The 125536-nt window shown below is 44.2% G+C and overlaps 3 protein-coding genes across 3 annotated transcripts in view; 2 read left to right on the top strand and 1 right to left on the bottom strand.

Moving 5' to 3' along the window:
- DYNLRB1 (dynein light chain roadblock-type 1) overlaps positions 1 to 172 on the top strand; it is a 13960-nt gene extending 13788 nt beyond the window's left edge. The window contains exon 4 of the mRNA XM_053247516.1: positions 1 to 172. This exon is cut by the window's left edge and continues 258 nt beyond it. The gene's annotated coding sequence lies outside the window, so the exon portion shown is untranslated.
- Positions 173 to 4596: 4424 nt separating this feature from the next.
- Positions 4597 to 46960, top strand: MAP1LC3A (microtubule associated protein 1 light chain 3 alpha). The gene is made up of 4 exons (XM_053247515.1): positions 4597 to 5076; positions 33833 to 33888; positions 42864 to 42970; positions 45808 to 46960. The coding sequence occupies exons 1-4, from the start codon at positions 5037 to 5039 to the stop codon at positions 45968 to 45970; spliced, it is 366 nt and encodes a 121-aa protein (XP_053103490.1). The 5' UTR covers positions 4597 to 5036; the 3' UTR covers positions 45971 to 46960.
- Positions 46961 to 52578: 5618 nt separating this feature from the next.
- Positions 52579 to 103899, bottom strand: PIGU (phosphatidylinositol glycan anchor biosynthesis class U). The gene is made up of 12 exons (XM_053250016.1): positions 103689 to 103899; positions 99937 to 100001; positions 98122 to 98181; positions 96583 to 96645; positions 92578 to 92687; positions 88499 to 88599; positions 86462 to 86559; positions 80698 to 80852; positions 75746 to 75889; positions 68467 to 68591; positions 65260 to 65402; positions 52579 to 54277 (listed from the first exon to the last, which is right to left on the bottom strand). Exons 1-12 carry the CDS (start codon positions 103816 to 103818, stop codon positions 54164 to 54166), a joined length of 1308 nt encoding a protein of 435 aa, XP_053105991.1. The 5' UTR covers positions 103819 to 103899; the 3' UTR covers positions 52579 to 54163.
- Positions 103900 to 125536: the final 21637 nt, after the last annotated feature.

The raw sequence follows: 125536 nt of genomic DNA, 5'->3' as shown, positions 1-125536 counted from the left end.
TGTCAAAAATTGATAAGATTCTTTAGCATTAAGAACTGAAGGTCCTTACATTGGTGTTGTCTGAAATGTTTTCTAATAACTCTTTCCCTTTTGTGTCTTTTTAATTTTGTCACTTATTTAAATTTAGAAGAAACTTTTTCGTCTGAAATGAATTAAAAACTATCAAAGATTACTCTGGAACATGTTGCTTCATTCATTTAAAAAATTTCAGCAGTCTTTGAATACCTGAGTTTTTGTTTATTCCTCGAAGAACCCAATAATTCAAAATGCAAGTATAGTTTTTTTTTCCCCAATAGAAGATCATTATCTTGCTTTACTGTTTTCTATTTACATCTATTATATTAATTCTCGTAGACGTGCCTCTGTGGGGATGCGTCCCACAACCCAGCAGATTGGCTGGGCGGTGGAGGCGCCGGCTTGGCTGGTTGGCCGTGTAGAGAAGTGGCCGTTTCGGGAGGAAAAGAAAGGAAGGAAAGTGGGCAAGTGGAGAGCAGAACTGAACGGACTGGGGCAGAAGGGAGGGGAGAGAAAGCGGGGGAGCCTGGCTGGGCAGAGACAAACAGTTGGCCGCTTCGGAAGATGCTCTCTAGAGGGAGGGCTGCAGGAAGGAGCTGGCTGAACGCTTGGCGGCCCGACACCAGGGACTGGAGGAAGGAGGATGCGGCAACGGCCAGCAGGGAAAACACAAGCAGGCTAAAAAGCGGAGGCGGGGGGGGGAGCACGAATGAGAGAGAGAAAAAGAGAGAGAAAGAGGTGGAAACAGAGGAGGGAGCAAGCTGGGACAGAACGATTGGGGGGGAGGGGACTGAGGCAGAAGGCTTGTGGGGAGGGGAGTAGGAGAATTGGCCGGCCCACGCTGGTGGGCCTGGCCTGGCGACCGGTGGTGGCCGCACACTCTAGCGATTGAGAAAGGCAGGTGGCAGGGGAGACAGCGCGAGCGAGAGAGGCGCGCGGGGGGAGAGACAGCGCGAGCGAGAGAGGCGCGCGGGGGGAGAGACAGCGCGAGCGAGAGAGGCGCGCGGGGGGGAGACAGCGCGAGCGAGAGAGGCGCGCGGGGGGAGACAGCGCGAGCGAGAGAGGCGCGCGGGGGGAGACAGCGCGAGCGAGAGAGGCGCGCGGGGGGAGAGACAGCGCGAGCGAGAGAGGCGCGCGGGGGAGAGACAGCACGAGCGAGAGAGGCGCGCGGGGGAGAGACAGCGCGAGCGAGAGAGGCGCGCGGGGGAGAGCGCTGTGGGAGGACCAGCCAAACAAATTCTCCCAAATAACCCCAAAAAGGAAGTGAACTATCGCACAGATGCTCTGTGCAGCTTCAGCTAGTAGGATATAAAATGCAACTTTGCCTTAAGGCTTTTTGGGTGTGGTTTTTTTTGGTCTTACTCAGTATGGGTCAGTTCATGACTGCTTTGATCATTGTGCCTTTTGGCAAGTCAGTCTTCACCATTGTCCAGTATCAGTGCTACAGAGTAACGTGAAGAATTTCTTTCTGAATATGCAGAAACTAAGTGCTCTAAATATTTTAAAATATAATTGTGTATAAAAACAAAATGGTGTATTCCAGCAGAAAAGGAATAGTTCAGGAATAGTTCAGGTTCAGGTTGTTGGACTTCGTATTTTGGGGAAAATGTTTTCTTGATTTGTTCCTGGCTATGATTTATTTATTTAAAGTGTTTGTATTCCATTTTTCAGCAAAACGTTTACAACACAGTTCACATAGTAGAGAATGGCGGCGGGGGTGGGGGACGGTTCCCTGTCTCAAAGAGACTTGCAACTTTAAAAAAAGAGACCAGCAGCAGCCACTGGAAAATATCATGTAGAATGAATAGGAACAGTTGCACTCCCCCTGCTAAATATAAGAGAGCTACCATTTGAAAGGTGCCTCTTTGCCCTGTTAGCAGGAGTTACTAAGTAAAGGTGCATTTAGGCAGACTAACTACAGTTGGGTATTTCAATACTCAAAGATGAGTAACTTCTCTGGGAGCTCAAATATATGTGGTTAAAGTTTGCAGCTTGACACATTCTTAATATGCCACAGACTGCATAATGGTTTTAAATTGCATCAGGATAATTGCATTTCCATTCTATAAAACAATATTGAACAGACTGCAGTCTCGCTAGGTTACTATGGAGTAAGGAGACAAAACAGAAGAAAAGTTTTTCTCCTCAGTAGATACATGACATAACATATTTTAGTCTAAAAATAGCTTCACATACATATTATACGATTTTTAGCTAAGTACAAATTCATCTGTCTACAAATCACAATCAAAAACTAAATTAGGCATTTTATTACTGTTAACAATTTGTTGGTCCTATTCCTTGCAGAATTATGTCTAGAAATAGCAATTTGAGCTTCAGAAAAATTGAATATCTTTTCCAAATGTTAACACATTGGGACATGTCACATGACTATAATGTGCATGTGGCATTAGAACAAATAAGAGCTGGAAAAATTTGTGAAGGGTTGTACATGGTAGACAAGCCCATAAATAAATCAATAAAGGCCTTTGGAAAGGGCTTTGGAGATCCAGAGACTTAAGCAAGGTTCTGCTGTTAAATCCTGCTCATTTGAACCACTGGATATTGAAGAAGAATATGCGTCTCACAAGGAGATAGTGAGATTTATAAATGGCCACTACCATTACAATCGCTTGTAGTTGAAATAATAAGTTATTTGAATTATGGAGAAAATAATACATGACTTTTTGATGGTTAAGTCACCTTTTAATTACATAGAGCTTGTACATTATGCATATTCTGTTCTGCACAAATACTCATTGATATAGTTGAGCTTTATTTTTGTTATAAATATTGTTCTGGGGATGAAGTGGGAAGAAGGTGTTATGAGTTGTATGCTTTTTGACCAGAGGATAGCTGGTCTTATGGTAGCAAGCATGACTTGTCCCCTTATCTAAGCAGGGTCCACCCTGCTTGCATATGAAAGGGAGACTAAAAGTGTAAGCACTGTAAGATATCCCCCTTGGGGGATGGAACCGCTCTGGGAAGAGCAGAAGGTTCCAAGTTCCCTCCATGGCTTATTCAAGATAGGGTTAAGAGAGATTCCTGCCTGCAACCTTGGAGATATTACTGCCAGTCTGTGAAGACAATACTGAGCTAGATAGACCAATGGTCTGACTCAGTATATGGCAGCTTCTATGTTCCTAGTTACAATATAAATGTGAAAATCTAAGAACAGTTAGTTACCCATGAATTTCTCATAAATTCTATATTCTATGGTCTATTTCAGTACCATATGTTGTGGGACAGTTAATGGAGGATTTGGAGCTGTGACCACTGTTCATATCTGATACAACCATGAGATTTGATAGATGATCTCTAACCAAGTGATGGTCTTTCAGACTCAGTTCCCCATCTGTAAAATGCACATAGCAGCAGCCTACCACTTGGAATTGTGACAAAAATAAAATATATATGAAAAATGCAGTATATTCATACAATAAAGCTTTTCAAAGCTTCAGATGTTTTATCCAGTGTGAATATTTGCTGACATTTATCGGGAAGTGCTGTCTTCTTCTAGATGATATAACTCAAATTTGTTAATGCTTTTCAAACGTTAACTATAGATCATTTCATACACTGTGTCATGGTAAACCTGGGTTTACTTCCATGGAAGCTGCATCCAATCATAGTTTCCTGCTGAATTATAACTGTATGATCCACATGTTTGCAAGCACATTTGTTGCATTCATAGTTTACATTTTAGGCAAACGCTTAAAATATACACCTGAAAAGATGTAGTGTGTGAAATAGCCCTGCTTGATTTCTAAGACAAGAGGTGGTACTCAAACACTTTGAGATTCAGTGTGCACATGCTCAGATATACTCATGTCTTCATATAGTCTAAAGTGAAGACCTGGTGCTAAAAAAAAAATCAAGTTTGGAAACTGATTTTTTTCTTCTTCACAAATTCAACCTTGCATCTTTAGTTAATGAGCCCTGAAGTTGAATCAGCACAGCTTCCCTTCATTTTCATTATTTAAGGGGAGAATTTTCAGTAAACATTAAGCAGAAGTTGGTCTGAAGTTTCCAGGAATCGGGAAAGCAGTCCTGGATATGTTCATGGCTTGGTCTTGTGAAACATATTATGGAGGAAACGAGAAAAAGCAACTCCCAAAATAGTGTCCTTCAAAGTTGGCAAAGTAACAAAACTGAGGAGCCTACTGTGATGAGATCTTACAGATTCAGTAGGAGCATTGCTTAACTTTTAAAAGGGAGAGATGTCCGTGTTGAACCTGCTCACCAATAGAGCCCTGCCCTCCCTTTTAATAGTAGGTAAGAGTTTATTCTACCTGCCTACTCAGTGCTGAGAGAAGGGCACTCTGCACATGCTTAGAAGCACCCTTTTTCATACATGAATTTGTGTCATGTTTTTGGTTTCTCAAAGCTTTGAAGAAATGCTCATTCCAACAACAAAAAAAGACTTTCTGAGGATAAGTTCTAGATGAGCCACTAGTAACGTTAATTCTTTTTTTTTTTAAGGGAGGGAGCCTTTGTGGGAACACGACCCGTGTCCATGTTGCTTCCTTGGCGAAGGCGTGGAGACTGCGCACTCTGCACATGCTTAATGGCATTCTCTGCGGCTCCATTGTTCCTGCCTTGGGAGCTGAGCCTCCTTGCGACTGCCTGGAAATAGCACCCAGAGCAGCCCCTGGCAAGGAGGCCGCACTGCAGAAGGGGCGGGACCGCGCGCCTCCCCTTTAAGGAGGCTGTCGATGAAGTCACCGCTGCTTCGCCAGCGTCGGGGATCTGCGAGGTTCGCCCAGTCCAGCCGAGGGCAGACGACGACAACAACAACAACGAAGGCGGCAGCAGGCGGAGGAAGCGGCGGAGGCGGTGACAGTCGGCTCGGATTGCCCGCAGGCACCTGCTGCCCCACAACAAGCAGGCCCTCTTAGGCGGGTGCCCCCCGTGCATCGCCGGAGCGCCCCTGGAAAGCTCTGTGCTGCCCACCGGGACCTTTGCCGTGCGCGGCGGTTCGAGTGCCGGCGACGCTTTTGTTGCCCCCAACCCCGGCCGAGATGCCTTCGGACCGGCCTTTCAAGCAGCGGCGGAGCTTCTGTAAGTCCCGACTTCGAAGCGCAGAGAGAGCCGTCCGCTCCCAGGCCCAACAGGGGAGGGGAGAGGGAAGCATCCGCCTCGGCGCACCTCCCTCCACCCCCCCCCCTTGGGAAGCAAGCGGAGGAGCGAGGCTGGGTCTTCTCTTGTGGGCTGGGAGGGCGCTGCTGCTTGGTGGTGCTGAGGAAGGAGCCCTCTCGCTCTCTCTCGGCGCCGCCGTGCAGTCAGTGGGAGGGCTGGTCGTGTCTCGTCTCCCTGTCGCTCCTTCCCCACCGAGGGCTTCCCTTCTCTCTCTCCTCCGGGGCGCTTCGGTACGGATCAGTTGCGCCGCTGGAAGGGGCGCAGCAGTGTCAAGGAGGCGTGTTCGTCTTTCAAGGTGCCCCCCCCACGCGCGCCGAATGTAAAGTCCTGCTTCCTTTAGCCCACCTGAATCTGAATCCAGAACAAGACCTAAGTGAAGGCAGTGGAAATATTGGGGGCAGGTGCGCCCCTCTTCCTAGCCGACGCTAATGCCTTCCCCCTAGTCACGAAGTGCCCTTCCAGACCGGCGTATATTTTTTGCAATGCTGTCTACTTGTTACCAGTTCTCAGATTATCGGAGAGTAGACAGGGAACCCTGCACGAAATTCACAAGCTCCTCCAGACTGCCCTCACCCCAATTTTAGGTAAAGCATGCTCTCTAAAACCAGTGGATGAGGGAGCTGGCACAAAAACGGGGGGGGTCTGCTCTGCCCTCCCCCACCCCCGGAATTTGAGCACTGCCTTTTAACAGGCACTGGAGTGGGGTATATCTTGCAATTGGGGCTTGTTATGTGTGAGCTTGGGAAGGGGAGGATGACCAAACACACCGTCTTGCCCTAGAGCAGGGTTCCCCAACCTTGGGTCCCCAGATGTGGCTGGGCTACAATTCCCTTCATCCCCATGTGACTGGGGATGATGGGAGTTGTAGTCCAGCCACATCTGGGGACCCATGGTTGGGGAGCCCTGTCCTAAAGTGCCCAAGAGATGCTTTGGCATCGTGTGCGCAGTCTCCCATCTCACTCCCCCCTCCCTTCATGGGGCAGTGTTGCTTTTCCTCCTTGTGCGGGGAAGGGAGAACTGACTGAACAGCCTTCACGGTGTTGGGGAGAGCTCCTCTTCCCCCACTGAAATAAAACTCTCCCCGTCCAAATTGCTGCAGGTTCCGCCCCTTGAAAATGGCTACTGCCCGTGGCTGCCCAGACTAGAAGGCAGATTAGCTCTGGGGGACTGTTGACCTGGAGCCAGCCAGGTGACTCTCTTTGTTTTGCTCTGGTGTTCAAGTTCCCTGCCGCTGTGCCAGGGAGGGCAGGGAGGCAGGAAGGAAGCCAAAGGTAATTAGCAGCTGCAGCAGCCCTACCCTAGTGGTGATGTAATGCCTGCAAATGGAAGCGGGGCGGGAGGGGAGTGTTCATGTGGTCTAGGCACTGCAACGGTGGGATTTGGAACTGGAAAGCAGGTCCCAGTGCCAGAGGACCCCACCCACCCCAAAAAACCCACCCGGGATGAGCCAGTTTTTTTGTGAGGGCAGGCCTTTGGGAAAGGAGCTGGGCTGGAACGGAGTCACTTTGCTCCCTCTCTAGTGGAAATCTTTCCTGTTTCCGATTGGATCCCAGACGGTGAACGTGGTCCCGCCTCCTATATGGAAAACTCTGTTATGCCTTTAGCGTCCCCACTCCGTCGTTTTCATGTTGTGATTAATGAGCAGTGAAAAATGCACGTGCAGCTTTGGGTAACTCTTCAGTATGTCTGCAAACGATCATGTTTTCTAGGTTATTGTTCTTTTCACTTAAAAAAAAAAGATGGGCAGATAAAGATCATACAGAACTAGGGGGGGGGGGCATGTCTGTGACTTTTTTTTTTTTTTTGCCCCCATAGGGTTAGAACAGGGCAGCTGCTTGGGGGAATGATGGTTCAGTGTACCTCAGTGGGTTAGCTTGCCGTCCATGTACAGCCAGCATCTCTAGTGTTAAGTGCCTCTAAAGCATTGCTGAGGATGAAAGTAGATGCAACAATCTCAATATTGTGGGAGTGGTGGTTTGTTCACATGTTCACTGCCTTAAAATAATATTTCAGAAACTGAAAATACATCCCAGAATGTTCATTCAAGTCATTTCCACAATATTTATGATTGATATGAATGTTACTTATCCTTGTGAATTAAATTTAGAGGTATATATATTCACTAATAATTTTCCAGCAGTTTTAAGGTGGTTGTATGCTTGCCATTGTCTTTCAGAAGGAAAATGCTTTTTGTTAGCTGAGTACAATGCCAGAGACCTTCTCTTCTCTTTGTCACACCTACTTCAGGAGGTTTTTTGCCAATCCTAAAAGAACATATCTGGGGCCTAATGTATTCTTTGAATCCATAGGATTGCTGAACCATAGAAACAGCATAGAATGCAGCATCCTGAGAACTTAATGCTCATTTTTAAGGATGGAAAGTCTCTAGTTCTTATGAATAACAAAAGCCAAAACTTGGAAGCCTGTGGACATCAGTAGCACGCACAGCATCTTTGTTGCTCTCCCATGACTCCTTTCCCCAGCCTCTGTAGCTCACCTGTTTTCCATTCTGCCTCCCGATTATTCTTACCAACCCACTCCAATTTGACCACCTGGTGGTTGGAAGCAGAATAAATTATGCGGAAAAAGAAAACATGCACAACTTAACAAAACTTTTTCATAGTACAGAATTTGGGCTTCCTTGGTGCAGAATATTCATAAGGCATCTTCCACTGGGAAGTTCTCCCACAAAAGTCCCGTTGAGATGAATCAGGGCTGCACAAGTGCACTACTGTTCTTCTACTTAATTTGTGACAGTATGCCACGACCTTTCAAATGACAGCGCCTTCATGAAGGACAGGTGAGCTGTTTTTCATCTACGACCACAATCGACAGACAATTCATGTTGCTCATATTTCCCTCCAGATTTTCTCTGAGGGTAAGAACATTTCGTAGGCAGGCTTGTATTTAATCGGAGAAAATGCTAGTGGCTAATGCTTTTAGAAAATGCTTTTTCTATTACCATGATTATTGTCCTTGTTTAGTTTCCATTATGCACGTGTAGGTTAAAGCAGCTGTCTTAGCCATTAAGGCAGCCTCTTCAAGTTTTTCTCCTTTTAACTCTTGCAACCATATGGGTTGCATCAACAGGTGAATAAACACTTGTATTACACTGGCTAGGATGCTCATCCTTTGGTGTATGTCTTTCCCCCACTACATCACCCCCCCACCCATCAGTTCCATTAAAGTCAAGTAGATTTCCATCCCAGTATATGTGTTTAGGATTATAGTGTTAGGTTTGCCAAAAGCACTTCACACTTCAGCTGTATAAAGGAGACCCTTTATTACAGATGTCATCTTAGGAGTGTCTCATTAGTTAGTATGAAATCTTTGTTAGCATCCCTTGGCTATGTGGCCCTCCTGGCTGTTTTCATATTTAGAATTGCTATTTTTGGACATGCTTAGTAATATCGTGATGTATCTGTACAGATTCTAAGGACAGTGCTATCACCTACTTGCCCTTCTGGTCGTTTCTTATATCCTATTGCAAATTTTTGTAGCCTTGACTTGAGCAGGCTATTGATTATAGTGACTGTGGTTAACTAGTTATCGCTTTTGGAGATACAGAACTTTTAACCACAGGCTTCTTGATAAGTTTATGAAAAATGTAAGAAGATCCTAGCTGGATCAGACCAAAAATCCATAGAATCCAGCATCCTCCCCCCCCCCCCCCCCGCAGTGGCCAGAAGCAGTGCGTGGAGGAAACAGCTCTCCTTTGTGATTCATCTCTATCATCTTGGGAGGAGAGCTGGTCTTGTGGTAGCCCTGCTTTGCATTTGAATGGGAGACTAAATGTGTGAGCACTGTAAGATATCCCCCTTGGGGGATGGGGCCTGCTCTGGGAAGAGCACCTGCATGCTTGCATGCAGAAGGTTACAAGTTTCCCCCCTGGCATCTCCAGATAGGGCTGGGGGAGATTCCTGCCTTCAACCTTGGAAAGGCCGCTGTCAGTCTGTGTAGACAATACTGAGCTAGATGGGCCAATGGTATGACTCCGTATAAGGCAGCTTCCTATGTTCCTATCCAGTTCGCAGAGGAATACTGCTAAACATGGAGGTTCCATTGATTGATTGATTGATTGAATTTATATACCACCTAGTATAGAAATCTCTAGGCTGTGTACAAAATTAAAACATAATATAAAATATAACATTTAAAGTTAATAAAAAGATAAAAACACATTAAAATTTAAAATTTGGTCTCATTGAAGGCCTGGAGAAATAGGTATGTATTCAGGGTCCTCCTAAAACAAACAGAGAAGGAGATGCTCTTATTTCATCAGGGAGTGCATTCCAAAGCCCTGGGGCAGCCACAGAGAAGGCCCTGTCCCGAGTTGCCACCAAATGAGTTGGTGGCAACCGACCTCTGGACCTCTCCAGATGATCTTAATAGGCAATAGGGTTCACGACAGAGAAGGCACTCTCTTAAGTACCCTGGACCTAAGCTGTTAAGGGCTTTATAGGTAATAACCAGCACTTTGTATTTCACCCGGAAACATATCGACAGCCAGTGCAGTTCTTTCAAAACCAGTGTTATATGGTCCCTTTGAGACCAATCTGGCTGCTGCATTCAGTAGCCAAGACTAGAGGTAACCAGCTTATCTACAACCATTTTAAGGTCATTTGTCTCCAGAAATGGATGTTTCTGGAGTATCAGCCGAAGCTGATAAAAAGCACTCCTGGCCAGAGCCTCAACCTGAGAAACCAGGGAGAGTTGGGGATCCAGGAGCACTTCCAGACTACGAACCTGATCTTTTAGGGGGAGTGTAACCCCATCCAGAACAGTCAGATCTAAACTTTCTCTCGGTTCCTGACCGCCTACAGACAGTACCTCCGTCTTGTTTGGATTCAACTTCAGCCTGCTATCACTCATCCAGCCCAATTATCATCTCCAGGCAGGCACTTTGGGAGGTCATGCCATTTCCTGATGAAGTTGGTATGGAGAAATAGATCTGGGTGTCATCAGCATATTGATAGCATACAAGACCAAACTTCCTGACGATCTCTCCCAGCGGTTTCAGGTAGATGTTAAAAAGCATTGGAGACAGTATGGAGCCTTGTGGAACCCCACACTTTAGCTCATGCTTTTCAGAGCAACAGTCTCCAAGTGACACCATCTGGAATCTGCCAGAGAGGTAAGAGCGGAACCACTGTAAAACAGTGCCACCCAATCCCACCTCCTTCAAGCGACCCAGCAGGATACCACAGTCAATGGTATCAAAAGCCGCCGAGAGATCCAAAAGGATCAGCAGAGTCACACTCCCTCTGTTGATCGCCAGTTAGAGATCATCCATCAGGCCGAACAAGGCAGTCTCAACCCCATAGCCCACCTGAAAGCCAATCTGGAAAGGATTAAATAATATGTATCATCCCAAACTGCCTGGAGCTGAGAAGCAACCACTCGCTCAGTCACCTTGCCCAACCAAGGAAGATTAGAGACAGGTCTGTAATTAGCCAACTCTGAGGGATCCAATGCAGGTTTCTTCAAATAAGGTCTAATAATAGCCTCCTTAAGACAGAGAGACATCCTGTCCTCCCCCAGAGAAGCATTTATGCTATTTACCAGACCCTCTCTGTCTGGTAAATATGACTGCCAGGTGAAATAAGCCAGGTTGGGCAAGGATCAAGAGAGCAGGTGGTGAGGTGTACAGTCCGAAGCAGTTTGTCCACATCTTCAGAAGTAACTGAAAGTGATCCAATTCAATCCTACAAGAAGGGTTGCTGGACACCTCTACAATAGACTCTGCAGTAACTGTGGAGTCCAGTACAGCACGAATACAAGATATTTTATCTGCAAAAAAATTGTTTAAAACATCACAGCGAGTAACAGATGGTTCTAAGTTCAAATTCAAGGCGGAGGGGGCATGAACTAGCCCCCTCACAGCCCTAGACAACTCAGCTGGACGTGAATTTGCAGAAGCTATGTGGGCAGAGAAGTGTCTGCACTGCCAGAGCATAGATTCTCAAATGAGCTCTGTGTTGCAGCCTATTGGATTCGCGCAGAGTCTTCCTCCACTTGCTCTCTAGCCATCTACCTCACCGCTTCAAATCTCGCAGTTCGTCTGGATACCATGGGGAAGACTTTAAAGCAGGTTGGAGAGTCGCTTAGGAGCGCTTGTGTCTACCGCTCTAGTAAGTTCATTATTCCATATCTGCACCAGAGCATTGACACAATCTCTAGCAGAGCCAGCTTGAAACCCTTCCAAGGCTTCTTTGAAACCTATTAACCATTTAATGATTATTAATAGCCATTGATAGGTAAATAGATAGATATGGTAGATCTAATCCTTTTAAAATGCTATTTATGCAGGAGTAAATTCCATACTATGTTGAGTAGGAAGTACTTCCTGTTGTCTCCGGAATCTGTTGTGCACCAGTGTCATTGCCCGAGTCCTAGTATTATAAGACACACAGAGAAAACCCTTTTATCCACTTTCTCTACTCCCAGTATAATTTTATAAACCTCTCTCATGTCTTCGCTTACTCAGCTTCTGCTAGATTTCCTGTATGCTCATACCTATGTAAGTTATTTCTGGCACATGTAAGGCTTAAAAGAAAATTTATTTTACTAAAAAAAAATATTTTGCAAATAACTTTCCTGCTTGATTGCTTTGAGGGCAATTCTTGTTCATGACAAGTGCCAGGCAAGTGGCCGTATGGAAGCGCGCATTACAGTCTTCCGGATCTGTGGGAGATTCCATTCATTCCCACTTTATAGATGGAGCATTTGCGGCTGAGAAGAAATTACTTGACTAAAGGTATCCAGTAAACGAATGGCTGGCATTGGATTGGTTTCCTAATTATCTCATGTAACCAGAACTGGGTAAAGAAGCATCCCAGGAATACAAGTACACGAGTCTCCTATTACCTGAGTGCTAGTTGTCTGGGGGCCAAAGCAGACATGAGATCCCCAATTAGATCTCTCATCTTAAAGCAGCTGTGGGGAATGAGGCTCCAATTTTGCTCAAAGGTGCAGTGCTAAGGAGGCGTTACTTTTAACCCTTTTCTTCATTCCATATTTCCAATCTCCCACTGCCCCTACTGGTGAGTGGGAATACAGGCATAATTGGTGCCTCTGGTTTTCCTCCAGTGGGACTAATAGGAGCTCTGGGGCCTGGAGTGGTCTAGAAAACAGCATAGAGGAAAGGGTTAAACTCCCCCACCCCCAAAGTGTTGTTGCTCAGATCAAAATTGGAGCCACCCCACCCCTCCCCATGACTTCTTTAAAGGGGGAGGGCGTGTGTATGTGTCTGCATGCAGGCAAGCAAGCAAGCAGGGGAGATCAAATGATGGATTGTTATCCATATTGGTAACTCTTGTATGGGCTCCTTCATAAAAACTTGTAGGCTGCTGTAGCAGAACAGAGAAGAGACTGAACTACGGATCAAGAAGCCTCCAGTTCAAATCTCAGCTCAGCCATGGACACTTAAGCAACCCATCCTTGTCCCCTCATCTGCAGTGTGGAGATAATAGTCCTCACCTTGCAGGAGTTGTAAGGATTGTGGGATAATACACATCAAGTGCTTTGGGCACTAGGAAGTACTATACACATGGCTATTATTGGTGTTGTGATAGACCAGGAGATCTGGTCTTGTGGTCAAGGTAAAGTTGTGCCATTGAGTTGGTGTCAACTCCTGGCGACCACAGAGCCATGTGGTTTTCTTCGGTAGACTACAGGAGGGGTTACTATTGCCATCTCCTGCACAGTGTGAGATGATGCCTTTCAGCATCTTCCTGTATCGCTGCTGCCCAATACAGGTGTTTCCCATAGTTTGGGAAACATACCAGCAGGGATTCGAACTGGCAACCTCTTGCTGCTTAGGCAAGTTAATTCCCCACTGCGCCATTAGGTCGTGTGGTAGCAAGCATGAATTGTCCCCTTTGCTAAGTAGGGTCTATCTTGCTTTGCATTTGAATGTGAGACTACATGTGTGAGAACTAAGATATTCCCCTTGGGGGATGGGGCGGCTCTGGGAAGAGTACCTGCATGCTTGCATGTAGAAGGTTCCACGTACCCTCCCTGGCAGCATCTCCAGATAGGGCTGGGAGAGATTCTTGCCTGCAGCCTTGGAGAGGCCACTGCCAGTCTGTGTAGACAATACTGAGCTAGATGGGCCAATGGTCTGACTCAGTAAAAGGCAGCTTCCTATGTTCCTATGTGGCGTTATTAAACAAGCATTCCTGAAAGTTTAGGATGTCCTTTCAGAATGATGTGCTTCCTGTAAAACAGGTTCCTTTGGTGGAGTGCATGGTACTTCTGTCCCCAAAGGGCAGATTGCAGTGAATGGCCATCAGTTGAAGATGGAAGAAATAATTTCCACTCTAGGTCATGCCTGCTGTGTTAGTGAGAACTGAAGAAAGCCTGAATTATTCTCAAAGCCCTTGTTCAGTAGGTAGCTAGTTTCTGAGTATGTGGAATTGTTCCATTACAGTCCCTGCTAACTGTTTCCTCCTTTGATGACACATTGTTTTGGTAGTGTGCAATATGTTTGGGGATGAAGTCCCTGCTCTGAACCAGTGTGAAGTTGTTATTCATCCTGGGTTAAGTTCTTTATTTAGCTCTAAACTTAAAGGTAAAGTGTGCCATCGATTTCGCCTCCTGTCCTGGTGACCACAGAGCCCTGTGGTTTTCTTTGGTAGAATACAGGAGGGGTTTACCATTGCCTCCTCCCGCACAGTATGAGATGATGCCTTTCAGCATCTTCCTATATCGCTGCTGCACGATATAGTACCAGCAGGGGTTTGAACCGGCAACCTTCTGCTTGTTAGTCAAGCATTTCCCCGCTGCGCCACTTAAGCAACCATAAACAAGTCACTGCCTCTCTATCTTGTTTCTGGGGATATTACTTATTTTCTGACCAGGTTCCTATGTTTTTATATATAATAGGTAGCTTATTTATATATAATAAGTATATATAACAGGTAGAAATTTAACAGGTGCCATTTCTTCCCATCATATCCCATCACTGTGTTCAGCCTTGAAAATCCTATATGGTTTGAGACTCAGGTACCCAAAGGACTGCCTGCTTCCATTTGAACCTGTGCAGTAATAATTGTTGCAGGCCCTTCTCTGGGTGTCACCTCCATCTGAGATTAGGTGTATGGAGATTGGGAGAAAGGGTCTTTTCAGTTGTGGCACTCCATTTATTGAATGCTGTCCCTAGGGAGACGCGTTTTGTGCCAGATCCAAGCGTTTTTCGCCACCAGGTAAATGCCTTTTAAAAAATACACAGGCATTTAGAAATATTTACTCCTCTCTGACTCGACAGTTTTTAGCTGCTGATATTGTTGTTTCTTGTCATGCTGTTTTAGTATGTTTATTTTTGTATTTTTTGCTTTAATTGACATTTTGTATTTGCAAGCTGCTTTGGAATACTTTTAACCAGAAAAGCAGAGTAAAGCCATTGCCATAAGTATATTGAGAAAAGTTGCTGGGTCTATTGAATTTCTGCCTGTATGGAAGCTCTTGAAGGTACAGGAAAAAGAGGGTCATCCCCAGAACCAAGGCAGAGTGTGGGGGTGGGGAGAGAGAGAGAGACTAACTAACTTGTGTGCATACTTTATTTTCTCACCTACCTTGCAGGATTATTGTGAGGACAATCAGAGAGATTGTAAAGCACTGTACATGTTGAGAACACTATATAACTGATACTGTTGGACAAGTATAGAGCACAGTTTCTCAACCACCGGTCCCTGGACCGCTGCCGGTCCCCGAAGGGTTGAGTGCCGGTCCCTGACTGGGAGTCAACCCCCCCCCCCCAACAACTGCAATCAAGGCACTCACTTCCTCAATTTTGCACATGGCACGGAAGAGGAAGAGTATCACGGAGGCGTGGGACCCTTCTTGTGCCTTGCCTCCACATGCTGCTGAGATCTTCCTACAGCTATCTTATTCTCTGTCTTTACAGCTTCAAACTGTATGCAGCACGGGGACAACAAGGAAAAAGTATGGCATTGGGTGCCACTTGAAGGGCTGCTGGTTCTTGCATGCTCATTGTTTGCAGCCAAAGGTTGATTGATTGAAACCCAGCTGCCTGTTGCGACCGAGGTGCCTTGAGAGGGAACGCTGTTTCCCTCTTGCATCGGTGGGGCGTTGTGGTCACTCAGTCCCCTGTAACCCCCTGGTCTGCACTGCTGGTGGAAGACGGCGGTCCCCTTTGTGACCTTGCCAGGGGTGGAACCTCTGGCCGGGATCATGCCGCAGTGAGGCTAAGTGGTGGAGGGAGGGAGAAGGGCCACCTTGGCTTGGGCTTTGCAGAAAGGGAGTGCAGGTGGACCTTCCTCGGGGGAGGGGGAGCAAGCATGCATACCAAGGAGGGCTAAGTGGAGGAGGGAGGCAGCGTGGTACGGGGAAGAGGCAAGATACCATTTTGTGCGTTCATGCAAAAGGGTCATTGGATGAATAGCACTGGAATTAAGTGATCCTGGGGATTTGATACCCAGCACGGTTCGTGTCTGATCCAAACCGATTTAAAACCAGCTGCCTGTTGTGGCCAAGGCACCTTGAGAGGAAATGCCATTTCCCTCTTGCATTGGTGGGGTGTTGTGGTCCCTCGGCCCCCTATAACCCCCTGGTCTACACCCTTTATGATCTCGCTGGGTGCAGGGGACAACCTCTGGCCGGCATCATGCTGCGGTGAGGGCTAAGCAGAGGAGAGAGGGAGGAGGGCTGCCTTGGCTCACCTCGCAGGTATGCGCGGGCAGCATGTGGGACCACGTGAGCTGCGTGGCCCCAAAGGCAGGCTGGTGTGATTGGCGCTTGCAGGGGAGTTGGGAGGGGGGCACAGAAGCGCGCATTGTGAGAGAGGATGGGGAAACACCTGCTACACTCTGGTGCGCAAGCACAGTGGCGGCAGCTCTTGGATCCAGGTGACCTTCCGAGCGCAGTCCGGTGCACCATTGCCTCACCCACCCTGAACAATGTCTTGTCTCCCCAGCGAGGAAAATGAGGCATCACCACTACAACGCTCCACGCCCTCCGGCATCTCAGAATCACCCCCTTCCCTTTAATGCCAGGTCCCCACTGCTCTTCTTCACATTTTCTTTCACCGTTAAAAAAAACCCCATCCCCAACACCTGCCATGTAACCGTTTTTAAGGAGTTTTGGAGGAGCTGCGCTGGTTTCATTAGGTCCACCTCACAAAGTGCACATCAAAGAGCAGGATCCAGATCAAGCCAGGTGATCATGATGAAGCAGCATTGACACAAATGAGAGATGACTAAATTAATTTCAGTGGGTGGTCCTGACTAACGTCGTCTGGATCCGGCCCTGGGACTACACAACTCCTGCTAAAACTCCACCTCCATCATGAGAGGGTTAAACTGTAGATTTCCGGCTTTACTGAACTTGCCCAGCTCTCCTCTCATCACTTCCTTTTTGCTATGCTTGACATCCAGCCTGATGAAGCGTTTTGGGGAATTCAAAAGGTTGCTTGTGTGTTGTTTTCATTGGCCCCATGTAGCTTTTGAATTTTTCTAATGGCCCAACATCCCCTCTCCATTGAGTAATCACACAAGCACCCCCACACCCCGCACATACTGAAGACATACTGGAGACAAATTTGTTCACCCAGGCTTTTAGATTCAGGGGTTCTCAACCTTGGGTACCCAGATGTTGGTGGACTTCAACTCCCATAATCCTCAGCCATAATGGCCAAATGCCATTGTGGTTGGGGGTTATGGGAGTTTAACTGAGGGAACCAAGGTTGAGAACCCCTAATATTCCATGTTTAAGTTTTGGGCAGTATAGAAGTCTGATAGATAGATAGATAGATAGATAACCTTGAAACCCCTTTTCTAACTGCTGGTCCGGGAAACTGCGCATGAAGAATGTAGCGGTCCTTAAAACTCTGCACGAAGAATTTAACGGTCCTTGACTCCAAAAAGGTTGAGAAACACTGGTATAGAGTGTAAACACAGTAGCTGAGCTGACTCTGCCACATGCCAGAGTCTTGAATACAACTTGAACAGGGTGTTGTTGACACAAAGACTTATTCACCCAGCCTTTGCCTAATGCACTAAACTAAGAATGAATAACGCACACAAACAGCATGTGCCCTTTGTGACTACTGGGTATTGGATTCCAGCACAGCGTCACTGCGTGCCACCTATCCAAAGCTGATCGTATCCTCCTAAAAACCAAAAAAACTCTTTGCTGGGGTTTGCTTTCTCGACACACAAGTGCCTCCTCTCAGCCTGTCAGGGACAGCAGCTTCAGCTGCCCTGGGTAAGGTGGGTTGGGTTGGTGAGGAGGAGGAGGGCAGACTGCTTGGGCCAGCTTCCAGGTGCTCTCCCCCACCCTCCCACTTCTCCAGCTCAAGCAAACAGGATTAAAATAGCTGGGGAGGAGCAAAGGGGCTGGGATGGCCGAAAGAGGTCAGGCGAGGCAGCTGCAACTGTTACGTGTTCCTTTCAGCTTATTTTCCATATGCCCTTTTTGCTCCCTCAGCTGACTGGTTTGCTAAATACTTTCTGGGAAGGAGAGGAAATGTTGGCCAGCACTGAAGAAAGCTGTTGTGGCTCTTTTGGATCAAGTAAATGGGGCACCCCACCCACCTCTCCTCCAGAATGGGATGAGAAAGCTTAGGGGAATGTGTTAAGGAAAATATCTTGGGGTCAAGTGCTCTCCTGGCATCTGCCTTTCAGTCAGTGCAAGGTTTACAGCGATGCTGTGGGCCTGAATGGAGAGCAGTCACAAGGATCTCTGTTTACAAAATGCTCACAGCTGCCCTCTGGCTCTTCACATGTCAGACTTGTTGACAACTGGTGCAGAGTTCCTAGAGAGAATAACCTGAAATCTTGCAAGAGATCCTACCACTGGTTCCAAAGTTAAACACACACACACCCCGAAACCCCCTCACCACCACTTCTGGTGTTCTTACAGTTCAGATTTATTTGTCCAATGTTTTGGCTTGCCATTTGTAGCATTTATTGAGTGTAGGCCATATTTTCTTTTTGTAGGGTTTTTGTTTTGCTTTTATGCTAAAAAACCTTGATCATGTTTATTTGTCTTGGGCTGTAGATTGAGAGTCACCGAAGATTATTTGCTAATATCCTCTCGTAATGACACATCATGGCTTTTGTTGTTGTAAGGCATCCTCCATGGAAGTGGAAAAATCCAAAGCTGAGTCAAACAGCTGCTTGATGGAAACTATTGACTTAAACAAAAACAAAAAAGGAGAAAAATGTGGCTGAAATTTAAAGTGGGACACAAACTTTTTCAGATGATATGTACAAAATGGGGGCGGGGAGTAGTTCTGAGTGGAACTAATAGAGCCTACTTGTGGCTGCTTCTAACATGGTGATAACAGCAACATTATTGTGGCAGCAACCAAAACAAAAAGACTAGAGGAGACAAAGATCTGGCAAAATACCCACCAGAATAACAAGGTGCCACCACAGAAAAGGTGATTTCTTGTGTGTATGTACCAGGGTTTGATAAATCCCAGGTGCCAGGGTGTCATGGCACCTAGAAATGTAACACTGGTGCCTAGACTAGGATTTTCAGAGGTAGAGTTATTTATAAAGTCTTTATTTGTCCCAGGCAGTCCTGTTTCTGTTCTAACTATGTTACTTGTGATGTGGATAAAGAGAAGCCTCTTTACTATACCCACCCACTCAACAACAATATTCTCTAACCCAACAACAATATTTGTTATGGAGACTGATTATTTTGCAATTGTCCATTGGCTCCTAACTTTGGGGGGCAGGGGAAGTTGGCCTCTAGTTGCAAAGAAAATTTATCAAGTCCAGGTATATTCCCACCACACCTCAGCTGATGATGGAACATGGACCAGGCCACCCTGGAAGACCAAAAATAATATATATGTTTCTACCTGAAGGACTGCCTTACTCCATTTCAGTCTACCCATGCTTTGAGGTAAGGGGAGGTTCTGTTGAAGGAGGTTCTGTTCTGGATTCCCACACTGATGAAAGATTGGTGGGGATCTGGAAAGGAGCTTTCTCCATAGTTGCGCTCAAGTTGTGGCACTCTTTTCCACATAACCCATTTCACCCTGCCCATTACAGACTCTTTTGTGCCAATGCAAGGACCTGCTATCAGTGACAGCCCAAGACCAGTGTTCCCTCTAAGGCGTGTGCATGTGTTTCCCCTCACAGAATTTTTGATATCCTCACATTGCCTTGATACTGCCGCCCAGAACAAAACTTATTCCGCACACAGATGAAAAAAATTAGAGAGAATGCTGCTCAAGAACACAGTGTGCCTGAGAAAGTGCCAAATGCTGCCTCCTCATGCTCTCCGTTTTTTGTTTTCAGCAATAACCACTGTCATGTCACTAAGTGCACAACTGCACACATAAATGCCCCTGCCTCTTTGGTTCAGTGAGCACCCCCCACCCCCACCCCGTACTCTGCTGGCATGCTAATAATGAAAAGGGGAAGAAAGTAGAAAAAGAAATAATGAAAAGACTCTATTCTGTGCTCTACTGCCCTTGCCTTTTCATCATTTCCTCTTCTACTTCCTATCCCTTTTCATTATTAGGCCAACAGTGGTGCATGAAGGAGGTAAGAGGGGGCACACTGGGACAGGAGAAGGCAGTGGAGCTCCGTCTCAGAGTGGCCCTTTGCTGAGTAGAGGCCGTGCCACCACTCAGGTGCTCCAATGGCGGAGGGAGGTGAGACAGCGGGGAGGGCATCTTGCTGCCCCTCTGGTACCCCCAAATCTTTGCTCCACTTGGCACAGCCTCCACTTGGCCTAACCTTGGCTCATGAAATAACCATCTTTGCTTATCATTCCTTGCTGTGATTATTTGCTGGCTGCGACAGTGTTCAGGCTTTGCTGTTGTTCTTTCTGTTGGTTTCAACTTGTATTCTTTATATCATTGTCTTTTCAAAGCTGCATGTTGTGCACTGCTTTGGTTGACTTTTTGAAGGTAGATGGGTGATATCTAAAACTATTATAAATAAAATACAGGAGGAGGAGGTTTTCTCTACTAACTGGCAGACTTTAAATTGTAAGCTCCTTGTGGCCAGAGAATAATTCTTTTGGCTTATGCTATACTGCAAAGTGTATACAATGTATAAATAAGAATTCTTGTTCAAGACATAAGCCAATCCTTGAGAATATGTTTCATATAGAAGTAAAACTAGGGCTTAAGTTGGAATGCTGGAGCTACCAGTTGTAGTGTTCATCTACTTTTTTTGTTTAGCCCAGGGATTCTCAACCTTGGCTCTCCAGATGTTATCAGACTTCAACTCTCACAATCCCCAGCCCCAATAGCCTTTGGTTGGAGATTATGGGAGTTGAAGTCCAACAACATCTGGGGACCCAAGAAGTTGAGAATCTCTGGGTGAGCCTTTCCTTGCTGCTCTGGGACTTTATTGCTCAGATGGGGCTGTACCTTTTATGTAGCTTTGCAACATCTGGCAATAGTTTCTGCCTGTGTTGCTTATCATGCCACCATGATCCCCTGTGGGCAGGGCTTAACAAAGAAATGATAAACAATTCCAAGCATAGATACAGTGCCTTTCTTAAGTACTCAAAATGCTTTATATGCCTTATCTAATAGCCCCGTAGATTAGGCCAGCAGCATTGTCTCCATATTGTAGATAGGAGACTGAGGATGAAAGGTAGTCTGGATGTCAGCCACTAAGGAAGCACTTGCATAATCTACTTGCATAGATACATGAAAAAATGGGAATTTTCAGAACTGCACTTTAATGAGCAAGTTTTCCCTGAAAAATACATGAGACATGCCAGAGGTTGTTTAATGAGCAAGTTTTCCCTGAAAAATACATGAGACATGCCAGAGGTTGTGCACCTTGTGCTAGCACAACACTAGTCCAAACACAAGATCCAGACTTAGCACAATTAGCTAGTGCAATCGTCTTGCACTAGTGCAACGTATTGGTGTGGGTGTTTTGTTAGTCTGGATGTCAGCTAGTGGCTTGCCTAAGACTACCTGGTGAGTTTATCATTAAGGTGATTTTGGAAAAGGGATCTTTCTCACTCACAGCTTGCTCTCTTAACCATTTATATCAGCTATAATGTTCAACAGCAGTAGGCCTCACAGTCAGCGTTGTATAGCCTTCAATTACAGAATGCCTAGAGCTATTGTTTGACAGGAAGGAGGGCAGGAATGAGTTTCATACATCATTTTTAAGAACTGTGATTAATAATAATAATTTTTAACCTGCTCTCTCATAACATCCTCTTAGAAACTTGGACATATATTTTCTCCCTTCTCTTGAGTTCCTTTCCCCCAATATAAGGTTGGCACATAATTAATTACACATAAACCGGTTGCTGTGGGACTTATGCACACACAGCTTTGCCCAGAATTGCAGTCAAGTAAATATTTTAATAAGGGGGAAACATACAGTGACGTTTGTAGAAGCCTAATACACTTGCAAAACTAAGGCTGCAATCCTGTGTACACTTACCTAGGAGTGCCCCCCCAACATAGTGAGGCTTACTTCTGAGTAAAGATGCCCAGAATTGTACTGCAACTCCCAGCAGAATTGCTGAATAATAGTGCTTTCTAGTATCATACAGGCACCATCTGCAAAACATTTCGATAGAAACATACTTAACATAATGCATAGAGTATATGCAAAGTACGCATATACTCTGGCCATAAGAAGATCATTGCTGGATCAGATAAAGCATCCATTTGGTCCAGCATCCTATTTCCAACTAGGGCCAGCCAGATGGTTCTGGGTAGCCCTCAAGAAGGCGTGAAGGCAACAGCTACCTAAGCTAGTGGCCATCAAACATGCACACTGGCAGTGAATTCCATAAACTAGCTATGCATTATGTTAAGTATTTTTGTCTAAATCTGTTGCCAGTCGGTTGCATTGGGTGACTCTAAATTATGGGAGATGTAATATTCCACATGTGGCTACACCATAGATATAGTAGGAGATGGCCAACCTGAAGCTCTTCTTCAGCTATTGTTGGACTATAATTCCCAACCACAATTTATTGCAGCAGGGGGTGATGGGAATTGTAGTCCCACAACAGCTGGAGAACCTCTGGTTGTCCATTCCTAGCACTGATATTGAACTTTTTTAATTTTTGCTTTCTTAAGCATCCCTAACATGCAATTCTCTTTCTTCATTAGTGTTACACGCTGAATTGACATTTTTATCCATCATGACCCTAAGTTCTTTCCTGGTTAGTAACTGCCATATTAGACCCCATCAGTATATTTGCAAAGATTTGCTTACTTGCACTGAAGCTAATTCATCATTTTGTTTCTAGTCTGAAGAGACCTTTTTAGAACTGGTCACAATCCAATTGGATTCCCCATCCTAAATAACTTTGTGTCATTTGCAAACTTGGCTTCCTCATCACTCACTCTGACTCCAGATCATTTTTGAATAAATTAAATAGTACCCATCCCAGTAGAGATCTTTTGTTTAATCCCATTCTCCTCCCTTGTGAGAACTATCCTTCTTCCTGCTTCCTGTTGTTTAACCAGTTATTAAGACACGGTTCCTAATTCCATAGCTGCTAAGTTTACTCAGGAGCCTTTGATGAGGGACGTCATCAGAAGCCTTTTGGAAGCCTAAATGTGTAATGTCTGCCACATTACCCTGCTTATGTGCTTGTTGACACTTTCAGAGAACTCCAAAAAGTAGCTGAGGCATGACATCCATTTGCTAAAGCCATGCTGATCCTTCCTCAGCAAATCTTGTTATTCAGTATGCTTGACAAAGGCCTTAATTCAACAAGTCAGTTTGTGTGCACAACAGATTGCATGTATTTTGGGAGGGGGTATCTTAACGAATACTCTTTCCCTCACTTTTATGCCACTTGAAAGTGTGTGTTAAACACAAAGGAACTTATAAAAGTAGTTTATAAATTTAAGTGAGAGCTGCGCTTCTGATCTAGGCGTGGATCTCTTCCTCGTTCTTATTTTGCTTGGCTTTCTAGTAATGTCACACTGGATCTGCAGGAGCAGAACTCTTTTCTTTTTTTAGCAGACTGTTTTGTATTGAAAGATTTCACTGTATACACTCTGAAGGCTTCTAGAAATAGCAAGAAGATACACAGGGAGGGAGACACTTCTCCAGAACACTATCCTTCTGTGGTGCCTCCTCTCAGACAAGCAGAAAATACCCTTTTAATGGTCTTAGGTGATTCAGTTCCTTGTCCAGTAGTTAGAGGCTTTACAATACTGATCATTCAGTGGTACAATTGCTATCTTGCCTGCTTATAAGGTATGTAGACAAATTCCATGGAGGACAGATCTATCAGTGGCTATAAACTACCTCCAGGTCCAGAGTCAGGATGCATCTGAATAGATAGATATTTATTTATTTGATTTTTATGCCACCCTTCCAAAAATGGCTCAGGGTGGTTTACATTAAAACAAAAACAATTAAAATCAATAAACAGTTAAAATCAAAAACTATAAAAGCAATATAAAACCAATTAACAATTAAAACATTTAAAACAGTTTTAAAACCCTGGAAAACCATTGGGCCTGATCCAGCCAGGTTCTCCTTCTGTTCTTATGCTTATTCTCCTTTCCAAGCTTTTTGTCCACTTCCCTCACCCACCCCTGCTCTTTCTTGCTCTTTGCCAGGACTTCCTGATTATTTACCTCTGTCCTAGGGCATTCTATCCAAAGATAAACCTCTCTTATTTACATCAAGAAATGCCAACCAAACAGAAATTATTGCCCTTCCCTCCTTTGCTCAACAGACCCTCTCCCCCTCCCACACACACACACCCCTTTTGCCTCCTTTCATCGGTTCTTGTCTACCCTCTCCTATACTTCCCTGTAAGGCCCAGGGCAACCCTGTCTTGCAATTTTGTTTTTGCCTTTTCTTTCTATTTTTATTTCCTTTACTCTTTGGGTGATGCCTGAATTTGTCCATCCGTCCATCCATATTCTCTCTCTCTCTCTCTCTCTCTCACACACACACACACACACACACACACACACACACACACACACACACACACCAAGCAGCAGCTCATTGAGGCCTCTTGAGCTCACCTGGATTTGCCTGCCCCATATAATGTGCAGGCATGTTTAAGGATTATCATGTGCCTGTAAGCATGTAACCTGTAGTCTGTGCTTTCACAATTAAGCCCAGCGTTACCACTCTTTTACAAAATAGGTCCTAGCACTTGGTCTGCCAGTGCAGGGGAAGTGTTCCCAATTTTGGATCGTGTTCTTGGACTCATCCCCAACCACACTGACCAGGTCATTGTGACTGGAGATGATGGGAGTTTTAATCAAATAACATCTGGGGATCCAAGATTGGGAAACCCTTATAGAGAGGAAAGGTCCCCAAACAATTGCTTCTATTCTATTCTATTCTAATTCTATTCTATTCTATTTATTTATTTACATTTTATATCCTGTTCTTCCTCCAAGGAGCCCCGAGCGGTGTACTACATGCTTAGGTTTCTCCTCACAACAACCCTGTGATGTAGGTTAGGGTGAGAGAGAAGTGACTGGCCCAGAGTCACCCAGCTAGTTTCATGGCTGAATGGAGATTTGAACTCGGGTCTCCCCGGTTCTAGTCCAGCACACTAACCACTACACCACGCTGGCTCTCTTTGTTTCTGCAGTCAGCTTTTAAGTGGCATGGCTACCTTTCATCTGAATAGATTCCCAGGCTTGCTGTGGGGATGAGATTCTGGGGACAAATGTATATTTTTTGCATTGACCTCCTGGGAACTGTAAGTGACTAAAGAACTGCTGTTTGGTGGCTACCTCTGCGAATAAAGGCTCCCTAATTCCCACATTAAACATCCTTCTCGATTTACATTAGCTCCCATATATAGTGCCACCTTGGCTGTGCTGTTTGTAGCCTTCTGCAGACATTTGATTCAATGTGCATCTGAAGGTATGCAAGGGAGATCAGAATCATTCCTGGTGGCCATGCGCGTTGCACCTGGCCTCCACATGCTCACTGTACCATCTGCATAGGGTCTATACATGTACACCCAAATGTGTGTTGGCTCCCTGCATGTGATCCATATATATGCTGCAAAAATTGAAGGTATGATTCATGTAAATTGGGAACCCTACACATCTTAGAAGACTGTTGTTTTTGCTGCAGCAGGTGAACATGGCTATGGTTCTGGATGCAGCTCCCCAGATAGGTTGTCCGTGGGGTGGTTTTACCTGCTTCTGCCTTGGGTGACTTGGCTTGCTTGCTTGAAATGCTTAACTTCCTATTTTAGCAGTGAACCTTTGGATAGTGGCAGATGGCCAAGCCCAGGAGCTGCTCTCCACTCTCAATCTTCAGGAAATGTGGTCGGGGAGAGAGAGAGGATCAACCATGCCAGTGAGAAGCAGAGAAGCTTCTCGAGTTTGTGGCTAAGAACAAACTCCTCTCCTTGGCACCTCCATGTCTTGGCTTCTGAGGAAGGAAGATCTGCAGGAAGATAGAAACTAGAAGGCCCCAGACCAGGGGAGTATTCAGTTATCCTGGCCACATTTCTTGTGTCTTCCCCCCCCACCAAGCTGTTTCAGTAAGCCCAGAGGAAAGAATAAGAGTTAGCAGGTGGAGGGCCAAGTGGCATTTCTTAGGCTGCCAGCTCCCAACACTGTTCTATGATTTGCCAAGAAATCTTCTTGCTGTGATTATGGAGACATTTTAAAGCCTGCTTGATCTGCTAATATATTTGCGTTTTCTCATTGCTCATACATTAACTAACTAAACCCTTCCTCCATTTAAAAATCATTAGATCACTGTGCCCTGTGACTATAGGGTTCAAAGGGAACTCAAAAGCCATCAGTCTTGACCTTCTGAAAGAGCTGATTCTTCATGCCCATGCATTCTTTAGCTATTGATAGTTGAGTTCTCCAGATTAGTATTCTGAGAGCAGGTGGGAGGCAGATCGAGAATGTTAGCATTGACAGAATAACTTCATTTATCCTCATCCAGTTACCCACTAAATCTGAAGCTTTCAGTGTATTTGTCCCAAAAATGTGCTGGGCAATAGGACTTAGTGCTGAGGTTGCTGCCACATTTTAAGGCTGCCTTTTTGCAGAAGATTTAATTGCTTGGATGCTACTAGGAATAAAGAAACCACTTGCACAAGCCCCCTACCTACACAAATTTCTTGGCTTGCACTTAAGGCAACTTTCCACCTTGTTTCCTGGGAACTCGCAGTTCTTGCTTCAGAGCAAGTGGGACAATAGCAAACAGCAGTTAATGTCATCTGCATTGCTGTTAATGAAATCCAATTGCAAACACAGTTCCGAGCTCTTGGCTTCTGGCCAGGTGCCAACTCTGCCAGATCAGGAGGTATCTGTTTTAGATGCTAACTGAGGATGTTTGTGTATGACAGTTTTGTAACATTTATCTTCAAATAGTTACCCCAAGATATGAATGAGATATGGTATGAACAATAAGATAAGAGAAGTGGATAATAAGAGGGGTGGGGAGCTAGGGAGCATGAATTGTCCCCTTTCCTAAGCAGGTTTTACCTTTGTTTGCATTTGAATGAGAGGCTTCATGTGAGCTCTGTCTGCTGTAAGATACTCCCTTAGGGGATAGGGTCTTAGCTCAGTGATAGAGCATCTGCTTGCAAGCTGAAGGTCACAGGTTTAATCTCTGGCATCTCCAGTACAGGAAGGGCAGGGAAAGACTCCTGCCTGCAACCTAGAAGAGCAATTTCCAGTGAGTTACTGAGCTAGATGGACCAGTGGTCTGACTCAGCTTCCTGTGTTCCTAAGAAGAGCCCTACCAAATCAGGCCAAGCATCAATCTAGTTCCAGAATCCTCTTTCCAGCAATGGTCAGCCAGATGCTAGGCTCCAGTTCCCCTTGATAAAATCTAGTTGACTGGAAGAAAATGCTTCTAGCTGCAGCATAGCAGTAAGATTTGCAGCCACATAGGAACTAGTTTGTTTACTCTGTAATTGTTATACTGTACAGGGAAGTGACTTGACTAGCAAGCCAGAAGTTGCCAGTTTGAATCCCCGCTGGTATATTTCCCGGACTATGGGAAACACCTATATTGGGCAGCAGCGATATAGGAAGATGCTGAAAGGCATCATCTCATACTGCATGGGAGGAGGCAATGGTAAACCCCTCCTGTAGTCTACCAAAGACAACCACAAGTCTCTGTGGGTGCCAAGAGTCGACACTGACTTGCGGCACACTTGACTTTACCTTTTATTGTCCAGTATTTCATCTCTCCCTACCAGCTTTTCCAGTCTGGTTCCAACAGTGCTGTGTAGTCTGTATATTCCCTAGGAATAATCACCCTCATCACCTAGGAACAAAAGGGAGGAATTTGTTACAGGTATTAAATCACTTCCCATTCTCAGAACTCATCCATCCTTAGACAGAAAGGATAAGTTCTGAGAACTTATCTGAACCAAATTCCTCATTGTTATTCCCCTTCCGATTTTAAAAGTTGCTTGATTGGAAGGGTAATATATTGTAAATCATGCTTTCATGGGTGTGACAGGTGCTCTTTTTCCCTCCCCCCCCCCCCCGGTGCTCTTTGACAATTTTAGCTTGGCTAAGCTATTCTGTGTGGATGTGAAATGGAGCAGTAAACTCTCATTTGCACTTCCATCAGATGTTGGCTTGTTTTTTAGTTGGGAGAGAGAGCCATGGGGTGGATTCAGGGAAATTATTTAACTTGTTTTCAGGGATGTGGCAAAACTAGAAATATTTGCACATTTCTGTATGCACATTTCTATAATCCTTGCAATCGAAATGGACCCCAAACTGCTTTAAGGACTTTACTGTCTTTTATTTGTATCCTTGCATTGATTTCTCTATCAAATATTCATATACATAAATTAGGTGGAGGGATTTTGGAAACACTTGCTGCATGCTGTGAACAGCTGACAAAGTATGTGTTTGTAATACACAAATTAGGCTGTGAGGTGAACTAGGGAAAAGCTCCTAGAAAATTAGTTTCAAGGTAATAACCACCATCCCTCTGCCAGCATCTACATAATCTCCATGCTTTATAGGCAATAAACGATCACCACCTGACCTTGGGTTAAAAGCAGTCTTCTTTCTAATTTCTTTCATCTGTGTGCGGAATGAGTTTTGTTCTGGGCAGCAGTATCAAGGCAGTGTCCGTGCACAAGTATTCAGAGTGGGATCTTCCTGATTCAACCTGAGCGGGATCTAAAATTAACTGAGCAGACATCAAAAAATGTGTGAGCACGCACATGTTCGCACACCTTAGAGGGATCACTGGTTAAATGTTATCTGTACAATTTCTTGTATTTTTTCGCTTGGGGGGGGATTAGGACTTATTTAAAGGAACACCTCTAAAATTGGATTTTGTACCCAGTCAGTATGTAAGACGGGGCAATAGCTTTAACACTTGTTGCCCAGTTTTTCAGAGAACTTTCTCCCTAAGATCTGGGGTGGGGGTGTTGCTTACAAACATTGCAGGGGTTATGTAGTCCTTGGGAACTTGCCACAAAACAATATCACAATGAGCCTTGCCTCACAACATGAATGGGTGATGCATAGATTCTACATAACTGAGTAGATGCGGTGGTGCTAAGGCGTGCATTTGGACTGGCTCATTACTAAGAAATATTTTGACTGGATCTCTCCTGAAATACCCCTTAAAATGCTTGTGTCACCACATGTTATTTGCCATGCTGTGTCTGAAAAGATTAGTTTAGATACATTGTAATGACCAGTCTCCCCGCCCTCTAAAGAGTTAACAGGAAGTGAACCCTTGTCTTGACTGACAGGCTGGTGAACTCCAGGGCTCCACCAATCAGTTGACCAGGTGGGTGGGACCTGAGAACTGCAAGGGGAATTCTGGGAACAAGAAATGACATCTGGGCAGAGAGTGTGGAGTAGCATGAGGTTGGATGCCTCATGGTGTTGCTGCAGATAATCTCTCAGCATGAGAGATCTGCAGGAGGGTTGATTCTCATCAGGAGTTTGGTGAGTTCAAGGATAGGAAGCCAGGGCTTTGGCTTTGGGAATTTAGCATAGAGAAAGGGTGTTCAGTCTAGCCTTGCCATGTCCCCCAGAATTTAGGGTAGCCCCCGGATTTTGGCTCCTCCACCCGGATTTACCCAGATTTCAAATGTGCCACCTGGTTTGCCTGGATTGTACTCTGGATCAGATCACATGGGAGGAAAGAGAAAGAGGGAAAAGAAAGGAAGGCTCTGCAGCTTTGCCTCCTGCCATTAGCTCCACAGTTTCTCCACAATCATTGGTTTGTTTTAGTGTTCTAAACCAGTGTTTCTCAACGTTTTGGGAATCATGGACCAGTACATTATTCATGCGCAGGTTCCTGGACGAGCAGTTAGTAAGGGGGTCGCCCCCCCAACCCCACCCCCAGGCACCCCCCAAACAAAAAAAAAGAATTTTGGGCAGCTCTCCGGAGCTCATTTCCAGGCAGCCCTCGCTGCTGAATAATGTTCATTTCGAGGAAGCAAAATGAATTTATTACCCTTTGTTAACTCTTTCCCTATCTCCATTTGTGTGTGTCTTCCTTGGTTCATTAGATCAAAAGAAGCCATTTTAATTTAAACATTTTGGGGTTTTAAAAATTAAATGATCAGTTGTCTTTGTTTCTCAGAATATATCTGTTCATCGTGGACCCCCGTAGTGTGTGAGTGAAATCTTTAAACCTGACTACACGTTATATCAGGATGGGGACGATCTGGTTTGGCAGCAGTACATGTGGAAAGGATATAGGGTGGATCAAAATTGAACATGAGCCACCTGTGTGATGCAGCAGCTAAAACACACAGTGACAAAGCATCTTTAGAGGCATAGTGTTCAGATTGTGAGAAGTCATTGTTCCATTCTATTCGGTGCTGGGCGGACCTCACTTGGGAAACTGCCAGTTCTGGGGACTGCATTTTAAGAAGAATGTTGATGCACTGCGAATGAGTTAAAAGGAGAGCAACAAAGATAGGGAGAGGTCTGGAAAGAGATTGTACAAGAAGTGGTTGAAGAGAGGAGAGTGGGTCTTGTGGTAGCAAGCATGACTTGTCCACTTAGCTAAGCAGGGTCCACCTTGGTTGCATTTGAATGGGAGATTACGTGTAAGCACTGTAAGATATTCCCCTCAGGGGATGGAGCCGCTCTGGGAAGAGCATCTAGGTTCCAAGTTCCCTCTCTGTCATCTCCAAGATAGGGCTGAGAAAGACTCCTGCTTGCAACCTTGGAGAAGCTGCTGCCAGTCTGTGTAGACAATACTGAGCTAGATAGACTAAAGGTCTGACTTGGTATATGGCAGCTTCCTATGTTCCTAAGGAATTGGGTATTTTTAGCCTAGAGCAGAGAGAACTGCTGCTACAGATATTTATATGCTGCTCCTCAACCAAAGTTCTCAAAATGGTTTACATAGAAAGATAAATAAACAAATAAGATGGTCCCCTCTCCCCAAAGTGCTCATATTCTAGAAAGAAACATAAGGCAGATACTAGCAACAGCCACTGCAGGGATGCTATGCTGGGGTTGGATAGGGCAAGTTGCTCTCCCCCTGCTAAATACAGTCATCGCTTGCCAACTGCGAGGGTTCCGTTGGATACATGGGGTTAGGGGCATCGTGGTCGTGAAAAGACTGAAAAATACAGAAAAATGACAAAAAGATTGCCCCAAATCACCTGGAATCCCTTTAAATCACTATTGGTCAGCAAGAGGATTGCCCCCCCCGAAATCACCCCCAAATCCAAATTATGATGACATCCCCCCCATTACATAATAACTTGCCAAACTGCGGATACTTGGGTCACAGTTGGCAGGACCTGTCACAATTTCCCCGTCACCAATACTCAAAACCGCAGTTGGGAAAACCACAGTTGGTGAGGGACAACTGTATAAGAGAATCGCCACTTTAAGAGGTGTTTCTTTGCTCAGTTAGTAGATAGGGAGATATAATAGCTGCTCAGTTAGGGAGATATGTTAGCCGTTTTCAAGGTTCCAGGTTCTTCTAGCAAGAGAGGACAGAAGGTGTTGCGGATGAATTGATGAGAGCACTTACGTGACCAGTATATTTTCAAACACATGTCACTTCCATGCTTTATATTTTAGAATATGGGAAGTGGTCCTAGTTGTCTACAAGGAACTTTCCTGCAGAGCCAAAGGCATCCATTGCATCAGAGTTAAGCTTTCCAGCTTGAATGCTTTCCTGATGAGCGGGCATAGGAGAGGCTTTGTATTTGGATCTTTCACAATATTGATAATGTCTGGTTAAGTCATATGTGGGTCAGTATAAAGTACCATCCCATTGCTGTAATATCTCTGTATAACTTTGTGTTTGTCTGGCTAACTAATCTTCACTTGATGTAAGCAATGCTTCCTGCCTTTAGGGGTCAGGTGATACACAGGACTTTGCATATACAGTGTATGGCTTGGAAACCAGAGGACTTGTGAAGATTCTTGCGAAGCTATAGGACTAAAAGTAGAATGAGAAGTAGGGAGGTGAAGGGCAAGGAAACCTGGAGACAGAGGGACTGAAGGAAACTGGCCAAATGCAGTTGTTCTCCAGTTTGGAGAGGGAGGAATTGCAAGGCCCTTTAGTGATGCAGAAAAGATGCTGCTGCTGCAGCAGATAATAGGGTGGAACAGACACACACTTTGTTGTGTTGCACACAGTGCCAAATGGTCAAGAGCATTGAGGCGTTGTCCCAAAAGGGGACATCTGACTCTCGCTGGCCGGGTTGAGGAACTTGTTTATATGTTCTGCTGCATTTTGCTGGAAAGCCCAGTGCTCTAGAGTAGGCATGCATTAATGTTGGATACAGATTGAGAGCAACTCACATGAGGTTGTTGTAAAGACTATCAAGATACTGTGTGGATATAAAGTGCTTTTGGGGACAGGGAACTATTTTCACCTACCTTTTTGCTATGTAAAGTGCTTTGAAATTTTTTTTAAATTGAAAAGTGGTGATTAAATATTTGTAATTCTATTGTAATTAAATAGTTGCCTCTCTCTTGCAGAGTGCCACAGGGCTCAATCCTCACTCCCATGCTTTTTAACATCCATATGAAGCCACTGATGAGGTCATCCATTGGTTTGGGGTGAGGTATCATCATCAGTATGCTGATGATACCCAATTGTACTTTGTCACCCGGGCCAATCCGGGGATGCCATGAATGTGTTGACCCATTGTCTGGAGGCTGTAAGGGTTTGGATGGGCCAAAACAAGCTCAGGTTTAATTCCTCCAAGACAGAGTTGCTCTTGTTCAGTTCTCGATCTGGCCAGGTTCCGGTTTTGAGTGTTTCCCTTGATGGGGTCGCGCTCCCCTTAAAAGAACAGGCTTGCGATTTAGGGGTTATACTGTACTCCTGGCTCCTCCAGGCACAGCAAGTGGAAGCCGTGGCCAGGGGAGCCTTTGCCCAGCTTTATCTGGTGCACCAACTGCGGCCTTAACTTGACCGGCAGCCCCTGGCACCTGTAACTCATGCCCTTGTCACCTCTCGGTTGGACTACTGCAATGTGCTCTCCCTGGGGTTGCCTTTGAAGATGACTCGGAAGCTTCAGCTGGCCCCAAATGCCATGGCCCGGCTGCTTATGGGCAGCAGAAAAATTGATCATGTTTCAGCTTTGCTGAGGTCACTGCATTGGCTGCCAGTTTGCTTCCGGGTCCAATTCAAGGTGCTGGTTATCGCCTAGAAAGCCCTTCAGGGTTTGGTGCCTGTGTACCTTCAGGACCGCCTCTCCTGTCCAACTTCGACCTGCCCTCTGAGGCTGTCTCAGGTGGGCCTTCTCAGAGTTCCTGGCCCAGGGGAGGTATGTGGGGCCCAGGCTCCTGGGAGGGCCTTCTCTGTTGCAGCTCCCTCCTTATGGAACACTCTGCCTCCTGAGATTGGTCATGCCCCCTCCCTTCTGTCCTTTAAGAAGCTTCTATCTCTTTTCCAGGCTTTTAGTTTTTAACATGTATTGGAGGGGGCAGTCGGGCAGGGCTGTCTTTCGGGCATGGCAAGCAGGGCTACCACCCCGGGCCCCACTCTTTTAACCCCCGTTAGAATTAACTGGTAGGGAGCCCCGCACTGGCTGATTTGCCCCGGGCCCTGAACCCCGCCAGGGCTCTCTAAGGACAACCTTAGAGAGTGTGTGTGTGTGGCGGGGGTTCTTTTTCTTTTTTCCTTTCCTTTCCTTTTTTTCTTCTCCCCGCTTCTTCTCTTGTCTTCATTGTTGTTGTTTTAATTTATGTAAACCTCCTTGATTCTAAGCAAGTCAGGCGGTCAATAAATTTGCTAAATAAAACAAAATAAATAAATAAATAATTCTAATGCCTGGCATCCTGACAAATGAAGAGCGTGTGAGTCGGGTGTGTGGGCACACAGTGGCATCCCTTGTCTAGCTCCCCCTGTCCTCCTGGCTTACGCTGTTGGGCAAGAGGGCTAAGAGCCCAGAGCACTCCCCACACTCCAGGAGTGCTTAGTAAGATCAGAAACATGTCACTGACTCTCTGCAATGTGTTTTCAGTCTTACGAAGCGTACCGAAGCACTACAAGTGCTCTGGACTCAGCCCGCTTGTGCAACAGCACAAGCACAGAGGTACAGGGCGAATTGATTTGGTATCAGTACATTCACTGCATTGTCTCAGTTGGGTATGATTTGTATTATTCTGCTTGTAACATTTGGATTTTTCTTGTTACCCTTTAGCACAAAAAATTTATATTGACATCAAAAATCTTCATCAAGAGTTGTAGAGAGGTCTGAAAGGCTTGGGTAAGCCAGGAAACTTATTTCATCTGCCTAAATCTGTTGTTTTTTCTTTTCACAGCGGATCGTTGTAAAGAGGTGCAGCAGATCCGAGAGCAGCATCCAAACAAAATTCCAGTGAGTACTGAGCTTTTTTGTGGGGGAGAGGGGAGCGTCTCAATTCTAAGGCTTCCGAAAGCCCAAACATGCTAGGAAATAATGATCTAAACTCTTTTTTTCCTGGATAAATGACTCACATCTTCCACAGTACTACAAGGATGGAAGAGGGGCTCTGCCTTTGCAGAGCCTTGCTGCACAGCCCAGTGTAGGCAGAGGGAGGGGAAGTGATTTTTATTTCTCTACTCTCCCTCCAAAACCCTTTTCACTGCCAGCAATATGTCCTTGAGGGCTTCATGACTATCAGGGACATAAACCTGGCCGGTTTAAGGGCTTCTGGAGGGAGGAAAGAGAAGTGAAAAGCATTTCCCCTTCTGACCATGCTGTGCTATGGAGCAAGGCTTCAGCACAGCTATTCTCCAGACTCTCTGCAAGGCTGGAGAATAGCTGTGTTTCTGCCTTTTTCTGCCTTCATAGCACTGTGGTAGATGTGAGTGGGCCACAATCATCATCTTTTTGTAATTGTTCCCTAGCTGGTAGTTAAATGAAGTTGTTGTCTGCATATTATGGTAGAGTGTTATGTGCCAAGCACATGATTGATAGATGATCATTGGTTCATCTAACCCAGTATTGTCCTCTAGCTGACAGTAAAATTCCCTAGAATTTCAGAGAAGTGTTTTCCCCAGCCCTTTCAGGAGATGCCAGGGATTGAACCGGGGACCTTCTGCTGGCAAAGCATGTGCTCTTTCACTGAGCTAGAACCCCACCCCATTAGCGGTCTTGCTCTCAAACGAAATGTGTCAAAGGCAGAACTCAGATGTGTTACACCTTAATCAGCGTTCTCTCTAATTTTTTTCATCTGTGTGTGGAATGGATTTTGTTCTGGGCGGCAATATCAAGGCAGTGTGTGCACACCTGCATTCAGAATGGGGCCTTCGTGATTCAACCTGAGCAGGATCTAAAATGAACTGAGCAGATATTAAAAAATGTGTGCACACATGCAAGCCTTAGAGGGAACACTGACCTTAATCCTTGGTTATTGTCATCACCCACTACATCTGCACCATTGACAGATCTTGTGTCAATGCTTCCTTCTCCTAGCATAGCATAGAACGTAGGAAGCTGCCTTACACCAGGTCAGACGAGTGGTCCATCTAGCTCAGTATTCACAGTGACTGGTAGTGCCTCCAAGCTTTCAAGCAGGTGTCTTTCCCAGCCCTACTGGAGATGCAAGGGGTTGAAACTGGACCTTCTGCATGCAAAGCAGATGCTCCACCACTGAGCTATGACGGCATATGCACTATCTAACTTGCTACTCCTAAGGCTGTGTACAGGCAATAACATTTCAGAAGCTTTGCTGATGCATGGCCTCTTTGTGTCTAGTCTACATAAGGTGAGACCCAAATCCTTCCCTCTCCACCCATGTGTGGCATGAGACCCATACATTTGTCCTGCTCATGTGTATTGTCCACCTTGGTGGGGACAGACCACATCAGCAGGGCATGCATACTTATAGAAATATGTTCATGGACTCAACTTCACAAAATCTGAGGTTCACTTTTATGCAGGACTCTACAATTGCCCTCCAGCTGTTTATGGACTACAGCTGCCATCATCCTAGCCACAGTGGCCAAAAGTCAGGGATTATGGGCATTGTAGTTCAACATCTGCAAGAGGGCCAAAGTTGTGCAACCTTGTTCATATGATTCACCATACTTAGATCATTGACATCAGAGCTCTGTGTAAACAACCCAGATAATTGTTGGCAGTCTTACCAGGCTGCTGTTGCATTTATTTATTTGACACTTTTCTATACCGTCCCGTATACAAATTCCGGGGGAGTTTACCATTTAAAACACAACAATCATTAAAACAACACAATTTAAAATATAGATAAAAACTTTAAAGCTATAAATTAAAAGCCTGATTAAAGAGGTATGTTTTCAGATTTACCCTACATTTCCCTGAGAAGTAGATGGACCTGTTAGGATATAACATGCACCCAGGATTGAAGTCTGGCTTCACATGATGTCCCCTAGCCTCAGTCCTGTATGCCTCCCACTCCTGCTCACACGTGAAGGAGGGAAGGCTTCTGTTTCCAGTCCTTTCTTGGGTCAAGCCAGTATGTCTTGCTGCATCTGAACCAGGCCATTCTGGCTTATTCTAGCCTGAGGCGAACGTGGGGGGTGGGGACAGGAAATGAAGCTAGAAGTATGCCTATCTAGTGTGATGTCTGCAATCTGTGTGTTTGTTGTCATCATAATTGAACTGAGTGTTGCACAATGGATACTTGTTGGCTATAGTTGGCGGTGAACAATACAGTCCTCTTTAATCCCACCCACCCCACTCATCTGGTTTACCCACTTTTAGTTAGTTACTAGACACATTTTGGAAACAAAATTACATGGGCTAGTTGTTTGGATAGGAACCTAGGAAGCTGCCATATACTGAGTCAGACTACTGGTCCATCTAGCTGAGTATTGTCTACACAGACTGGCAGGGGCTTCTCCAAGGTTGCAGGCAGGAACCTCTCTCAGCCCTATCTTGGAGATGCCAGGGAGGGAACTTGGAACCTTCTGCTCTTCCCAGAGTGGCTCCATCCCCTAAGGGGAATATCTTCCAGTGTTCACACATCAAGTCTCCTATTGATATGCGACCAGGGTGGACCCTGCTAAGCTAAGGGGACAAGTCATGCTTGCTACCACCAGACCAGCTCTCCTACCTAATGCAGGAGATGCTGTGCCCTGTTTGGCTGCTCAGCATAGTAGGATTATTTTTGAGAGAGGAAATGTGTTGCACAGCAGCAAGGCTGTGTGTGCCCCCCTCACATGCAAAAAAGAACAACCAATTGGTGCTGCTTGCATCTGCTCCTTGCAACAGTAAGTTGTGGTATTGTTGCTAAAATGCCATGGGTAGGAGTATCATGCAAGGGTCAAAATGTGTTTGGGGCATATTTTGAGTGATCATGTAGAAAGGCCAGTTTTATTACCAGTTTCCTGCTCTTTGTCATCAAGTTCTTAGTCCCTCAGCCTTATCTTGTCTGTCATCTGCCTTTCTTTCCTTCCCCTATTCTTGCTTTTTAATCAAGGGTGTTCCCCATGCTGGAAATGGCCTCCCACTCCCTGTCTATCATGACAACTTTCTTTCTTACTCTAAAACCTTCTTCAGAACCTTGCCAACAAACCCACTTTTTCCCCCCTAGGCTGCCTGAAAAAGATACTTGTCTCCAAGAGGAGGGGGAAAGAACAAACATTGCTAGTTTCCTTTTCTCTAACTGGATGTATGGAGGAGATTCTTACTTGCCATAGGAAACCAGGCAAGTTGCTATTTGCAAGCCTGAGCTAACTCCAGTCAGATCATTGGTCCATCTAGATCAGTATTATCCACACTGACTGACAGCAGCTCTCCAAAGTTTAAGGCAGGAGTCTCTCCCAGCCCTACATGGAGATGCCAGGGACCTTCTGCATGCAAGGAAGCAGATGCTTTTCTACTGAATTTTGCCCCCCTCCCTGCCCTATCCCCTTAAGGGAATATCTTACAGTTCTCACATGTCAGCCATCTTATTTATTTGTTATTTCTCTGTGTAAACCGCCCTGAGCCATTTTTGGAAGGGTGGTATAGAAATCGAATAAATAATAATAATAATGTAGTCACCTATTCAAATGCAAACCAACATACAAAGCTGCCATATACTGAGTCAGACCATCGGTCCATATAGCTCAGTATTGTCTACCCAGACTGGCCGTGGCTTCTCCAAGGTTGCAGGCAGGAATCTCTCTCAGCCCTATCTTAGATAAGTTAGGGAGGGAACTTGGAACCTTCTGCTCTTCCCAGAGTGGCTCCATCCCCTGAGGGGAATATCTTATCGTGCTCACAACTGTAGTCTCCCATTCATATGCAACCAGGGTGGACCCTGCTCAGCTTAGGGGACAAGTCATGCTTTCTACCACAACACCTGCTCTCCTCTCTGAAGGAAAGACCATTGTGACTGAGGATGAGGGGCTATTTGTAGTCCAATAACATCTGGGGACCCACGTTTGAGATTTTGTGTCGGTCACCTCTGTGTTCCTTATAGTACCCAGGATGCTGCTGGAGCCAAATAAATAAATAACTTGCTATAGTAGTATCATCTCATCCACTTGCTGGAACAGAGTCCTGAAACAAATCTCTGAGGCTGTCATTATAATCTCCTAGCACTAGTCAGCTGCTGTTGTTGTAACAGTCCTGCTCAGCCTCCTCGCATTGCTGTAGAAGTGCTTGCCTCCAGCAGGCTGAGTGGGGGCTGATAATTAAAAGGATGTCTCCTGACATTGCCATTAGTCACCCGCAAGCACTTGCAGATAGCAGAATGAATAGGAGGAATCAGCAGAGAAGTCACTGAAGCCAGCCAGACTTCTGCTGTGTGGTTGTCATTCTTTTGTCTATTAGTAGTGCGTATGGATTTTCTAGACCTAGAAGATTGGCTGTAACCTGGTAGCAATTGCATTTGTCACAGACACTAACCAGACACTTGAGTAGCATCTGTGCACTTCTGCCTGCTATTTGCTGCCTTTCAAACATAGATGTTACTTTATGAAATGAAATTCGGGCCTAGAAGTCAGATCTATTCTCTTCATTGCCATCATCCCGAAACTGCCAGAACTGGAGACTGGGTGCAGCACATGTTCTTAAAATCTGACCCCGCCCCCTAGGGGATGCTTTTGGCAGACAAGGAGGGCTGATAATACAGCTTGTTGATGGCAGTGTTGGTTAAGACAGGTTCAGGGTCCATATTGTTCAGAAAGGTTCTGCAGCAGTGGCCAACTCCAAAATGGAGGCGATTCATTTCACCTGCACCTGCACCTCCCCTGCTTGTGAGCTCCCAGAGGCAACTTGCTGGAAATGGCATGCCGCCGTGGGTGGTCTGAGATCCACGATGGGCAATTCTTACATTCTCCTGTTAGGTTTTCCCTCTGTAAACAAGCATGCATTTGTACAGTAAGCATGCAGGTGTTATCTGTTGTGAAGTTCTAGACCTCTGCCCTTCAGGCAGCACTTCTGTGGCAGGGACATCCCAGGGATATCAGTCACTTGGTCCTTGATCTTTTAAAGTTTTCTATTAATTGGTTTATCCCCTAAGCAAGCAGGGATGCAGTTTAGTGATCTTGATCCCTGTCTTGACATCTGAAAGGGGCAGGAGCCTAAGCCAGAGCAACAGCCCACTTTCTGAGCCCAGATCAGTCCTCCAGCCATGATCAGCTGCATCCCTTGAGAACTGCAGGCAGGACCTTGGCTTGGCTTAGAATTGAGCAGTGCCTGCTGAAGAGGAAGGCCCCACCAGTGTGCGTTCTTTGCATGGTTTCACTCATGTGTTGCTTGGGTTTCCACCTTGGGTGGCATTTGAACCCTGCGTGTGTACTTTTAACAACAGCACCATGAAGCGCTGGCCCCTGCACAGGGGTCACTGAGGGCTAGGATCAGTTACCCCTGCTAACTGAGCAAAGAGGCACCTTTTAAAAGTGGTGATTCTCTTTACTGAGTAGGGGGAGAGCAACTGGCCCTATCCAGCCCCAGCACAGCACCCCTCCAGTGGCTGTGGCTGGTGTCTTTCTTATGTTTCTTTTTTTAGACTGTGAGTCCTTTGGGGACAAGCAGCCATTTAATTAATTAATTAATTTCTGTATGTAAACCGCTTTGGGAGCTTTGGTTGAAAAGTTTTATATAAATACTTGTCGTATTTGTATAATAATGCTTTCTTCACATTTTGAGAAATCCACTGGCTGTCATTGGTGGTGGTGGTGGTTGATCTTGGACATTAATAGATGCTGACAGAATAGGTTTTTATTCATGAACTGAATATAAACTTCACGATGGCTGTCTGAAATGTAATCTGGTGTTTATTACAGTATGGCCTTGATCAGGCTTCCCCAGCCTTTGGCCCTCCAGATGTTGCTGAACTACAACTCCCAGCATACTCAGCCACAGTAAATTGTGGCTAGGGATGCTGGGAGTTGTCGTTCAGCAACATCTGGAGGGCCGCAGGTTGGGGAAGCCTGGCCTAGATATTTGTGCCTCATAACCCTCTAGTCTACCTACTTACTTATCCCTTGCTTTACAATTCAGGTGCTGGTTCCAGGTTTGCACTATGCATGGCAGTCTTCCCCTCCACTCTGCATAGTCCTATATCATTTGTTTTTACAACAAAGCAGTAGGGAAAACAGCAGGATGGCTTCCTCCACTCAGCATCCACACTGCTTCCCCTGCTTTCCATAATTTGTGGGCTAGAAATGGCTTTGTGAGGGATTGGTGCTGTTGGTAACATGTCATTAGATTATGCACCTATTGACTGAATAAGCCCCTCAGAGTTGCTGCAGGGCCAAAAGGAGACATTCGACCTGCCCAGCTGCCGTCAAATTCTCACTGGAACAAGGCCCAGTTCCCTCTTCATGGCATGTTAGGCTTTCAGCCAAGATTGCTACTTCTGATGGCCTCATAAAGGCACCGCTGCTCGCTCCAGGAGTGTGAGACTTTTGCAAGGGAGTCTTTATCCCTTTCTCTCATGCTTTGGATCCTCAGGAAGGACTATAACGCAGTGAAACAGCAAAGGCAGCTTCCTTTATGACTTATCTAAAGGAAATAAAAAATAGAGTTGCCAACATGATTAGGGTCCAAACCTAGAAACTGTTTTTAATCCCAATTATCACAAGACATTAAGAAATAATAAAGATGTCCGAGTTCATATAGGGTGTTTTCCTCTCTCACTGTAAAGTAACTGTAGTTGGTTGACAGCTGAGATTAGTAGAGGCGGAACTTCAAGATCTTGGCACACCTCTTTTCCTAGAAAATGAAGAGCTGAGTGTGGTCCCCCCAGCATAATATAAATCTCCTTGTTTTCAGGATTAAAAGGGACAAACTGACAGCTCTCATGCACGGCTTGCTTGATAAAGCTGAATAACAAGCCTTTAGGTTTGTGTGTTCACATTATGCCCGAAGATTTCTCTTTCTGTGTCTCAGGATTAAGGTTAGAAGAGGCATTTCAGATTCTCACAAGAGGCATCACTTCAACCAAAATGTGAGACTCAAACTACAGAAAATAAATGTGCATCAAATGTCAGGATTTATAAAGCATATTAAATGGGTGGAAGGCGATGCAAAACAAAATACACACACACACCCCACCCCCTCTCTAATAGATGTCCAGGGGCTGTTAGAGTTTAGTGTTATGTTAGTGTTGTATCTGGCTCACAAAAACGGTTTCTGCCAAGGATCTCATGTCATAAATAGTCATCTTAGGGCCACTTCATTTTTATATTTGTGGTGTACATTTAAACAATCTTGTGTTTTGTCAAGTGTGCCCATGACAAACATGCATTATACAGAGTATGCTAATCGGGGGCCACAATTAGCTGCAGTTTTCCATCAGTCATACATGCAGTGGCAGACCTGGATTTGCCTTGGTGTACGATGTGGAAAGGCCTTCCCTTGCACCACACATTCAGTATGCATACAGAGGACTGAAGGGAGACTGAACAAGGTTCTTCCAAAATATAGGTGTTTCTTTCTACCTCAGCCTGGTTTGGGCTTCTTTCTCATCTGTGTTGGTATCCCAGTTTCAAGCACGTGACTTAGAAGCCATTTCCAAGTTTGCTTGTTTGTTCATTCTGCATATTTGTTTACCATTCTAAACTCCACATCTCTGGGCAATTTAGAGTGTGTGTGTGTGTGTATGTATTTAACAGTTTAATACACACACACACACATATATATAGAGCGAGAGAGAGAGAGAGAGTGCGTGTGCACAATGGCCCTCCGTCAAGGAAATTCTTCTGCACACAGGATGAGGTAGTTTATTTTGTATTATTTACACAGAAGTACAGTGTTGTGGTTTTGCGTTTGTAGCAATAGAGAATATAGATGGGGTTTTTTTCCCGGTTGGATGGGAAAGCACAATAGCACTCCTGCAAGGACAATGTGGACTGTTAGTGTGAGGTGCCCTGTCCAGTCTGCTGCATTAATATATGAGGCTGCCTTATACTGAATCGAACCATTGCTCCATCTAGCTCACTCCTTGTCTACATTGACTGTTCAGGTTCTCAGGCAGGGGTCGTCCCTAGAACTCCTTGGAGATATCAGGGATTGAACCTGTGACCCTCTTGTTGCCAAGCAAGTGCTTAGCCACTGGGTTGTTGCTTGGCCCCTAGACCTGCCTGGGGAACAGGTTTGATTTCTCTAGGTTTCTTGGTAGTTGTGGTACATGGAGTCATAGTGTGGACGTGATGTCTCTGTAACTTCCGTTAACAGTTTAATATTGAGGTGGGCCATCCTTTTTATGTACATTTGTGGTATCATCAGGAAACACCTTGGCTGGAGCTGGAGCTGGAGCTCTGCCAGCCCACCATGAGAAGCAGAGAAAAACAGAGTTCAAGAGTTTTCAAACTTGGTTCCCCAGATGTTCTTCGACTACAACTCCCATCACCCCCGGCCACAGTGGCGGACGATGATGGGAGTTGGAAGTCCAAGAGCATCTGGGGACCTGAGTAGCCCTGATATGGTGGGTTAATGATGATGTGAAGGGAAAACGTGGCCATTGCTTGAGGCAAAAAAGTGGTTTTGCCAGCATCTCGTCCTTTCTTTTAAATAACAGCTGCTCAGTATACTGGTGGTCTTGCTACCACACAGGTCCAATCTCTGTGTGTCGTGCTGTTGTAACAGTATAATCTTTGTATTGCTTGTTTTTATTGGCTCACAAGATTTTTGAACCCTTTGCAGGGAGTAGTATCTCCTTGGTTTATGCTTTTGAGTGTTTGAAATAACTTGGTTGGGGAAAATCAGTTTGGGATGGGGCAGTAGGAAAGAGCCTAGCCTTCTGTGCCTTGGAGTGTATGGACAGGCTAACGAAAGTTTTATGACCTTCTAGCACTTGTGTGTTGCCTTCTGAAAGACTGGTTGGTTTGGTAAGAACTGTCTTTATAGAACAGGACAAGAAAGGATTTGACTGTGCCCATTTCTCTCACCAGGTCATTATTGAAAGATACAAGGGGGAGAAACAGCTGCCTGTGCTGGATAAGACCAAATTCCTAGTTCCTGACCATGTCAATATGAGTGAATTGGTAAAAATAATCCGGTAAGTGAAATGCCTCAAAGCAACCAGCTGTGATCTGCTCCTGGCAATACATCCAAAGCAGTGTATGCTTCCTTCCTGTTGAGAATGGAGTGTGCCCAGAATTTTGTTTTGGTTGTCATGGGGACAGGTTTTCCTTCCTTGCTGTGGCCCTTGCATTTTTACCAGCTTGTGATAGCTGCATAGCACAAGGACATTGATCCCAGGGCCGTCTCAACCATATAGATGAGGCTGGTGCCCAGGATGGCACAGTTGAAAGGGTACCAGCCATATTGGTCTCTGTGCTAGTGTCTGGCACAGCCAACTTGCTACAGAAATTGCCCAAGGATCTTCCATGGCTTCCAAGTGATCAGCCCTGGCTATAGAGCAAAAAACCTTGCGACACTCCTGACTGGCTCCCAAGAAGACCATTGCAGATACTGGTTGGCAGGGTCTTGAGATTGATGCAAAAGAACCCTGCCTCTTCACGAAGATGATTGGCTCTGAGGATTAAGTGGCTTTGCAGCCTCCATATTGCTTAGGAAAACAATAATCTGCTTCTCTGCTTTGTGCTGAGGAGAGATATACCCATGCCAACTTAAACCACTTGAACTGAAGTGGGGGCAATGGGATGGGGCCGCAGCTCAGTGGTAGAGCATCTGCTTTGTGAGCAGACGGCCCCAGGTTCACTCCCTGGTATCTTCAGGTAGGGCTGGGAAAGGCTCTTGCCTGAAACCCTGGAGAAGCAGATAAATGAAGTGCACTGGGATCTATGAAAACACACCAACAAACATTTTAGAGGTTGTTAATTTTTACCCTCAATAGGTAAAAACAGCAGAGCACTGGGGAATGAGCACACACTCCAGTTACAGAGTGGGTAGCAGAGGAGGGTATAGTTGCTGCAGCTATTAGAGAAAACACATGGAGATCCTTGTAGAACTAAATACTAAATATTTATTGTTTAAATACATTTGGATAGGAAAGACCTAAACCTAATCTAAAGGACTACCTAATTGATAGGTAAGGAGAAAGAGAGATGTTTCCATCTGCTCTCTAGGAGGAAAGGAAGGATTGTGACTCAGCACAGGAAGTGTGGAAGTCAGATTAGGGGTCATAGAGTAGAGACAGGTAGAACAGTCAGGGAGACCCTTACTCACTATCTCTACTCCCAGTGCCCCTAGTGGTCATTAGGATAGTTGGTACAAAAGGTCGATGCACTGGAACTCCATCTCCAACAAAAAAAGTTCCACCCACCAAACTGAACACACACAACTTAGTCCAGTAAATCTGTTGTTAAAACTATATGTAATCTATAACAAGACAAAGCTATGAGAAATGATATTGGAGAAACAATTGTATAGCATGGGAGAAATAATAAAAGTCCATGAAGTGGAGAATGGTAAAATACATAAGTCCACACAATGGTGAACTGGTGACCTCCATTTCGAAATATCTTCTTCAAGTGGAAGTTTGTCCTGGTGAAATGACACTCGTCCACAAACTTCATTCTACCGTTTTTCTCTCTTACAAACCCTTCTAGAATGTTATCTCAAGCAAATTCTCATAAGATACAAAGATACTTTTGTGGACGAGTGTCATTTCGCCAGGACAAACTTCCACTTGAAGAAGATATTTTGAAACTGAGGTCACCAGGTCACCATTGTGTGGACTTTACTTATGCATTCTACCGTTCTCCACATCATGGACTTTATTATTTCTCCCATGTTATATGATTGTTTCTCCAATATCATTTCTCATGGCTTTGTCTTGTTATAGATTGCGTATATTTTTCACTATTGGACCGAGTTGTGTGTGTTCAGTTTGGTGGGTGGATCTTTTTAAAAAAATTTAATTTAATTTTCTTTTTTGGTTTAAAGCCCTGGAGAGCCATTGCCTATTCGGGTAGGCAATATTGAGCTAGATAGAGCAATGGTCTGACCAGGAATGAAGCAGCTACTGATGTCCCTGTGCATTTGCAATGGGAAAAGACTGTTGATGAAAATTGAACAAGATAGCACTTTTTGAACTATAGCTTTTAATACAAAGAGTTTTTCTCCCTTCCCCCCTGCCCATTGCCATTTTTGCTGTGCTGATACTTGCCAGATGCTTGCAAGGGTGTGGTGATGGTGTAACTCTCCTCTGTGAATTAGAAGGATAAGGTTATGGTGCATGTGTGGTTTCTCTTCATGCATTGGCCTTCTGACATGGAAAAAGGAGAGTCAGTTTGTGCAATAGTGGAAAAGGCAGCGGAGACTATAGTCCTTGGTCTGTGCCAGATCCTGACCGGATGCAAACTCCTGCCATTTGTGGCATCTCTGCTGCATCCTGGCACCCCTGCCTCCATTAGTATTCAGTGATAATTGAACTGAATGATGCCTGTATGCTAGACCTCTGTTTTAGCACTGCTGGAATAATTTGGGATAAGTGGGGATAAGACACATTTATAGAAGACAGGTCTGTCAATGGCTACTAGTCCTAATGGCTATAGGCTACCTCCATGTTCAGAGGCAGGATGCCTCCAAATACTAGTGGCAGGGGGGCAGTGGCAGTGGCAGTGGCCTAGTCCAGTAGGGCTGTTGTTACGTTCTTACTATGCCCTTTTGCATGCAGAGCTTCTCAGGATATAGCACCAGTTCTTAGCAAGTTCAGTATTTGGTGGCTTCAGATGAATGGGGTAAGAAAGGACATCCCCTTTTACAGGGGACAGGGAGCTGGAAGCATTGTTCTGGCATGGTCGTTTAGTTCTTCCCAGAGGCATGTGTGGGCCACTGTAGGATATAGAATGCTAGACTGGAGAGGCCTTGGACCTGTTGCAGCAAAACTCTTCTTATGTCCCAAACTGCCTTTTGCACTTCCCCCAGGCGCCGGCTGCAGCTGAATCCCACCCAGGCCTTCTTCCTGTTGGTGAACCAACACAGCATGGTGAGCGTTTCCACCCCCATCTCTGAGATCTACGAGCAAGAGAAGGACGAGGATGGCTTCCTCTACATGGTTTATGCCTCGCAGGAGACCTTTGGCTACTGAGCATACAACACCAGAGGACTGATTCCAAACTGTTGCATTGATACCCCTGCCCCCCAACTCTCCCCGTCTTGGCAAACCATACAGAGAGAGGGTTGTGGCCCAGAAGCAACACAAGAACCATCTGTGCTCCTCCACCCTTGCTCAGTGTGTGTGTTTGTGTGTGACCCACAAGTCTCAACTCTTCCCTGCCATTGCCTCTTCGCCTTGCGTGTGGCCCTCCCTGGTCCATCCATCCCACCTTCCCCACCGCTCTCTTTCTCTGTGTTGTCATTATGTCCTTTTTTTAGTCCAATGCCAAACTGACAGGGCTTGCAGGCAGAGGAAGAAAATAAATCATTTCCTTGACTGCTAGAGCAGGGCTGGGCTGGGGGTGGGCTGGTCCACTGAACCTTTTATTAAAGGGCAGAAAGTCTACAGCGGCGGGAAGTAAGTATCATTGCTCCTGAGTTTTAATTGATTTTAATTACTTGCATATCAATTCTTGGTGCTACAAAGTAGATGTAGGTGTCTCTACAAGACTGTGTATAATGTATATCTTTTAGGTTTATTTTATTGTTTTTTAAGCAGGATGGGGAATATAATTTGCTTGTATTATGTAGATTCAAACAAACCCAAGCTTCTTTGCACTTTAAAATGTAGTAGAAGTGAGAGTGGAATTAGGTTAATTTTCACACATCTGTACCCTGTGCTGCTTCTCTGTTGATATTTGTACTTGCCTTTTAAGGTGGCTGGTTTTTTAAAAAAAGAAAACAAGCCAGCCTCTCTTTCCTTTCTTGGTCTCTTGCATGCATGGGATTGTGTTTTCTTCCTCTTCTTTTAGTCTTGTTTTCATAAACAGACCATTCACTCACGGAATGTACTGATTTATATTGCTACTTTTTTTCCTTTTTAAAAATTTTACGATACCAAAAAAGCGTGTATGAAAGGAAAAAAAACCCACCCAATTGAATCTATACAAATATCTATATAAATAAAGATAAATTAAAATTGTGTCTTCTAAGATTAGTAGTGTTTCTCTTCCCCTACCTCAACAATGCCTTGGTCATGTGTATGATGCACCAAATGGAGTTCAGAGACAAGATCCCTGTGCAAAATTTCACTACTGCTGTAATTATTGTTCATAGCAGGGGAAGGAAAAGTATCTAAAACTGTCTAACTGATCTGCTGGCTGTTTATGAGTGTACATAAAAACAGGAGGTGTGGGGTTTTCTGCTGCAGGATTAACCCCATTTTCTCCTCCCTTCTGCAATGTTGCACGTACAGTCTGGCCGTATTCAGACATTAAGTCTGAATGAGTGTACAGGTTACACAAGTACGGTTATTCAAACATTGACCACTGGTAAAGCAGTACACTTCCCATCTGTACCATGCATTTGAGGGGCCTGTACCCGGTTCACTTTTTAAATGAACGCAGGTACAGTCATTCACACAGGAGCATGCAGAAGTGTATAAGATATCAATACATGCATTCAGCATAATGTCTGAATAGAGCTGTTGTGTTCCCATGGTTCAGGAGGGGTGTTTTCTTTGGTTTTGTTGTTTGTTTCAGCACATTGATTTTCCTGCTCAAACATTTATTCAACAGATCTCTTTAAAAAGAGATTTTTTTTTAACAGTTTAGAGACTGCTCCAAGAAGTGAGGTAGGCTAACTTAGTGAATAGCCCTGCCCTGGAGCTGGTAGTATCCATCCCCACCACCTATGTTCTTTATCATTCTCAGTCTGTCCAGACATATGAGCCCTCTGTGGGCTGGATTCTCCAATGTTCACCTGACCGAGAGGGGCATTAAGGAAAAAAGGGGTTGCTACAGCACAGCTATTTTGAGTTTCCTATCAACTCCTTGTGGTGGTGGTGGTGGTGGTGCTGCTGCTGCTATAGGTGTTGCTTCTGGGAATCCACATTCCAGTAGAGAACTACAAGCTATGCTGCTATAGTGCTTGGTTATTTAGAACAGGAGTTCCCAACCTTGGGTCCCAGATGTTGTGGGACTACAACTCCCATCATCCTCCACCAGAATGTCTGAAGGCCGTTGTGGGGATCCTAGGTTGGGAACTCTGCCATTGTAGCTGGAGTTGATGGGCACTGTAGTCCAGCATCTGTGGATCCAATGTTGGGAACCCTTGAGAACACTGTTCTAGCAGTCAATGTGGGAGGTGGATGTTTTGTGCATCATGGGCACAGCTTCTGTGGACTGGTCCAGCCTTAACTAACAAAGCCATTGTTTTTGTTTCTGAGTAAACTAGGGATAGCTTCTAATATGTTCATAATGAGCCTATTCACAAGGTATGGCCATGGGGAAATCTCAACCGGGTTTTGAACATCTGAAAGGCATCTGCTCCCGGGGGGCTTCATTTCCTTTTAGTGTTGTACACTAGGGATGTGCCCGAATGTTATTCGGCACCAGCAGGGGTGGTACTTTAAGGGCGAGGGAGGGTGTACTCACCCCTCCTGCCACATTTTCCCCGCTGGCACAATGTTATTTTAAAGCCCCTTTGGCCACCCAAGGGGTGGCCAAGCGTTCCCCCTGCCGCCCCGTTTCCCTCATCAGCCGGAAGTGGCCAGAAGTAGCAACTGCAAGTGTGCCCGCACCCATCCGTCGTGCACACATGCGAGGGGCGGACGGGCGGTCGCTACTTCCAGCCAATGAGGGAAATGGGATGGCAGGGAGGAACGCTGCCGCCCCAAGGGGCTTAAAAATAACAGAGTGCTGGTGGGGGAAAATGCGGTGGGAGGCTTTTAAAGTACCAAACCCACGCCGGCGGCGCCCCCCCCCCCCCCGAGCCGAAACATTTCGGAGGCCTTTATAATGGCCTCTGAAATGTTTCGGGCTCAAGCCTATTGTACACCTTAGTAAATCCCTTGAGAAATCCATAATGCTGGGAGAAGTTGAAGGAAAAAGAAGAGGAGGATGGCCAGCAGCAAGGTGGATGGACTCTATTACAACAATGAATGCACTACTGAGAGACCTTAAAGGCCAAGTTGAAGACAGGTCATCCTGGAGAAGATCTATCTGTGTGGTCACTAAGAGTCGACACCGACTTGATGGCACTTAATTAATCAATCAATCAATCAAAATATCTTAGTTGTTCCTCTGGAAATTATTTTACACTCGTTCAGGAGCTATTTCCAGAAATATCAATAGCAATATCCTAATCAGGAGGAGTTACTCTGCTGCAGTGGAGGAGATAAGATGGCAGCTTTGGTTGAATGGGCAAAACCGGCTTGTTAGCCTTGCATGTAGTCTGGCCATTTCCCATGCAACACAGTGGAAAAGGTGCTCAACTGGGCATTGCTCCTGTGCATAAAGACAGATGCCAAAAGAAACAGGAGAATGAACAGTACAAAGCAAGAGCTAATGAAACACACCGATTTCCAGTATCTTGGAAACATATTTTCAAGATGATGATAGTACTTGCTGCAGGAAGATTCGCAAGCCCCCCTGCTTACATGTTTACACAGCAACACAAACGCACAGTGGCTGACATACAACAAAAGGGGATGTCGGCCCAGCAACATTGTGTGTATGTTGGAAATAATGGGCTTCCCCTTTGTATAACATCATTTGTGCAGTTTTTTGCATTTGTGTGACTTGCATGCGCACAACGTTGCTAGCCTGGTGCACCCTTGCGTGGTATGCCAGCCACTGTTTGCATGAATTAGATCCAAGTAGTCTTAATAATACAAAATGGCATATACTTTGCTGACTGGCATAATTCACCCTGCTTCTGCTCATGACAGGCAGGGGGAATGAGTAATGCAACACCCTGCCATCCCCATCCCCAGGAAACGAGTGGCTTTCTAGATTTCACCAGGCATTGCCTGTGTGTTTTGAAGCATAACAAGGCTTCAGTTCATGCAAACAGTGTGCTGCCTGAGCCTCAGTATCAATAATTGCAGACAAGCAAGCCTTTCTGAAAGATCGTTTGCCCACTGCTTGCCATCCATCTTACCTGTAGAGGACTATTGCGTGTGTTCTAGGCAGCCAGGGGCTATAGGCTACCTCCATGTTTCGAAGCAAGATGCCTCCAAATACCAGTTGCAGGGGAACAACAGCAACCGAGGGGGCATGCCTTCTTTGCCTGATGCCAAGCACAGCCTAACATGGGACCAACTTGCATACCCCATCCAACATGGACACCACAGCTAGGCTACACTGGAGAAGGACCAGCCTCTCTGATCCTACCCAGCAATGCCAATCAATCAGTCACATGGAAAAGAAAATGGCTGATGCCATGGCAACTACTTGGTACCAGGATGTTGCAGCTCCAGGCTTATGTATGCCAGCCCAGATTAGGATTTAAAAGGATGAAAATGAGGGAGGGAAATAATAGAATCGGGGCACAGCTGAGCTAGGCAGGGGAAAATATTATGTTTCATTAATTACATTTAGTTAAATGAGTTTGATGCTCTTTGATGAAGAATGGACTAGGGACACTTTCAGCTAACTAGTACACGTACATATCCACTTCCAGCTTCTAATGGTCCCCAAGTCGAGTAAATAGTAAATGCACAATACACACACTCCCCGCCCGCCTGCCCCAACACACTTTCCCCTCTTCTGCTGTCATTAGCAGAATAATACACCGGATGCAACACACAGCTAGCGGGGAAACAACTCATGCTAAGGTTAGAGTGGAAAAATCAATAATTTCCAGTCTACAAAAGAGAAAAAATCAGTGAAAATCCCAGTGGACACTTTGAAGAAAATGGGTTGTTATTCTAAACTTGAAAATCCAGAGTAATTTTGCTGTCTCCACACACCAGTCTCTGTCATGCTGCCAAATGCTCCAACTTCAGATGAAGTACCCTCTTTGTCAGACTAAAAGCCACCTGGTCATGCTGCTGCTGGACGTCTACTGCCCTTCTAAACAATTTTTTATAAGTCAGGGACATGTTGGAGCGGTGCTGTCTCAAATGGACAGCCATTATATTAGTGGGATTGCAATATCCTAGACAATCCCCTACAACAGCAGACTTTAGCAGCTAGTATTCAAATATTCACAGCTCAGCAGAACTAGGCATACTGGCAGACACAGATCTGCTACCAAAACCGGTTACCCAGTGTCTGCTCCTCTTCTACCACATCAACCTGTGACAGGATGTTATGCTTAAGAGGTTCCGCATCGCTGCTCCATGTCACTGGCTGCCACTTGCAGAGGTGGAGAAACACAGCCTGATAACATCATGTCACATGAATGTAAGAAGAGCTTTGCTGGATCAAGTCCAAGGCCTGTCTACTCCAGCATCCTATTTTGCCCAGTAGCCCATCTGATACCTCTAGGAAGGCCTCAAGCAGGAGATGAGGACATATTCCTCCTCCTGCCATTGCTCCCCTGCAACTGGTATTCAGAGGTATCCTGTTTTTGACCTGGAGGTAGCAGATAGTACATCAGCCTACTGAGGATAAGAACAGCCTGCTGCATCACACCAAAGGTCCATTTAGTCCTCCGCATCCTGTTTCCTACAGTGGCCAGCCAGATGCCTCCAGAGGAGGGCTGCACAACTTTGGTCCTCCTAGAAACATAGCACTATGAGTTCCGATGAACCCCGACTACTGGCCACTGTGGTTGGATGTGATGGGAGCTGGAGTCTAAAAACAGTTGGAGGGCCAAAGTTGTGCAGCCCTGCTCCAGGCCTACTCTATCTAGAAGGTACTAGCTTGTCTTTGTTCTTGCACACTGTCCAAAACATTAGTCCTGGTATATTTTTGTAAAAGTCTCTGCCAATTTCCCCCCACCCCACCATAATTGAGAGGTATTCTTTCTGAAGTTATCTTCCCTAAGTCCATGCTGCCTTCTGTTCAGTCTAAGCTTTGTGGGACACTAATGAACAGGTGGTTTGTTTCAGGGCAGGGAGATGAAGGGTCTTTTGGCCTCCCGCAGCTCTAGGATTTATTTTATTTTATTTTATTTTAGTCGTCACTTTCTGGTATCTTGAGAAGTCTACTATCACATATAGTATGGTTCTCACACATCATACCATGCATATATAATGGAGACGCCAATTAAACTTTAGAATGAAAGTAAATTATTATTATTATTAATTATTTTTACATTTATAGCCCGCTCTTCCTCCAAGGAGCCCAGAGCGGTGTACTACATACTTAACTTTCTCTTTCACAACAACCCTGTGATGTAGGTTAGGCTGAGAGAGAAGTGACTGGCCCAGGGTCACCCAGCAAGTATCATGCCTAAATGGGGATTTGAACTTGGGTCTCCCCAGTCCTAGTCCAGCACTCTAACCACTACACCATGCTGGCTTTTAGCCAACAAAACCCTTAGGTCAAAGGTCTCAAGACTTCACTAGAAAGAGAAACTTAAGTATGTAGTACACCGCTCTGGGCTCCTTGGAGGAAGTGTGGATATATATGTAATAATAAAATAATAAAATAAAATAAAATAATAAAATAATAATAATATCATAAGCTTGAGAACACTTGCTCAAACACATACACACTCAAACCTCAGCTGAGGAGGCCTGGCTCTGATAGCCCTTCAAATCCAGTCTCAAGTATAGCCTCCTTTATACAATTCTTCAAGGCAGGGTTATTATGCATTGCCAGAAGCTCTTAGGTTAAAACCACCCAGTACTGAATATGATAACTGTAGTGCAATAAGGCAAGATGTTTATTTTTATTAAATCCCTTTTGAACGTGACTGCTTAATAAGAAACACATTATAGGAGAACTGAGACTGTGCCCTGAAGAGTGGCTTTTGCAAATATGAAAATGGGGAGACGACACATTTAATTGTCAGTGCAATGGGTCCAAGTTTAATCTCTTCTGTTGGCAGATAAAAGTAGCTGAGTCTCATGAAGTCTTCTAGGCCATGGGAGTTTGGCTAGGTCCTGCTTGGCTTCCCTGTGAGAGAGAACTGCCCTGTCGCTAAAATTAAAAAATCAGGGAAAGAGGCGGCTGTAGCTGTGTTGGGTCAGAAAAGTTAAAAAGCGTAGCAATCACCAAAAAGTGTGTCTGGTTTACTGAAGAGAGGAGCTATGACTGAACACCCTGCAGTGGAAGTGAAGTGGGCAGGATAGGGCAGCCATTTTTGCATAGCCACTTTTTATAAAACAGTCCTCCGCATTTAAATGTTTCTCCTGCTGAGAGAGTAACACGTTTGCAATGGAAAAATTGCTATAGGGCCCCAACACCACTGATGATGCTCCCATTTGGGGAGAAGCTAGACCTTTCGTGCTTTCTGGCCTTCCCCCCACACAAATCCCACAGTTTTGAGGAAACATACCATGCCTGCAAAATAAAGAAGATGTGCATGACATGTAATGTCTGATAAAATTTCCCTACAAAATGAAAAAGATGCACTGATTACACAGGCCAATCTGGTCCACATCCATCTTGTGGGTCCTTATGGTGCTGTGGTTTTCCTTTCTTTTCTGAATGACACCAATCACACTTCCGCAGGGTTGGACATTATATTCCCTTAAAGAAAAGTGAGAACGTCCCATCCATATGGAGGCTCTTTGCATTGATCTTCTGTTGCTTGTATGGACAGGCTTGGGAACTTAACTTTCCATGTCTCTCAGCTGTCAGCAGTTCCATTTAGTTCAAATCAACCATTCGTCTCAAGCACAAACTGTAGTACACTCAAGGCCTCCTGATTTCCAGTGTCTGCATGAGGAGAAAGAGTGTCCAAGCGTAGGAGAGTCACTGCCTGTCTTCCAAGTGGCCAAGGATCCATGCATATCAGGCAGGTGGACCAATCAAATCAAGCCACTGAACCAGAGAAGCAAGAGGAATCAAACAGATGCATATCAAAGTGACTCCTTTCCAGAAAGGGAAAGGTATTTCCAATAGTTTCTCCGGAAAGTATAATAAATATCTATGGCCTTGTCTCTCCCTGGGTACAAGACACAGCCTTGGGTTCAGTTCAGATACTTTCCACCAATTCATGATGAATTGCCCAGAACTGATAGTTGATGGAACATATTTTGATCACAGCAAAATATGGTTGGCAGACAAAGCTTCAAAAGAGGCCAAGGGCCACAGAGCCAGACTTCTCAATCCGTTCTTATGCGCAAACCTTATTCCAGTATTATTGACTTATGCCAGACAAATGCACAGCTCTCTCCCCCATATGCAAAAAGTTATCTTCCCAAAAGTTACACCCACCCATCCATCCCAAGCATGGTCTGTTCCTTGCAGAAGTCTGTTCTCTAAGTGACAGCAGATTACTAGGATTATTTGAGAACCAGCATGGGCTCTGTCCTGTCTTTTCTGCTTAAGTAGAGTCCATGAGTGAGGTAGTACTCCCTCTGCAGGAAGGCATAGAAATAATCCGAGATGAGCAAGATCTGCAGGAGAAAAGAGAAAAGACAAGCAAGAGTGACACCAGTTTCTTCAAAACAAAATGGCTACACTTGCAGATAATGAGTTTCAAGAGATTGCTGCGTATTATAATTTGGAGTATATGATCTGAAATTGCCAAACATTGCTGAAGTCTCTGATTTCTGTTTACTGCACTGCTATTGCCACAAACAAAACAGCCAGGGCTTTCTAAGTGAGAATATCACCGTGAACATAGTGATGATAAAGCCATTAAGCCAGAGGTTCTCAAAATTTGGGTCTCCAGATGTTGCTGGACTACAACTCCCATCATCCCCAGCCACAATGGCAATAGCCTATGGTTTGGGGCAGGGATCTCTGCCAGCCCTACCTGGAGATGGCAGGAATTGAACCTGGGACCTCCTGCATGCAAGGCACACACACACTACCACAGAGCTCTATACCCATATCAACAACTCTTGGAGTTCCCCAAGTAGAGCCAAGACCCACATGACTTCACTGAACTGCCTCAAGAAAGGTAAGCATTCTTAAAATTGAGTGTGAACAATACAGAAAAATGTGTGCCCCCCCCACCCCCTAGTAATCTCTATGGCCTATAAAGAAAGGAAAGATTGTGCCGTTGAGTCAGTGTCAACTCCTGGCAACCACAGAGCCATGTGGTTTTCTTGATAGAATACAGGAGGGGTTTACCATTGCCGCCTCCCGTGCAGTATGAGAGGATGCCTTTCAGCACCGCCTTCCTATATCACTGTTGCCCAATATAGGAGTTTCCCACAGTCTGGAAAACATACCAGCGGGGATTCAAACTGACAGCCTCTGGCTCCCTAGACAAGTTGCTTCCCCGCTGCACTATTAGGTGGCTCTATGGCCCATAGGGAGGGGGGAAATGGGGCAAAACAACAACAAGCCCAAGGCAGACCACATCATGATAGGCACCAAAGGGCCCATGTTAGCATTACAGGGCAGCAGAGTCGGGGTCTGATCTGAAGCCCAGGGACTGGTTCCCTTGTTCTCTGTGTGCCCTTCGTTTTGAAGCAAAACTACTACAAAATCTGCCCCGTTTACAGCCAGCTGGCAGGCCAAGTCACAGATGTCCTGCTTGCTTAGGAAGGTGAGTGGTTTCAAAAGCACCATAAACAGCCACACAAGAGCCAACCTCTTCTGAATGAATGCCGCTCACTTTCCTTTGTTGATAGCACTCGGTGATGCGCAGAGTAGCATCACCATAAGCCACTTGCATATAGTGTGGCAAGTGTGTGTGGGGTGGGGAGGGGGAAGGGATTAAAAACATTTCTAAGCTCTCATTTTGTGAGGCGACAGGGCCTGAGTACAGTCTATATATGTGCACAGCCAACAGCTTCTAAAATTACATATAGTGCTTATTTTCTTCTGTTCCTTTTCACTAATCTTTTTTGCCATAGTTAACAGCCACTGTGCACACCCAGCAAAGGAAGCCTGATGGCTGAACCAGTGCAGTACTCTTGCAGGGGGAAGGGGACAGGCACTGTGTGTGTGTGTGTGTGTGTGTCCACATTTATTTCACGCAGAGCAGAGGCACCTTATATTTCTCCAACAGAGCAGCAAATAATTTAATGGCTTCCAGTGCGTTGCATCAGAGCCTGAGGGTTTTGGCTTTGCACTTGACCCAGTTCTTCTTCTTATAATTAATATCCAAAAAGCCACACCACATGGAAGTGGCTGCACCCAAGGGCAGAAAACCAACAACCCACATAAACACTGGTCAGCTGGCAAAAGGAGAAGGAGGAGAACCACCACCATTTTGCAGCTAAAACTGGTTGGTAAACTGATACTTCAGGAGTTAAAGAAGTATATTGAACTGTTGACGTCAGTATAAAGAACTGTCCCAGGTTGAAGCGGTGGCCAGAGGTGCTTTTTATCCGCTTCGGCTGATATGCCAGCTGCATCCGTTTCTGGAGATAAACAACCTCAGAACAGTGGTGCAACTGCTGGTAACCTCCCAACTTGTCTACTGCAATGTGCTCTATGTGGGGCTGCCTTTGTACATAGTCCAGAAAGTGCAGTTTGTACAGAATGCAGCAGTCAGGTTGGTCTCTGGGTCAGCTCAGAGAGACAATATGACTCCTATACTAAAAGAGCTACACTGGCTCCCAATAAGTCTCTGGGCAAAATACAAGGTGCTGGTTATAACCTATAACGCCCTAAGCAGCCTAGGCCCTGGGTATTTAAGAGAACAATCTTCTTTGCTATGGGTCCCACCGCCCATTAAAACAGTCTGGAGAGGTTTGTCTGCAGTTGCCACAGGCTCGTCTGGTGGCTATGCAGGGATGGGCCTTCTCTATTGCTGTCCCGAGACACTGGAATGTGCTCCCTGTTGAAATAAGAGCCTCCCCATCTGACAACTTTTTAAAAGCCTTTAAAGACTTGTTTTTTCACCCAAGCTTTTTAACTGGACTGTGGTTTTAAATTGTTTTAAGGTTGTTATTTTCATCTGTTTTATGTTGTTGAAAATCGCCCAAAGATGTAAGTTTAAGACGGTATACAAATTTGAAAAATAAATAAATAGTGATGAAAATAATGATCTTTAGAGACAAGAGACGTGTCTTTTGTCTCTTTAAAAAACACCTGATAATACTACCACAAACTCAGACTGACAGCAGCAGCAATGGTGAAAGGAGTACATAAGAACAGAGGGCACTGCCTTGTACGGAGTCAAAACATTGGTCTCCCAAGATTTTAGACAAGGGTCTTTCCCAGCCATATCTGAAGATTCCAGGGACTGAATCTGCAACTTTCTGCATGAAAAGTGTATGCGCTACCACTGAGCTATGGCCCCTCCCCCAATGCCGTTTATGAAGCCTTGATTGATCTCTATCGGAAATAATGTTAATACCATTCTATCTTGGTGTAACTATCAGCAGAAATCCACCAAACTCTCAATGGTTTTACTTTGATTTTTAAACATTCAAATAACTGAATCAGATACATTTGATCCCTTAAGGAACATGTAGATATAATATCATCTAGATGCACATCCCTTCAACTGTCTGAAGTGGTCCAGTCAAGATACAGGTTTGCCAGGTTATCTATTGTTCATGAGAACTAGGCTTATATCTACTTCCACACAAGGATTCTCTATGAACAAACTAAATGTGATGTGGGAGATCCGTGATCACATCTCCTGACATTTTTCTTTAGTTCAAAGCAGCCATAGGAGGGCCCCAATTCAGCTTGCAGCCACAGTGTGGGGGAAGGTTTGCTTTGGGGTCTTTTTTAACCCTTTCCCATGCACCATCTCCCCATCTTAAATCCCACTTGTTCCTGCAATTGGCCTCATATAAGAAAAATATCATGTACCTGTCAAATCTTATGTGAATCAAGAAACCAAGGTGATGCTGAAAATCTTACTTGGGAGATTGGATCATCTCCAAATACACAAGGTCTTGGGAGTTTCTGCTGAAAACTCCTCCTCTGGGTTTTACCACAAAGATTCTTCGCTTCTTGTGAGATTGCTTAGGAGATTATACATTGGGTGCCTCTTTGGGAACCCTTCACTCTTTCTAGCCATGGGCTATTTCCACCCTACCCAATACCCACTACTCTTCAAACCAGACCAGTCATGTTACTTGAGCATTTGGGCCTATGGGGCTATTACTGAGATCTACACCATACAGAATGTTTGAATTGGTAAAACCAGAAAGATAAAGAAAAAGAGATGTAAATAAAGAAACCCAAAATGTGTTGATGGTAGCTTGCTGAGTCAACAAGACTCAATATCCAGATATGCAGAGCAACACCAGAGCGATAGTAGACAGCACTTTCCCTAGATGGGCAATTTCTACCACACCTCATCTAATAGGAAAAGTCCACTTTTGAAGGAGGACACTTTCTGAGGGCAGAAACTTCTTTTGAGACTCTCGGCCAAAGAGATCTAGGGGCTGGGGAAATTAGCCCAGAAACAAGCACTTCCCAGCATGTTTTTAAAATTACTAAAACAAATGTGGCAGGAAAATAACATCCATCTGTCAAGATGGAAATGTTTCTCGCCACTTAGCTGTGCGCATATCCATCTGAAGAACATATTGTGATTAAAAGGACAATCAGAGTGAGGTCTCTCTCTCAGGCCGCTGCTGTTTCATGGAAGATGACTCTGCAGCCACAACCATCTCAAGGTCAATTTTTCATTTATTTCACTGCTGGGTGGCACATAGACAACACATTCATCATCTGATTGCATCTATAGGAACACAGGAAGCTTTGCTATGATTTCTAACGAGTCAGACCATTGATCCATCTAGCTCAGTACTGTTTAACCAGACTGGCAGTGGCTTCTCCAAGAATACAGGCAGGACTCTCTCCCAGCCCTATCTGGAGTTGACAGGGAAGGAACTTGGAACCTTCTGCATATAAGCATGCAGGTGCTCATCCCAGAGTAGCCCCCAACCCCTAAGGCTGGACCGCTCAATTTCAGCCCTCCTGCAGATGTTGGCCTACAGTTCCCATAATCCCTGGCTTTTGGCCAGTGTGGCTGGGGATTATGGTTCAAAAACAGCTGGGGGGCCTAAGTTGAGTAGGCTTGCCCTAAGGGGAACATCTTATAGTCCTCACATGTATTCTCCTATTCAAATGGAAAGCAGGGTGGACCCTGCTTAGCAAAGAGAACAATTCATGCTTGCTACCACAGGACCAGCTCTCCATTTCCCATTAAATAATACAGATTTAAAGGCACTTATTCACTACAAGGTACTCTGGCTTTTTCATTGAGGAGTCACCATTTCTGTTTTCACAGGTATTGCATTTTGCATATTTTGGAATAAATGTACAAGCAACAGATAAGAATGACAGTAAGCTGGGAAGCAGCAGACTCCCTGATGACATTCAGAGTGCTATTTTGAAGACACAAATGGATGCCAAGACTGACGAAGGCACAGGTGTGAAGGGCCAAATCTCCAAGTTTTGAAAGAGAGAACGGAAAACCCTGAAAAGAGAGACGGGGGAAAGAAGACCTTGCAGCAACACTAAAGGGGACATAAGATCACAGAACAGAACAGTCTGTTTTGGCTCTAGCTTCCTGCTGGTCAAGCAGTGTTGACACAAGCAATGATAAGGAACTATACAGGGAAAACACGGTGAAGCCTCTTCTGCTGACAACGCAACACAACAGGTTTCTACCTGGAGGGCAATATGCAGTCATAGGAGAAGGCAAACAAGCAACATACCTCACCACCTACAAAGGGCAATAAGCAATGCTCTGTGACCCATGAACTTGAGCAAAACAATCCCAGATGTGCTCCTTCTTGTATGCTGATGTGCAGCGGTTGGATGTGTCCTCCTTCTGTGAGAGGCACAACATTTCATGCAGTGCTGCAGTGGACACAATCAGCATTCCCTCTTTTTTTTCATCTGTGTGTGGAATGAGTTTTGACCTGAGCAGCAGTATCAAGGCAATGTGTGCATATGTGCATTCAGAGTGGGGCCTTCCCGATTCAATCGGAGCAAGATCTAAAATTAACGGAGTGAACATTTTTTTAAAATTGTGAGCGCACGCACATGCACACGCCTTAGAGGGAACGCTGGCCACTATCATTTCCCTGCTATGACCAAGATGCTGCCAATGCCATTGTTCTAATTCCCCTAACTTCTTGAATTCCGTAGAAAGCAAGCGCTGGGCACGATGAAGGGCTGCAGCAGGTGGCCGAGAGAAGGTAGAGCTGCTTGGCAACTATTTTGCATCTGTCTCCTTCCACAAGGCAAATGTGGCCCAGCCAGGAAACATATCCACAAGATAAAGAGATAGTAAGAAAACATCCAGCCATCTTAAATGGCTGACATTGCCCGCAATGCTAGGACAATGGAAGAGGTCTGGCAGGGATGCCAAGAGAGTGGAAACACCCCATCCCAGCAGCAGTGGGGGAGTGGACAATTTTCACTGCTTCTCCCCCCCACCCCCTTTCCAACAAAAAAGGAGCACTGCATTGCTGCCCAGGAGTAGTTTAAAGTCCTTCCACGGCAGTCCCGTTGAGACACCATCAGGGCTGTCTCTGAAGTTGTGCAAGAGCCCCAGCAGGCCCTTACCACTGAAGGGAGGCTGCACACCACGTTGGCCGGTATATCTTGATTTGGGCAAAGCACTGGACAAAGTCTTCCACAACATCACTGTTGGCAAGTAAAACCTGTCCAGGCAGATTCAGTGGCTGAAACACACCCGCCCACACACCCCAATGGCGCCACGTCATCCTGGAGGGAGGTATCAAGCGGCTGTCCTGGGCCCTGTGCTGTTCAACATTTTCATAAATGGCTTAGAGGAGGGAGTAGAGGGGAGGCTTATAACTTTTGCAGATGACCCAAAACTGGCGGTGTGGTGGTGAGGGGGATTGTTAATGCCTTAGAAAACAGAATCAAGATTCAGTTCAATCTGGACAGGCTTGAATAGTGGGCCAAAGCCAACAAGATGAGGTTCAACAGAGAGAAATGAAAATTCCTGCATTTGGATAAGAAAAACCAAATGCACAAGAGCATGGCAATTGGGGAGACCTGGCTTGGGGCCTGAGTGGAGAGCAAGTTGCATGCAAGCCAGCAATGTAATGCAACTGCAAAAAAGGCTTATGCAAACTTAGACTGCATTAACAGAGACATCATGTCCAGACTACGAGAAGTAATTGATCCACTCTATTCTGTGCTGGTGAGAGCTCACTTGGAATAATATATCCAATTCTGGGCCCCACATTTTGATACTGATAAACTGGACCAGGTTCAGAAGAGGGCAAAGATGGCGAATGGCCAGGAAAGCAAGTAATGTCAAGAACCGTCGAGGGGGCTGTGCATGGTTAGTCTAGAGAGCAGAAGACTAAAAGGGGATACGATAGCCTAGATCTGAAGGGCTATCCTGCAGGAGGAGTAGACTTGTTCTCTGCTGCACTTGAGGGCAGGACTAAATGTACCAATGTGCAGACCTTAGGAAGCATTTCCTAATGGTACGAGCTCTTCAACAGTGGAACAGTCTGCCTCATGCAGTGGGGGATATTCTCCACTGGAGGTTTTCAAACAGAAGCTGGGCAGCCAGCTATCAGAGATAGCAGTTCCCTGGACTGAGCAAGGCCTGGACCTCCTTCCAACTCTAACATATGATGAGTCTATGCTCCACTCTGCTCAGTGGGGCTTGCTTTTGCAGAAACATACATAGGGCTGGGCAGGTAGTGAAGAAACAGGAGAGAAGTAACTGTGGCTCTTGCAAACAAAATGTGGGGACATGCAACTCACAAGGCACTTTTGTCCAGCCTGCAGGCTCTTCTTGGTTCTCAGTACATTACTATTTTGCATTATCCCCTACTAGCTAACAGAGCAAAGAGGCACTTTTAAAAGTAGTTATTCTCTTTACTGAGCAGGGGGAGAGCAACTGGCCCTATCCATCCCCGGCATAGCATCCCTCCAGTGGCTGTTGGTGGGGTCTATCTTGCGTTTCTTTTTTAGATTGTGAGCACTTTGGGGACAGGGAGCCACTTTGTTTATTTATATCTGTGTAAACCGCTTTGGGATCATTTGTTGAAAGTAGTATATAAATATTTGTCGTATATTCGTATTGTTAACAAAGCTGTTAGCACTCTTGGGAAAGGAGGGAAACTTGAAAATAAGCTGGTGATATATGCTAAAAATAAAGACATCATGATATAAAATAAAAACACAAACTCTGAAATCATAGACATTATGTCTATTGCTTAGGGGGAAACAATCATTTTTTGTCCAAGTTTGTGATTCTAGAGTAAGAAATATTACATACATCCCACACATTCATTAATATTAGCATCAGACACATTTATACAAATAACAAGCAAATCAATTACATTAAATTAACATGGAGGAGGCCAGAGTGATCAGAATACCTATATAACTACCTGTGCATTTACCTTTACAGGACATGCCAGTCCTGTCAAAAATTATTATGTAACTGTTAATATTAGAAAGGAGCATCCAGTTCCTTTCAGGAGAAGACCCAATCAAACTGTTCTGCAAGAAAATATCTTGAAAATAACAGGAGAGTGGCAGTAAGCAGGGATGTAATTTGTTACCATGGGCCAGAAATAGGCTGAAATTTGGAGAGAAGAGTTGTTTCATGTAATTCAATACACAATTAACGCGCAGGGGATCTAGGCTAGAAGCCAATATGCCCACTGAAGTTAAGTGGAACTAGCTGACCTGGTCCTGGTGTAGAGCATCTGCACCCCTAGTTCTCCCTGTCTCTCCTCCCCCATCTTCAATTCTCCCCCTCACTCGCCAGCCCCATTTTGTTCTCCCCGCCACCCACAGCATGTTCTCCCGCGGTGGCCAGACTGCTTTTCCTCAGCAGCCAGCAGCCACATCTCCTTGGCCGGCCATTGGCCGCCCTGGCGGCGGCCGCTTCCCCTGCATGACCACTTCTCCTCCCATCCCCGTCGCTAATCTGCAGCTCTCTCGCGAGAGCTGCCACATCTGGGATTAGCGATGGGTATGCCTAGGAGAAATAAATAGATAGATATTACCTGAAATACTAAATGTAAGGCAGGCCTCAGCAAATTCTCTTTGGACACAGAAGCCAGCCCCCCAATTTCGGGCTTGGACTGCCCTCCGCTCCATGGGGGTGTAGGCTCACCACCTTGCTTGCTTATTTCTCTTCCAGGTCATGTCTGCCTGGCTCAGGCAGGTGAAGGACAGATGTGAGCAGGAGGAGGAGTGGACAAGCAAGGCAGGGGCAGGTTGCTTCCTCCTCCTCCTGGTCGTGTCTATCTGGCTCAAGCAGGAGTTGGATTGGCACAACCAGGTGGAGGAAGAGGAGGTGGCAATCTGCCCCTGCCTTGCTTGTTCACTCTTCCTGCTGGTCATGTCTGTCCAGTGCTTGGCTCAGGCACCACACTTAAATTTCCAGGCGCCATGGTGAGCTGGCGCCTGGGAACTGTCAAGCCCTGGTGTAAGGAGAACAAAGAAAGGCTATCTGACACCTCCATTGCATTCAGCCAGTTTATGTACAGCAGAGATGCACAACTGGTGTCTGGTCCACAGCCCCCACCCTCCACATCACTGCAAAATCCACTTGATGCAAATGAAATTCTGTTCTGTGATGCAGCCAGTGCCGTCCCTTTGTAGGGCGAATCTGAGTGGCTGCCCCGAGCCCTGTGCTGAGCCCCTCCCCTGAAGCAGTTGCTTCCCCCATTTCTTTCCAGTCATGAAGCAGCATGGACCGGTGAGGGGGTGCTCACTTGGCAGCTGCGGCGGATCTGCCCTTTAACACCTCAGCACAGCCTGCCTAGATGGTAAGCCTGGGACAAGTGGTGCACGCAGCAGGCGAGGAAGGAGGGGCTGGTCCAGCTGTGAGATGGATAAAAGGGGCGGGCGGGCGGGCAGCATCACAATATCCCAGCTTGGCTTGCAGCCGATATCCTAGAAGGAGGGCTTGCAAGCCCTCCATCTACTGAACTGGCTGCAAGCCAGGCTTGGAAAGCCTGACAAAGAGACACACACAGCGAAAGAGGTGGAATGTCCATACTCCTCATCATGGGCATGACCACGGCCCCGTGCATGTTTACACTTGTTCCCCCCGTGGGACAGCCCTACACACACACACACACACCCCACAAATAGCGTGAAGGATCTGAAACGAGGAATACAAAACAAAATCTGGCAGATCCAATAAAGATAACAAAAAGAAGGAACAAGAAATGAATGTAAATATAAACTATATTGAAACTACTGAAATCATTTGAGCATGATAATATAAATAAATCATGTGAGGAAGAATACTAATCAGAACATAAAATGCACAAAACAACAATGAATCAAATAGGAGAACGGTAGAGTCCATAATCGATGTGAAATGTATGCGCAGAACTGGATGTAAAGACAACAGCACCCCGGTGATGACGCTGTTTTGAGATCCTTTCTCAAGTGTTTTTAAGAGTGCATATGTTCTCCTATACATGTCCATAAGATCTTCATTGGAACGTCAGTCTTGTACAGTCTTCTTCATGGGGGCCATTGGTCTCCTCCTATGATGCGACACTCATTCTGAGTCTTCAGCAACCTAGCTCCTCAAACTCTAAGGAGCTAGGTTGCTGATGACTCTGAATGTGTGCAACATTGAAGTTCCAATGAAGATCTTATGGACATTTATAGGAGAACAGTATTCACTTGATATCAAAACAGCATCGTCACTGGGGTGCTGTTGTTTTTACATCCTGTTCTGTGGGTACATTTCACATATATTGCAGACCATACAGTTCTCTCGTTTGATTCACGGCCCTGGACACAGCATACCCTGACACAAAGAGCTTTGCTGCTCAGCAGCACTGCAAGACTGCTGCAATGCTGCCTCCCATGCCTAATAATCTGCCATTTTCCCACAGTGGACTAAATGGTGGATCACCTGGAAGGAGACTGTACACTGATGTAAGCCAGGCAAAGCCTCCAAAATCCAATCATTAGCTCTTTTTCTAACTTGCCAAATTCCAGATTAGGTTCTTAGGATAACAGTAGAATACTATTCAAAGAACAAAGCCCTATATTTTATTTTCCTATTTTTGTGCTCAAAAGCGGGAAAACAGAATATATCAAAAATAAAAATTCTGCACTAAGAAAAGCTGGATTCTGCAACTGAAATAACTTATGCAAAACAAGTACAGTTGCCTATAGCTTCTTATTTTGTGCAATTTATTCCGTTTCTTCTAGTCTTGGAGAGGGTGTAAAGTTCTATGTAGGGCATTCAAGTTTTGCCCTTTCCTGGTGGAAATCCTCCTGATCCCACTCTGAGTATGGAGATTTCACCAGACATTATCCCCTGCTTTTCATACTTTCCAGTCTCTTTTGGCAGGCATAAGTGGGATTCCAAGAATGCTGCTACTTTGTCCAGTACCAAATCTGATGCTTTTTCTGCGCTGTGCAGCATTGTGGAACAAAGGGAATCAAAAGGTCTCTGTGCTCCACAATGCACACAAGGAATCAAAAAGTTTGCTTAGCCCGTAGCCACCCGCCATGTTTTACTAACCTGCCCTACGTTGAACGTCAGCGTGATGGCGTAGTAAAAATTGGAGTTGGCACTTCCTGCATAAATCCAGAGATGCCATAAAACTGGGAAGAGCAGGGAGCAGACGATAAGTACGCAGGAGAGGATGAAGATGTTCCGGAGGACTGCAACCAAAAGTGGAGGCGACATTAAAATAGGTTACTGGTCTATTAACGAGTTTCTGGCTTTGTACCATAATAGCAACAATGGGGTGGCAGATACTAATTTAGAGGGTGGTTCTAGAGACAGCTGCTATAGAAATCCCTCTGGTTAGAATCAGTAATTAACTGCAATTCCTGTGTGAGATGAGAGCTTTGACAGGTTTATTCTGTGCTGATTTCCCCACTTCATAGCCCCTGCCTTCTACTTCTTGGATGTAAGCAGGTGCAAAATATAAGAGCACTAGCGATAAAACTGGTTGATAAAGGCGGGTGGGAGGTGATGGTGGACTGAATGGAAAGCTAATTTTAGACAACATTTCCCTGTCCTAAACTGTAATGAAATGTTAAGCATTCTTCGTTTTTTATTCAGGGCATTTCCCTGTTCCTTTTCAGAAGCACTGATTATGCCCACACAATGCATAATGATTATCTGTTGCTGGTGAAGCACAGTGTTTGAATGTGCATGCAAAACACACAACAAAACCCAGTAAAATAAAACATTTCATATTGATGTGTTCTGTCAGAACATTCAAAAGTTTCTTTCATTCAGTGATGTTTTCCATAGATTGTTTTAGAAGAAGTGCTTCCCCACTCCTTGCCATCTAGTGCTCAGATTGTCACTGCCCTCCCGCCAAGATGAAGCCAGTACTCATTTCTGCCATATAATCATCAAAGACTTGATGCCCTTCTTTGCTCAGGAACCACTAACACTTATCTACTAAGGAATATATTGCAGCTCACTCCCACACATCAATCAGGTTGCTGTGATCAATTATGGAAAGGATTTCTTTTTAAAACTCACCCTTTGGTTCCAAAGAGATTATTATAGTAGTCTGCCAATACAGTCACTGCTAGTGTGTATTCCCTTTTCTCATAGCAGGCCAGTTATCCAAACTACATTTTATAGTTCATATTTTAGCAACATTTTGATATGAAATCTCACAAACTACCTGTGTTATAATTTGTAATGTAAGCAGATAAGTTTCCCATTTCTGACTTTACCACCAAAAACTATAAAACATATTACAGCTCACTCCCATACACAAAATGTTACATATAGTAAATGATAAAATATAAACCATAAAAATATTGCACATATTACAAAATATTATATATAATATTACAATATATAATTTTGTAAGTTTATAAATATATATATTTTAAACCATAAAACACTCTCATACATCAGGAAGGTTGCGATGAAGTTATGGAAGGGCTTTTTCTTTAAACTCATCCGTGGTTTCAGTGCAATTATCATAGTACTCTCTCTCTCTCTCTCTCTCTCTCTCTCTCTCCCTCTATATAGATAGATAGATAGATAGATAGATAGATAGATAGATAGATAGATAGATAGATAGATAGATATTTGTGTGTGTGTTCCATTTGCTCATGGTAGCCTGCCAGATGACTACATTTATAGTTCATTTCTAGCAATATTTTGCTATAGAATCTCATAATTATGGCATAAAAGAAAATACAGCATCACTTGTTTCTATCTGTTCTACAATTGGTAATGTAAGCCGATATATTTCCCATATCCAACTCTGCCATAAGCCCTTGCATATCCAGGCTGAAATAAAGAGTGAACTAAACTGAGGACCAGTGTGTTAAAATTGGGCTAATGGAAACCAAAATGTAGGAAGGCTTAGCTGGCTGGTTCCAGTTACAACAGCTGTCCCCATGCAAGTCACTCCAAGAAGCCAAGTGGAAGCTTTCTGCAGTGTTACACTGCTGGATCATTAGCCTTTGTGAACATGATTCAAGACATCTAGAAGTATGATTTCATCTGAGTCTCCGTCTCCACACACAGCCAAAAACAGAACAAGAGCAAGTGCAAAGTGCAAGAGTTACAGCTGAAGACCCGAAGTGAAGTTTAATGATTGTGCTCCGAGCTTCAGTAAGAACACACTCCAGTCTAATTTGAAGTGATCGTCTTTTACCATTGCTCTGAGTGTATGAACGGACTCCTAGGCAACAGCTCTAGGGATGTGCCTGAACCAGTTCGGAGGCCCTTTTACAGGCCTCTGAACCGGTTCAAATGTCTGGCGGCTTGAAAGTGTGTGGGGGTGGGATATCTTTAAGGATGGGGGAGGGTGCTCTTATCCCTCCTGCTGCATTTCCATCGCCAGTGCTGTCTTTTGAAATGGTCTGGCAGGGCAGCAGCATACCTCCTTGCTGCTCCGGTGCCATCATGGATCAGAGGTGGCCGGAAGTGCCCTGTGCACGTGCACACACCACATGTGCATTTCACGTGCACAGGGCACTTCTGGTCCAAGATGGCAGGAGGGAGAGGAGAGCTGGTCTTGTGGTAGCAAGCATGACTTGTCCCCTTAGCTAAGCAGGGTCTGCCCTGGTTGCATCTGAATGGGAGACTAGAAGTGTGAGCACTGCAAGATATTCCCCTCAGGGGATGAAGCCGCTCTGGGAAGAGCAGAAGGTTCCAAGTTCCCTCCCTGGCTTCTCCAAGATGGGGCTGAGAGAGGCTCCTGCCTGCAACCTTGGAGAAGCCACTGCCAGTCTGTGAAGACAATACTGAGCTAAATAGACTAATGGACTGACTCAGTATATGGCAGCTTCCTATGTTCCTGCCACTCCACTGGACAGTTTTAAAAGACAACACCGGTAGGGGAAATGCGGTGGGAGGGGTAAGAGCACTCTCCCCCATCCTTAAATATATCCCCACCACCACCTTCAAACCAGCAGGCACCAGTTCCATGCACACCACTAAAGAGCTCCTCCAAGGTATATGCTGGTATATAAGTACTAGACCCTACGACCTCTGCTCCTTATGCCAAAACATGTTGGAAGAGGCCAACAAGCTTGACTTGAAAATCTCACATGCAGCATTGACACATTGGGAAGATTATCAATATGCTCATAAATATCCATCACAGGAATGCTAAGGAAGCACCTTTGCAACAAAATCAACCCAGAAAGCTAGCCAATGCCTGTTGGCAAGGGACTGGATAGAGAACAACTAGAACTCATGGTGGTGGTGGGTGGGGGACGACAATCTGAATGAACTTACACTGATATAGGTGGCTCCAGAGTGGAAGAAAGGCCATGTAGAGGGCAATGTCTCCCACAGTTGGGTAGGACTTGAAGATGGAAATGATGGCAAGTTGAACAAACATGAAGAACATAGGGTGCTCCCTAGAAAAGAAACAAAGACTGTAAATAAATGGATATTGTACATGTTGTGGGAATGTCAGAGGCTGATGTTTTATCAGTCTGTATATTTTCTGGAAAAGGTAAGCAGAGATCTCCATTACTGAACAGAAAGCCCATGAACCACATTAAGGCCATCTACTGTCTCCAAACTGGCCCTCTAGAGCCAAACTAATCCATGATATTGGGACTACACCACTTCCCAACATGGTGGTCATCATCTATTTATTAATAATAATTATCATTATTATTAATTATCATCATCATTATTAAAATATGTATAAACACCACTTTTCAACAACAAAAAGGTTCTCAATGTAGTTAAGATAGCAAAAGGTATGAGAAAATGGTTCCCTGTCTCAAAAAGGCTCACAATCTCTGTCTCCCTCCCCCTCCCCAGTCCCTCACTCACACCCCATCAACAGCTACTGGAAAGATGCAATGCTGGGCTGAATCGGGACAGTTGTTCTCCTCTGCTACATATAAGAGAGTCAAGTGCTTCTGGCCAGTTAGCAGAGGTATAATGGTTGAATACTCCCCCCACGCTAAAATACTTTGCCTACAGAAAGCTCAAGGAGGAAATTTAGCTTTCTCTGTAATGTGCTATTTTGTTATGTGCTGGGAGCCATATTTAAAATTACAGAAACGTGGGGAGACATTTAACACACATCTCCCCCTTTCTCTGAATATTCAGAAGTGGTACAATCCTAGGAGAAAGGAATACATAATTCAGCTTTAAGCCTTTGTATCGTACCTTTCTCTGCAGCTAGCAGTTCAGCCCCATCTATCATATTTCCCTGTGATTACATCTGGCACACACAATTACAATTTGTAAGGAAACATGGTGGCTAGTGGTGTGTACAGAACACAGTTTCACTCTGTTCCGATCTCAGAACAGAACGTAAAGTGCCGAGACAGTCCGTCAGAAAAACCCCTGCCCGACCTGGAATGTTCCGCCATTCCGGCCGGCCGGTAAGGGGCCTGAGGGCAATGTGGAGGGTGGGGGAGGTATGTCCTCACTGCTGATACTTGCAAGAAGCAGTGAGGAGTGGCACCACACTAGTATCCTGCACAGCCGAGACCCCATTGTGCAGGATGCCGGTGCGGCGCGGCTCCTCACCGATTCTTGCAAGTATCTGTGGTAAGGACAACTTTTAAAGGTTCCTCACACACACACACACAACGCATTGCCCCCAGGCCCCGGAAAGTTCTGGGTCGGAATGGGGTTGTTCTGTTCTAAGCCCAGAACAGCCCCTTTATTTAGAGGGCATTCTGTTCTGGGCTTGGAATGGCTTATTCCGAGTTGGAATATTCCGCCCTTGGAACATTCTGCACATCCCTAATGGTGGCTGGGTGTAGACATCCACTGCAAGCAATGGCTACATGCATCCCTGGGCCAGCAGGTCATAGAACATAGGAAGCTGCCTTCTAGGTCAAGGTGTGGGCATCTGGTTTACCCCACAATTTGAGAGCAGCACTGCCACAAACACAGGGGAAGGGACAAGCTCTTAGATTGCTTCACACCTACCTATTTTTTTGAGCAAATCTTCTGTGTATGTGTTAAACTACAACTACTTATGGTGGTCATAAGGAACATTTCCCGGAAGGGCAGCTGCCTTAGGCTTGCTTTATTTTATTTTATTTTAATTTATATACCACCCTCCAAAAATGGCTGGGGGGGGGGGGGTTAATCTTATGTAACTCTTACCTGGGAGTAAGTTTTTTTTACTCTAGTGGGACTTACTTCTGAGTAAATCACAAGACTGAACTCTAGTCTTTTACAACAAGAGCAACAAAGAGCTGTTGAGGCTCCTTAAAGGCCAACCTATTTATTGTGGCAGAAGCTTTCTCGTGCTAACCCACATCAATAGATGCAACAAAGAACACAATTTCTCTTCTTAATTATGATCTATTTTCCTTAATAAATGAGATCCAAATTAACTGAAATACACCCTAGCCTTGTAACAATCTAGTAAATCACTGCAATACAAGTAGTTATCAAGAACAACTCTGGAAGGAACAGACGCATCCTAGTCAAACATCCCCTCAGATTAAAAAAACAGCACCACCACTTTGGATTCCTAACTGTGGAGATCAGAGGAGAAGCCACTGCAATTTCGCTGTCATTAATCTGGAAGAAATAGACTGGGTGTTTTTGTCTGATCAAATATTTGGCATTGAAGCTATGACATTATATTACTAGCTCAAAGGCTGACAGACTGATACCGCATCCTCTTGTGGCCTTTTACTCTCTTTTCAGTGCATTTACTATATCCGTTTCCCTGCTTCCCACCAAAGAGCTTGGAATGGCATAAATGCAACTGTCCCAATAGATCTTCATAACAATGCTGTGGGGTAGTTTAGGCTGAGAGATAGTGACTTGCCCAAGGTCACCCAGTGAGCTGTACGGCTTGACTCCAACACATTATCCACTAGACACTACACAGGCTGTCCTCTGTGAAAACAAGACTGAAACTTGACTGACTTCTTATCATGACAGGGCAAAATTGATGGCTAGGAACTAGATCGCAGCCACATCCCCTTTTGACACTGCCTCCCCCAAGGCTAGGCCTATAGTATATGGGATCATCATAAACGAAGACACGGAAAGGCAGGATGAAAAAAAGGATAAAATCAACTTGTGAAAGATCTTAGCAAGGTCAGGCTGATCACAGTTGCTCAGAAGTGTAAACATGGCTCAAAAGAGACCCAGAATGATACCTTCAAGCTGGGAGATAGAGATACGAAGGTGTTATTACACTGCAGTCACAGGGTAGGGTCACATGAATCCCTGCCACACTATTCTTAGCTTTCCAAACACATGGCATGGACAGAGTGTGGCATGGCTCCAGCCAAGAAAGGGGGCCAAATGGGCACCTATTGCCTTCCAAGGCTGCAGTTTAAATAGGTCAATAAGGGAAGAGACAAGGAATGGAAGCTTCTAGGATCCCATGCAGGTACAAAATCTTGCTGCCCAGGAGATAGGGCAGAAAGAAGCTCCTTCTTTGGGCGGAACAGAATTGAGGAAATTTGTTTAGAGTCTTGTCCAATCCTTGCAGTGAGGCAGATGCTTGTCTAGCCGAAAGATTGTTGATTGAAATTATCCCGCCTCCTCCTGAAAACTGCCAAGAGAGGAGATTCCATGGCCTCCCATAGCAGCAGCTTCTGTGCTAAACTGCTTGTCTAGTTAGGAAGAGGTTCCCCCTAATGCTTAACTCAGAGGTTCTCAAACTTGGGTCCCCAGATATTGCCGGACTTCAGCTTCCATAATCCCCCAGCCACAATGGCCATTGTGGCTGAGGCAGGATTATAGGAGTTGAAGTCGAACAACAACTGGAGATCCAAGTTTGAGAATCCCTGGCTGAATGCAAAGCCATTTCCCAAATATTTTAGCCCTCACTCCTGAGGGACTAGGAAGATTACCTAACCTTCCTGGTATCCAGAGGACTTCATAGCCTGCAGCACATTGCATATCCTGATTAACTAAGGCTGTACTTCTATGCACACTTCCCTAGGAGTGAGCCCCATTGAACACAAATATGCATAGGATTATAGTGCAAGCCTCATCTATACTCTTTTCCTTTTAGAGATTTGGTTTCCAAACAAAAAGGGAGGGGACGAGAGACAGAATATGATGATGCACAAAGAGAAATCCAACTGACCTGAACCAACTTGAACAGCAAAAAACTATAAATAGAACTGAGGAGTTATTACAAATAGCACCTTCATTTAGTTACATGAAATCACAGCTTCCTTGAAATTCTTTTGATTTTATTCTTTATTTTATTGTAGGGATTTATATCCCACTTTATCAAAAGCAATAGCATTGTAATAAAAACACATCTGTCAATAAAAACAACACACACTTATAACACAGCATTAAACACGAAAAAGCATTTATTCACATGTTCAAGGAATGAATCAGGTTTTGGAGTATAGAAAGAGAATCAATGACCCCTGGCAACATCAGGGTCTCCTGATATCCACCCCAGGATAAGAGGTCATCTAATAATATGGAATGTGTGGAGCTGACCTTTTCATTGAGAATCTCACCACCTGTGAATGGCCCAAGATAACCAACAAAGGGCCAGGGCTGAAGCACTCTGGAATTTCTTGTTTGTGTAGGCACAGATAGAAACTGCTAATCTGTGTACAAAAGGTCTCTTGTGAGAGCACTGGACCGGCTGCATTTTATCTTGCTTGGTTACTATCATGATAGCCCCATCCTGAAGCAATAGTGTGACAGCTATTCAAACGCAATGGCTGCGGGCGAAGGAGTAGTGGAGAAGAGAGAGTCTTACTGCAGGAGAGGCTAGCCTGGCTATTGGGGGAGCTTGGCCATGTCAAAGTCTGCTGGCCCATTTCAAACAAAATAAACAAAACACCAGATGGGACATGTGTGTCGCTCAGTGTTGGGAAGGTACATCCTCCAGACAAAACAAAATGTTTTGCAATAGCAGGGAATTGTTATGAAAAGGGGATATTCTTTACTATTGGATAGTCTTTATTATGGATGATTCTGGGATGGATCCAAATCCCAGCAAGATTATTTGGAATGCTGATAATTGGAATAGATCTAACAAGTATGAAAACATCTGGCATGAAGCACTGAATGCTGATTAAATCTGAATTAGTATAAAAGTTTGTGCTTTTTTCTTATCTCTATCTCTGTGTATTTCTTTGATTAATACAGGTGGAGTTCACTATATGCACTACCACTATTCATGGTTTGACATATCCACGGGTGCCTAATTGAAACCCAACTTCATTATCTGCAGATACAAAAAACTTAAATTAAAACTCGCATATCTGTGGTTCCTAGGTGGCCAGAAATTACCACAGAGGTCATTTTCTCCAGCCACCATTTTGTGGCTCATTTGTTGTTGTTTTTAAAAAGCATCCCCACACCCCACACAATTTTTCCACGGAAAACTGGAAAATTGGGGGTGGGGGGGCATTCCTGGACAGCTGGAGACTCGTGGAACATGGTAGGGCACTTTTTAATGTTTATTTTTCCATGTCCCCTGGTGCATTTTTCAGCCTCAAGGAACCTAACATCCCCTAATCTCAATGACTTTAATGCCCTGTTATCCACAGTTGTAGCGGAGAACTGAACCCCCATGGATAATGGGGTTCACCTTTATAATTTATATCATATTTGTTATTTTACACGTTGATATTGTTTTGACTTAGGGAGTCAAACCATTCACTCACATATTGACTAAAATGTGTGTGTAAGAACATTTCATACCCACAAAGGGGAAGGAATAATTTTCATCAATTCCCCATTCCCTCTGCTACCCAATACCCTCTGAAAATATGTCCCGGAGGGTTGAGGGATCTTCAGGGACATATTTTCAGGGAACTCCCTCCCCTCTTGCATGTGTAAAACATTCCCCCACACATGCGATGTCAGTCACTATGTGAGCCATTACAAATGTCGATTAAGTTCGAGTTCAAGATCATCCACAGTTTTTAACCCTCTGGTTCAATTCCAGTTCAAACACTAACTTTGAAAAAATCTTTGGTAACCAGTTCAGAACATTTGAACTAGTTTTCAACTGGTTTAGATACATCTCATGCAGAATATTATCAAACACTTTTGCTTGCAATGTAACTCTTTAAAATGAACCTGATAATGATTTAATTTGAGAGAAATATTGTTTTTAAATTATTTATTAAATTTTTAAAAGGGTTTTACAAGCAAAATATACACAAGAGAGGAGAGATGGTCTTGTTGAAGCAAGCATGACTTGTCCCCTTAGCTAAGCAGGGTCCACCCTGGTTGAATATGAAAGGGAGACTAGAAGTGTGAGCACTGTAAAATATTCCCCTCAGGGGAGGGAACCACTCTGGGAAGAGCAGAAGCTTCCAAGTTTTCTCCCTGGCATCTCCAAGATAGGGTTGAGAGAGATTCCTGCCTGCAACCTTGGAGAAGCCACTGCCAATCTGTAAAGACAGTATGAGCTAGATAGACCAATGATAGGTAGACCAATTTCCTGGCCTTCAGTTTCATATGTTGACCTCTGGTTCTAGTATTTATGGAATAACCCCTGGTTCTAGTGTTGTAGAGAAAAAGAAATTTTCTTTCTGTCCACTCTCTCTACTCCATGCATTATTTTATAATCCTCTATCGTGTCTTCCCTTAGTCACCTCTTTTCCAAACTAAAAAGCCCCAAGTGCTGTAGCCTTGCCTCATAAGGAAGGTAGTCCAGGCTCCTGATCATCTTGGTTGACCTCTTCTGCACCTTTTCCAGTTCTACAGTGTCCTCCTTAAGATACGATGACCAGAACTGCACACAGTACTCCAAATGTGGCCGCACCATAGATTTGTATAAGGGTATTATAATATTAGCATTTTTATTTTCAATCTCCTTCCTAATGATCCCTAGCATGAAATTTGCCCTTTTCACAGCTGCTGCGCACTGAGTCGACACTTTCAACGAGCTGTCTACCATGACCCCAAGATCTCTCTCCTGGTCAGTCACTGACAATTCAGACCCAATCAGTGTATGTGAAGTTGGGGTTTTTTGCCCCAATATGCATCACTTTACACTTGCTTTCATTGAACTGCATTTGCCATTTTGTCCCCCAATTTGGAGAGATCCTTTTGGAGCTCCTCACAATCTGTTGTGGATTTCACTGCCCTAAATAGTTTAGTGTCATCTGCAAACTTGGCCACTTTGCTGCTTACCCCAACCTAGATCATTTATGAACAAGTTAAAGAGCACTGGTCCCAGTACAGATCCCTGGGGAACTCCACTTCTTATTTCCCTCCATTGTGAAAACTGTCCATATTATTCCTACCCTCTGTTTCCTGTCCTTCAGCCTGTTACTGATCCACAAATGAACCTGTCCCCTTATCCCATGACTGCTAAGTTTACTCAAGAGCCTTTCACGTGGAACCAGGTCAAAAGCTTTTTGGAAGTCCAAGTATACTATGTCAACCGGATCACCTTTGCATAATGTGAACTACATTATAGAAGCATTCACTCCTCAAAGCATTTTTGAAAGAAATAGCAAATTAGGGAATCTTAATAATGAACATCCCCTGCCAGCAGAAACTGAGGAAGCAGCAAATAAAAAAATGTAGGTAAAAGGTTCTCAGAAACAAATCAAGAATAAAGGAATCAACTTACTTTAATTTCACCGCCAAAGGAATGGTGTAGAAGAAGACATTGATCTGAAAGACGCATACAAAGAAGAGGCTGAAGTGTTCAAACATTTCGGCAAAGAAATACCAGAAGAGGCCGACATTGGGCGTCAGGTCTGGAACGGAAAGGCTAGATAAAGCAATATCAAGGTTATTGTATTATCTATATATGCAGTAAATGTATTAAAAGAGCAACCTCACAAACAATTAGTCTAGAATATACTGAGACCGTTTTCTTAACCATACATTTCAAAGGCATCCAGATGAAAAGATTTTCTCAAGTTGCTACAACTCTGTTGCAACTGTTTCCATTATGATATTTGTGGATCAGTCCATCTACAGATTCATTCTTGCGGAAAAATAGCGACACCTAATGGTCATAACAGATCCAAGGAACAGCATTGTCTTGCGTTAGGAAAACAATGATGACTACTGAAGGAAGGCAGAACAAATAAAGTGGTAAAAATGAACTAACTATGAAGAAACTAAACACTGCATTTTGGACACACTTCATTTATCTGATATACCTAAACCTTATTCAGACATTATTTTAAGAAGAGACTGTATGTACATTATTACAGCAACAAAAGCAGGTTGATAAGCCCCGGCCCGGTGCGTCACTCACCCAGCTCTCCACACTCTTTATGGTTGGGGTGGTGTTCATCCGAAGAGGCAAATGCCTTAACTGTGATGGTGTTTCTATCCAGGCTGCCGATCACGGAAACACCCATCATCACGGTTATGGCATTTGCCTGTTCAGGTGAACACCACCATAACCATAAAGAGTGTGGAGAAGGGGGTGAGTGACACACCGAGGCAGGATTTCTGGACTCACTTTTGACACTGTAATCATGAACAGCACCTTTTAAAATAATGTCCAAATAGGAGGGCTCTAGCGCAGGGGTGTCACACTGCGGCCCTCCAACTGCTGTTGGCCTACAACTCCCATCATCCCCAGTCACAGTGGCAAATAGCCAGGGATGATGGGAGTTGTAGGCCAACAGCAGTTGGAGGGCCACAGTTTGACACCCCTGCTCTAGTGTTTCTAACATTTCAGGTTGGAAAATTTGGAAGCTATGAGACTTATAACTTACTTTGCATCCAAACTACTTTTAGTAGCAGGTAAAAAAAAAGGCCTGGGTTACAACTTGGCCAAATTTTCGAAGTTAGGGTATTATCAAGGCAAAATATGGGATCCATACAAAAGGCATTTCTGCTTTAAAAGTTGCTTATTGTAGACAATAGCAACATCCCAAAATATGAGAGGGGCAAGATCCTATTTCTGTGTTTTTGCATTGCAGAACGTAAAAGGTTTTCAAATAAACTGAATCAGCCCAAGTACAGCAGGAATTCGGCACTAATTTAAAGGAGGGACAAAGCAGAATGAGGAGCAATTTCACCAGGCTTGCTTCAGGTCCTTTCAGTGACCGATAGGCAGCATAGTTAGTTAGCCACTGCTCTTCTAATCTGCAACGAGAAGTGCTGACTTCCCCTGATGTGGTGGCATTCCTTAAGTCCCATCCAATGGAAGAAAGGAGGCTCTGACAAGGTGCACCTGGAGTGCTTGTGTGTGCTCTTAATGGTTACACAAGGAACGTGGCAAGGAATATTATCTGTAGAGCTTTGATCGCCTAGTTGCATTTCCATTCTTTATACTATTAAATACATATTGTCACATTTAACCCACACACAATTTCAAGAGAATGGTTTTCTCTTGAGGTTGCAATCATCCTCAAACCAGGTGTCACCCATGCCAAACTCAACAGCAACAGTTGTGCAAAACTAGTGACAGTCATTCAAAGCCACAGGACAGCAGGCCCTGCTTTACTTCTCATTTTCACACCATCACTGCTGGGAATGCCAGTGTCTGGAAGCCCCCAGAGAGTTCAGAGCATCACATAGTCTAAGCCAGGTTAGCAAAATAATGCTCAGGATCATCCAATGCAGATTAGAGCCCTACGTGGAAAGGGAAATACCGGATGTTCAAGCTGGTTTCAGAAAAGGCCAAGGAACAAGAGACATAATTGCTGATGCATGCTGGATAATTGAGAAAGCCAACGAATACCTGAAATAAGTCAATATGTGCTTTATTGACTATGGAAAATCCTTTGATTGCATCAACCATGTCAAGTTGTGGAATATCCTTAGGAAAATGGGCGTCCCAGAATATCTCATTGTTCTCATGAGAAACAAGGGCAGGAAGCCACAGTCCAGACAGAACATGGTGAAACAGACTGATTCCAGATTGGCAAAGGAGGAAGACAAAGCTATATACTTTCTCCTTCTTTATTCAATTTATATGCTGAACATATACTGAGAGAAGCTGGATTGGAAGAAGATGAGCATGGTTTTAAAGTTGGAGGTAGAAACATTAATAACGTGCGCTACGCTGATGACACCACTCTGATAGCTGAGAATGCGGATGATCTGTATGCTCTAGTAATGAAAGTCAAAGAGCATGGTGAAAACAACTGGACTAAAATCAAATGTAAAGAAGACTAAACTAATGACAATGGGTACAGCAACCAGCCTCAGAATTGACAATGAAGACATTGAAGTTGTGAATAGCTTCTGCCTTTTAGGATTGACCATCAACAGTAAAGGATCCAGCAGTCAAGAAATGACTAGCACTTGGTAGGGTAGCAATGAAAGCCTTGGAAAGGATATTTAGATGCCGTGATGTGTTTACACCTACAAAGATCAGAATAGTTCGGACCATGGTTTTTCCTGTGACATTCTATGGAAGAAAAAGCTGGACTTTGAAGAAACAAGATAGAAAAAGCATTGACACTTTTGAACTTTGGTGCTGGAGAAGACTTTTGAGGATACCATGGACAGCCAGGAAAACAAACAAATGGATCATAGAACAAATCAATCCAGAATTTTCACTTGAGGCACAAATGACCAGGCTCAAACTATCCTACTTCAGACACATTATGCGAAGACCCAGCTCCCTTGAGAAGTCTATAATGCTGGGGAAAGTGGAAGGAAAGGGAAGAAGAGGACGGCCAGCAGCAAGGTGGATGGATTTGATTACAACAGCATTGAATGCACCACTGAGAAACCTTAAAGGCCAAGTTGAAGACAGATCATCCTGGAGAGAACCTATCTATGTGGTCGCTAAGAGCTGACACCGACTTGATGGCACTTAATCAATCAATCAAGTCTAAGCCAGACTTGAGCATCCTTCAAAGATGCCGGTCTCATTCTTTCTACTGAAGCAGGTAGTTCAACAATCTTTAATATACAGCTTATAGCACATGAGCCAGCGAGGGTGATTGGTATAATCTGGGGGACGAATGCTCATTGTCATTTTTAATAAGGTTTGCACTCTTAGAAATGAAACACAGGTGATAGCACTGCAATACTTTCAGCTTTCAGTGTGTTACCATGCTTTTATTGTCCTAATTATGGTGCCTGCAGCAGCCAAATTTACATTGGTGTTTTAAAAACTTTGAAAAAGTTTAAAAATACAAAAACTACTGTAAAATCATTGATCTTGTCAGAGGAATGGAAATGAAAACTGGCAGGAAAGTTCTCTAAAGATTACTCCATGGAGAGAGTACAACAATTTGTTCACTGTTACCCTAAACCCAACCCTTTGCTCTGTGCAAAAAATAACTGAAATTTTACCCTACACGTTTCATGTAGAGATAAAGAAGAGGTGATACCACACAGAAAGCTGTAAGTGCTACAATTCTATTGCCTATTTTCCATCTCTAGGGAGGCAGTCGTTGCCAGATATCACTATGAACATTCATCCTCTGAGATGGTACAAATGGCCAAAATTTGTGGATTTGGCTCATGGATTATTATTCCAATTGCTCTTACCGAGCAACTCAAAGAAGCTTCTTTCAGTTCACAGAATCTCCACTTCACAAACCTTGGTCATTAGAAACTTGTTATCCAAACATCACTGTATGCTCTTTCCATTTAAGTTGCTAGTACATGTGATGTATAGGTGGTATTTGACACCAAAAAAACTGGCATTAATGTATAAAAATGTTTCAAACAAATGTTGGGAATGTGGACACTCTGAAGGAACCTTTTTTCATATGTGGTGGACTTGTAGGAAGGCTAAGGCCTTTTGGGACCTGATATATAATGAGTTAAAGAAAATATTTAAAATGACATTTCCTAAGAAGCCAGAATCCTTCCTGCTGGGAATAATGCAAGGAGTGTTTTCTACAACTAATTTAACATTCTTTATGTACACTACCACGGCGGCCAGAATAATATATGCACAGAAATGGAAGAGTAATGAACTGCCTTCAAAAGAAGATTGGCTGATAAAAATTTTGGAATATGCGGAGATGGCAAAACTTACAGTACTGATAAGAGACAAAAATTTAGAATGCTTTAAAGAAGATTGGAAACCATTCTTATTATATTTAAAGAATTATTTTCCTAATATTGATTTTTCAAAAGGGTTTGAAATCTAGTAATATTAGCAGGTTGGGTAGATCAGAATCGTGTTTGTAAGGTTTAGATCTATGTTTTGAATTATTATTATAGCAAGGGTTAATTCTATAGTTGGTGATTCATGAGGAGGTGTGAGCGGGAAGTCCATATTTGTTCAATATGTTGTGATTGTTAAGATATTGTTAAAATTAATAAAAATTTAATTTAAAAAAAGTTGCTAGTACATGCCTATATAATTAGCACAAATGTTTATTTGAGCTTTGGAATGTTTTACAGCTCCTCCAAGCCATTTAGATAAACCATGTTGTACGACAGTCATCAAGGGAGTTGCAGCAATGAATCACTCCTTCTTAACAAGAAACAGAACAAAAGCAGGTATCTGTTACCAACAGAGAGCTTGTCAATGTTTTCATCATTCTTTGCTTCTGTCTTATGAACTCATTACTACGAGAACACTCTTTGAACAATTTCTTTATACATGGACAGATTCGGTGTACAGAAAGAAGTTCTACTTACATGAAACCATAAACAGCTGGAATAAAATCCCAAGAACTGAGGAGGAAGAATGAGAGACAAATAATCACCATCAGACTTCCCAAATACAGCCCCGCATACTGTGTGGTGTAAAGCCAGAAGCCTTTGCTTTTCATTTTCACCGGTATGAATTGACGCTGGGGGGGGGAAAGAAAACACACACACAATTTATTTATTTTTTAAGGAAATGGCAACATGCAATTTCAACATACAAAAATCATGGAGGACTGTCAGTGCTACGAACCAAGCTCTTCCCATATTGTGGAGGTAAAATATGCTGTGGTAAATGGTACATAGGAAGCTGTCTTATACCAGGTTAAGCCATTGGTCCATCTAGCTCAGGACAGTATCGCTTACTCTTACTAGCAGCCACTTTTCAAGGGTTCAGGTAGCAATCTTTCCCAGACTTACCTGGAGATGCCAGGGACCGAGCCTGGAACCTTCTGTATGCACAGCAAATGCTCTACCACTGAACTATGGCCCCATCCCCAAGTGTGGCAGAGGAACACATTTTAGGTACCTATTGAAACACTAGAAGCTGGTGTAGTGTAGTGGCTAAGAGACAGTGTTATAAAGCAGGATGTCCTTGGTTCAAAGCAGAAAGTCCTCTGGCCTTACGCAAACCACTCTCCCTTTCATTACCACTTTAAAGAGGGACCGGAAATTGAGCACTGGCCTGGCCTGCAGGTGGTGCTGTAAAATGAGAATAAGAGCAGTGGTCAGCCTCCGGCCAGGGTACTAAAATGCTCAAGGAGGGAGGGCAGGATTCTGCAGAAGCCAAGGCACACGTCTGCACATCAATAGGGAGCCCATCAATAGGGAGCAATAGGGAGCATGATCCTCCAAGTACAAATTTTGTAAACTCAATTGTCATGTTATATTGCGATTACTTTGGCTACAAGCAAGAACTTGAACCTAAACCTGAAGTACCATGGGACCTTAAAAATAAATGCAATAAACCTACTTCTGGAAGAGTTGGTTTCCAGAAAAAAGCTTCTGGGAAAGCCCCAACAGTATAAAATGCTAAATACTATTTACTATTAAACTCAAGGTATGTATGTATGTATGTATGTATGTATGTATGTATTATTAAAATTTTTATACTGCCCTTCCTTTTTATGAATACTCCTTGAATTTTTGAGCCAGGGCGCCTCCATCTGCACACACATCACATTGCATATCTGGGCAGCAAATGTAATGGGCAAGAGCCCCAGAAGGTACCACTGAAATAAGTGAGACATTAATCTTGAATAGCCCAACTCCTATACATTTCACTGAGACTTAGTTGTGTCCAACTTCATCTATATTCTGCCCAGCAACAGGATTTTAGCAAGTCTCCATCTCTTAATAGCCAATATCCTGACTAACGCTGGGCACATGCAGCCCAAAGAAGCATGCATCCAGCAGATGCGTCCCCACTTCTGAAGTGGGGAAACATGTCACGGAGAGTCAAGCAACATGTCTGTGGTCCAACAACAGAGCATCTCTGGCATTCAGGCAGTTCTGAAGAGTAGCTCCTGAACAAGAGTACCCATGCTTCCGAAGCGTAGCAGACAGCACTGCATTAGTCAGGATGTCAACCAACATCCACGGCAACTTATTCATCATCATGGATTTTACTGCTTCTGACACAGGAAAGCTTCCCAGATAATCTCAAAACAATTCCAGTTTAAACATCTATCAGAATTAATTTACAATACAAGGGAGCACACATGTTAAATATTTAAGAAACCTCTTCAAAGAAAACTGTGAAGTTCCTGGGCAACTAGATGATGAAGTGCCTTCACTGGCAGCTCTAAATCTTTCTGAAATTCCTGTTATCAGCCCAAAGCCATTCCACATTATCACACTGCTGCAGACACTCTGCTATAGCCGCACAGATGCTCTGCTCAAAAATAAAAGGCTAAGCACACAATTGGGAGGAGAAATAAAGAAACAGCTCCCCAGTTGGAACAGCGGGATCTTCATTTAGATTTAACAAGCAGGATTAACTACTGCTGAGTCTCAGTGACTACAAATATCTGAGAAGGGCACCTACAGTCTAAAATTATTTTGGTGGGAGTTGCAGGCACAGCTTGATCTGAAACATATTTACTTAGGGAGTCACTCCCATCAATTTCAGTGGGACTGATAGTCCCTTTGAGTAAGCAAGGGGACTGCAGCCATAGACAGTCAGGAGGAAACATCTACCAGTGAAGTGGAATAGTATCCTAAAAAACTGGTTTTGACAAAAACATTTGTAAGGTTCCACTTCCTCCTATATTGAGGGTTCCAGAAGGCCTCATAATTATGACCACTGAGGGAGTGCTATTCCACCATCCAGCAATCTGCTCCTTTCACAGACTACCCCAGGGAACTGCTGCCTCCAGCTCTCCAAGGGAGTCACAGAGCAATAGCACTAGCAATAGCACTTACATTTATATACCGCTCTATAGCCGGAGCTCTCTAAGCGGTTTACAATGATTTAGCATATTGCCCCCAACATTCTGGGTACTCATTTTACCGACCTCGGAAGGATGGAAGGCTGAGTCAACCTTGAGCCCCTGGTCAGGATCGAACTTGTAACCTTCTGGTTACAGGGCGGCAGTTTTACCACTGCACCACCAGGGGCTCACAGAGCTCTTTCTCCTGGCAGCCCTCCTCTGGGACTGGCCCATCATCACTGGCCAGCTCTGGTTCATATAACTCTTGGCAAGCGGGGCAAGTCTCACAAGAACTCAGGCCGAGATCTTGCATGAGTTGCCCCTGATCCTGCGACAACTCGCTGTCTTCAAGCGATGACGCACTGCTATCCTGTGGGGGCCAGGAAGACGCTCCCTGGCCGGCGCAAGCAACCACCTCCAGAGCTGCATGGCCGGGAGGGACTGACACCAGCCAAATTGGGAGGGTAGGTTCCTGAGTGCCACCCCGATCTCCTCTGGTGGCCTGCAGCCCATCGGGGAAGCCCCGACAACACTGTTATACGGAAAGTGTGACAAGGGGCAATATAGAGCACAGTCAGGCTCAAACACCACTGTCAAAGGTAGAGGATTCTCTTTTGCCTTTCTGTCAGAGCACAATGATCTTTACAGAAGGGGGGGAATGGGGGAGGGGGCCGCCCAAATGGTTCTCTCAGAGCAGTCAATAGGCCTCAAAAGGAACTGATGGTATGAGCTCCCTGACTGAAATAGTTAGGCTAAGAGGCCTAAGACTAATCACAGAACTTGGGGTTTCAGCAACCTAAGTCAGCACTCAAGTTTTTTCCATTACATACTATCAGTTATTCCCAAAGTGCTGGTTTTTGAAACCATTTCTTCTGGTCCCTGCACACAGCAGGGATTGGTTTTTAATTCCTTCAAATCCTCAGATCAGTACCAGAAATAAGGAGGCACCTTCTTACCTAAAAGTCTTTCTTAGGTCCAAAATGGACCTGACAGGGAGGTGTGTGATAAGATCTTGTGACATTTCCCCCACTTTAAAGTGTCTGTGGACTGGGGATGGAGGCAGAAAGTAGTCCTTATTTTCAACAGGAACAGAGGCACAAGAGTGAAGGAGGGAGGGTTTAACCCTTTCTTCTCATGCCTCTTTTCCAATCAAAAGTCCACACACACACACCCCACAGCTGATATTAGTACTGCTGGGGGTCAGGGCGGGGGCTCACCTGTCAAAATGTGAGCCCACTTGCAGCTGCTGTAGGGAAAACAAGCATGTTGGGAGATCTGATCACACGTCTCTTGTGTCAGTACTACATTAGTGCTTACTGAACAGAGAGTGGTCACCACTGAATCAGTCAGGAGCCAAACTACTAGAGGTTACCTGGAATAAACCTATTTGTCTTCTCACACCACACATACTTTGCACGCCCTGCTGTATTTTACTCGCCCTCTCCTCTTCCCCTGCACAGCACTGCAGTGGCTGGAATGATGGTGTTTAGCCCCTTTGTGCTTGAAGCCTAGAAGCAACATTAAGCCCTGTCCTCCTAGGACACACAAGTGGGCAAGAAGGAATTATCGCCTCACTTCTATCAGGGACAACCAAAGAGTGCTTTTGTAAAGGGACAGAGCTCAGAGGAAGAGCATCTGCTTTGCATACAGAAGCCCCAAGTTCAATCCCTGGCATCTTCAGACAGGGTTGGGGGAAACCCATCTGTAACCCTGGAGAGTGGCTGTGAGTCAGTATAGACCAGGCCTGCACAACGTAAGGCCCGGGGGCCAGGTCTTGCCCACGGGGACATTTTCTCTGGCCCCAGGGGTGGCCCAAAGTTTTGTGGTGCCCGAGGTGAGGTGCAAAATGCTGCTTTGCCCCATGGCCCTGGTGGGAGTGAGCCCCCTTCCAAAGTTAACCTTTGCAAGCTTTGAAAGTGCACAAAAGGCTGGAAGGGAGGGAGGGAGGATTGCTAAAAGTCTCCTCTTCTCTCATGCTGTGAGTAACCAATAATTCTGTTCATTAGTATTTTCAATGCTTTCCTTTATATTTAATAATGTTAATGTAATCATTAATGTGCTGAACATTGACCTTGACCCCACCCCCCCAAACACTAAGTCGTGGGTGGTTCCAGCTTATTTGGGTTGTGCACTACTGAGCTAGATGGACAATGGTCTTGACTGTTTCCTATGTCCCCAAGCCAGGAATGCTCAGCTTTGGATCTCCAGCTGTTCTGGACTACAGTTCCCATCACCCCTATTGGCCACGGATGATGGATGTTGTAGTCCAACAGCTGGAGGGCCAAAGTTAAGCACCCCAGTCCTAAGCTGAAGACACCCCACCCACTTCCTTCCAGTGAACTAGGAATGCCCCATGACATTTGTTTCTTCCATGGGCATGCTTTGTATCAGGACTGCACAACTTTGGCCCTCCGGCTGTTGTTGCACTACTATTCCCATCATTCCCGACTACTGGCCACTGTAGCTGGGGATGATGGGAACTGAGGCCCAGCAAGAGCTGAAGGGCTGAAGTTGTGCAGCCCTGCTTTACATTAATTTCTGTGTGCCAAAATCAAGCAACCCCCCCCACCGCCAAAAATATGTTCCCAGCAGAGGCTGAAGATTAAAAAGTGGTTTTAAAAAGAAGGGGGGGAGGAAGCATTTGTATTCAGTATTGATTGCCAATATAAAATCCTAAACAACTGGGGTGATAGGGTAACAATGGGATGCACTGGCTGGCTGCAGGACTAACAAAGAGCTGCCCTATTTTTTTTAATATCAATCCTGGGATCTTGGAAAAGCATCTTCTTGTGCCCTCTGAGAAGCTCATCTGGTCTGCCTTACAGGGCCTTGCGTAGGCATGAATAATTAAAGATTCCATCAGCATCCAACTCCCTGAAGGACTCAGATCAACATTCAAAAAGGAGGAGGAACCAGATGCTTTCAATGACTGCGCTTGTCTTCTGGTACAGAAGGGCAAAGCAGATGTAACAGTTGCCAACTGCAGTGTTTTTCCAGGCTTACAGGATTCAGGAGGAAGGACAATCATTAAAACTCACCTCACTTGCATTGGATCAACATGGACAGTCTGACATTTCACAATCTGCTCAACAACACTGGTCACAAATGACCAGGAACGTGCTGTATTACAGCCAAGATGGCCTGCAAGTAATTTGCAGGTTGCTTTCTAATTCTAGCCATCTGCCCACAAGCAAGCCTATCAGTGTTTTAAGGCTGCCACTGTGGTATCCATCAATTCAAGTTTGCTAGTCTTTCCGTCTACTGATGGTTGATAGGAACCAGCCAGACTAAGAGGGCAGCATTTGCTCCTGTAGAATATTTACCTGCAGTAAATACAGAAGGGCTGGAGCAAACAAGGTGAGGGGGTACAGGGACTGATACGTTGCTAAGGCCAGAAATACAGCACTGAGGAAAGAACTGCCTGAAAAATAAAATGAATGCAATGGTTAATAAATCACAAGGCATTTCATATCTAAATGGACTTTTATAATGGAAGCTTGTGGTCAACAAGAGAGATAGTCTCCAGGCATTCTAGAGCACTTAATAGAGCAGATTATGTATAAATTAAGGGTGTGTCTTGATAGCGAGACAATATACATTCTGTGCACACCCACCGTTTGCACATGTTGGAGACTCCTTTTCTCCCCACCTGCTCAGGCCATAGTGGATAACAGGCACCATGGACTTCACTTATAGCTGTAGCAGCACCACATTACCAGAAAATGGTACTCAAATGTTCAAGGTAGCAGCTTCACTGTTTCCCCACACTCTCGGTTCTGAGAGTAAGGAGACTTGGTGCCAGGATGTGACCTCAGTCTTATCCTATCTGCAGAGCTGCATATAAACTTCTAAACAGATTAAAGTTGAAAGGAACATTTACCCAGTAAGAGCAAGTGAACACATGATGAGCAAATACACTCTTTTCTAATGATAATATTTTTATTTTCAGCAGTAAAAAATAATTGAGAGAAAAAACAGTCTAATGCTCCCTCCTGGAGCAAATAATCAACATCAGCATAATTTATATTTCAAAAACGTAGCTAGCAGCTCCGGGCATGTAATATATGATAGATCATCAATATTCAAAGATGGAATTAATTCCAAGGAAATGATTAAAGCTGTTTACATGCCCCATGTGCAAACATATCAGTTATACTGAGCATATCAACACAAATTAGATATTCTTATTTTTAAGACTTAGAAGCAGAAATATTTCTATCATCGCAGTTTCCAGGTTCATCCAGTCAGGGATGTATCTAGGGTGGGGCAGGCAGGGCACGTACCCCGAGCGCCACTTGAATGGGGGAGCCATTTTTTAAATTTTTTTTTTTTTAAATGGCCGCTGAAAACAAAATGGCCACCGCGCATGCTCAAATGGTCTCTGCCAGGCCTCGCAGAGGCCATTGTTTGGCACTGTGTACAGAGAATTAGGGCTTGTGAATACTGAACTGAAGCTTATGAGCTAGGATTGCATTCATTTACTCTTACTTTGCTTCTTGTGATAAGTGAGTTAAATGTGATGTCTTAATAATATGGCTAATAATGGTGAGTTTGTCTTTGAATCTGTGTGAAATCCTTAGTATTAAGGCCCACTGAGAGTTTCTTGCTCTCTTTCTCTCATTTTAACTGTCTTTCTGAAATACTAGAATATATTCCAAGCAGTGACACAGTTTACTCTGTATATCCTTTAATTATTTTCAGAGTATCTGGGAAAAGTCAAATTCTCCATTTATATTTTAAACTTATGTCATAGTGAATGCATAGTAGAGAATTAGACAGGCACTTCTATTTAGTTTTCCAAGTACACCTCCACATAGTATTTGGGTTTTTCATGAGCCCCAGCATACTGAAATTTGTAGTTTTCCAGCATTTTTTGGTCTGGCTATGTCCACTGCTAAATAGTTTTTGAAATATTAAAAGATTAATGAGCTTGACTTGTATTTTTGAGCTGATATTATGGTAAAGTTATCTGAAAGATGGGTGTCAGATGTTTGGACAGGGGGTGCAATTTTGTTGTATTGTAAACAACTGTTTTGATTTGTTTGTTCTCTGCAAACCGTACAACTTTCTTATTGTGTGGCTGATGCCACTGTAATCAACACCTAGGGAGATGGGGAAAAGGAAAGCACTGCAAGGACTGAAAAAGGCCTTCAAGATTTGACATTATTGTTTAGGTTGTCATCTGGGGAACTGCCCCAAATGCAGCTTTAGAAGTTTAGATCATAGTTTTAGAACTGCAGGCCTACCTGGCCTGGGTAGCCTGAAATTTCAGTCACAAGCCAACATGAATGGGTGGCACATCCTTCAAGAATTAAAAAAAGCAAAGCAGAGAGGTATGCATGTTTTCTCAGGCATATTACCTTTAATTGTTGCCAAAATGAAGAACGCTATTACAGTATTGTTGATGGTACAGGTGGACTTCGCAACGCAAGACATCACAGTGTATGGATTTAAGAGATAACTGAAAAAGAACAAGCACTCAGAGTCAGAGTCCAAGAACAACATGTTGCCTCTCTCACACTACCTTCAAATCACTTCTCAAAAGCACAATTTTATTAAGCTTTTGGCCTAAACCTTTAGTTCTCATCCTCAATTGATACAAAGCCTAAATACATATAACTACATTTGCAGGCATTCTTTCCGTGCCTCTCTTTCCCTCCCTCTGCCAAAATATAGATTGCAAGCTTCTCTGGGGATATTTGTCCTGTTCTTAATTATAGAATACTATGGTGGGTTCACATTGGACGATGACAAGTAAGAAGGAGAAAACCATGGTTTCTCAGCAAGTGTGCACTCGGGATACTACCATCTCTTTTGTGTCATCTGAGCCTACAAATGTCAGGTGGAGAATGCTGGGTTCCTTCCTTTCACTGCCCAACCTTCACCATCCAACTTCAAATATCGACCAAATGTCGGGTAGCAGAGGAAACTCAACATTCTCCACCTGATGCCAATGGGTTTGGATGACACGGAAGAGGCAACAGTACCAGAAGCACACACTCATCAGGAATTGGTGACTCTTTCTTACTTGCAGCTGTTACTTGTGAACCCACCCTATAAGAAAGCTGGTGTACTGAAGTGGCTAAGGGACTGAGCTATGAATCGGGAAGTCCTTGGTTTGACTCTTACTTCTGCCGTGAACTCACTAGGTGGCCCTAGGCAAGCCACTCCCTCTCAGCTCTTTACAATGCGGGGTTAAGAATACTTATTCATCTTAAATGTCATACATACATGAAGTATTACTTTGTAAATTAATACATGTGAACTGCTTTGAACTCTAGAAAGCACTATACAAATGCTAAGTATTACTATTATAAAGCACAGTATATATTGATGGAGCTCTAGAAATCATCATCATCATCCGCTGCTGCTGCTGCTAAGAAGTCAAAAATTATTTTTATTTTAACATATTTCTATACCACCCAAAACTTGCATCTCTGCCTGGCAAGAACAATCCAGCCATCTTGCTTTTATTACTCAGCATCTAAGACAGTAAACTGAAATGGTACCTTTGGTACTCTGCCAAATTAAGTATTGCCCTTGCAAATAAACCTCTCCGTATTCCGGCACAGCACAAGGTAATTACAAGAGCCAAAGATGGAAAGGGAAATGTCACAGCAGAAAGAATACATTTAAAATTCAACCTCTTCTGAGCAATGATGATGTAAAAGGGGGAAATGTTCCTTTCTTCGAGAAATGGGTTTGACAGAGAGAGAGATCAGGGATGATCATGTAAACTGCGGGTTTCAGGGAGTGAAGGTGGGCTAGGCTTGGCATTGGTGCATGTGAGTGGGAATGGAGGAGAGGGAAAATATGTCACATAAATCAATATTGGAGGGAGTGGGTTGATTTCATATTAGTATACAAAAAATATTGGCTCATTTTCAGCACAGAGCTAGCAGGGTATAAAAGAGTAGCTGTCTGCAGAAATGCTGTACTGGAGCTCAGCCAGCATGGTGCCGAGCAGGCAAATGCGGACAGAGTGGGGTGGGGCGAGGAACAATGTTTGCTTCTCTCTCCTCCCTCTAAAAATACTTTTTGGCTTCAGAAATATGTCCTTGAGGGTTGCGTACTGTAGCCCTAAAAAGATATTTCCAAAGCCAAGAAGTACCTTTGGAGGGAGGAGAGATGTGGAAATTACTCCCCATCTCTCTTCACCTGTGTTCACTGGCTCAGCAACATTCTGGCTAAGATCTGACACAGCATTTCTGCTGACACGCTACTCTTTTACCTCTTACTAACCCTGCACAATATTAGGTTATATCTTCTCCATTTTCTCATTCCCTATTAGACTTAGAGTGCAATCCTAAACACATCTCCTCAGAAGTTCCACTGTATTCAATCAGGCTTACTCCTAGGTAAGTGTGCACAAAATTGCAGCCTTAGACTGGAAGACTTTTAGGGATAGGCACCACACCTATCTATTAATATGTAATTGCCACTACTCTTACACCTTTAGAAAAATGTTATAAAAGAGATAAATTAATGTGTGTAAAACATATTGAAGGGGGGGGGGAATACATTCCACCACTGAATAAGTTTGACTGAAGGAATTATGTGAGCACAGTGCAGATGGTTCAAGAACCACTACCAACATGTGAACATTTACAATGAATCAGACTAAAAGAAGAAGAAAATTGCAGCACCAATGGTCATGTTTCCATAATTCATATAGACAAATCCTCTTTCCTATTTACTCTATATTTAAATATTTGTAAAATGTGTAATTTTGTATGTTCCTTATTTATACAACTTAATTAAAAGGCGCGTGTGTGTATTTTCTTTCAAGCCTCAGTATATTTGAGCTGGTGTCTTTGAAAAGCGGCAACGATAAAACTCCACTGTATACTTTTCAGAGATTCTTTTCACTACTGAATGATGTGTTGAATATTTTAAGATAGCAGCTACTCCCATTAAAAGCTTTACAATGCAATGATCTCCTTTTACTAGGCTCAAAAGAGCAGAGACACACTGATAGATTATTGTTCAGCAGGTAAGCCATTGGATTAATCATCGGCACTATAATAAAATTGTAATCAGGAATAAAGAATTACATCCTGGATCCAGCAAGGGCAAATCTGTGTGGGAAAACTGCTCCCAACATCTGGGTAGCTCCCAGTGAATAGCCTTGGGGGCTCTTGAGTATTCTTTCCACCCCAAGAGGCTGCTTATGGCAATGGCCGGGGTGGGAGGGACAGGATGAATGCTCTGCATCCAGGTGTCTGGTTTGTGCAGACATTTTTGGCTCTGATCCAGGGATCTGATGGCTCATGAAGTTCTACCCCTTTTCCTCTTGTTGGAGAGATTGCAGGGAGGGGAGTACAGAAAATTGATTAGTGGGAGAAAAGAATTCAATAAAAGGCAATGCCTTCACTCATCTCTAGACTAGACAAAATAAATAATGATTCCTTTAAAAGCAGGTTTTCAGATTTCACCCTGTCAGAACTAAAGTCCACCTACTTCAGTTACCTTAACACTGGGGTGGGCTGATGAGACAAGAAACAAGTACCGTAAGTCCTCTGAATTCAGTCCAGATTTGGATCCACATAGTTTATTTTATTAAATAGTTAGTTTAATAGTTAGTTTATTAAAGTTGATTAAATAAATATAAGTGCCAACAGACACTGACATACTGTCAAAACGAAATATCAAGACACTACTATAGCTGGTCAAATACAGAAAGTAAAATTGCGTGTTTCAAACATCTATAGCCTTTAAATTTTTGATTCCCATCTAATGTCAACCCAGCTTCATTTTTAATGAATTTAGAGGACACACAAAATTGACTTTTCACCAGACAGCTAAATTAAAACACAGAGATAATAGGATTTTCATAATTTCATTTCTTCCTCTGGTGTAACTTTCTTCTATTTGAACTGGGCATGCTTACCATCTACAAATGTGGAGCAGTATTTTGTAAAGCTTTGCTTTGGGAATGCAGCTGACGCAATCCTCACAACCTATATAAACCCACAAATAAACACATTAACATTCCTTCCCTCTTTTCCTTCCAGTGCACTTCCTTTTAGATTATAAGTCATCCCATGTTTTCTTATAATGGTTAAGCCCTTGAAATACTATAAGAGGCAATAGGTGGGATCCACAAAGCCCAGTGTGGGAGTGGAAGACCACTCGTACAGGGTGTGTGTGTGTGTGTGTGTGTGTGTGTGTGTGTGTGTGTGAATTTACACTGATTCCTATCTTCCACCTGCAGTCCCCTGTGCCACATCCTTGTGCCATATTCAGAGGGCCTACTGATCCTCAAGAGCAGCTATTCTGCGGCAGGAGGGTGGCACAGACAGCTAAAGGAAGGGGCAAGGAAGCCCTGCTGTGTGAAGGGAAGCTCCTCTTGAGCTTCTCTGGATCCAAGCCAATATAAAAAGCAACAATAAACGTTCTGTGGACTAGAAGACAAGCATCCTCTGAAGGCAATACTTACAACAGTGCTACCTTGAGCGGGATGTAGTACATTTCCGTGGGAGTCCGGAAAAGGTCAGTAGCATCAGGTGCATATTTATCCAGTTCTATCAGCAGTTTTTGCTTTTTAAACTGGACATGAGAGAAAAATGCCATAAGTCAGAAAACACTCATATTCACGTGTGTTTTGCTACCCTGTCCACCATCCTGATGGTGGAGGAAAATGCTAATCTCTTCAGATTATAGAATAAATCCAAGCTTAACAGCCCAGTTCGTATTCTGCTGCTTACGACCTTTGAATAACCAGAACCATCTTGTGTGACATGGTAAGCTTTTTCAGATTTGCATTATATATTTTTAAAGACAATTTAGAAATATATTGAGTTAATTATATAAAATATTGTCATTCCCTTAATATATCAGCACTGACCTTTCAGAGCAGAGCTTCAGAAGAGCTTAAAATATTAATTTCTTTTCATATCTCATAACTTAATAAAAATGAGGTCAAGTCACAACTTATGTTAGATTTATGAGGAGAACACACATAGTATATCTAGTGCCTCTATTTGTATTGAAAAATGATTTATCAGTATAATTAACATAACCTATTTGCTTCAACAGATCCCTCTACAGCAAAGATCTCTACCACTAACTATGAAGAAAATAATATCTCCTACTTCCTCTTTTCCTGAGACAATCTATACTCTGAAATTATATTTCAAAGGAATTAGTAGAGATTCATAATCCCTGGAGGCATACTAGACCATCTGTGAAACTATCAGTCAATCCTCTGTTCTTGAATATATGAACACATAATTGTATTGTAAAGTCTGATGCTAAAATTGCTAAGTCTCAATAATTTTTATTATTATTATTAATTACATTTTTAGACCGCCCCATCCAAAGGCTCTGGGCGGTGCACAAGAAGTATTAAAAAACATAAAAACAAACACCATTTAAAACACAATGCTTAAAACAATATAAAAACAATTTTAAAACAATTCAGAACCATTAAAAACCAATTAAAATACTTTAAAACAATTTTAAAACCTTGGAAGGCCAGGCCAAACAAGTAAGTTTTTAGGGCTCTCTTAAAGGCCAACAGTAAGCCTAAACTGCGCATATCTGCGGGGAGTGCATTCCATAGGCCAGGAGCAGCTACAAGTCGTCACCAGACATACAGGTGGTAACTGGAGACAGACCTCTCCAGATGACCTCAACATGCAAAGGGGATCATACAGAAGAAAGTGCTCTCTAAGGTAGCCCGGGCCCAAGTCATTCAGGGCTTTAAAGGTAATAACCAGCATTTTGTATTGCGTACCTGTTCCTTCTGGGGGAGTGTAACCCCATAACCAAGTCTGCCAGAAATCAATTAATACAATGGTTGAAAGTGGTACTGTATGTGAATCCTAAGCACTAGAAAATGTATTGTCCAAATGCGTATGGACAATAACCCCTGCTAACTAAGTAAAGAGGCATCTTTCAAAATGGTGATTCTTTTTATATTTAGCAGGGGGAGAGCAACTGGCCCTATCCAACCCCAGCACAGCATCCCTCCAGTGGCTGTTGCTGGTATCTGCCTTATGTTTCTTTTTAGATTGTGAGCCCTTTGGGGACAGGGGACCATCTTCTTGATGTATTATTTACTTTTTTATGTAAACCGCTTTGAGAACTTTGGTTGACAAGCGGTATATACATATTGTTGTTGTTGTAGCAGTATGAAGATACAGGTGGCCCTCATTATTCACGGGGGTTCTGTCTCATGTATAGATGTGAATACAGAAACCGCGGATAGCAAAACCTTGAGTCAATGGAAATTGCAGGGTCAGGTTCCTAAACAAAAAAACGGGGGGCCCCCAAAAACCAAGGGGGGGCAGAAATAAAAGAAGAAATTGACAGTAGCAATAGCACTTAGCACTTACATTTATATACCGCTTTATAGCCGGAGCTCTCTAAGCGGTTTACAATGATTTAGCATATTGCCCCCAACATTCTGGGTACTCATTTTACCGACCTCGGAAGGATGGAAGGCTGAGTCAACCTTGAGCCCCTGGTCAGGATCGAACTTGTAACCTTCTGGTTACAGGGCGGCAGTTTTACCACTGCGCCACCAGGGGCACCAGTACATTATTCTCCAGGTCTCAAGGTCTCCAGCAATGCCCCTCAAACCCCGACAAGTGGTCAAATATCCCCCCCACACAATTTTTTTTTAAGAGCCACAAAATGGCTCTCTGATGGAAAATGGTGGCTGGAAATGACATCAGAAGTCATTTCCAGGCCATTTCTGGCCACTCAAAACCACGGATAGGCAAATTTGGCCTATTTTTCTATCCGCAGATAATGAAATTCTCTAAGACCCAATTGCAGATACTCGAAACTGTGGATACAGAGTCCGTGGATAATGAAGGCCACCTGTACTAATCAATTACGCTTAGGAAGTTTGCATTTCTCAGGCTTCACTTGCACATGTTGAGGGGAGAAGAAAAAGCAAGTTCTGTATGAGCTCATTTGCACTACTTATTTACTGCATATCAGTTCCAATCTGAGTAATGCTGTTCATATTGAAAAGTCTATGAATTCAGTGCAGTGGTATCAGTGATCCCTCTAATTTTTTCCATCTCTGTGCAGAATGAGTATTGTTCTGGGCGGCAATATCAAGGCACTGTGTGCGCAGATGCATTCAGAGTGAGGCCTTTCTAATTCAACCTGAGCGGGATCTAAAATTAACTGAGCGGACATCAGAAAACTTGTGAGCACTTGCACATGCACACGCCTTAGAGGGTACAGTGAATGGTACCATACATAAAACTGTCTCTATTCCAAGACACTTATATTTCCTTCTAACTGATCACACAACAAAAACACATATGGATGAAAATCCATCAACCAACACAACAAACATGATACTCCTGGGTGGAGCCAATTGCTCTTTCTTGTTTAATTAATTGTTTCCCCTGCTTGTTCGTTTTTGGACTATTGTATAGTTCCATACTGCATGAATATGAAATAATGTGACTATTGTGAAAGACTTTAACAGCAGGATCAGATTGCTGGGCAGCTGCTGAGCGCTAAGATCCGCAGATGTGTCCACTGCCAAACCCTGAGACTGCCCCTGTGCTCATGGTCTTTGTGTGGTGGTAGCAGAGCAGCTCTTTGAGGGCCCAACCAGGAAGGAAGGCACCAATGGAGGGCAGTTTGTTGAAAACTCTCTGAAATCTAGAGCCAGTCCTGCAAATGATGATACACATCAGGAGGGACTGCCAACATAACCCAACTCAGGTTCATATGGGCAAATATGGTCCAACAGGTACCCCACATTGGTTACAGTACATTTCCTGTACACTGTCTGCCCTAGGGATGTGCATGAATTGTAATTCGAAGTGTGATTCGCAGCATACCCCCAGAGCCTTTAAAACGGAGAGCAGGTGCATACCTGTTCCTCCAATGCTCGCCACCATTTCCTGTATTGGTGGCACTCCCCCAAGCTGCACTTGCACTTCATGCACCAGCGGCGCTCTCCTCCAGCTGCACTCGCGTGATACCGGCATGCACATGGCCTCCATGCATGTGTGGTGGCCATTTGCATGGTCAGCATGGTTGCAGAAATCCAGCTGGAGTGGACTAGAACCAGGGCCTTTTTTATTGTGACCCCTTGGCTGTGGAATGCCCTCCTAGAAAAGCTTTGCCATGCTCTCTCACTCAGTGTTTTAAAGCAATAACTGTACATCTTTTTAGAGAGGATTTTTAATATTTTATCTACTGCTTATATCTGGTAGGTTTCTTAGTTTTTAGCTTTTTATTTAAAAAATTTAATTTGAAACTTTTTAAATTTGTAACTTTTAAATGTGGTTTTAGCCTGCCTTTTAACTTTTAAAATTTTATTATATTTTTATTGTTCTATGATGTATCTATTTTGTTAATGTTGTAAGTGCCCCAAGCAGTAATGTACTGGTGGGGCGGGGTATAAATGTTTAAATAGAATAATAAATAACAAAACCTGAACCAAAAATAGTACCTGCTTACTTACCAAAACTTTGTTGTAATCCTGAATGGCCAAATAGAGTGCAATAGCAGTCAACATATCTGTTATCTTTAAAAAAAAAAAAAATCACAGAAAATGTTATTTTTTTTAAAAAAGTAGGATATGGAGGAAAAATCAGAACATAACATGTATGTACTATGCTTTGAAGCTACTTCATTGACAGGATTGTGTATATAGACTATACACTATAGCCTATTTTTAATATAGACTATTTATATAATAGTCTATATTAAATATATTAATATAGACCAGGGATTCTCAACGCTGGGTCCTCAGATGTTATTGGACTTCAATTCCCATAATCCCCAACCAAAAGCCACTGGGGCTGGGGATTATGGGAGTTGAAGTCCAATAACATCTGGGGACCCAACGTTGAGAATCCCTGATTATAGACTATTATATAAATTTAAATTTATAAAAATTTATATATTTAAATATAGACTATTTTTAACATTTTCAACCGTGTCATAAAATAGACAACTTAAAAGCAATATAAAAATGTGAATGTAAATAAAACAAAACTGAAACTAGTCAACAGAATGTGCCAAAAAATGAATTTACTCCATTTCTCTGTATTAGTTATGATTCAGAAATTTTTAAAACTATTTTTAGGATTATCATGTATGACCTGCTCCAACTGAAATCACAAGAGCTTTGCAGCTGCTTTCAGTAAGGAACCCGTAAGAGAAATTACAATTTCTGGATTATCATTGTCACTAAAGTAGAAGTGGAAAACAAATATAACTGGGATTCATTATCTTTGTGCCATCGTAAGCTCCAGTTCTCTGTTTTCCTTCGCACACCCCACAATAATTGTCAGCAGCCAAATAAAAACTTGTGTTTAAGATAAGATGTGAAGATTCAATGTGCACCAAGATATGCTACATGTGGGAACATCGTGTAAGTAAAGACTGGAGCAGAGGGAAGAATTACAACAAACTTCATAAAATTATACAACAGTCCCTGGATAATCACATGATAGCATTTTATCCCTCCACAAGCACTGGTTTACACAAAAAGTTCAAGCATTCATATTTTCCATAACATTTTTACATATACAGTAACAGCAGGATTTAAGCAGGTTTACTCAGAACTATGTTACATCAGGCAGAATCTAGGCCTTTAGCTGAATGCTGTTGCTCTGTCAATGAAAACTCCTTCTGTTCCCAGAGTGCATGCAAGGACCCATTCCACGAACCTAAGCATCCCTTGTGTAAGCACAATGCTACTTCCGTGAATGGAAGGCACTTTTGCTGACAGAATACTGCTCCTGGATGCTGCCACTGCATTTAGTGGGGTTGAATGGCTCACTTACACCATTTGCCCCTGACAAACCCATGAACAGCGGCAATTTTGTTGAATGTCAGTCATGACAAGAAGCCTTCACAGCAGTTACAACATGCCTGAAAAATCACGTTGTGTGAATCACTCCTGCTGCTACATTCTCAAGCAATCAAGGAATAAATTCTGAAAGAAAGGCAGTTCTGCTGTAGATCATGAAATGAAACTGAAAGCAACACTTACCATAAATACCAGTTCAGCATAATCAATCAGGAAATGAAAGAGGTATATTATTAGTGGTGTCTAGGGGGGAAAATTAAAATAAAAACACAATTAAACTTGGCAACCTGCCTTCAGATCAAAACAACTCATAGTCAGGGTTTTCAAAACAGATTTACAGGTGTACCCTGTTATCCGCAGAGGTTATGTTCCCGCCAATTTCCACAGGTGGTGAAACCAAGGATAATGGGGCATTAGCGTAATGTGAATCAGGGGGTTAGGTTCCCAAGGCAGCAAAAAAGGGGCTGAAAATTGCAGAAACAAGGTGGGGAAAGTGCCCTACCGGGCTCTGTGTTTCCCAGCTGTCTAGCGATGCCCCTAAAATACCAATTTTTGCCCATTTTCCCATAAAAAATCATGGTGCCCCCCTTAAACACAAATGAGCCTCAAAATGGCTCCTTTCTTCAAAATCCTTGGTCATTTCCAGCCACCTTATAATTGCAGATATGGGAAAATTAACCCCTTTTCGCCTCCCCCCTCCACGTATACCAAGGTTGGGTGTCAATTGCTTGACCACAGATACACGAAAACACGATTGCTGGGACCGCGTGTGCCAAGGTTCACCTGTATTTGCTAAAGTGGTGCACATAGAAGTTTACACTTTAAACCTTGTACAGTAGTGGTACATTAGCCAGATTCTGACATTATGCTGTATGAGTATACAGATGTCTGTACACTAGTACACATGTTTGTGTGAATGACTGTACCTGTGCTCATTTTAAAAGTGAACCTGGATACAGGCCCTTCAAATGCATGGTACAGATAGGAAGTGTACTTCTCTACCTGCATTCAGCATAAAATGTGAATGATTGGTGCACAGATGTACACCTGTGTACACTGTACACTCGTCATACAAAAGTTGAACATAACATGTGGATGTTCCTATTGTCTTTTCAGAATATGGAGCAACATGTAAACCCAGAGCCACTCATTTAGAGATTTCATTCATAATATTCAGCTAAGATAGCTATAGTAGATGACATGCAGGAAAATAGGAAGCTGCCTTATACCAAGTCAGACTATTGGCCCATCTAGCTCAGTATTGTCTGCACTGACAGGCAGAAGCTCTTCAAGATTTCAGGTAATGGTCTTTCCCAGCCCTACCTGGAGATGCCAGGGAATGAACCCAGGACCTTGTGCATGCAAAGCAGATACTCTACCACTGAGTGGCAGCTCCATCTCTGAAGGGGAATATCTTACAGAAGAGAGAGCTCACATGTCATCACTCATCCAAATGCAAACCAAGGCAAATCCTGCTTAGCAAAGGGGATAATTCATGCTCACTAATGTAAGATCAGCTCTCCACCCTATACTGGTTCTCCACCCCACTGGAGATCCACTGGCCATTTGGCTGGGGATGATGGGATTTGTAGTTCAATGACATCTGGGGATCCAAGGTTGGGAACACCTGGTATGGGGAACAGGAAGTTTATGTGTGCCTCCCATATTCCCATACATCGAATTCTCCCTTCCAATGTGCTGGACAAGATTCAGTGCTCAAATCATTTCCACTGCACAGACAGGGAGATTTGGGTGGATGGGGATATGCGGGGCACATCCAGACCACGTGTACATGTACTATGTGTCTTGGAGGGAGGAAACAGGAATATATGCACACACTCCTGCATTCGGGACTCCTTTATACCGGGATCCCTCTGCATGCAGTCCTGCATCCTGACATGGTAAAGGATCACATCCACTGTTTTTAGAATGTTCAGGATAAAAGACATTTCATAGCATAAAAGATTATTTTAGGAAACCAAAACAAGGTACACTTACTTCATGAAAGACATCTCCAGAATATGGAGACACACCCAAGTCAAGTAAGGCTAGCCCTTCGACCACTGCAAAACAGGAGTTATCCAAAATTAAGACAAGTCACACCAAGCTTAAAGGCTGGATCTATATAGGACTGGATGACTTCTTAAGACAAATCACACAAAATCCATCATCCACACACATTTGGCACACAGTTGCTCTGCCTGCCTGCTAAAACATCATGGCCCCAGCATGTCATGCTGCCACACTAGCATAAAATCCTAGGGAATGGGTACTCATGAAACTTAATGGTTTATCCATACACAACCCCACCCTTGATCATCCAAGCACAACTGACATGTCTCTCCCATGGTTGCTAAGTCATGGATTCTGCAAACCCATCATTTCAAAGGAGCAAATAAATAAATAAAACCCTTTTATTTAAAAGGTGGACATGAATTCTCATTGGCAGACATGACAAGCAACCCTGTGTCAACACTCGGGACCACTGAGGATACTGCACAACTTGAAGGTAGCCCGATGGGGCTTCTGTGGAATGACTTAAAACCGCCTCTGGGGATTTGCACAGCGCTCCTTCCATTGGAAACAATTAGTAACCATGGAAGGAGCAGTGCGCAACTGCTCAGAAGTGGGTTTAAGTCGTTTCACAGCCTTTCAAGTTGCACAGGGGGCCCGGTGAGTCCCTAACGTCAATGCAGTGCTGCCCATCATGTCGGCTATCATTTTAAAAGGCAGACTCCAAAAATTAATCTTTTAAACTTATATTACAGCTTCCCCTACTGACTGCACTAAAAACAATGATCCATGTCTCATACTCCCTAGGGAGAATGGAGTGTTAACATTGGGGGGGGGGGACACTTTTACCCCTAACAACTGGAAAAATAGGCACCTCCTTTTTAACGTGGTGATTCTCTTTATTTAGCAGAAGAGCAACTGCCCCTATCCACCCCCAGCACAGCACCCCTCCAGTGACTGTTGCTCGTGTCTATCTTATGTTTCTTTTTAGATTGTGAACCCTTTGGGGACAAGGATCCATATTATTTATGTATTTATTATTTCTTTATGTAAACCACTTTGGAAACTTTTGTTGAAAAGCGGTATATACATATTTGTTGTTGTTTAAGTCACTCTGAGCCCATGGGGCAAAGTAGGATAGAAATCAAATCAATGTGTCACAGTGACCAAAATAATTCTTTTTCCAGGCAAGAGTCTTCACATATAATGAGTTTTATATGCAGATCATGTTTCATTTCAAATCTGTCTCCATTTTAAAAAAAAACACATACACACACACACACACACACACACACAAATCCAGTACCTTGTAGTACCACAATGATTTAAAAATATCCACATTCATGCCACAAAGCTTCATGATTTGTACATGATTGTGACAGAAGGTTGTGAGGAGGTTTCAGGGGAGTCATGCGTTTAAATAGAGATGACCTGAGAAGATCCAGATTTTTGAGCAACATCAAAATGTCTCATCCAATACAGAGAACGTGAATATGATTGAACATTAGAGGTCTGCCTTTAATATCATTATAATGCATGCTGTGCTCCATATTTGGAGTTTTATTCTATGGCAGTACTAGGAGACACTGCATCTGTGATTTTCTTTAAAATATGATTAGAATATTGACTTGAGGAATTTGCATGCAGCATCACTAGGATCTGTAGAGGGGTGTGAGGAGGGTAATTAAAGTCCTCACACAGCAGAGTATGCTCTGGTGGTAAAGAAATTTAGTCCAAGAGATTTATCTGAAAACAGTAGGTTGAGTTAAAAAAAAGATGTATTAATAAACTAAAACATCACATAATTAGAACAACATATACAAACAGGCACTAGCCTTTAACAACTGAAGAGTTCTGACTGACTGGTAACTGACCAATAGAGACCTCCTCATGACTCTAGTGGCCAGAAGCAGTTACTGCAGTGCCAAGAGCAATGCTTTAGAATTCTCACTTCTAACAGGTGTAACAGGCATGCACCTCCTCTTTGAAGTACCAAACCAGCTCAGACGCCAGCTTGGTGGGGTGGGGAGCAGTTATCTTAAAAAGCAAGAAAGGAGCTCCTGCTTACCTGCTTTCACCCACCCCACTGCTTTTTCACCACTGGCATTCACATTCGAAACACCCATGCGCTGCTCCCTGAAGTCTCCACGTGTCATTGGAATGCACATGGCTGGCATGCACATGCACCAGCCATTTGGGTGGTCAATATGGTACTGCTGACCATCCAAATGGTCAGCATTTGTATGTATGCATGCCAGCCATGTGCGTGCCAATGCTTCACAGAGGCTGCAGGCCCACGTAGGCATTTGGGACATGGGTGGCAGAGTGCGGGGTGGGGAACAGGTTAGGAGTTCTTTAACTGCTTTTTAAGGGAACCGCTCCCCACCCTACTGTAGGGTGCACAAACAGCTTGTACACATCCCTACTAAAAGGATCAGTACCGCTGGTTACTGTTTTGTGCTACTGTATTACCAGCACCAGGATTTATCTTCTGCACAACTTGTACTAGGTTTGATTACTGGACAACAGAACAAAGACAAGAAAACAAGTAGTCTGAATTCCATTAATTGTAACTCTGATAAACATACATACTGGCTCAACAGATTATTTTTTGTAGTCATTGGTTCTTAACTAAAAAGGTAAAATTGTGCCATCGATAACTATAAAGGTAAAGTTGTGCCGTCGATAACTATAAAGGTAAAGTTGTGCCATCGAGTCAATGTCGACTCTTGGCGACCACAGAGCCATGTGGTTTTCTTTGGTAGAAAACAGGAGGGGTTTACCATTGCCATCTCCCACACAATATGAGAGCACCTTCCTATAGCACTGCTGCCCGATATAGGTATTTCCTATAGTCTGGGAAACATACCAACAGGGATTCAAACCAGCAACCTCTTTCTTCCTAGGCAAATTACTTCCCTGCTGCGCCATTAAGTGGCTTTAAAGTTGTGCCGTTGAGTTGGTGTTGACTCCTGGTGCTCACAGAGCCCTGTGATTTTCTTTTGGTAGAACAGAGGATGGATTTATCATTGCCCTCTCCCACACAATATGAGATGATGCCTTTCAGCATCTTTCTATATCACTTCTGCCCGATATAAGTGTTTCCCAGAGCAGATTCGAACCAGCAACCTCTTGCTCCCTAGGCAAGTTACTTCCACTATACTACCTCTTTTATCACATGGCCTCTTTTCTGCAAAGTGCAGACAAGCTCATGATTAGAGTAGCTAACTCCCTCGCGCCCCCCCCCCGCAAGGCTCCTGTGCCTTTTACACTTGCATAACAGGCAAACTGCAGTAAGTGAAGTTTTGCCTCCATTCCTCCATCTCAGTGACATGAGAAGGTCCGACCACTAAACTTGTGTAAGTTATGCAACTGTTAATGGAACAGGAATTCTATTGGGGGCGGGGGGGCGGAGTTGGCAGTTTTAACATTTGCAGAAATCTTTTTTCCGGGATTACATTGTTTGAATCTGCACTACTCCACATACTCAAGACGTGTTTCACTCCACAGCACAATCCAAAGCCAAGGAGAGCGCCCAATGCGACCATGATTACTACTTATAAGCCCCAATGCCCCCTCCTCCCTGGGAGGGTGGGAGCCCCAGATCGGAGAGATTCTCACTGGGGTGGCTCCTACAGAAGCCGAGCGAGGGGAGTGTTCTTTCAGCTCGCGCTTGCTGCTGCCCTTCTGTAATCCGAGGGGGAAACCTCAGCCCCCGCCCCACAGCAGGCCCTCACCTCGCTTCCAGGCATTTAAAGGGGACGCCACCTCCACCCTCTCGGAGATGAGCACGGCCAGGCTGGAGCGGTACAGCACGGCCCGAACTGTCACAGCCACCAGAAGCACCAGCACTAAGGGAGCCGCCATCTTAGCGGCAGGACACCCGCCTAATGCCAGCAGTAGTTCTCAGCCTAATCTGTAGAGCTGGGTGTCTACCGTGAAGGTTAGGACAAGTGAACTACGACTCCCAGAATCCCGTGCGTTGCGGTAGTCTTTACTTCCTAGGGGCGACGGTGGAGTGAGTGGGTCAAAATAAGGAAAGAGCGAGTGAATAAATTCCTTTTGCCTCGGATGGCGTGGAAAGTTGGTTCTTCAGTCATGTCCCGTTATGATCAGAGCACGTTCCATTCAGTATTATTATTTCTGATCAGAACATCCAGAGAATCCACAATATCTCTAGAGAATCAGGATGTTGTGTTGTTGCTGTTGTTGTTATTATCTACCTCCCATGCAACAGATGATGATGCTGGCCTTCAAAACCCAAACCCAATTAAGTAAGCTTTTTCTTCGTACTTCCAGCTCTACTCAAAACTTCTTGCAAGAGTTCTACATGACTGTGTACAGCCATCGACTCAACATTCTGCTTAATTTTGCATGGAACTTCCTTGTTTCAAGCAAACTTCCTGGGTTTCAAAAGGTGTGGACATTGTAACTGTCCAAAACCCGTTTGCAGATTTTTGTGTGTGGCCTCTATACAAAAGGGCGGTACAGTTCAGTTTTTATATAGCCATTTTCATCTTCAGTAACCCAGGCATTGGAAATCAGAATCAATGTTTATCTATCAACACTCTGATCTCTGCAGTCCAGAGTCCAGTCCACAAGCCAGCAGAAACTAATCCTGTTGCAAAGCACAGGTAGTAGGGCAGAGCCCAGCTGTGTTCCTGGTCCAGGGGAAAACGTAGTTCGTTCTTTGGGATGTTTCCTGCATCCAACAAGCAACATAGGAAGAGACTAACTGGATGAATCAGTTTCTCATTCACACACACACACACAGAGGTGAACCTAAGTAATTTTGGAACCTGGACCTAAAGGCCTTTGGAGGCCCCCCTACCCTTTATGTTATGCATCATCATGCTCCGCCGAGGAACCACCCCACCCAGGACATACTAAAGAGAATTTGGGGGGACAGGGGTAAGAGTGCCTCTGTGCGCGTGCGTGCACACGCATGTATAAGATCTCTCTCTCTCCCTCTCTCTTTCTCATATATATATGACCAACATATCGAATAATATATATCCCAACATTGTGTCACACTCTAGTATGACCAGGAAATTGAATCCGGGATGGAGCTATGCAGATAAGATGTGGTTCTAGTATATGGAATTTATCCTTACACCAAGAACTGTGGACTCTTAGAATATCGAAAGTTGCTAAAAGGATTATTATGCAACATTGGAAGGACAGATCTACTTCTGATTTACAACTTTGGATAACTGACATCTGTGCGTTTGATTCATTAAGTGCCGTCAAGTCGGTGTCGACTCTTAGTGACCACATAGATATATTCTCTCCAGGATGACTGACATGTGTTCCCTGTCTGTATTTGAACTGGTTTCATTCCAGCAAAGTGGTAAAGAAGAGTTTTCAGAGATTTAGTCTAATTTTAATGAACTATTTGCACTTTGAAGATATTCTCCTGAGTAGAAGGATTATTTTAAAATAAAATAGACATATATTATGTCAATAGTTTTTCTTGATTATATTATGCTGTTTTTTCTTTCAGTTGAAGTTCAATAAAGAAAAAAATATTTGCCATTTAAAAAAAAGATGTTTGGTTCTCTATCATTTTACAGCACTGCAGTAAGGCCAAAACCTGCCCAGTAGCTCCCTGAGACTGTCAGTGGCTAAGCTCTTGCTGATAGGAATCCTACAGGACCTCCCTTTACACCAGGGCTGCACACCTTCAGCCCTCCAGCTGTTGTTAGACTACAACTTCCAACATCCCTGACTATTGGCCATTGTGAGTGGCGGTGATGGGAACTGTAGTTCTACAACAGCTTGCGGGACCAAGTTGTACAGTCCTGATTTTTTATTATTATTATTATTATTATTATTATTATTATTATTATTATTATTATTACACTTATATCCCGCTCTTCCTCCAAGGAGCTCAGAGCAGTGTACTACATACTTGAGTTTCTCTTTCACAACAACCCTGTGAAGTAGGTTAGGCTGAGAGAGAAGTGACTGGCCCAGAGTCACCCAGCTAGTTTCATGGCTGAATGGGGATTTGAAGTCGGGTCTCCCCGGTCCTAGTCCAGCACTCTAATCACTACACCACGCTGGCTCCATGCACGCATCTATACACATGCCAACATAAAAATGGGCTAGTGTTCAAACAAAAACTGTTCAGCTAGTGTATAAACAAAAACTGGGGACCAGAGCTTTATGTAGTGCTTCTGTTTTGACTGCAGGTGGCATGATATCCTCATCCTGCAGATCTAGAGGCCGCAACCATCTGAGAAGTATAACCTAAAAAGATATTGAAAAGTTCTATTCGTAATGTTGCTAAGCTGCCCTTTACTGAATCCGGGAATGCCAGTGTCTTTGACACAGAACTAAACTCCCAATAATTTAGTTGTGATCAGATACTTGTGCAAAATAAAATAAAATAAATCCCAAGACACTGGGACTGAAATTTCCATTTAATCACATTTGTGCAAATGAGAAACTGGTCTTTTTGTCATGAATGTAAATGCATTTAATGATAACTTAGCATCATGTATGTTCTTGCACTGAGCAGAGAGCGGGACTAGAAGAAGTTCACCATCCCTTCCAGCTCTAAAATTCTATGAATCTATAAAGGTAAGACTCAGAATCACCTCCTTGTTGATTAGTTCTGTTGTTGTTTTTTAAGAGTTAGAACCTCTCCAGTCTGAACATTGAAAATAATTTCTATAAGGTACGAGAATAACATTTTAAAAAACATCTGTGCAATTTGCTGGTCTAGTACTGCAGCTGAATTTTATTAAAGGCTCCTTAGTAACCTGGCCATCAGTCAGTATGTGGAACTGTGTAAAACGGGGGGCTTCTCAAACTGTGTGAGCTTATCTAAGTCATGGGGTGGGGGGTGGGGGAGTAAGTTTCCTCAAGTGTATCTAAGGCAAAACAAGTGCATCTAATAACAGTGTTTAATCTCACACTCTAGCCTTAAATCAGGCAGATGAAAGGGAAAAGGAGATAAAGGCTCTTCACCAGTCCACAAAATGCTTTAGAATAACTATCCAGGGAGGGAGGCAACCCAAGGAACAAGAGAAGCTACCCCTTTGACTTCTAATATGCAACTCTGAGTTCTCTTCCCAAATAGACGTGAGTATGACCACTATTACCCAAACATTTTTTAAATTTTGTTACTGGATTTCCAAGTAAGTTTAGTGATTTACAGTACAATCCTGTGCATGCTTACTCAGAAGTAAGTCTTGCTAAGTTCAATGAGTTTTACTCCTAAGTAAGTGTGGATAGGATTGCAGCCTTATTAACTGTGTGTAAAACTAATTATACTACCCCATTTGTAAAGTGGGAGAATACATCCTCCATTTCTCTCCCGGTAATCATATCCATGGTCAGCAGAGACTACTCACAACCCATTTTACTCATTAATCACATTTGTATTCCAGTCACACTCTCTTCACTGTAACGTACTTGCTGTAATGATATGCCACCTTGAAGGAGGAAAGCTTTATGCTCCAAACCAGGGCAGTATATAGCCAGTCAGGATGCACACACTAGTCTAGGAGGACTTTAGTGTTGGTTATGTTTCCCCTAGCAACAACTCATGTTTCTCGTGTGCTAAGGACATTCAAGCCCAGGGTTGGGTGTATAAATTTTGACAGCCTCTGCTGTGCTGTGCATGTGATTGCAAATTCATAATTTGCCTTCATGCTGAGATAAAAGGTCTTTAGAAATCCAAATAAGTTAACAAGGTAAGCATCAAGCACATGTCAGGTCTAAAATGCCATTATGCCACAGCATTGCTTAGTTGGGGCATAATATCAATCAGAAATACATGCAAAAAGGGTAACGTTTGAGAAGTGTAGCAACTCCTATTGACCTAATCTAAGGTTTGCAGAAATTCTTCTCTTATGACTGTGAGGATGACAGCTTAACATTTTACAAGCTGCATTCTCCCTGAGGCGGGGGTGGCGTTTTGAAGCAATGGCAACTCTGTGAAAGAACTTTAACTCCAAGGCCTGCACATCTCTCTGGACTGTCATTCTAAAGCAAATATTTATGTAGTGCATTCAGCCCAAGTTTCCAAAGCTTCTGAACAGCTTCTGAAAAACCCTTTTGGGGGGGGGGTATTCTATTTATGAAGCTGAACTGTAGTACCACACATGAAGCATTAGAGCTCTGCATTAAAAAAAGAGCACATCCTGTGATCAGAATAAAAGAGCTAAACTTGCATTAATTAACTTGTATTAATTAATACAAGTTAATTAATGCAAAAACTAGTTGGTTTCCCCCCACAGAGATTAGAATACAGTAGTGGGTGTGGGGGACAGGGTGTATATGGAATATGAGACTCAGGGCTTAAAGCTGACCCTTGGAAAGCTCACTAGTCTAATCTGTATAGCTTTGGAAGCAAGCAAGCAAGAATGAAATGCCATGGTTTTGTAACGAAACCAGGAACTTCACCAGAAATGTAGATTTCACATTGTCCACTATAGTCTAGTACAGACAGTAATTTCTGCACCTTCTGGACAGATTATAAAGGAGCAGTGATATCTGAACTGGTTGACTCTCTTTGCATTTATGAATACAGATTCATACTAACACTGTGAATCCATATTATTATTTAAGAACTATGGAGCATTTTGCCTGTAAGACAGTTCACAATTGTATATGAGTGTCCTATTTTGTGTATGGGAAGCTGAGGTTGAAAGCTACATGCCCAAGACCAATGTAAGGAGTTCTATCTGAACTAGGGTTTGAAATAACGTTTCCTGCCTAAGTATTATATGACTTTTGACAACACCCTTCAAATGATATCTTCTACAAGACTATGGATAATAGGTCTTTAATGTGATGAAGTGAATAGGCTGCCACAATACAGGAATGTGCAAGAAATAAAATACAGTGCAGTAAAGACTTTGCTGTGAGCATGCCTCAGCTACATGTCACCCGTTCAACATTTCTACTATCATCTGAATCTTTGATTTAGAAATATTAGCCATTGTGTGTGTGATGTGTGTTGTAGCAACACCAATAAGGGATGAAACTTTTGTACTTAGAATGAAATAATCCCTCACAAATTGTAGTCTTTCAAATATGTTAGAAGGAAATACATTATTATTGCTTTGCAAAGATGGAGAAATCAGTCTCACTCAGATTCAGAGGGAAGCCAAAGTTATGGTACAATTCATAAGCCACTTGGAGATTTATCAGATATCCATCAGATATATTTATCAGAGATTTATCAGATTCTGTGCTAGATGTTAAGACAGAACAGAGGGGCATGTGTGCCCTTGTGGATGGTTTGTGGGTGCTAGGCTGACTCTGGAAGGTGCACCAGAGGGAACGTAACCCAATGCCAGTGGCAAATGTAGTGCACAACTAACCTCTTATGTGGCACTGTAAACACCTGAGAAATAGGCATGGATGAGATAAGTTGCCTCATTTCAAAAAGGAGATTGTAAATCTGGAAGAGGGAACCAAAATGATCAAGGGGTCCTTGATCATGAGCACTGGAAAAGGCTACAGTGTGGGAGGATTTCAGTTTTTAAAAACATGATGGACACACAAACATGACAGAAAGGGTATTCACATGACCTGTAGACGGGTGGTGGGGGGAGGCAGGGTCAACTTCACCTTCCCTCTAGATGACAGTGTGCCTCCTCTCTGGGCACGCTGCCGTGTGCCCACATGATCCATGCTGCTTGGAGCAGCATGGATCTCCAGAGGCTGGAACACAGCATCCCGGCCTCCGGGTATCCTACAATGCACCGCGTGATGAGCACAGTGCATTGGGGGATACCCCCAAGTGCTCATTGGGAGATATCCCTGAGCTCACACACAAATCCTGGCAGCCGGGTTAAGGGTGCTCTCAAGCCCTTTACCTTGGCTAAAAGCCGGGCTTAGAAGTCGGGTATAGCTGGCTGGGAGTACTGGGCTAGGCTGCTTATGAGAACAGCCTTAGAGTGTTATAAAATGGTATATGATGTAGGATAGTGTTTCACAACCACTGGTCCACGGACCAGTGCTGGTCCGCGAGGTGTTGGGTACTGGTCCATGAGGCATCACTAATAAAAATCAACACACACACACCCCGCAAAAAAATAATAATTTTGGGCTGGCAAGGGCCGCCACTGGTAGTTCTCTGAAGCTTATTTCCAGGCAGCCCTCACTGCTGGATAATGCTCATTTTGAGGAAGCGAAATGAACGTTATCCAGCAGCGAGGGCAGCCTGCCTAGAAATGAGCTCTGGAGAGCTCGCTTGGGCTCTGTGGACTCTGGGCCCCACCCCCTTTGCACATGACATCACTGGGGGTAGGGGTGGTGGCGAGGGGGCGACCCTTTTACTAAATGCTAGTCCGGGAAGCTGCACATGAAGAATATACTGGTCCATGACTCCAAAATCGTTGAGAAACACTGGCGTAGGAAGTGGGTAAAGAGAATTATTTACACTACAACTTAACATTTAAAAAAGCCCTGCTGAATCAGTCTGCCTAGCTCAGCATCCTGTTTACAGCATCAACTAGCCAGATGCTTCTCATACCATGAAGACAATGTGTTTGCTGTTTGTTGTCACTGCTGTCTGTTCTCCCAGCAACTAATATTCAGAGGAGTACTGCTTCTGAATCTGTTGTGGTGACCAGCCAGTCCTGTCTTCCCCGTTACTGAGTTTTCCTTCAAGGACTGCTGAGCTCCCTGTTGTATTCTATCTAGAGGTCGTTTATGCTTTGTGATTTTAAAGTTTGTCCCAAACTTTTGTTTGGAGATCCTGTAGAGAGTTTTGGGGGTGGAGTCAGAAGAAAAGAGAGGGAAAGGAGATGGAGAAAATGGAGTTGTTTCTGAATAAAGTCTTAATCAAACTAACATAAGACTGCTTTGTATTTATGAAGGAAGCAGCTATAAAACTCCCCCAATTAAATCTTTACTGCCCCCATCCTGAATTCTTGTCAGGAAAAAAACACCCAAGTTACATGCTGAGTGCACATCAGCTTGGCGGCTACAGCGCTTTTCATACATTATGCTAAATACTTGTACAATCTGATCCTATTCACACTCATACAATGAAGTCCCATTCAGATATTATCATAGATTCATGTACAGCCTACAAAAGTGAGGTGGAAATTCTATCTGGTTCATCAATTATTCTCCCTGCCAGGCAGGTTAGTCACACTGTCAGCCTTCATCTGAAGAGGTAAAGACTGTAAACGTGATTGCATGCCTCCCCATGATCAAGATACTTGAACAGGGCTTGAGTGTACAGTGAGGTTTGAATGTACAATTTACACAGGTACAGGTTTATGCACAGGTACAGTTATTAACACGCTATATTGAACTAGCTGGGTCGGGTGCAGAGTAGGGATGTGCACGAATCGGTCCGGAGGCCATGTTGGAGGCCTCTGGACCGGTCCGGCACCAGCGCTGCAGTTTAAAACGAAGTTTTTGGGGCGGCAGCGTGGCGGCCACGCGCGCATGCGTGCTGGTCTTACGGGGACTTCCAGGCAACGACAGGGGCAGGGGCGGCAGCGAGGAACGCTGCCACCCCAAAAACTTCATTTTAAACTGCAGCGCCGGAGGAGGAAGAGGGGCGGGAGGGTTAAGTTCTACCCCCCGCCCTTAAATGTAGACCCCCCCTCGGTGCCAGACCACCGGACCCATGCACATCCCTAGTGCAGAGCATTTGCGCCTCTAGCCGCCAGCCTACTGCCGCCATATGCCCACTTGCCGTTGTTTTCTCTCACACGCCCGCTTCTTCCTCCCCCCCAACGCTTCTTCCTTTCCCCGCCTGTTCCTGTTGTCGCCATTAACTGTCGCCGCCATCCGCCCCCCGCAGTCCTGTGGCTATGTGGCAGCTCTCTGAACTCTCGCGAGAGCTGCCACTCATGGGATTAGCCACCAGTACATCTTAGAGAATTAAATATATAGAAGATACAGGTACAGTTCCTCAAATACCATGCATTTGAGGTCTCCAGGTTGACTTTTAAAATGAACACAGGTACAGTCATTCACACAACACATGTATCTGTATGAGTGTACAGACATCTGAATGGATGTAAAATGTGATGTCTGAATAGGGCCTATGTTTCTCTTTTTTCAGTTTTTCTTAGCTTTTTTGTCCCTGCTACAATAGAATTTTTTTTGGAAGCATGGTGTTTAGGTGCTAAGGTTTTACAAACAGGTAGCCTACACCTATTTATTGATTTATTGATTTTTTGATTTGATTTGATTTGATTTCTATACTGCCCTTCCAAAAATGGCTCAGAGCAGTTTACATTTAAAACAAACAACAAGGATGTACTATTTCCTTAACAACATAAATTGTTTGCTTTCTGACAATAAAACATACAGATATATTCTAATATATCATCCGTTTTATCAAAATCTATAATAAGCAATGAAGGTCAGGCTTCTTATGAAAAAAAAGCAGGAAAAATCCATCCAGACTTAACTTTCTAACTCGTGCTGTTTTCGCTATCTAATCTGATTCTTTCCTAACCTTTCTCAATTTATGCTTATGCTTTTTCAGAGAAATCCCCTCAGGTAGGCAGGGTTCGCAGTTTTTAAATACAATCACTAGCTTCTTAACAATTGCCCTTGTGAACTCCTCTGTGCTTCTGTCTCATAAACTTTCCCTGTCACTAGCAGTCTCTCTGTCACTCTCCTCAAATATGCCATTCTGCTCTTCCAAACCTATCTGAGAACACAAGCTCCTTCTCCCAAGTATACAACCTTGACATAAGTAAACGACATTATAACAGCTCCATATGGTCCATTTCACCACACCTCTAAGTTCCATTTCCCTATCATGTTCATTGATAAGTCTGACCTCCATAAATGTGTCTAATCCCATTATAGAACCATCTAAGCCCCTGGCTATTGCCATATTTTGTGGCTCTGGATTCCAGACATTCATTGTGCATTAGAACTCAGGATCACCCAACAAAACGACTGGCAGTGCTGGAGCATTCAGGACAGACAAAAGTTAAACGTCTTCCCGCAACACCTAACTAAACTATGGAATTCACTGTTGTAGGTGTTGGAGATGCAAGCCCCAGAAGGCATCAATTCTCTGCACCTGCACATTCTGTTGACCACTAGGGGCATTAGTAGTAGCGATAGCAAATTAGGGGACCCTCTCTATCCCTCCATTTGTTAGGCTGATAGAATCTGGTTTTATTCTCTCACTTGAGAGACAGACGTCTGTCTTCCTCCTTCTTCCCCCTCCTTCTTCCCCTTAGCAGCAGCATGCAGGATCTCTCTATCAAGTTTGTATTTCCCCAGTACACTTCTTTACTTTGAACCTTAACTCCATGTCTCCAGATATTCTTGTTTAGTAGTGCTGCTCTCACCCGTGCACAGTCTGCTGAGTATCTACTAAGTAATATAACCCTCCAACTCCAACAGTAGGATGTGGCGATGGCCATTCACATAGATGACTTTAAAAGGGGATTGGGATTGGGCAAATTCATAGACGATAGATCTATCATTGACTATTGTCCATGACAGCAAAGCAGCACCCTGGTTCAGAGGCAGTATTATTATTACTAATATGTATGTACCGCTGTTCAACAGAAACAGTTCCCAAAGTAGTTTACATAGCAAAAGGAATAAGAGGATAATTCCCTGTCTGACAAGGGCTCACAATATATATCTGTCCTGGATGCCCTGCCAATCAGTTTTCATGGGTGAGCCTGAGTTCTAATGCATAATGAATGTCTGGAATCCATTGCCACAATATGCGACAATGGCCAGGGGCTTAGAGGGCTTTAGAATAGGCTTAGACACATTTACACCAGTTGCTGGAAGTCAATAGTGAGGGAAGACTATTGCCTTCTGGTCTTGCAGTAGGACTCCAAGTGCTGGCTTGAGCACCAGTGCCACACCACCACTGACTGTGCCCCTTATGCTGGCCATGCCCCCTGATTTCAACTCCCCCCTCTCCTGCCTCCAGTGCATAGGGTTTTAAAATCCCATCCCTGGCATGCCCAGTAGTAGGTCTGTCCTGCTGCAGGGCAAGCACGGTGACTGCCTGGGCCCCACTCTTATTGCTGTCAATAAAATTCACTGGAATGGGACCCTGCACTGCCTGATTTGCCCCAGGTCCCATACCCTACCAGGCCTCTGTCCAGGAGGTAAATCAGTGGATACCTCAGCAGCTGCAGCATAGGAAGGGCTCTTAGCATGGAGCTGTGGCTTGGCTTGTGCCTCACCAACATAGTAACATAGGAAGCTGCCATATACTGAGTCAGACCATTGGTCTATCTAGCTCAGTATTTTCTACACAGACTGGTAGCAGCTTCTCCAAGGTTGCAGGCAGGAATCTCTCTCAGCCCTATCTTGGAGAAGCCAGGGAGGGAACTTGGAACCTTCTGCTCTTCCCAGAGCGGCTTTATCCCCTGAGGGGAATATCTTACAGTGCTCACACATCTAGTCTCCCATTCAAATGCAACCAGGGTGGACCCTGCTTAGCTAACAGGACAAGTCATGCTTGCTACCACAAGACCATCTCTCCTCTCACCACTTCATTAGATGTATGGCTGTCTATCTCCTCCACCAGCCAGCCAGCAAAACTGCAAGATAGAAGCCAAGCCACCACTCTGAATCACCACTTTTACCCAAATTGAAGATGACTCTGAATTTAAGAGTCAAGATGAAGTAGAGCTTAAATGCATTATTAAGAGTCAAGATAAAGTAGAGGTCAAATATAGTTTATGCCTGTATTTACTCAAAGGAACAGGACTCTGAATTTGAAATGACCTGATTTCTAATACTTTTTGGGGAAACTAAGTCAGTCTTGGATTTAGGTAAATACAGTAAATGCATGCAACTCCCATGACAAAGCCACTGAGGTAAGCAGCTGGGAGAAGAGGATGGCAATAAGTCGCATGGAGCTATAGCAGTGCCAGTAGGTAAGGCGATGCCATGTGGGTGTTGGGATGCTTGTACTCACCACCCCATGGTGCAGGCAGCAACTGAGGTTCTCACCTCACCTCATTAGTAAGATGCCCCTGGGGGTTCCCCAAAACAACTGGAAAACAGGATGTTGGACTGATCCAGCAGGGTTCTTATTTTCTTCTTATGAATAATAAATTGGAGCATGTTTGTGAAAAGATCAGTGTAACTGTAAATGATTATTTATTATTTAATCAATCACACCTAGGATGTTGTTAGTAGAACTTTCAAATACCCTTGATGATGCTGTGGGAAGCATCGGGGGAATACATCTTCCACCAAAACAACTTTAAAGATGTTCCGGTGTGAAGCTGGAGGAAATGTAGCTCCACTGCTGAATTTCTACAATGCTACAAAGAAGGGATTTGTTGAGTTCTCCACAAGAGGTAATTGCCTCTCATTAATGACATCTCTTCCACTTTCAGAAATGTAGAGAGAAGCAACTGATTTTACATAACAGCTCTGCTAGATCAGGCCCAAGGCCTATTTAGTCCAGCATCCTGTTTCACACAGTGGTCCATCAGATGCCTCTGAGAAGCCCACAGGCAAGAGGTGAGGACATGCCCTCTCTCCTGCTGTTGCTCCCCTGCATCTAGTATTTAGAGGCTTATTGCCTCTGAGGCTGGAGTTTAGGGCCACTTCTTGTATCGCTGGCACTCCCCCCAGACGTCTTCGCACACTAGTGGCGCACTCCCCCCACTTTCCTCATGTGACACCAGCATGCACATGACCTTGACGCATGCATGAAGGCCATGTGCATGCTGATGTTGCACAAGTGCGGCTGGGGGAGAGCGCCATTGGTGTGTGAAGATAGTGGGGGTGGGGGAGCGCCACCAATACAGGAAGTAGCAGTGAGTGGCAGAGGAGCAGGTATGCACTTCCATTTTAAAGGTGCCAGGAGGTGTTGCAAATCACACTTTGAATTGCTATTTGTACACACCCCCACTGGAGGTGGCCTATAGCCACCAAACTAGTAGCCATTGAGACACCTGTTCTCCATGAATTTCTCTAAGCCCCTTTTAAAGCCATCCAAGCTAGTGACCATCATATTGTCCCATGGCAGAGAATTCCATAGATTAGGTATGCGCTGTGTAAAGAAGTACTTCCTTTTGATGGTCCTAAATTTCACAGACTTCAGTTTCGTGGGATGACCCCTGGTTCTAGTGTTTGATAGAGGGAGAAAAAAATTCTCTCTGTCCACTTTCTCTACTCCATTCATAATTGGAGCATGTCTCCCTGTAGTTGCCTTTCCCCCCCAAACTAAAACCCCCCAGATGCTGAAGCCTTGCCTAATAAGGAAGGTGCTCCTGGCCCCTGATCATCTTGGTTGCCCTCTTCTGCACCTTTTCCAGTTCTACAATATCCTCCTTAAGATACGGTGACCCCAAATGTGGCTGTACTGTAGATTTGTATAATAGCATTATAATACAGATGAACCCTGTTACCTGTGGGGGTTCTGTTCTGTGGAGGAACTACGGATAATGGAACCACGGATAATAAGGCATTAAAGTCAATGGGATGGCGGGGGGGGGTTCAAGGCTGGAAAACTGGTCTCAAAATGTGGGGGCGGAGCCCCAAAAAAGCTAATAAAGTGCCCTACCACACTCTGCGGGTGTCCAGCTGCCCAGGAATGACCCTCCCGGTCCCAAATTCCCAATTTTTCTTCAAAAATAATTGCAGAAATTAAAAAAAAAATTAAGGAGAAATGAGCCACAAAATGGCTCCTCTTGAAAAAATGGTGTCTGGAAATGTCCTCCAAGGTCATTTCTAGCTTGGAACCATGGATATGTGAGTCTTAACCCTTTTGTATCCACGGATAATAAAGTTGGGTGTCAATTAGCGGTATTGCATATAACAAGGTACACCTGTATTAGAATTTTTATTTTCAATCCCCTTCCTAATTATCCCTACCATGGAATTTGCCTTTTTCATAGCTGCCACGCACTGAGTCAACACTTTCAATGAGCTGTCCTCATAATACCAAGATCCTAGTCAATCACCAACAGCTCTGACCCCATCAGCATATATGTGAAGTTGGGTTTTTTTGTCCTAATATGCATCACTTTACACTTGCTAACACTGAACCGCACCTGCCAATTTGCCACCCATTTCCCCAGTTTGGAGAGATCCTTTTGGAGCTGCTCACAATGTGTTGTAGGTTGCACTATCCTAAATAGTTTAGTGTCATCTGCAAATTTGGCCAACTCGCTGCTTACCCCAACCTCTAGATCATTCCTCAATAAATTAAAAAGCACTGGCCCCAGTACCGATCACCGGGAGACCCCACTTCATACTTCCCTCCATTTAGAGACCTGTCCATTTACATCTACCCTCTGTTTCCTGTCTTTGAACCAGGTCCACACATGAACCTGTCTCCTTATCCCATGACTGTTACATTTTCTCTGTTGTCTTTGATAACAAGCTTTGTCAAAAGCTTTTTGGAAGTCCAGGTATGTTCTTATGTCAATTGGATCCCCTTTATCCACATGCCTGTTTATTTTATTTTATTTATTTCTTTAACGTATTTTTATACCGTCCAAAATGCAAGTTGACACTCAACCAAAAGGTTGGTGAAGCGAGATTTACTTTTGCAGAAGCCATGCTGGCTCTCCTTCAGCAGGGCCTGTTCTTCTACATGCTTAACAATTTTATATTTGAGAATGCTTTCCTTCAATTTGCCTGGCACAGACGTTATGCAATTTATCTGATTAATTTTTTGAAAATCTGTTTTGCACTAGCTATTTTCCAGTCCTTTTGTACACAGACTGATTGTAGATATGTTATATATTTTTGCAAGGAGGTTGGCAATTTCACATTTCAGTTAAGGACTCTCGGATGGATGTCATCTGGCCATGGCTATTTGTTAATTTATCATTTTCCAGACAATTTAGAATGTCATCTCTCATCACCTCTATTTGACTCAGTTCTTTAGCTTCTGGCCCTGAGCAGCCCAGTTACAGGCACAGGTATATGTTCAGTATCCTCTGCTGTGAAGACAGATGCAAAGAACTAGTTTAGCTTCTCAGCAATCTCCATATCCTCCTTAATAAATCTTTTTCACTCCCTCATCATCTGTGAGGGAATAAAAATATGCTTTCCATCAATTTACTAGGCACAGAAGTTAAGCTAACTGGCCTGTAGTTTCCCAGATCCCCCTTAGATCCTTTTTTTAATATTGCAGTTACATTAGGTAGTTTCCAGTCCTGATCGTACGGACAAGATACATATTTTTGCTGGGAGATCATCAATTTCACATTTGAGTTCCTTCGGAAGTTTTGGGTGGATGTCATCTGGTCCTGGTGATTTTTCAAGACAGTTTAGAACAGGTCTGCTCAACTTTGCCCTCCTCCCAGCTGTTTTTGGACTTCAGCTCCCATAATCCCCTGCCATGGTGGCCAATAGCCAAGGATTATAGGAGTTGTTGGCCAACATCTGCAGAAGGGCTGAAGTTGAGCAGCCCTCGTTTAGAACCTCCTCTCTCGTCACCTCAAAATGGCCCAGTTCTTCAACTTCCTTCCAAGCCTGAGAAGCTCAGTTCTACAGCAGGTGTGTGGTCAGTATCCTCTGCTGTGAAGACAGATACAAAGAACTCATTCAACTTCTCTGCAATCGCCTTATCCTCCTTAATAATCCCTGTCATGCCCTCATCATCTAAGGGTCCAACCACCTCCCTGACAGGTTTTTTGCTTCTGATATATTTAAAGAAGTTTTTGTTATTCACTTTGATGCTTCTAGCTATATGCTCCTCAAACTCTATTTTTGTGTCTCTTATTGTCTCCTTGCATTTCTTTTGGCAGAGTTTCTGTTCCTTTCTGTTCTCTTCATTTGAGCAAGACTTCCATTTTCTGAAGGAAGTCTCCTTCCCTTTTATAGCTTCCCTGACTTTATTTCTTAGCCACGCGGGCATCCTCCTGGACTTGGTGGTACCTTTCCTTCTTCTTAGTATACATTCCATCTGAGCTTCTGTTATTGTGGTTTTAAATATGTCCCTTGCTTTCTGGAGTGATTTGACTCTCCTGACTTTCCCTTTCAAGCCAGGGGTGTTTCACAAACACGGTTGTATCAAAAATCTCCACTTTCAGCATTTACATCCTGAAAGCTAGAAGCAAAGTGGGGTCTCTTCTTTATGGCAGACATTAGGCCCATTTTTATGATACAGAGTAATGAAGTTTTCTATTGGAATTAGAAATAAGAATAGTTATAACAGTCATTTTGGAAAAAATATTTTACAGTGGATTATTTCCTTTATCACTTTCTAGTTTCGAACAAAGAACCAAAATATTATATTTGTTAATTTGTATTAATGATCTTTATTTAGTCTTTGTTGTTCCTGCATCACTGCTGATGATATACAACTTCAGTAATTGATCTCCATGCAGTTCTTCATGAAGGAAGCTTATGTGTATCCAACTTATGAATCATATGTTTCCTTAAATCCAAATATTGTATTATTAATATGTCCCCATCCTTCCTTCCAAGTCAGTCTACTGCACTATACTGCTTATCAAAAACCCCTATCTTAAAAATAGCTTTTTTAAAATTAGGAGACTCGGTCAAGGCTTGGAGAGGAAGGAGGAGATAATGCTTCTAGACAGGAAGACAAAAATATTGGAGAACACCAATAATTCTGATGACCTAATAATAATGTAACATCTATTCTAAAAATAGCAGGTGTTGCAATTTAGAACAAGTTGTTCTCTCTGTCCCTACACCTTTAGCAAATTTGGTTCAAATTGGTTAAGCGGTTCACAAGTTATTCCACGTGCACCTCAAAATCATCACAAACTACTCCATTGAGGTGACCCAGAGTGTCACTCACTGCAACTGTACCCAATTTGGTTCAAATGGGTTAGGCAGTCCACAAATCAGCCGCTTGCACCTCAGATGTTGGCCGCCATTTTGATTTGGAGTGGATGACATCATCATACCCCCTGCCATTATGGCATCCCTATGCGTCCTTACAGCTGTAGCAAATTTCGCTCAAATCAGGCAGTTCATACGTTAGCCCACTTGCGCCTCAAAAGTTCATGCATCTGCCATCTTGGATTGGGGTGGATAACATCATCACAAACTATGCTGTTGAGGTGTCTCTATGTGTCCCTACAACTGTACCCAATTTGGTTCATATTGGTCCAGGCATTGCGAAGTTGATGGTGGGGCGGGGACACGGACAGACACATACAGAAAGCCGGGTGATCTCATAAGCCTACTGGAAAGTAGGCTAAAATTTATTTATTTATTTATTTATTTATTTATTATTAAAACTTTTATACCGCCCTTCCAAAAGGCTCACGGCGGTTTACATTAAAATACCATTAAAATCAATTAATCATTAAAACAAAAATTATAAAACATAAAACAATAATTAACAATTAAAAACATCATAAAACAACAATTAAATATTCAGAACTATTTAAAAACAAGTTTTAAAAAGCTGAAAAAGCCTGGTTGAAGAGGTGTATTTTTAGGTGTTTTCTGAAAATTGCGAGAGATGGGGAGGATCGTATCTCAGCAGGGAGCACATTCCACAATCTCGGGGCAGCAGCCGAGAAAGCCCGTCTCTGTGTAGCCACCAAACAAGTTGGTGGCAACTGGAGACGGACCTCCTCAAGTGACCTCAACGGCCGGTGGGGCTCATAGCGAAGAAGACGCTCTCTTAAATACCCAGGGTCTAATCCTTTTAGGGCTTTATAAGTTATAACTAGCACTTTGTATTTTGCCCGGAAACCTATTGGCAGCCAGTGTAACTCCATCAACAAAGGAGTAATGTGGTCTCTCCGAGATGACCCAGAGACCAACCTGGCTGCCGCATTCTGAACCAACTGAAGTTTCTGGACTACGTACAAAGGCAGCCCCACGTAGAGCGCATTACAGAAGTCCAGTCTGGAGGTTACCAACAAATGTACCACTGTTTTGAGGTCATTGATCTCAAGAAACGGACGCAGCTGGCATATCAGCCAGAGCTGATAGAAAGCACCCCTGGCCACCGCCTCAACCTGAGAAACCAAGGAGAGACGTTGATCCAGAAGTACTCCCAGACTGCGAACCTGTTCTTTTTGGGGAAGTGTGACCCCGTCTAGAACAGGCAGATCAACATCGTCTCTAGAGTTCCGACCCCGCACAATAAGTACCTCCGTCTTATCTGGATTCAGCTTCACTTTATTCTCCCTCATCCAGCCCATTGCTGCTTCCAGGCAGGCATTTAGGGAGGATATGCCAGCTCCTGAAGAAGTTGACATGGAGAAGTAGATCTGGGTGTCATCAGCATACTGGTAACACCCAGCTCCAAATCCCCTGATGATCTCTCCCAGCGGTTTCATGTAGATGTTAAAAAGCACTGGAGAGAGTATGGAGCCTTGAGGGACACCATACTTAAGCTCAGATTTTGAAGAGCAACAATCTCCAATCGACACCATCTGGAATCTGTCCGAGAGGTAGGAGCAGAACCACTGTAAAACAGTGCCTCCCACCCCCAACCCCCTCAGACGTTCCAGAAGGATACTATGGTTGATAGTATCGAAAGCCGCCGAGAGATCCAAGAGGTCCAACAGAGTCACACTTCCTCTGTCCATTGCCAATTGGAGATCATCCATCAGGCTGACCAAGGCAGTCTCCACCCCATAGCCCGCCCGAAAACCAGTTTGAAATTGGTCTAGATAGTCAGTTCCTCCAAGACCACCTGGAGCTGAGAGGCCACCATCCTCTCAATTACCTTGCCCAGCCATGGGAGGTTGGAAACTGGCCTATAATTGCTCAACTCTGAGGGATCTAATGCAGGCTTCTTTAGAAGAGGTCTAATAATTGCCTCCTTAAGACAAGGAGGCATCCTGCCCTCCCTCAGAGAAGCATGTCCACATCATCAGGAGTCACAAACTGAAATTGATCCAGTCGAATCGTATAAGAGGAGTTGTCGGACACCTCCAGTTCAGACATCAAATTAATTGTGGAGTCTCCATCTAGGTCGGCCCGAATCCGAGAGATTTTTTCTGCGAAAAATTCATTAAACACACCACAGTGAGTAACTGATGCCTCCAAATTCTGGTTCAAGGGAGAGGGAGCAGATACTAGTCCCCTCACAACCCTGAACAACTCCGCTGGACGTGAACTCGCAGAGGCAATACGGGCAGAAAAGAACCGCTTCTTTGCCGCACGTATCGCCTGAGCATAGATCTTTAAATGTGCTCCATGTCATAATCTGTCGGACTCGAGTCGAGTTTTTCTCCACTTGCGCTCCAGTTGCCTACCTTGCCGCTTCAGCCCCCATAGATCTTCCATATACCAAGGTGCCAATTCTGAAGCAGGTCAGAGGGGACGCTTAGGAGCAATCGTGTCTACTGCCCTGGTGAGCAAGTTGTTCCAGTTCTCAACCAGGGTATCAACAGGATCACCAGCAGAGCCAACATTAAATCCCTCCAAGGCGTCTTGGAATCCTACCAGATCCAGTAACCTCTTCGGGCGGACCATTCTAATAGGCCCCTCGCCCCTGCGGAGGTGGGAAGTGGTTGTAAGTCCAACCTTAACCAGATGGTGGTCCGTCCATGACAACGGGGAAATCGTAGGAGTCTCCACCCACGAAACACCACCCTGATCAGAATAAAAGACCAAATCAAGCGTGTGACGTGCAATATGCGTCGATCCAGAGACCACTTGGGATAGGACCATAGTCGTCATGGCCACTATGAACTCCTGAGCTGCCTCGGACAAATTGGTCCGAAAATGAACATTGAAGTCCCCCAGCACCAAAAGTCTGGGAGACTCCAACGCGAGTTCCGCGACCAAGTCCGTGAGCTCAGTAAGGGATTCCGCTGGGCAGCGGGGCGATCGGTACACCAACAGAAGTCCCAATCTATCCCTGGTCCCCAAACTCAAGTACACACATTCGATATGGTCCAATACCCTAACAGGGACCCTGGTAAGGGAGATGTTATCCTTATAGACCACAGCCACTCCACCTCCCCGCCCACATCCCCTCACCTGCTCCTCTACAGAATATCCTGGCGGGAGAAGCTGGGACCAAACTGGACCACTAGCCTCCCCCAACCAAGTCTCAGTAATACACATCAGGTCGGCTCCTTCATCCATGATCAAATCATGGATGAGTTCTGATTTATTTTGGACCGACCTGGCATTGCAGAGGAGCAAGGTAAGGTTATGTGGGATGTTGGCAGTGCTCCCCGAGGTCAAAGAGCTGGCAGGACAGCCGGAAAGGGGGACAGCTATTAGATTTCTGACCACCCTTCCCCTGGAGCAGCCTGCTGACTGCCAGCATTTCTTCTTCTATTCCCCACCACCACAGGAATAGCTGCCCCACCTTCAACGAAGTCACTCCCTGGCTCCCCATCTCCAGACAAACCCACACACATTACAACTTCAACCCAACCTCAGCACAACTTAAAACTGATTGAACAGAAGCCCCACTATTGAATGCCTCCCTCTATACAAATGGTTGGACAAAGTGTCCAGCCCTCGCCCTCGTTTCTCCCCCGAAATGGCTCCCCCAAAGGGGCAACCCCCTTTGGTGTCGCCCCTTTGGTGGCGACCCCACCGATGGCGGGCCTGCCACCACTGGCAGCCTTCCTATATAGGCTGAGCAGTAAGCTCAGCAGGTGGAACCAGGAAAAACTGCCCAGTCACCCTTGCAGCCCCAGTCCTGCAAAGCCTCTCCACAAGCAGTCCTGGGGGGAGGCAGATGGCAACCAGGGGGGGCAGAAGAGAAGAGGCAAGCACCCCAGTCTCACACCCTGGGGGAGATGGAATCCTCAGAATTGCCCTGTTGAATCAGACATCCTTTTCTGTAACTCTCCCCACCCCACATTACACTCGGGAATATTATTGCCAGTGACCCATTCAGTTATTATGAATGTGACCTTTTAACAAATGCTCAAGTGCTGCTTGTAATCATCTTGATGAAATGTTAAACACAACTGTTATTTTGCTACTGCATTAAAAAATGTTATAGTTACACTTTCCAATTATGAATGCTCTACAGCAGAGAACTCAAACATCTGGACATGACATTTCTTCCATTTCAGTGTCAAGCAAATCAGCTAATGCAAAAATAATAGACCGGGTTGCTATAGATTCCTCCAGCTTTCCACGAGGAAGAGAGCCACTTTGCTGTACCAATGATTGGATATGTCATGTGCACCATCCTGCATTTTTCTGAAGCTATTGTAATGCCAGTAAGAGTAATAGCTTTGTAATAAGTTTGTACATACCCTGCTATGTGATGCATAGGGATGACCATATTGATTTGACTTTTTAGGTTAGCTTATCTTTAAGTAAATGTATCTGTTCAGGCCCCTGAACATCAAGGTCATCTTGATTTGATCATTATGAAATAGCCAGGTATCCATATTCACAGACTGATAGCACTTAGAAAACTGAAGACTGTTAATATGTGACTCACCTGGCTGATAAATGGACATGGATAGGAACATATGAAGTTGCTATATACTGAGTCAGACCATTGCTCCATCTAGCTCAGTACTGTCTACACAGACTGGCAGTGGCTTCTCCAAGGTTGCAGGCAGAAATCTCTTTCAGCCCTATCTTGGAGATGCTGCCAGGGAGGGAACCTGGAACCTCCTGGTCTTCCCAGAACAGCTCCATCCCCTGAGGGGAATATCTTACAGTGCTCACATGTAGTCTCCTATTCATATGCACAAGCGTAACCTGGGGGGGGCAGGCAGGGCACGTGCCCTGGGTGCCACTCGGGGGGGGGGCAAAATGCCACTGACTCCCCACCCCATTTTAGCTTGCCTTGAAGCTGCTTGGCACAGTGCTCGAGAGCGCTGCCGCAGTGCCATATCCAATCCAGGCGCTGTGCTGCTGCCTCTCAGCCATCCTGCCTGCTCCTCATTGGCCAGTCGGATGGTCCCTCCTCCTGGCTGGCACTCCCCCCCCCCCCACGCTTGTGCAGGGCAGGCAATGAGATCTCTCTCACACACATGTTCTGCTGCTGCTCCTGCACACTCTCTCGTTCAGTTCGGGCTGCAGTGTGTGAGTGCGTCCGCGCATGGAGGTTGCAGGATCATCATCACATTCACACAACAACAATAAAGTGTGCGTGCATCATCATCCAGGTGTGTGTGTGTTTTAAATTATTTTTTATTTTAATTAAATTTACGGGGGGAGAAGGGTTGGGGATGGTGAGGTCAAAAAAATGGGGCTCTCAGGGGGTGTCTTGGGGGTGGCAGGACACAGCTGACCTCCCTCCCACCCCAAGTTGAGGCAGCGCTGCTCAATGAACTGGTTGGTTCTTCTCGTCTTGTCTTATTGTTGTTGGGGCTCTCAGGGGGTGAGTCTCTCTCTTGGCTAGGGGTGGGGTGAGGGGCGGCGGGGTGACCTCCCTACCCCAACAGTACTTGGTACTGGTCTGGGAGTGTGAGGCAGGCAGGTGGCAGCGAGCGACAGAGAGAGAGCCCTTAAGTTTTCCCTCCCTCCTCCTCCTCCAGTAGAAGAGCCGCCAAATCCCGGCTAAGGCTGCGGGTTACTAGTGTATTGGTATTTTTTAAACTGATGCAGGGCTGCCGGCAACTCAGGAGGTGGTGCGCCCTTTTGGCCAGACAGGCGTGCACAAAGCCTCTTGCATTTGCTCTCTGGTTCAACTTTAAGTTGGATTTGAGGACAAATGTTGAGATTTGAGAAGGAGCTGTGTGAAAATGATGAAAAATTAGTTTCT

Source organism: Hemicordylus capensis, chromosome 4 (assembly GCF_027244095.1).
Source record: "Hemicordylus capensis ecotype Gifberg chromosome 4, rHemCap1.1.pri, whole genome shotgun sequence".
Taxonomy (NCBI): Eukaryota; Metazoa; Chordata; class Lepidosauria; order Squamata; family Cordylidae; genus Hemicordylus; species Hemicordylus capensis.
Note: the sequence above shows the minus strand (reverse complement) of the source record. Positions and strands in the feature narration are given on the sequence as shown.

Bases quoted from the DNA above. Each gene is read 5' to 3' on its own strand.
- MAP1LC3A (XM_053247515.1), top strand. From the start codon at position 5,037: ATGCCTTCGGACCGGCCTTTCAAGCAGCGGCGGAGCTTCT. The intron at 5,077-33,832 runs GTAAGTCCCGAC...TTCTTTTCACAG, and splicing joins CAAGCAGCGGCGGAGCTTCT to CGGATCGTTGTAAAGAGGTG. The intron at 33,889-42,863 runs GTGAGTACTGAG...TTCTCTCACCAG, and splicing joins AGCATCCAAACAAAATTCCA to GTCATTATTGAAAGATACAA.
- PIGU (XM_053250016.1), bottom strand. From the start codon at position 103,818: ATGGCGGCTCCCTTAGTGCTGGTGCTTCTGGTGGCTGTGACAGTTCGG. The intron at 98,182-99,936 runs GTAAGTGTACCT...TTTCCCCCCTAG, and splicing joins CTGGAGATGTCTTTCATGAA to ACACCACTAATAATATACCT. The intron at 86,560-88,498 runs GTAATATGCCTG...TTTATTTTTCAG, and splicing joins CATTTTGGCAACAATTAAAG to GCAGTTCTTTCCTCAGTGCT.